This window comes from Lutzomyia longipalpis, chromosome 2 (genome assembly GCF_024334085.1).
Source record: "Lutzomyia longipalpis isolate SR_M1_2022 chromosome 2, ASM2433408v1".
NCBI lineage: Eukaryota > Metazoa > Arthropoda > Insecta > Diptera > Psychodidae > Lutzomyia > Lutzomyia longipalpis.
Genome location: NC_074708.1, coordinates 22,944,687 through 23,088,865, shown reverse-complemented (window position 1 = coordinate 23,088,865; position 144,179 = coordinate 22,944,687). Strand labels below are relative to the sequence as shown.

The 144,179-nt window shown below is 37.3% G+C and overlaps 5 protein-coding genes across 7 annotated transcripts; 2 read left to right on the top strand and 3 right to left on the bottom strand.

Moving 5' to 3' along the window:
* Positions 1–19,108: 19,108 nt before the first annotated feature.
* On the bottom strand, positions 19,109–25,268 carry LOC129789674 (segmentation protein Runt). The gene is made up of 3 exons (XM_055826673.1): positions 24,360–25,268; positions 22,085–22,216; positions 19,109–20,164 (listed from the first exon to the last, which is right to left on the bottom strand). Exons 1-3 carry the CDS (start codon positions 24,817–24,819, stop codon positions 19,410–19,412), a joined length of 1,347 nt encoding a protein of 448 aa, XP_055682648.1. The 5' UTR covers positions 24,820–25,268; the 3' UTR covers positions 19,109–19,409.
* A 23,309-nt stretch (positions 25,269–48,577) lies between these two features.
* On the top strand, positions 48,578–50,445 carry LOC129789653 (carotenoid isomerooxygenase-like). Its single transcript, XM_055826643.1, has 3 exons — positions 48,578–49,483; positions 49,555–49,982; positions 50,064–50,445. Exons 1-3 carry the CDS (start codon positions 48,589–48,591, stop codon positions 50,334–50,336), a joined length of 1,596 nt encoding a protein of 531 aa, XP_055682618.1. The 5' UTR covers positions 48,578–48,588; the 3' UTR covers positions 50,337–50,445.
* Positions 50,446–53,625: 3,180 nt separating this feature from the next.
* LOC129789635 (runt-related transcription factor 3) lies at positions 53,626–87,745 on the top strand. Of its 2 annotated transcripts, none has more exons than XM_055826608.1 (6): positions 53,626–53,941; positions 60,329–61,172; positions 78,349–78,462; positions 80,260–80,361; positions 85,450–85,662; positions 85,788–87,745. In XM_055826608.1, exons 2-6 carry the CDS (start codon positions 60,704–60,706, stop codon positions 86,618–86,620), a joined length of 1,731 nt encoding a protein of 576 aa, XP_055682583.1. In that variant the 5' UTR covers positions 53,626–53,941; positions 60,329–60,703; the 3' UTR covers positions 86,621–87,745. The 2 variants fall into 2 exon arrangements, with proteins under 2 accessions (XP_055682583.1, XP_055682585.1); XM_055826610.1 differs by having other exon boundaries at positions 80,245–80,361; positions 85,812–87,745.
* A 26,361-nt stretch (positions 87,746–114,106) lies between these two features.
* On the bottom strand, positions 114,107–116,412 carry LOC129789263 (putative nuclease HARBI1). The gene is made up of 2 exons (XM_055825915.1): positions 116,393–116,412; positions 114,107–115,151 (listed from the first exon to the last, which is right to left on the bottom strand). The coding sequence occupies exons 1-2, from the start codon at positions 116,410–116,412 to the stop codon at positions 114,107–114,109; spliced, it is 1,065 nt and encodes a 354-aa protein (XP_055681890.1).
* Positions 116,413–118,698: 2,286 nt separating this feature from the next.
* Positions 118,699–140,667, bottom strand: LOC129789644 (uncharacterized). 2 transcript variants are annotated; one of them, XM_055826633.1, is made up of 6 exons: positions 140,176–140,667; positions 137,783–138,297; positions 137,408–137,624; positions 129,227–129,427; positions 120,340–120,522; positions 118,699–119,832 (listed from the first exon to the last, which is right to left on the bottom strand). In XM_055826633.1, the coding sequence occupies exons 2-6, from the start codon at positions 138,017–138,019 to the stop codon at positions 119,039–119,041; spliced, it is 1,632 nt and encodes a 543-aa protein (XP_055682608.1). In that variant the 5' UTR covers positions 138,020–138,297; positions 140,176–140,667; the 3' UTR covers positions 118,699–119,038. The 2 variants fall into 2 exon arrangements, with proteins under 2 accessions (XP_055682608.1, XP_055682607.1); XM_055826632.1 differs by having other exon boundaries at positions 137,402–137,624; positions 140,176–140,653.
* Between the last annotated feature and the right edge of the window lie 3,512 nt (positions 140,668–144,179).

The following is a 144,179-nucleotide window of genomic DNA, read 5'->3' as shown; positions in this document are numbered from 1 at the left end:
CGCTTTCAATATGGGGCAAAAACTCTGTTATAATATAGAATGCATGGGAAAAGAAATCTCAATGTAGATTATTCTTTGATATTTTTCCAGATATTAACAAAATTCTTATTAATTTATTTCTAGGATTCTTGAATTCTAAAAAAAAAATTTTTTTGTTTCCAAATTGACTTATAATTCATTTATAAAACTTATAGGGTCCTTAATATATTTTACTATCTCTTAGATTGCTATAATTTAATTAAAAAATGTTTTTCTAAGATAATCAAATAAAAAGAATTTAGATAAATGACTAAAAGGAGGTTTATAGAGCGTGAAAATAGAACAAGAAAACATATTTTTCCAATTTTCTTTAAATTATTGGATTGCTAAAATCATACCTATGTAGATGATTTAATAAATCACAACAGTGAAAGAGACTTAAACTCCCCTATTATTGGGAGGTGGAGTCACTCTGATTGGATATTTTATTTTTATGTTTCATTAATAAAAGTTTGTTGTCACCGCATAAAAATGTAAATGTATCGGAAAGCTTTCATTTGAAATTCCTTGTACATTTTTTTCCTCCGGATATTTTAACCATTCTCTTTTATTACAATTTTATCTGTATATATGGAAAGGCAGGTGGGGGACTATTCAAATATTCATTACTAGTATTTAAAAATAAATGCCAAAAAAGAGAAAATTGAAAAAAGAGAGGAATGAATTTCATATTGGAAAAAATGCAAAAGAGGTTTGAATAATTTTTGAATTTTTAACAAATTCGCATATTTATTTCAGTATAATAATTTTATATTACCCCACATCATTTTTATGTATATATCAACACTTTTTTTTTCGAACTTCCTCTTTGCAAAATAATATATTACACAATTTAAGAATAATAAATATTTTATTAGTAGAGGAAAATCACGTCATTCAGTGCAATAAATCACGATGGATAAATTGAGAATGAGGGTAAAAAAAATACTGGGTAAAATAGTGTGGGCATGATATATTAGCTGTGTTTCTTTCAGACACAGCTTTTGTGTACCGAGCAAAATCGAAAGTCGTCAGATCGGGCTCAAACTTGGGATGAGCACGAATTAGGGTCCCCACATTCCAAAAAACGTGTGCGCCAAAAAAATTTTTTTTCCGGCCGGCCGTCCGTCCGGCCGTCTGTCCGGCCGTCCGGCCGGCCGTCCGTAGTACAACGTTAAATTGCAAGAGAACGGTAATAGATAGAGACTTGCGGTAAACGGCAAAGTTTAAATATTGACTGGAAGACGTCCGATTATGAGGTCAAATCCACCCCCCCACCCCTCCGTCCGCCATTTTGGATAACCTCAAAATTTTGTTTTCGCTATATCTCAGCCCCTATTATAGCTAGAGGTCTGAAATTTTGATATGTTGTAGGGGCCATCAAGAGCTTTTCAACGATACCTCATTTTCGAAAATCGGTCAAGCCGTTTAGTCAATATGGCCGCCACAATTTTTCATCGAAAATCGACCATAACTCGAAAACGGCTTGACCGATTTTGATCAACTCGGGGTCAAATGAAAGATCTCAACAAACCCTACAACTTTCTAGAACATCAGAAGTTTCAAAAGTGACCGCTAGAGGGCCAAAAATCAAAAACAAAATTTTCGATGAGTTTTCGATGAATATCTCGAAAACTCCATTATCGATTTGCTTCATTTTTTGATATGTTATAGCTGACCATATTATCTAGCTCCATGCCAAAAATGACGAAAATCTATGTCGCCGTTCTCGAGATATAGCCTTCCAAAGTTGGCATGTCATATCTCGGGTTCTACTAGTCCAATTTTGATCAACTCAAGCGCAAATGAAAGGTTTTGTGAAACCCTACAAATGTCTAGAACATTGCAACTTCGAGAAATGACCGCGAGAGGCGCTAAAGTCAAAATCAAAATTTTCGAAAAATTCGAACTCGAATATTTCGAAAATGCCATTATCGATTTACTTCATATTTTAATATATTATAGTTGAGGTTAAGACCTTTCCAACGATAGCTCAAACTCGAAAATCTATGGAGCCGTTCCCGAGATATGGCATTTTAAAGATTTCTTGGGGGATGACTTTTCAACTTTTCTCGATTTTGCATGTACATATTTAAACAAATTCGCGTTCTAGTTTGCTCTCACAAAATTGGTACACTGAAAGAAACACAGCTCTCGTAAGCTTGGTCAGCTTACCCGTACATTTTAATCTATCACCCTCTCTGTCCTCGCGTACTTTCCGAATAGATTAACGTAATACAGAGAAAGGGGTAGATTTAATAATAAAACTCGAACAGAATGGGAACAATGAGCAGAGAGAAGGGGATTGAAATCAGGGAGAACGGCGACTGTTCAGCAGCTTCATCCACCCCAAACCACCCTTATGTTACGCATCTATAGTGTATTACCACCAACCGACCGAACGACCAACCGACAACCCAGCAACCACTCTGAGGCGAACATGTGTGCGCCCCTGCAACCCCCGACAATGCTTTCCGAGGAGATTCACCTCGCCCCTTTCGCGCCCCTTTTTCCACATATTTTCACCATACATCCATGTGTAGAGTTACTTATTGTAGAGCTTCACTGGGACTTGCGAATATAAGAGGTTTGCCATTTAAGAAATTGTTTGCTTGTTTCTCTTGAATATAAAATATATCCATTACAGGTCTTTCAAAAGATCCTTTCTGTCTTGAACTAGTTTTTAAGGTCTTTTGTAGTTTTTAATTGAGTGTTTTCGATTAATTGAAGATGTAAGATTCCTCAGGTCTGTAATATAAATTTTTGAATTAACTTAAAAATATGATTTGTCGTTTCTTCCAGGTTTCATTGGTTCTAGAATTTGAATACTAAAAATAACTATAAAACTAGCTTTACTTTTAATATGCCCTGATTGATCATACACATGAGGAAATGTTTTTGTAAAGTATAAACCCCTTTTGGTCCAGAGTGAGAGTTCAACGTTCATACATGTATGTATGTAACATAATAAAATGAGAGAAATATCACCCCTTATGGTGCGGGAGCGTGGCTTCCCGGTTTGGCCACATATCCCCTTGAATCTCTTTTTCCTCCTCCATTCTGTGTTTCATAAATTGGTGTGACTGAGAACTTTTGGTTCGCTTTTTCTCCCTCTCGTGCACAAAATACATACTCCAAAAATGTTAGCAGAGGCAACCCTCGGAAAAAGCCAGAAAACGACACCACATGCCCAGAGAACATTACACATTATAACTACCCTCTAGTAAAAATTCCTTTTGTCCTTTCTGGGATTTGGTCCGTTCACCCTCAAAATTCTGCCCATCTCATGATTATTCACCAACGTCACCCCCTTGGGCTGTTGCGATGCATTCCCTGCACCAAAAGAGAATATTTCCATTTCAACATTCAACATTTAATTCGCACTCCCTTCTACACAAAATGATGGCAATTTAAAAGTGAAGGATTTTTTTGTATATGTCACTTTTCTTTTCTCCCAAATGCAAGTTGATGAGAGAGGGTGATGATAAAAATCAGAAATATTTTACTATTCGAGTTGATTGAAAATACGAATGATGGGGGAAATTGAAGAAAATAATTAGGATTCTTATATATGTGCAAATCATCAAGCGTGTCAAATTAAACGAAGTTAAGGGTGAAAGAGCCAGGTTGGAATGATTGAAAGGGTCCATATAAAATTTTGAAAATTGTGTGTAATATATCAAAGATCTCAGAATGGTGTATTGCAATTGTAGCACTATTAATATATCTATATAATAAAGAAAGGTCTGTTTGTTGGTAATCTTCCGTCGTGTTCGGCTATACAAATCTACACCGTTTGACCGATCGCGATGAAATTTGGCACAGAGGCTCCTTATAACAGGCGGTTTCGAGTGGCCGTATTCATTTTCCCCCCAAAGCCCCCCTTCAGGTAGCCCCCATATAACTCTCATGCTTTTTTTGCGAATTTTTGAATTTGGCGCCGGAAATGTTGTATGAAAATGATTTCTTCTCTTTGCAATTTTTTTTTTTTTTGAGATTGATGAGAGCTCTCCATCTATCTTTCTTCTATATAATAAAGAAAGGTCTGTTTGTTGGTAATCTTCCGTCGTGTTCGGCTATACAAATCTACACCGTTTGACCGATCGCGATGAAATTTGGCACAGAGGCTCCTTATAACAGGCGGTTTCGAGTGGCCGTATCCATTTTCCCCCCAAAGCCCCCCTTCAGGTAGCCCCCATATAACTCTCATGCAGTTTTTGCGAATTTTTGAATTTGGCGCCCGAAATGTTGTATGAAAATGATTTCTTCTCTTTGCAAATTTTTTTTCTTTGGGTTTGATGAGTGCTCTCCATCTATATAATAAAGAAAGGTCTGTTTGTTGGTAATCTTCCGTCGTGTTCGGCTATACAAATCTACACCGTTTGACCGATCGCGATGAAATTTGGCACAGAGGCTCCTTATAACAGGCGGTTTCGAGTGGCCGTATTCATTTTCCCCCCAAAGCCCCCCTTCAGGTAGCCCCCATATAACTCTCATGCTTTTTTTGCGAATTTTTGAATTTGGCGCCGGAAATGTTGTATGAAAATGATTTTTTCTCTTTGCAAATTTTTTCTTTTGGGTTTGATGAGTGTGCCCAATCATACTTATAAATCATCACAATTTTTTCTCTCTATAATTTGCGCGAAGCGCAAAACCCCCCGCGAAGCGGGGCGAGGAAAATTGGAGCGAAGCGACAATTTACCTCGTTAATTATAAACTGCTAGAAAAAAACTGGGAAACTAGGTGTTTTTGTGAAAGCCCAACATGACCTCTTCATGGTAACTAAACTATATATACAAAATTCAAAATTTTATTTGTGTTACAATTATAAAATTAATTGATACATAATATAGGTACATACTAATAAGCTCAGCATGGATTAATTAAAAACCAAATTGGTTCAATTAAATAGCATCAACAGCTTGATATGCAATATACAAGTAGGAACTGCTACAAAATGCATTAATGCACAATTTTTCATGAATCTCTGTGGTTTTAGTTGAGATTAGTCAAGAGAGTTTTTCATATATATATTACAACTGCCTATACAATATTCTCGCTGTATAGGTTGATATGGAAACGGTGCAGATTAATGGTGGTGTTGTTTGGGGATGGAATGGGTGGGTTTTGTGGTGAAAAACTGCATTCCATCTGTTGGTTTTTTGAAAAATTTTCTGACACCCTTTGCACGGGATGCATGCGGGGTGGGGGGGGGGGAGCAAAATAAAACCAGGAGTGCGGGTGTTGATGATGGCGCTGCACTGATGGGGCGAATTGAGAGGGTATGTAGAGCTGTAGTTGAATGGGAGGGGGGTGGTTTTGGGTATGCAATCGAGAGTTTTAAACTAGACTGATGGTCTATGGTTTGCAACACCAGATCAATATATAAATTTTTTCTGCAATTCCAAAGTGGAACTTCGAACGATGGGGATTAATGCTGCAGCCATCTCGACACGGAGTCGGGTGTGCAGGAGTTCAGTGGGTATTTGTTGTTATTGTGTGAAACGGTTGACGTTGCTGATGCAGCTGGGAGTTTGCAACGGCAGCTGAGTGAATGCTGACGCACAGCGGGGGTGAGAATCAAAAGTTGGGTGATCGTTTCTTTTTTTTTTTTTCAGAGAAGCTTTCGCAGCAAATGCATTGGTTGATGGACATCCGCGGTTGGGTGGCTTCAAAACTCTTTCAGACTGTTAATTTTTATGCATCAAGAGTAAAACGAACAGAGTTCCTATATACATCCATACTTGTTCTTTTTTGAAGTCTTAAATTTTTTAATTTTTAAACATGGAAGAAAACTCTCAGAGTTTTATTTGTTTATTATGTGTGAATGTAATATTTTATGTGTAGGTAATTATTTCTCTACTTAAATGAATTGTTTCAATTCAATTGTAAATTTTTAAAAAAAAAATCTGTATCTTTAACGTTAAATTGAAAGGACTTAACATCCTAAAATGCTTATTCATATAATATTAGAAATATCGATACAGTCATACCCCGCATAATCAAGTCTTGGTTAAACTCTTCTTACCCATTAAAATTAATGCGTAAGAAGAGTTTAACCAAGACTTGATTAAGCGGGGTATGACTGTATCGTACTTTTTTTTATGATACTTTGTACCTAAAATAACACAAGCTTAAACGTATTTTCTAGTTGCGTCTCATGCGTACATTTAGTAAATTGGAAAAGGGAAAATTATTTAACAGGATTAGTTGTGTCTCGTGGCTGTGTTTTAAGTGGCTCAATGTTTTTAATCACATTCTACCAACATTTATTTTCACGTCCTCTCCGCATCCACCATCCATTTACAAATCTCCACACACCCAACATTTTTTTTTCCTCTCCATCTTCTGGAGCTTCAAACAAAACATCACGCAAGTGTGCGTTGAAAAATGAGGGAGGTCGCCACAGAGTCGGCGACATTGTCAATTGCTGTAAAGAAAATACCAAATGGGTGCGAATAATAAATGGAATAAATTTTCCAACATCCCCCAAAGGCTAGGGGAAAAGGCTTAAGTAGAAGAGCAAAATAATGGTGGAGTGTTTAAGAAATCATCCAACGCTTATCTGCTTACTTAATATTTACAGAGCAATGAGGTGGTGGAAAAAAGACGAGGGGAGTATTTTCTCAACTTGACAACATTTCTCAAATGCCATGCGATCCTTTCCGCCACCCCTAAAGAAATGTGAATTGGGGAAGGTACTTTTTTGCAATCTTCCGAGGCTTCCACAAAATGTTTTGTAGAATAAGGAAACGACAATGAACTCGCCAACATTGAATGAGCTTGAAGAATTTGTGTAGCTGGATTTAAATCTCGACATTATCACTTTTCTTGTCAATTAAGCATTAATCACATATAAAGAGATTAAAATTCGCGTGAAAACAAATGTAAACACAACATTATTATCGTGTCTTTAATTCCTTGTTGTGTTTAAAATAAGAATACACGACTCTTTATAAATATATGAGATTGTCTCATCTATTTTTATCTATGAGATGTTATCTTTTAAAAAAAAATGCTAAAGAAATGTCTTACTTTCCACTACCTTAAATAATTTGTACAGCACTACGTTTTTATGGTTTTGTGAAAAATTATACAACAAATCCACATTCATTTATCTTCATATTTCTCACATTTTCACTCTTCTGTGCACTTGTAAAAGAATTAGGACTAAAAAAGAAAAAAATCATTTAATTAAAGTTTCCACATTTTTTGTTAAAAAAAAATTAAGAAAGCTGAGAGGTGTACACAAACTTCCTATATGGTCTGGTTATTATATCTTTTATGTCTTTAGAATTGCATTTTTGATTAAGTTAGGAGCTGATAGAAAACAGGGAATAGGAATGATCCATAACTATGGAAATCAACTACATATGTAACGAATCGTGAGTAATTTTTTTATGAAAAACATAGAATTTCCATATAATCAGACATGAGAACATCTCACTTCTTAAAATCCCATCGAGTTCGAAGAAACTCAATGAAAACAATGCAGAACATAAAAATGAAGGCAACCTCGCATCAATTTGCCTTCCGTTTAATAAATTTCAGTTTTTAGTGCATATAACATGACAAGTGAATTGCCCCCCCCCCCAAAAAAAAAAAAAAGCAGGAAGCCGAACACCCTTGCATTTTGCCACCGCTATATATCGTAAAAGAATCCCAAAGTCAGTGGCTCGACTTCCGTCATAAATTGGCCAACAAATATTACAATTTTACGGATTTTTACAACACGCGACAGTGTGTCGTAAAGGAAAGTCTTTCTACGAAGTATTCCATAAAAGTCCGCAACTCTACTGTTAGCCATTTCCGTGAAAACACTCTCTTCTCTTTCACTGCCCTTCCACACCAGAGTGTCCTTTCTCACCAAATTCCAATATGAACTGTGTTTTTCCTTCCCGCGGAGACTACTGGTGAGAGACCTCATCCCCAGTTTATGGCGGTCGCGAGAGCACCCACTGCAGGGGGTTTTGTGCCCATAGAGTTTGCCCTTCTTCGTCAGCATTGTCTTCCAATTCAAATAGGCATATTCATTAGTTTCACTCAACAGAAGTCAACTGAGAAGGTCAAAGGGGCCAGAAAAAAAGTAAAGCATAAAATTTCCTTGCATTTCTTCTAGGACACACACGTGTGGAACAATGCCCAAAGGCTAAGAGGGGAATCTTTGCATACAGTGCAGGGGATAGTTCTGGAATAAAAAAAAACAACACTGAGAAGCGTTTCCAATTCCAATAATCATCCCCCATGTCACACCATTCATCAACCCTCACTAATTCTTTAGACTCTCTCCTCTCACGCTGATGTGGGCAGAGTTGCAAAAAGAAACAGAGTTGACAAATAGTTTGGGAAATTCCCGATACACGCAATGACTCACTTCAATGAGCATAAAAAGCATAAAACATCTCAAGACATTTTTTTTCCTTTCCCTTTACCCTAATGTCTTTGAATCTTAAAACATTGCAAAGATTTAGAGGAAAATTTAAAAAAAAAATCGGTTTCATTAAAATTCAAAAAAGGAATAAAAAATCATCAATAGAAAATCTATTCAACTCTACCACCCAAAATAAACTTAAACCCAAAAGGCCGTGACATCGATGAGGCGGCTGAAACGAATCGTGAATGTAAATTGGATTAGATATACATATATATTTCGCATACCGTATCTGCAATTTATACTGCAAGTTTCCAAATGAACCGTTTTACGATTTGTTCCCAAAACACACACATATAGTTCTCTGTTTTAAATTTTCCATGGAAAACGAAGGATGCGAGGGGGTGGGGAAAGCGAGGGAAGATCGAAAAACCACTCTGTAATTTGTTGTGGAGTCCAAACTACTAAATACCATGGTGGAATAGTATGTGCATTTTACTGGCTTTTCCTCTGCATGGTCTTTTTTCCAAAGCTCCTAGTGTCCGTTGTGAGCAAAATCCGTCTATTGTTGCTACCATACAAAGGACATTTAAACTTTAAAACACGGCACTTCAATCTTTTCCACTCTTGCTATCCAAAATTTCGCGTAACTATGGAAGAGCACAGTGAAGCATTTATTCGGCACTTTGTTTTTTTTTGCGGAGGGTGCAAACTTTCAAATACTTTCTGTTTATTTGCTTTCAAATGCTTTTCCTATTCTTTCACATCAATCTACAAGCCCTCTCAGCTGCTAAAATAGAGAATGAATTCAACGATAAATTACAAGAGCAAAGTTGATAGTTCACAATGTTCTAGGAGGTCTGAAAGCTTCCCAATGTACACTAATTGTGAAAGAAAATATTTTGTACAGTTAAGTCTTATAAATATTTAAATTTTTCTAAATTGTTAAAAAAGAATTGTGACAATTTTATGGTCCCTTTAAAATAACTAAGGTTGTTCTTAAAGTTCGGATGGTTCCTTTAAAGCACTTTACGTTAAAAACATTCCAACATGGATAAATAAATAGATTTTTTTGTTTAATGGCTTACATTTCTTTTAATTAAGAAAAAAAAGAAGCTAAAAAGTTCTAGTGTGTCGTCAGAACCTAAAGATTTTTTTTCAAAGCAAACGAACTTATTTAATGACTCGATATTTATAGAGACGCACAATAAACAATCCTTGTCGGCGATTCTCCATTCACACTTCGTTAAATTTGATTATTTTTTAAAAGATTACACAACTCTTCGGTACAAATTGATAAAATTATCTCCCTCTCTCGGTGTGTTTTCTAATGGAATGAAAATGTATGATTTAATTGAATTTTCCACACGATGGTGAAAATGTTTATTTGTTCTCGAGGGCCGAGGCGCATCTCTGCATACAAATAACTTGAATAGAGCTGTGAAAAAAAATTGTCGTAAGTGAAATTCTTCGATCGTCCCTCCACGGAAGTGGTGTTGGAAGAAAATTTTCTGTGGTTCGGAAAATGTAAATGTCTGTTGGAGCTTTTTTCTGTGTATACATAATATTTACGTACATGTGTATGTGCGGTTCAGTTGAGCAATTTTCCGCAGCGTCCATCATATAAAATGATTTACTTCCTATATTTTTCCATCACGTTTCACATTATTTTTTTCTTCTATACCGTATTTTCTCATTCATTCAACCCATGTAAAATGACAAATAACCTTCCCTCAAAATCGGGAGAGCAACACAGAAGTGAGTTTAAGTTTATAATTGATGCCTCGTCCAGGGAAATTGCTGTTCGAGTCCACTTCCGCTACTTAATAACTCCATCATTTTCCACATATACCATCCACATTTTCGGTGCAAAAGCCTAAAAATATTTTCTCTCTCTTACCCCACCACTATGGTGGGTAACAGATTTATGCAATTTTGGGCGTAAATGAAAGCTCTTTTTTTTCTTTCCTGCAAAAAAAAACGTTTTTTCTATAGGATAAAATGTATATAAAATTGCGTGTCGTTTTATCATTTTTCAAGCACAATTTTTTACATTTTGAGGAAAAACTTATATGACGGGGCGAAAATGTGATAGAAATGTGCTGAAAGTATTAACAAACTTTAAAACTTAATTCATTTTGAAGTTTTGTACAAAAATACATTTAATTTGAAATTAAAAGTGATATTTTTTGTTTCTCGCTTTATTTAGTCTTTTTATTACTTTTATTTCATTAATTCTTTTAAGTTAGTTTTGTAGATTATGTTCCAATAAAATAAGGTTTGTTCTAAAAGTTAAACGAGGTTAATTTTGCAAATTATTTGGTTACAAGGAAACAAACTTATTAGGGGAGAGCGGGGTTAAAAAAGTCACTTAAGGGTTTAGAAAAAGCTCAAAATATCATATTTCCCAAACAGATAAAGCGAAATGTATTGCTCAATTCTTTAGGAAATTTACTGCCCTACAACTCTTTCTCAGGTCATTTTGTTCTATCTAGCTAGTAAATATGATATTTTAAGCCTTTTCCAAACCCTTAAGTGACTTTATTAGCCCCGCCCTCCCCTACATCATTTTTTTTTAAATAATAGTTTTATGTCGTTTCTTCCTCAGTTTAAGAGTATCGGTCGGTTTTTTTTTTCAAAAGAGCACTTATAAACGTTTCCAAGGAAAAAATTTTTTTTTGGCTATTTAGGGCAAAAAATCAAAACATTTTTTTTTTATAGTTCCAAAATTTTTACCTAAATATGTTTTACCCAAAAAGTCGCTCTGAAAAAATTATAAAGTTCATTGTCAGGTTCAATAGTTTTTTATATATACATCGTATTTTTTATGAGCAGGACTAGCTTTTTTCGAAAAAAAAAGAATTTTTTTACAGCCACACCAACTAGATCGTTCTTGTGGGGACTTACATACCAAAAAGACGTTCTATAAAAGCATAAAACAGACCAAAAATTTGAGGCAAAGTGCGGTGTGTGTATGTAAATTTCTTTTAAACTTTCTCACTACCTGGGGGTTGTGTTGCTTTTCTTGAGAAGAATGTTTAGAGAGAAAAAGTAAGTATCATAAAAAATCCAACTATGAACATTTTTATTGTGCAAGAGGGTTTTTGCCGAAAAGAAATTTCTCTCGTTTGCTCCCGACTTGCGGAGAAATTTTCTATTGAACTACTTTATTGGCATCCCGAAAGGTCAATAAATGTATTGTGTTGTACATAGTTTTCTCCTGTGCGGGTAGAATTTGTGAAAAAATATATTCCAAATTTGGGCACCATGGAGATTAGGACTTAATCCTATTAGGTTGAAATTGGATTAGGGGAAAAGGACCAATAATAAAATTAAAATTGGTTTTGAGTTCAAACCCTTTACCTCTTTACCTCTTCGGTCATTTCGGAACCCTTTTTGGGCTAAAGGGTGTAAATTTTCAAGTCACTCTCCGGGTGGACACACACGGTGAGACATTTATAAATATTTTTCCCAAATTGGCTTTCTAACCCTTTCGGGGGTTTGAGTTTGTGCAGAAATTCGCAATAAATTTCTGTACGAGGGATTTTTTTCATAGGAAGGCCCACAGCCCTCACAGCGCACTAGAAGGTGCATACAAAATCAACATGGAAAATGTGATTTTGTACTGAGAAGCTAAATATTTAGACATTCAATCATAACTCAAGCGGCGTTGAAACTCCTCTCGTCAGAGAATATTGATTTTTAGAGACTCAAGAAGGTCATAGGGTGCATTTTAATCGCATTACCGGGAGCATAAAAGTTTGTTTTTTTTTTACTTTTAATGCGTTATTGATGCATCTTCTTTTGTAACAATAATTTTTAGCTGTGATTCTTTCGAAGAAAAGAATAGCACAGTTTTTAAATTATTATGCGTGGTATCCGATTGTTTTCTCGGATGAAATGTTTACCCCAAAAGAAAACGATTAAACTCTTTTATAATATTTTATCTTGTTATGATGATAACTAAAACAATGTTTATGAGAAAGAAACAACAGTTTAATTTTCCTATGAAATATACTGAGGTTTTTATAAACATTACTTATATTCTTTAAATTAAATTGGCAAAAATTCTAAACTCTTTAAGCCTCTTTAATTATTATTTTTGAATTAAAATAAATTGTATTACAGACTAGTTATAAAATACATAGTCCATACCATCACACTGTGTCCATCCAAATGTTTGTTCCGCTTGTACTATTGATTAGAGGGCTTTGGTGAATCTGGCTTATGTAAGCATGCCCATAACTCTCATTGGCAATGTGGCGAAGTGTGGGGTTGATTTTTTAACCGTGGTTTCAGGAGTTGAAAGGCAAAAGGTGGGAAAAGGTTGATGGGGGACAGGGGTGCTTTTTGGAACACATTGCATGGGGTCAAATGGGGTGTTTCATTTTCCCCACACATCCAAATAGGGTTTCCCTGATTGTTGATTGTCGGGACAAACAATCGCGCGTAGCAAACAGTCCAATAAGTGTGAGAGTCTTTGACTAGGGAAGCGCGCAAATACGCCGTGTGGGGTATATGAATGGGTTAATTTAGCCCATCCGCATGTCACTCAATTATACATTGAAACTCCTTCGTCAACCCCATCCAACCACGAAAGCTTTCACTGTCTGGCTATGTATGATTGTACCATCTATATATGCATATATGTATATGTTAGCTATGTTATGTCTGGTGTGTGTATTTTGCATTACACAAGGCAGCTTCTCAATTAGTATCTCACTGGTTGCGGTAATTAACTTTGGCGAGAGATAACCATATATAGGTAGACACACGGTGGAGGAAACACCGGAGTGTGTTGTTCAACACGATATATCGTTATCTACTCAACTTTTGCACTCATGCATTCACAAAATTTCACCTCCATGTTGGTTGCTTTTCATTTTTTTTTCAACCCACTGATGCGGTGTAGAGAAATTGATGCTATGCTTTTGGACTTTCCTGTGTTGTGTCTTTCCTTGCCAGCTAAATATTAGCATCCATGGAAAAACACATACACCACCGATGATATGTGGTTCCACGATAGGGTGCAATATTTCTGGAAATTTTTCAAAACGATTTTTCTATATTTGTTTAATTCTTTTTTTCAATTTGAAACTTGTTTGTTGATTATGCAAGCTTTCGACTTTAAGTAATGTTTTAAAAATTTAAAAAAAAATATCTCGAGTTACTTTGAAATTTTCGGAAAAATTCATTGAAATGATGAAAACTAAATGTAGGTATATGTAGCATCTCGCTTTGCCGAGCGCGGAATGATTAAAAAAGAACTAGCATGGAGAAGTTTCACGGTGATTCCCTCGGATATATCACCACCTTTTGTGATGTTCATCTCCACAAAATCGCACTCAACCCTTTAGTTGTTCGCTTGGGTATGAATTTGAGATGGTTGTCGAGGGAGGTAAAAACACCAAATCCATCATCATGAATTTACACTCTTGTGCAAATTGACATGACTTTTGACTCTTTTCTCACACACTGTATGATTGTGGGTACTCTCATCAGTTCGACGTGGGAAGGAGGGTACACTCATTTAATCCATCGTGTTTAACATTTTTCCTGGCCGAGGTTTTTTCCAGCACTCCAGAATGAAAAGTCTCTTCTGGTTGATGAATTAAAAGTCAATACGGTATTTAGAAAATAGACAAAGGGATGGAAAGAATTGATTGGGGCAATTGAAAAGTGACAAAATGGACAAAATGCTGATTGGATGACACACCAAAATCGAGTGTCACAACCAAAAGTAATAGGATTCTCATTTAGCGTTTGATGGTCGCCTAATTTTGGGACTTGGTACCAAAAAGGGGATTCTGATTAAAATTTTCCCCCAACCAATGGGAAAAGTTTTTGGAGTGTTAATTCTTTGTGTGAGAATTGCTTAATTATAGAAAACACCTTAGGTACACCCCCAGTAGACTATTAAATTAACGATTTATTTTATTAAAAAGAGGGGTTGAAAGTGTTTGAGGGACAAATTACTCTAATTAAATTCCACAGAGTTACCTTCTTCATTTCATCCCACCTTTCCACTAATTTTGTCCCCATAAAATGCACCTTTCTGTCACCCCAAAACGAACTTGTGCGGTAGTGTTACCCCCTTTCCGCTTTCACATCTGTGGTGGGGTTTTTGTATTAATTTATAAAAGCTCATTGAGATTTCGACATTATAAAATGGCCGGATGTTCATCGTGGTGTGGGAGTATAGAGTATACATATATAGCAAGTTGGCTTATCTATGGTGCGAAAAGATTAACAAAAGAGATACAGAATGTCCTCCCTATGGTGCTATGTTACTCTGCATACCAAAAGAGTAGGGGTGGTAGAGGGTGGATTTTTCGTTTTGGGGCAAAATTCTCTCTTGAACCACTGGACTGGACCTCTAGAATAGAGATATGTGAGACAAGGTGGATAGAGCATTACATTTACAGTAGCATAACGCTAAATTAGCACTCAACAGCATGTTAGGATAATTTTGTATCTTTGTTGGAAAAAATGGTTAAGGAGTTTTTGAACAGGTAGGTATATTTAAATTAGTTTAACCTCTAGGCCGCCAAGCGGGGTCGTTGAACGACCCCAGCCCTATATTTCGTGCTATAACTTAATAAATATAAAAGATACCATTCCCATCTTTTGGAAATAAGTTCTTTGGTTATCTGAGGAGGTTGTGTAAAAATTTCAGCTCAATCCGTCCACCACAAGAAAAGTTATTAAGGAAAATGTAGAAGAAGGGAATTCAAAAATTAGTGTAACGGCCATGCTGCGGAAAATTTCTTAGAATGAAGTTAGTCACATCATAAATCATATGGTTGAAGGGGGTTGAAGGGTTGTGTTTACTTTCTCACTTTACCATCTCAGTGTCAGAATTATCGCGAATAAGTAACATAAACAACATAAAACATAATTAGAAGCATATAAATGTGCAAAACAATAAAGAATATTCGAGAAATATTGCCATTTATCACGGTGCGGGAAGTGAGGGGAATGTGGGGAAGTAGTGAAAAAAAAATAGCAGTTGCGGTCAACTTCGTGGCAAATTTCTCACGAAGAAAGTGTGAAAAATGAGTGAAAAATGTTTTTCCCTAATATCTTCTTCTGCGTGTTTCCGGGTGGCGAATTTGTGATGCAAGGGGCAAGAGGACTATATAAGGAGTCTAAAGGTAGTAACCCGACAGTTCCCGGTTTTATAGTTTATGAGAAAATCGACTTCCTTCTTGGGGTCGTTCAACGACCCCACCTTGGCGCTCTAAGGAAGCTCCAAGGTCTTGGCGGCCAGCAGGTTAAGTCTACTGCAAAATTAACATAAGAAATTCTTATGTTTTCCCAATTTCTTTTTGCGTAATTATTTTCGATTTACCTGTTTATGCACGTACCTATTTTTCTCGTAGTGTGGACTTGTTCACAGAGAACAGGAGCAGAAGGGGGTATGGTGGCGTGGCAAGGGAGTCAAGTGTAAAATGTGCGGGATTTCCACCATTGAAGTATCCCCGAGAATATTCCTAATCCAATTCTCTTCGCTTGACGAATTTCACTGGTTGTCTTCTCTCTTTTTCTCGCTTATTCACTGACTTCATCTTCCATATGTTTTTGCTTATATGTGAATTGGTGCAAATTTTCCAACCCCGCTCCTCTCTCCCCCAGACCATCACTCAGAGAGCGTTGGTTGTGTAATTTTGGACAAAACCGTGATGGGGGTTTCATTGGGTTTATCAACGACCCTCACTTCAGCATTATTATGACATACCTCCTCATTCACCGAGGATATTATATTTTCTCTGTAGATCAAGTTTATTGTTATAATAGCGAGGTTAATCCTGGATACAAGGGTGTCGAAAATTACTTTGTCACAAATTCTGTACATGGAAAATTAATTGGATTTTTAGGTGTTTGATTGGGATAAGCTAATTGAAAAGAACTCGATTAATATGTTTGTGTTGTCTATTTCAAATAACTTTTCCACCAAAAGATCTTCATATAAGCAATATACAGCATGGAAATGTTACAACCTTTAGCTATAAAACCATCGTATTGCAGTGATTGAATTATACTTTCTGTTGTACACAGACTTTCAGGAAGGATTTCATCGTGATTTTTAGGGAGATCTCCCATCTCTCACTTTTCTCGAGTTAGCGTCACATTTCATCAAATTTCGCGCATCGCTGGTGCTTTTGTTCAGTATTAGATTTATACCCATCATCGCCTGGGGCTTGCAGAGGGTTTGCTGCTACTTGTGCTAAATCCACACTCTGCATACATGGGAGATTTGTACAGTTTGTTGTACTCCGTATTTACCCTCGAGCAAAGACTCTTTGACCATTTGAAGGGTTCTCATCTCCTTCTCTGTACATCCCTCTGCTTCCCAAAATACTTCCTCTATCAGTTTCCCAATATGTACCTACCTAAACTGTCATATTGCAATATTTTGATCGATTTTAACATGATAAATTTTGAGAATCAGTGATGTAAATTCCAGATTTAACATTTTTTATATAGTACTACAGTGTACTACATTGAAGTACACAAGGGGAGGAAGTTAGAGATAGGAAGTCGATGATTGGAATTCAATGGAAAAATATTGAAAGGAATTAAGCTTGAATATATGCAATTCTTTGGAAATAATTAATACCTTCTCTCCTAGATATTGGTGATTTTTTTTACGTTATTTTTATGATAAATTAAGCTTAATATCGAATATTTTTGACGATGTTGAGATTTAAGTAATAAATTAAAGAATAATAGTGAATATTTATGTGTCTCAATCCAATGGCGCTTAAAAAATTTATGCATATCCTAAGTTTATAATTACAGTAGTTAACTCGTTTTCGTATAAGAAAATTCCTCGTTTGAGTAAAGATTCGCTCAAAAATATATAAAATGAGAAAATTGTTTTGCAATTTCCTGTTCTTTTTTTTTCGATTTTCTACAACATGACAAATATCTTCTTTTTTTAGTATTCTATTTCAGGGAACTCTCTTTAGGGAAAATAAGTAAATTTCCATCTAATTGTAAGAGAAACATATTTTAACCAATTTTATGGGATTTTTTTAAAATTAGTATTTGAGTTTATTTTTTTTCTTTTGATAGAGAAACAATGTTAAAAATGCAAAATGTTTGAATGTGCAGCATGATGTGCTATCGATTGTATGGAGTTAACTGATGTATATGATACGACCCTTCAACATTTCCCCAAATGCGGAGAGCCAACGCTTTTGTATTTATCATTGAATCTTCAATGCAATGAAGCCTCCTCCATTGTATGTTTTGAATATAATTGCATTCAGTGGATCCTCGGCAATTCTCCATCCTATATTTTGCCTCCCTGATGCGGGATATTTTTTTTTCACTATATATGCTCTATACGTGGGGGTGGTAGGCGCAGAGGTGGCGGTGGATTTTAGTTGGTGGAAAATGAAAATGAATATAACCAACAAACGAATCCCAACAACGGGGTATATTGGTAAAATTCAATGGGGTACTTTTTCGTGGTGACGCGGGTTGTGTGGAGGGATGTGGGGTGAAAACACAATTCTGATAAAAAATGCACACGAGTGGGAGATATAAAAAAAAAGTTTAAACCTAGTGCAATGTACATGCTCATATATCCGTTGATTCTTCATTTTATAACTCACAATACACACGAAACGTGTGATGCTGCATTTTTTCGAGGTGGTGGTTTGTCAGTGCGGTGTGGAGATAACTGGCAATGGGTTGGGGGTGGTTGGTGGTGAAAATATATATGCACATATACAAAATGTGCCTCTTGCTGTTTCGAGTTCAAACCGATTCAACCGCCAATGTGCATTGAATTCGCGTTTTTTTTTCTCTATAGGGGTATAGTGTTTGAAATCGACCAACGAGTATAATAATTTTTTAGTGCCATGCAGTATCGACGTTTGGAAGCACCACACACTGTGACCCTGCCCCCAACTCATACCCACAACCAAGACACCACCCAATCCATTGGAGCCGTCACACGCAAATTTAAATTTTGCGCCCACAAAGTTGAACGAATGCAGTTTTTCCACCGCCATGCCTTCACCACATGGAAAATGGCAATTTTTTTTGTTCCGACACACGAAACATGCCGGGAGAAAAATGTATAGCGAGAGAGACAAATATCGTAAATATATTTGGCGCGAATTGGCATTGGGAATGGTTGAAAAGTTGGGTGAAGCGAAGAGGGGGTTCATGTTGACGGTGTCGAGTGGTCTGAGGGGAGGCTTGTTGAGGGGGCTGTCGGGAAATGGCTTTGAATAAAACCACCGAAAAATATAGTTCTTATGGGGGATATATTGGGTCGATTTGTCGCGGTTTGAAGTGGTGCCAAAAGTTCAACACCACAAACGAATAATTATTGATTTGTTGTGATTTTTATACTGCAGATATATTTTTTTAATGTCAAAGAAGCCTAAATTTATTGTAATGCAGATATAAGAGGAAAAATTGTTCGGGGAATTTTTAAAATTTTATTTTAGGAATTTCTAAAATTCAAAAACCTCATCTATAAACTTGCAAATCGAGGTACGTACTAACTCTGTACATACAATAGAAATAAGTGGATTAATTTTTTGATTTTTCATGAGTAAAAATACTTACCTTTTTTTCATTTCGGAAGAATGCTAGTCCACTGAAAATATGGTAAAAATAAAGAAAACATATTTCCAACATAATCTCAATGTTTAACAATTTGGAACGAAATTAAAAAGTAAATTATAAAATAGAATATAATTTATTATTATGTTTTGTTTTCTTATTTTCATTCATTTCTATATAACATTTTTCTTATATAAATTTAATATTTACACTTTACATTTTCACTAAATTTCCACGTTCACTCTATGCCACTCCACAAAAGTCCGATATTTTTTTATCTTCAGAATCCTTTTGCAATTGTGTGTTATGCCACCGAAATTGTAGTTAAGCTTATAGAAGAGATTGTGAGTTTTATCCTTAAATGTTACTATCACGAGAGATTGTGCCCGTTGGCCCGGAAAAGGAGGGCCAGCCAGGGGTGCTTATCCGGTCCTCAATATGGCCGCCAGACTGTTATTTGTGCGGGAATTGTGGCGGATTTAATTTTTGTTGTATCGGGGGATGTCGACCGAGGTCCTGTAGCTGATGGGGCAATTTCATGAAGGACATGCTTGCGACTGGAGACGGCTTTCAGTTCACACTTTTGTCTTCCTTGGGGTGAAGGGGTGGATGATTGTTGCCTGGGTGATACAGCGTCCGGGGCAATGGAGTCTGGAGTTGAGGCTGAGATGTGCTCCTGCTTTGGTCTCAGGATGGGTACAAAGGCGGATTTTACCACGTCAATGGGTTCATCGTCGGAATCGTCGGAAGATTGGTCGTGATTGGAGTTGAGATCGAGGGACGAGTTTACTTTGGCTGTGGCTTCCTGGGACGACGGTGGACTCGAGGATGATGGGCGTGATGAGGCCGGTGAGAGTCTCACGTGGTCACCGACAGGTACTGATGCAAGAGAAGCTCCTACGGGATTGCTGGCCTGTTGCAGAGTGCGCTGATGAGCAGCCCTGAGGGCGGCAAAGTCATAGGGCAGGAAGGGATTCTTGGGTAAAAGCTCTGGTGCCATTGGGAAGGGAAACTGGGGCAGATAGGCAGCTGTCGGTGGTGGAAGGAGTCCATTCCCACTTGGGGGTGTTGGAGGTAGGGCAGGGGGTTGGCCATTGCCACCACCCGGTGCGCTGAGTGGCAAAAATTCCGATCCAACTGTCGTTGGTGGTAGCACAGTCGACGCATTAGGTGGTAGTGTTGGAGAACCTGGAATGGTATAGAGGAAAAAAAATATGGGTAAGCGACGCAAAGGAAAAGTGATACATATTTTCCACGGTAGAACCATCAAAAGGAATTCCAAATGATGGTTACTCAGTGACATATCACACAGAAATCCTCACACTGGTGATTTTATTCCAACCGACAGTCATACACTTGTCAGGATAAAAGAACCCACCCCACCGCCATCTCCAGTCAAAAATTCTCAGAAGCATATCCCACGCCCCGTGGTACGTTCGAAATGAAATTATCCACAGAGACCTTGGCGTCGCGACAATTCCGGAGGAGATCACTAAAATGTGCAAGAAGTACAAAAAGAAAATCTGCGAGCATCCCAACAAACTAGCGAAATCCCTGCTGGATCGGAAGATCTACAAGCGTCTCAAAAGAAGTGATGCCACTGACCTCTCGTCTAGATGGGAGGCTGGATCCAGAGTGTAGTGTTCTGGGAGGTGAATTGTATGGCAGGAAGCAAAGGTGGACTGTCTTATGTGCTGTATTGAAGTGTTGTTATGTGTGAGTTTTATTAAATATCCCTATGTACATGTGGATAGGAAATAAAGTATGCCATATGGGTCGTTAAAAAAAAAAATCGGTGCTTCCCTCGATTGGGATCTTTGGTAGAAAGCTTCCACATCCTCTCATCGGATTAGTCATAAAGGATGATATCCCATCACACAGGACTTGATTTGCTTTCAAGCTCTATATATTGAGTATCAATCACTTCTAAACAGTCTCAATTTTTCCCTGATTTTTGTTGTTGCAAATTCACTTTTAGTTCTATTTGAAAAATACTTAGCTTTTTGATAATATAAAGAGAATTTTCTTATTGAATTTTAGTTATTAAATGTTGTTTGAATTTTATTTTACATTTCCCTTCAATCAGCCATATGCAGGAAAAGCTCACGCAATTCAGTATGTGACAAAATGGAAAAGACTATATTTCCCATGTTCACTCCCATGAATTATTCTCGTGGCTATTCTACACCGCATTGTCCCATTCATATTTGTGTGAGTTTCTGGGTTTGTTTTTTTTTATGGAGCAACATCCATGACTAGGACTATAATTGATAGGTGGGGTTGAGAAAAAATCACTCTGGGGGCATTGGAGACTAAAGCCACACACGCATTCACAGAACGTCAGTAAATCCATGGTCGTGGAAAAGGGCTAAATCACACAATCCTGACAATTTTTGGCCTCTAAACCTTCTAAACGTAGCCAAGTGTTGTGAATTGATGGTCCTGTGGGGGTGATTTTTTTTGTTTTTTTTTTCCACCAAAAACAAATACAACCGGGTTGGAAATTAACTAGGGTTGAAATTCGTGTATATACATTTTTTGTACATTATTTGACAATGAAGAATGGAGATTTTCTCTCAAAGAGTTGCCGCTTTTTGATGTCTATCGCGTATGTTATTTTTATTTATTTATTTATTCATTCAGAGAGGTGCAATGAATATTTGAGGAAAACTTGGTACATATAAAATGAAATTGAGTCTCTTTTTTGCATAGAAGAGCATGAACATGAAAATTGTGTGCCTCGTACATATTTTATTGATTAACTATGTTTTAAAGCTCTCCGCACCACTTTGAACGCCCTCCAAAACACATTAATAGGGACAAACATGCACTGTATCGCCAAATCGACTGCACGCAAATTTGGATTAAAATTTAAATGATTGAATGGATATTGGTGGAATCCTTTTTTAATGCATAATTATTGACGGTGAATTTTCCAACTAATTAATAGTGTGGGGATACTTCAGAGAAGGGGGTGCGCTCTTTCATTGCAATTTCCACACTTTCCACTCACCCCGTATTTTCGAAAATTCTCATAGACTCTCATTTTGCTCATTCATGCTAAAGTGCACCTCATTCACTATCAGTGATTAGTGGGACAAATTTTACCTTTGGCTACGAGCGCTGAATGATGTGTCTGATGGCGAAAATAATCGGGCCATGCGTACATGTAAGCAGCATCCAGCCAGCCCGGATTCAGTATGAACGGATTGAAACCACCAGGATGACCATAGCCATAGCCTAGAATAAATAAATAAACCAACGATTAATGATTGTGAGATGAAAGATTATTTGTTTATAGAATTTGATGTAAGATGGATGTGAAAATTATTCGAAAATTATAATAAATAGCTACATATCAATGGATCGATGTACGTCAATTTGTGTGAACTTTCTTTGTACTTGGATTGGTTTTAGGGATAATAAAATTTGGATGGTAATGAAAATTAAAGTTACTTTTCAGACATATTCATTTTTTTTTAAATTTATTCTTTTATTATTTAAATTAACTTATCTCAAAAAATCAGTTGAAAATGTTTCCAATAATAACACACAGAGAAATAACAGAGTGATAAACCGAAAAATTAATTTGATTTTATTCCGACTTCTTTACCTTGAAATGTTTTTATCTATTTAGAAAATTCGACTAAAGAAAATTCATTGGTCATAAAAGGGTTAATTCATATAATTTGTAAAACTTGATGACTTTTTTGATGATGATGATGAAGTCATGAAACTAAAAATATCTTACACTGTAATTCCAATTTTTAGTAAACTGCTACTAAAGTCTGTAGTAATGGAACATTTACTAAAAATTTTAGTAGTTATAACAGAAAACTCAGTTTTAGTAATGATAACGAAAATCTGATTTACAGTGTACATTCTCATTAAGTGACAAAAAAGTTATAAATTTTTTTTTCATCATTGTTAGTAATATTTTAATCATCATTAAATATTAAAATTAATTTTTGGGTTATTTTTGTTTTATTAAAGTTTTTTTTAGGCCATCTCTTATTTGCAGAATAATTCCAATCAGAAATTTTAAGTCAGTCTTTCCGATTTCAGTTTATCCGTGTTATCGGTTATTTGAAGCTCCAATATATCTTCTTATTTTGCTGATACTTTTTGAATGAATTTAATTTGTAGATAGTCCGGGGATAAATCAACACATTGCGGAACATTTCAAAAAAATTTGTGATCTACATGGGATTTTACATGAAAGAAACGATCTTCAATGCGGCAGCAATGATGGCTATACTACAAATAAACATTCGTGGAAAATATTATAGAAAAGTCTGTGGTGATGAAGACACCAAGAGGGGAATTTTCTTTGGAAATTTGCCGCTCTCTTCCTCACATTTGCGTACAAAGAGTTAATTATTTCCCATATTATAAACATCACATGATACATATAATAATTCCCGCGCATTTCGGGTGTGAGATGTGTAAAAAGGCATCAAAGGCTCTTTTTAGTGGTGGCTTATGAAAAATATAATTATTGTGAAATGTGTTTGTATTTTTTTTCCTGTGTGTCAATTACCAAAGGCTGTAATTATCGTGCTCAACAATATGGGTGTGGGAAGGAGCGTAGGATAAGACCATATTGGGATGAGCCAGGGTGTTTATGTAAACACACTGCTGATAAAACTATGGGAACAAATTTCAGTGCTTATGTTTCACTCGATCCCGCTTACACCGAGTAGGGGGAGTGATCGTTTTAGGGTCTCCTTCGGTATCCATTTTAATTGATGGATTGCGCATTTCGGCGCAGAGTCTTGAAGATGCTGCCGCGTCTTGACATCGACGCGTCAGGCGGCAGACGGCGACGGCGGGTTTGAGGGTTTCACCGTGAGGTGAAAATAGAGACGTGCTGTTAAATTTCTTGGGAGGAGAGTAAGGCATACCAAAGATGCCGTAAAAGTGTTAAACGGCGGCAAATAATCCCATGAAATAACAAACAACGTGCGCAATTAACATTTAACTGCGCCCTCGGGGGTAAATATTGCGGCGAATTGGGAGACAAGGAAAGATACCTAGTTGCATGTACTAAGAAAGTCAAAGTGTTGGGATATTTTTGGGAGAAATGTATAAACGTGGGGGAAGAAGCATGCTCGATGGTGCTTCCAAATTGGCGCCACCACGCTTTTTTTACGATTACGATCACTACAGTGGCTGGCTATATGGTGTTGGTGATCCTTTTGGAATTAGTTTCTGTTTTCCTAAATCTGCTTTGTAGGTGGATTTTGAGGTGGGATCAGATTAATCTTTATCATGGGGCAAGTAGAATTTTGTTGTTGAGTTTTATGGGTCAAGTGAGGTGTAAGATTGGATTAGGAGGGTCAAAGGATCTGTGGGGAGATTAAAAAATAAATGATGAACTCACTTTGCTTCGATCGGGGCTCTCTGGGTCCATCAACGGTGACTTTGATGGCTTTAGTGTATGTAGCAATTTGCGATGGGTAAGAACTTATGATGATTGTGATTGAGAATGACTTCCCCCGACCGCTACGTCCTACAAAGCGTAGGTCATTGAATTTAGCCACTTGATTTTTCATCACAGCCGTGTGATTTCGCAATTCGGCACAGTAATTCTCATCATTGCCCGCTTTGATGGACACTATGGTACCATCTTGGACATCATCGAGGGCAACGACTTTAAATGCACACGGCAGACTCTTATTGCTGCGCCAGTGCGTTGGGAGGGCAGAACATAGAACAGCTGGTGATCCAGTTTGGACCAATTCACCATGATACTCCTGCAACACTTCGTGCACATTGGAGAACATATCATTCACTGTTGCAGGCATTGGTGGACTCTGGCACTGATTGTTGGGTAGATGCATTGATTATAAAATCTCAACACTTAATCACACTGCAACACACTACTTTGTTGTTTGCTGTTCCTCTCCTTAAAATCTTTTTCCTCTTTTTTTTTCTTTCAAATATCAAGTCACTTGTATCTCAGAATCATATTCTCTATTAATCTATTCTGATTTTTATATTGAAGCACAAATGAAATTAATAATCCAGGGATATAGATCCCTCAGTCACAGTTTATAAGATTTATTTTTTTTAAATCAAATCTCAATTGTTATGTGCAATAACACAAAATATATAGCAACTGCGCGTCGAAAGTCTCGTTATGTATTGGACGAAAAAAAATAATAAGAAAACGTGCGTGTTCCTTGTAAGAAAATGCACCGCTCTTTCTACAATGCTCCTGTGCACATGACGCGCGCGCGGTCCGCAGCAAACCAAGTCTGAGATCGAACTGGATGGTTGCTTTTGATCTGACAGAACTTTTTCTCTCTGGTCAATTTATTATTTCGTCTGTACGACGATACTCTCAATTCTCCACCCCTCCGTGTGTGTGTTTTTTCCTCCTGCCCCAGCACACGGTGTCTCTGTCGCACTCGTTGAATTTTTTCCGGGGCCATCTCACGACAAGTCATGCTACCACCGAGGTGTGACGGAAGAGGGGACTTTCCCACCACCATCGGGAATTCTACTATATATGTGGGAATATTAGAATTTGGATGCAAAATCGTAGTAGAGTGTGTTTGAACATCAGAGAGAGAGTAGACGACAAGTGCAGAGAAGCCGTGAAAATTTGTGACGAAGGAAAAATCACCTCATGTACCATCAACCTCTTTACCATTAATAAACTATTCTACAATTTTGGGGGCTCAGCCGGGAGAGAGGCTCTGATAGGTAGATAGAGGTGCTGTGAAGTTGTTGTGATGTGTGACGAGTGAATGAGCGCACGACGGAGATTCTTCTGGAGGAATTAGACGCTGAGACGATAGACGCCGAGACGCTGAAGGAAGAATTTCACCAGCTCAAGATCTTAGACGCTGAAGAGACGCATCAAGATGGTGAAGACGTTAACATTTGACGAAATTGAAGACGCCGTGGGAAGATTTAATGGTGAACGCCATGAGAATTTTGTTGAGTGGCTGCAGAAGTTCGAGAACTTGGCAAAGAAGCAGCGATGGGACGAGATCCAGAAATTTGTGTATTGCCGAAAGTTAATGAAGAGTACGGCGAGGATGTTTTTGAGTTGCACGAGAGGCCTGACCAACTGGAGAGCATTGAGGAAAGGACTTGTGGAGGAGTTTAAACGCGAGGAAAGTTGTGCAGTGCCTAGTGACGATGAAGAAGAAGAGTATGATGATTCTGACGAAGAGGATGATGAGACCGAGAGCGAAGAAGATGAAGATTATGAGGATGAAGACGAAGGTTCTGTGGATGAAGACGATGACGTTGAAGAAGAATCAGATGATGAGGTATGTGAGAAAGTAGATGAGATCGTTATGGAGATTCAAAATAATTGTGAAGATGGAGAATCTGATGATGATGATGAAGCCTTCGAAGAAGTTGGTGAAAATGATGATTGTGAAGAAAAGGTTGAGCAATTTGAGGAAATTAAAGAGGAGTTCGATGATCAAGTGCTCGAAGGAGTTGAAGAATTTGTTGATGAAACAGTTGAACAAGAAGAATCGGAGGAAAGTGTTGAGAAGACTGGAGAAGAGATTACAAGCCCTGTGAAGTTATCAGAGGAGGATGTGATTAACGAGGATCAGGATGAAAAGATGAACGAAGATCAATTTGATGAGGCGATCACCGAGGACAAAGATGCCAAGGAAGCTGTGAGTGATCATGGAAAATTGGAATTTGTTGTTAAGATGAACAGGAGAACAATTGAGTTTGTTGAGCTGGAGGTCTTGAAGGATGTCTTGAAGGAGATGCTAGAGAATAGTAGTGGACCGAGAGTGTTGTATCTGGACTATCGAGAGGTCAATAGCAAAATCAAGACGAAGTGATGTGAAGACGGATTGAGCTATAAAGATGACGACTTGGCGACGGAATTGGACTGTGATGGGATCATCCGAGGACGGATGATTAGTGTAGGATGGCCGAATGTGGGAATATTAGAATTTGGATGCAAAATCGTAGTAGAGTGTGTTTGAACATCAGAGAGAGAGTAGACGACAAGTGCAGAGAAGCCGTGAAAATTTGTGACGAAGGAAAAATCACCTCATGTACCATCAACCTCTTTACCATTAATAAACTATTCTACATATATGTGGTGTTATGTTGAATGGGAAAACGGAGGAGAGCCCCGAAAAGTTGGTGCTTGTATTTTACAATCTTCAAACCCACCACTACCTCACATTTTGAGGCGTCAATCGAATAATTTTTACCCCCACTTTTCTTCCTCACACACAACTCCATATAGCCACAGAGGGTTGGAATTCTATATATCTACCTACATATGTACATATGTATGTAGCGCTGTGCCTCAGGCTAAAAAATTGCACCCACAAAATATTAAACCTACTACTAGACTACTTCCAGTGCACAATCGACGATTGTGTGCGAATTGGTGTGTTGCCTATTTTTCGAAAACAACCCTCAAATTCTTTCCCTGTATTCCTCCTACCACATTGCTTGTGCGAGAGGGCTAAACTTGGCACACAACAACCAGTGTGAAAGGGACACTGTGATTTTTTTCCCCGACTCGCTGCTAAAATGTATGTATGTGTCGGTAATAGGGGTTGTTTTTAAAAATGCTGCGTAAAAATTTTACTATTAGACAGAGACGAATGCATATTGTGATCTTTTTTTTCCAGAGGCCGCCGTTTAGAGTGGGGAGTGTAAACGAACACCATTGAAAAATGCGCTTTTCCGTTTACCATGTGGAAATTAGTGGAAGCGCATTTTCTTTTTCACAGTTTTTGTTTCATGAAGATTTTTTTCAGGTCGCAAGAGAGAGACCACGCGAGTTATTCAAAGGAGAAAAGTTCATGTTCAAACTATACAAAATGAATTGAGATCTCTGTGGGCAGCTCGTTGGGGTTAAAAAGTGCATTTGGGGAAAATTGGTGTTCTCTCCAAACCTGTCTCTGCAAAAAAGTGGATGCGGTTGAGGAAAAATGTTGTGATTACTTTTCTTAAATAGATTTTGGGCAAATTGTGGCATTTTGTCAGAATGGCAGCTATTTTTCAGAGACTTTAACACATTGCGCAGAAAATTAATTAGCATAAGCTGTGATAGATATTTTTCACTGATCTAATTAATAAATCGAGATCAAATAATAATTATAAATTTTCTTATTTATTTTTCAATTTTCCGGTCGTCGCCAGGGAGTTTTCAACCCTTATCCGGCCTTCCAGCCACTGAGGAAGACTCGGATGAGGGTTGAAAGCTTCCTGGCGACGACCGGAAAATTGAAAAATCAGATTCATGCCAGGTAAAAAAAACATTTAGTTTCTTACTTATTTTTCTTCTTTATTGTTTTATTAATAACCGCTCTGGTGAAAGTATTATAGGTAATTTTGATGATAAAAAAACAAATTCGTTTTAATTTGATTATAGAAAAAATAAATAAAACATGATTAATTTGATCAATTTCGAATTAATGCTATACATTTTCGAAGAGTTATGTCCCCTTCTTCAGGTTTGCAATTTTATTATCTATAAAAACGAATAGAATTTCTTATACTATGCTTAAAAATTATAATTCTAAATTTTTTTTAAATTCTTAAATTTAAAAAAAAATTAAAAGACCTAAAATAATTTTCTCTGTGTGTTTTGTGGGTGAAAGTGAAAAAGTTTCGATGAATCATGAGTTTATCTAGTGAAGTGTAGAAATATTTCCACGTGTTGTGGCCACAGAGAGACTCTGTGAGATGTGAATTTTCCAGAGAGCATATTCACACAAAATATTCTGAAGTGAGAGAGAAAGAGTCTGTTGGTAGCGTCTCGTAACAAAAATCATGTATCTCAAACGTGGTTTAAAAGTATATGTTGTGCTGAAGAGGCGGTTACCGTGCCAAGTTATTTCGCCGCCCACCACACGTTTTCATACACAAAACGTACCCCAGAGCCAAGTCCCCAGCTGCGAGAGAAAAGAGTGTGCCGTCAACTGTCGTCGGGACCGTCGACGCCGACGTCTTTCCAAGCATACCATGGCAATCCACAAAAAGCCCACGTTGTGGTGCTACACAACGTGGCCTTTTGCACTTCCTTCCATCACTCCCGAGAGTGGTATAAATGGCAACCTTTTCTCCACATGCGCTCCCTGAATAACCCATCGTCTTGTCTCTTTTTCTCGACCTTACATTTACCTAACGACCCATGCTGTGTGGAAGGACGCACCAGAGTGAGAGGGTAAAAGCGCACAATTCTTTACTACGAGGAGTGCTGTGGAAAAGTGGGAAAACTTTTCAAGAGTTTTCCCACTCCGCAAACACAACGCAAAAACCTCTTTGCGTTTTGGTTTGCCGCGCATCGTATCCTTTTTCTGGCCACCACTACAAGTCGACGTGGTTTCAATCTGAACCCCTTTCTTTCGCCACCCCCTTTTTTAGCACCCATCCATGTGCTTCTGTCGCCATCCTCGAGGATTTACTTTCACGACACTTCGACACTGACGAAGACAAAAATACGACGATCGTTTTTTACCTTCTTTATTTCGTTCAATATACCCCAAATATTTATAACACCTTTTATATTTTATGTACAGAAAGCTAAACAAAAGAATTTAAAAAATGAATTTGTGTGATTTTTTAAAGAAACAAAAATAATAAGAAACCTTATTACATTGCGGTGAGAAAAAAATCGAATGATTTTTCTCCTTCATCAGGCACTCTAAAATAAAAGGTACATTGACGAAATAATTTCTGAATGTCTACTTAAAATTTCTATGCGAAATAAATTGAGATTTTTTTTCTAACATTTCGTATTTATTTAAACAAAGTCTTTTTGTATTTTTTAAAGTTAAGAAAAATCCTTAAAGGATAATTAAATAGAAACCACAAAAATTTCTCAAAAATATCCGAAAAAACTTTCAGTTTTAGGTAAATTTTAAGGTTGTGCCTTCTAACTAAGCGGCAGGTCAAATTCTTCCTGCAATATATATTCGGGTTCCATGAGAAAAGAATAAGTCATAAAAATATTGCTACTCGTTGGTTGTAAAAATTATTGGAGGCAAAGGGAGTATTTGTCATGTAAAACCTCCAAGTTTTTGGCATTACTTTTGGGCAAAAACCATTCGACAATGCTGTGGCGGGTATGTTCAAACAGAAATTTTCTTCTGTGAGGTTTTTAGAGAGGGTGCGCTATAAAATGTTTCTATTTATTTTTCTTACCATTTTTGGGTATACCACCATAGTGCAATATTTTTCACCACTGCACAGAGCCTGAAACAGTATTTTTACTAAACTTTTATTGTGATCCTTTTAACGGGACGTTTGTGGTTGAAAAATTTTACAAATTCTCAGAAAATAATATCCCTTTATATGGGGATGCCTTTTCAAAAGGTGCTAAAATTTTTCATAAAACTAAATTCTTCATGTTTAAATATAGAAATTACTCTGAGGGGGATGGTTGATATAACGATTGATATGTATAAAATTATTTAAAATGACACATATAGTGACTAAAATTGAGTTATTGCATATTCATGAGGGTTTTATTTCAGAAACGTTCCAATGTAATTTATTGACAAAAATTAGAGTTTTATTATTTGAAAATGCTTTTTGTTTCATTAGGGCGCAAAAATGCTCTCATCGTTTTATTTTCAAAATTATATTTTGATGTTTAGGGGGCGATGGGTAATAATAGATTTTTTTTCTTCATGTCCTGGAAGTTTTTTTTTTTATTTTATTTTATAGGACTGTTGGCACGAGGGAGAAAGATAAAATATTAATGGCATCACGCCTTGTATCAGATTGCCCAAATGAGACATCGTTATCGCCACGTGTGCTCCTGCAACACAGAAGCAGAAAAGGAAATCTCATTGATGGTCCATTAATCATTGATTTTGTCTCCACCATATACAGAAGTACAAACACTTGCCAGGAGGATTTGCATGTGGATTTTGTTCTGTAATTAAATTTTTGATGGCTTCATTTATACGCCACATGATATCCCCTGCATTTCCCATTCAACCAAGCAAATAACTCTTGCTAAATTCCACGATGAGGCTTTTTTTCGGTTGACCTCAATTTTATTCCATTTGGTAGACCATTAGTTGGAGTTTCGGGGGTATTTAAGCATGTCCAATAAATTATATTGAAGACAAAAAAATTGGCAACTTTTTGAAAAAAAGCCTCGAGTCGTTAAAATTGAACATTTGTCATGTGGTAATTTTAAGACAGTCCTCATCTTCTGGTGTGTTTTAAAAACAATTTATCATACTTTTACGATATGGCCAGTGTAAATATTTCACTCGAATATGATTGTGCAAAATATACGACTGTTTATACGGAAAATCCAACCAGAAAATTCAAAATATGCGATTCTGTGAGACAATTTGAATTTTCTTCAAGATATAAATTAACGTGTGGGCGAACATAGAATTTTGCCAGACAACTTCTTTGTATACGAAAAAAATGGGTGTGGATGAAAATATGCCACAGTTTGGCCAAAAACAATTTCTTTTTTTCATTACACAAATTATTAACACATAATGATTTTCGCAAGATATAGCTTTTACTTTATTCTTATTAAACATGTCAATTCATTGATTTAGTTTAGATTTACATAATACAATCTAATATTTTATTGTGAGAATCATTTCTTTTGCTTCTTAATCTTTAAATAAGATAATTTTTATAAATTATATTTTTTCTCATATTCCCAGAAAATATCTCTTTAACCACCATGACTAAATGACTTGTTAATCGAATCGAAAATGAAGTGTATGCATTGATTGGGGATTGAAATTGTGAAAATTATACGCATCTGAACCAATAATTTGCGGAATTTCACTGCAAAATACATATTTCCTGTTTGGGATGATGGTGAGAGTGTAATATTAAATGCATAGCAAAGGCCAAAATGGGGGATGCATTTTGGGGTAGGGTGGGTGTTCCTCTCTTGCTGCTCTACCATGATATTCCAGTTGACTGAGTGTGATGTTTCTCACATGGTTGTGATGTTAATAATGGTATTTGGGGAATTTGCTGTAAATTGCAATGCCACGCACTTCGGGGCACAGCATCCACACAACATGGATTTTGGTGTGGTGTGGGGGCTAAAAGAAGTCTGATGAACGTGTGCATGCAGAGAGGCAAGCCAAAAGGGGGTTCCTGACTAATTTAGGGACTTTGGTGGGAGTGAGTCATAAATTAACCACGTAATTTTGTGAGATTTGATGAAGTCACTTAAATTCCTCATTCAGCATAACACTTTCACCCATTAGGTAGGCTAAATGGGGGACTAAAATAGGATGGGAAAGAGTGAAAATCTTCCGGGGAGATTAGTGTTGGGGATCAATGATGGAAGTAATTTGTGTATGTGTAGAGTGGATGCATAGAAATGACAATCCTCATGTTTGGTGGCTTAATGCTTAGCTGTGTTTCCCTTTTCTCCACATACTATTTATATGTGATTGATGGTTTCGCTTCTCAAAAGAGGTTAGAGGTCTCATACCACCAACCTTGCCCACCATCAGCGATGCAAAAGAGTTTGGGCACGAAGGTGAGGAAAACGGTGGTGAATTGAATTAGCAAGTCATGGGGTAATTATGAATATTTATCGCAACAATAGGTACCAAGGATTGTGAGTGGATTCAGTAGCTGAGAGAAGTAGCAATATGAAAGAATGATTTCGGCATGTGAACTCATTCCGTCCTCTTGACTTCTGGCAATGCCTCGAGCACCGGGATAGCTCAGTGGGGCACTTTCGGGGATGTTTGGTGCGAGGAAAGAAACTCAAAAGGCCCAAACATAATAGCATTTGTTGCCATAACACTCGGCGGGATGTCGTTTGTACAAGGAGTTTTTGAAAAAGTTGGGAATGCAGAGAGAACCGAGAAATGGTTTCCCTTAACCCAAAATAAGCGAGGATAAGAGCATTTTTAATGACTTATTCTCCACTCAATGGGCTTTTCATCGAGAGTCACCAAAATTTTTCCGGAGGTCACATTTTGAGTGCAATGTAGATTTTTTTGTGTGTGTGGAATTTCATTCACATCGCACATTTCTTTTATTTGGTTTCCTCCTCGAGAGTGGCCTGAATGGAAATGGTTTGATGAATTAACTGCAATCGGATGAATAAATGGTGTCAGCAGGGTCAGCGGAGAATCAGCGGGATTTCGGGTTGATTGTGTATTATGTTTTGGGGGGCTGTTTTCTCGTTCATATAACAACTCGATTTTAGCGAAAGGAAAGAGTCAAACACAGACAATACCTACAAAAAATCTATATCTCAGCGGGTGAGTAAAATATCATACCTATAAGTATACTGTGTAAATTTTTTTTAGCTGAATTGCGGAAAAGAACTAAATTATAAGGGAGGACGGCTCAATTCGAATTTCGGAGGTGAGTGAAAATGGTGCTATTTATTATCGAAATTTCCCATATTTTCCTTCAATAATCCCTCCTAAAGCACAAAGTAGTTTACATAAGGCCATGGGAAAGGTCTTGAGGAGCCTAATTGGAAGAAAATGTGTAGAAGCTGGGTAAAGCCAAAAGAAACAAACGCTCGTTTCAATATTTGAATGCAATGGTAAATGTATCCCAACCTCGTTTTAATTGCTTAATGCATCATGATTTTCTCAATATTTAAGTATTTTATGGGTGCGATTTCTTGCCTGATGTTTCTTTAACATGATGCGATTTTTCTACCTAAGCAAAAAATGTTAAGTAAAGTCAAAAAATATATACCTTGTGATTTCTTAAGCAGTGAACAATAAATTGAGGAGAGATATTGGAATTTTGTTGACACTTCTTTTTTTTTCTTCCTTGCCATTTATTTCCTTTTGCCGAGTTCTTTTGTTAAAGAAGAGGCAAAATTATTGTTCAACATTGAATTCCTCCCTCTGTAGAAAACTTCGATGACAGATTGGAACTACCAATTCGGTTGTGACATCTTAACTTTTATAATATTTTTTAGCTGTGTTTCTTTCAGACACAGCTTTTGTGTACCGAGCAAAATCGAAAGTCGTCAGATCGGGCTCAAACTTGGTATGAGCACGAATTAGGGTCCCCACATTCCAAAAAACGTATGCGCCAAAAATAAGTTTTTTCCGGCCGTCCGTCCGTCCGTTCGGATTATAAACTTAAATTGCAAGAGAACGGTGATAGATAGAGACTCGCGGTAAACGGCAAATTTTAAGTATCGACCTGAAGAAATCCGATTATGAGGTCAAATCCACCCCCCCACCCCCCCCGTCCGCCATTTTGAATAACCTCAAAATTTTGTTTTCGCTATATCTCAGCCGCTATTATAGCTAGAGGGCTGAAATTTTGATATGTTGTAGGGGCCATCAAGACCTTTCCAACGATACCTCATTTTCGAAAATCGGTCAAGCCGTTTAGTCAATATGGCCGCCACAATTTTTCATCGAAAATCGACCATAACTCGAAAACGGCTTGACCGATTTTGATCAACCCGGGGTCAAATGAAAGATCTCAACAAACCCTACAACTCTCTAGAACATCCGAAGTTTCAAAAGTGACCGCTAGGGGGCCAAAAATCAAAAACAAAATTTTCGATGAGTTTTCGATGAATATCTCGAAAACGACGACATAAATTTTTTTTCATTTTTTGATATGTTGTAGCTGACCATATTATCTAGCTTCATGCTAAAAATGAAGAAAATCTATGGATCCGTTCTCGAGATATAGCCTTCCAAAGTTGGCATGTCATATCTCGGGTTCTACAAGTCCGATCTTGATCAACTCAAGCGCAAATGAAAGGTTTCGAGAAACCCTACAAATGTCTAGAACATTGCAACTTCGAGAAATGACCGCAAGAGGCGCTAAAATCGAAAACAAAGTTTTCGAAAATTTCGAACTCGAATTTTTCGAAAATGGCGACATAATTTTTTTTTCATTTTTCGATATGTTATAGCTGACTTCAAGACCTTTCAAACAAAAAAAAATTTATGAAAATCTATGGATCCGTTCTCGAGATATGGCCTTCTAAAGATTTCTTAGGGTATGACTTTTCAACTTTTCCCGACTTTGCGCGTATTTAAATTAATTCGCGTTCTAGTTTGCTCTCACAAAATTGGTACACTGAAAGAAACACAGCTCCCGTAAGCTTGGTCAGCTTACCAGTACATTTTTCACTTCTAAATTGTCTCATCAAAAGCATCTATAGAAGGATGAAAAGGGAAAGGAAAGGCCAAAACTGTGGTTAAATATTGGGCCTAGAGCCCTAGAGCATATCAATATCTATATAAGGATAGTTTGTGTCCTTCCTCTCCCACTCTTACCAGTACAATGGGATCGGAAGTGAGAAGATCACTGAATAGTCGATATATTTCTGCCCATCTGAAGATTTATTTGGCACTTTTGTCCCATAAGGAATTCAATGGAATGTCCTTTTTATTTTTAAGAAGATTCATGAGACACCCCCAAAAAACTTCCGCTAACACCATTTTCAATTTTATCTCATAACCGGACGAACCCTCCTTTCCGGGCAATCCAATATGCTGATTCTCCCACACTATTCCATACTACACCATATATGTAGGGAGTTTTAGATCGAAAGAGGGGTGCCGTGTGTGCTGTGGGTGTGTGCAAAACACCCCAGAATTTACCCACGAAGCCAACAATGTGGCACTCCAGGGGCTATTGGGAAAGGGGCGTACAGAGGGGGTGAATGTGTCGAAGACGAGATTCGAGAAAATATTATGTATTGGGTCAAATGTTCGGCTACCCCTTGTGGGCTCGAGGGTCGTGTATTGGTTCACCCCTAAGTGAATCCCTCTCGAATATCTTCCTCTGATATGTTGCTATATATAATACTAAGGGGTGGTGATGGCAATCTGTGTGTTAGTACGGGCTTTGCCAACAGTTTCATGCCGAATTATTACATACAGATTCACTGGATGGGAAATTATATCCACTACTTTAAATGAGGCACGACGTTTGATGGTGTGATTGAATTTTGTGAGTAGCTTCTGTATGCTTATACAGTTTCTTGCAGAATTATAGTTACAATAATGAAAATTTTTATTTTTAAAAATTTGTTTGGGGTACATACTGTCTAAAATTCTGGAGAGTAGAAAAAAAAGAAACTCTAATCTCAATTACATTTTAGGATTTTGCATAGTAAGACTTTTTTATTGTTTGAAACCTCTCAGCTTTAATTAAACCTTTATCGTTATCAGCTAGGTTTTAAACTATGACTTTTATTAGTATCTTCACTAACTTAACAAAATTTAACTTTATTTACATTACAAATCTATATGAATTATTTTAAATCTTAAAAAAAATTAAATTAAAAAAAAAAAGATTTTTCTTGTTCAAATTAATTTGTAACAGAGTGTTGAATCCTTTTCAACATACGGGGAGAATCACACACTCAGCAGGATAAAATGAAGACACAACTCTGGGTTTTGGGGTGAGATTTCTACCGGGTGACAGTGATGATGATGACAAACGCCACGAGGGCTACCGATGCTTAGACCAAGGGGATGATTTTCGTGAATATTGCAACGTTGTGATGTCTGAAAATTTTCTATAGTCACACTGAGGAGGTTCATTAAATTGCATGAAGAACTTTCTTGAGAGTGTTCTTTAGTTCTCTCGCTGTCTAAATTAAACATCTCCAACATATACTTTTCACAATTAGTAATGCAGATAATTCTCCTAAACTCAAAATGAATTCTTCAGATGAGTTTGTTTATTTCATGAATGAGTGGCATTGTCCATAAACTGCAGATGGGATTGCTGGCATATCGCGCGCGAGGGAAAAACCATTGATGAGAAAATGTGCACAAGATGTCTTATTTGCATTTCATTTCCTTACGCCTCGGTTTTCAATGATGCGGCAAATAAGGCGCGAAATAAAGGAGGAATTTACACAAAAGATTTGGGACGTCCTATAAACCAAAATTGAAGTGACTCACCCCAAGTGATTTCGATGAAAGTGAGCGACATGAAGACATTTCATGTGAAATGTGCTCTTTTTTTCTCCTACTTGCTCACTTATGTAGCCCTCATTCCTCGTTTATCCCTCTAAATATCCATTCCAAAATTTCTCCATGAGATGAGCCGAAAAGGACGTCATTTCACGTCACGTTTAAGTACTCACTATACGCACCATCGGGTCGAAAATGTTTATACAAAATAAATATTTTATACAACAAAAGTAAAAGAGAGACCCCATTTGTAATATATGGCTTCCGAGATATATATAGGAGTAAATATATGCGTGTGCGACTCTCATCCCATTTCCAAAGCAAAAATTAACATTAGGCGAGAGCGAGATATTTTGTAGTAGAGGAAATTTTCAATGCATAATTAACAAAGGAGGGGTTCCCATATATGCGCCAGGCGGTAATGGATATAAAAAGGCACACAAACCTCTGAAAATCTAAACCCCAAATTGAAAATTTTCTCTCGAAAACTTTTTATGGTTCGCACGATTTTAATGTGCATAACAGCCAAGCTGATGACGATGATGCCCCTTTTGTGTTGGCAATTTTGTTGTGTAATTTGAATTGGGCCAAAGGGAAGGCTTTTATGTGAGTTATTGTCCCTTTTGTTGAAAATTATGCTAAATGCACATAAATATTTCTCTATTGACGGTGTTGAGAAAGTAATTTTGAGCAACATTTCATGTCTCAATTAAGGGTTAAATTTACAGAGAAATGTTGGTTCAAATGGGAATGATTTATGAAAATTCTATCTGATCTAGTTTCAATAAATGTACTCGTATTTAAATTTTAATCAAACGCAAGTTATTTATTGAAGGATTTTCAGAAATGCAAATTTTCAAATTTCTCCAAAAATTTAAAGCTATTTTGCCCCGGAAAATCCTCATGCTATTCACCCTCGTATAAGATAGATTTCCGTCTCCATACTTGAGGAAATCAATTTTTACGAGCAATTGCTCCGAGATGGCTGTATGATCTTTCCACATTTGTCTTTCACATTTTCTCCCTGACACTCTTAAGGATTTTCTTCAACCAACAAGGGGGATGCTTCCGGGAATATTGTGTCGTTTTTTGGAAGATTGGGCGATATGAAATTTCACCGCCATAAAGTCAAAGTGCATTAAAATTTATTAGCATCCAATATTGAGATATTAGGAAAGATTGCGGGAGGATGGTTATTTTTTTTTGCTTCAAGGGAACAAATCAAATTGCCGAGAAGAAAAATCACGTGGCGCCTTGAGGAGAAAAGTTTTGGGCTATTAAATGTGTTGGCGCCATTGGTTTTCAATCATTTTCTTACACATCAATTTTATTTTCACTCTGTTTACGTGGAAGATGCCGAAAAATGCCCCATGGGTTGGAAAATTTATTAATGACTCCAATTTTATGAGGGAAAAGGTGTACTGAGAACAACAGACTCGGCAATTCGTTTATTGTGTTTCTTTTTCAAATAGCGGCTGTAAGATTTATTGTGTGTTAAGGTGTGGGAGCTTCATGAATAAGTTGAGGAAAAATCGTGTGGTGTTGATTGCGGATTGGCAGTTTAACGTTGTGAGAAAATTTTAAAATTTTTCTTAAAATTTGTCGGAAGAATAATAGTCAGAAAAATTGTAAAAATTAAAATAAACGCAATTTATTTTAATTAAACATGAATTAATTTAATTGATTTGTTAGACCTGAAGAAAGGCTGAAATATATCGAAACGTCAGACAAATAGTAGACCGAATAACATATTGAATTTTTTTTCGAATGAGAGGAGAAAATTCAATTTCCTAAAAGTTGGTAGAATTTTTCTTTGCAGAATCTTGCGTATGCTCTCAAGATGTTGAAGATGGTGTACCCATTGTTATCCCAAAACGTGTGGATGATGATGTGAATCTGCGTAAGGATGAAGAGAGATTGTGGGTGACATAAATACGAGGTATTTGATCCCCGTGCCATTTTATCGTGTGGCATCATCTCCAAATAAGAAATCGAACGTCTCGAGAGGAATTGAACTCAATTCGATGAACAAAACAAGGACTCTTTTTTACGACACAAAATCCAGTGGAATAAAATGGTAAGTAGGGAAAATAAATATATTGTATCTATTTTATATTGGGAAGATTTTGTCTTCTCATGGGGATATTTGGTGTGGGTGCCAGAGGGAACTCCATAGATAGCAATATTCAACCGAAACGACGCCAAAAAGCGGTGGCATCGCGGAGTACCGCGATACTTTTGTATTTTCAATCCCATAGTTGGGTAACATTGTCGATAAATGGATTTGGGAGGAATGAGCTTGTGCTGAATGAAATAAAATTACATTTTTTCCACACTTCGCTCTTTGCTTTAAAGCAAAAAAAAAAACAAGAGATAAAATCACGGATTTTGGGGGTTGTGTTGTAAAATTGATTTTCCATCCGCTGTAAATATCATTTTCACCATAAAGAAAATTTTATATGTCGATACTTCGTTACATTGGATTTTCCCGCTATGGAGGTATCGGTATACCTAATAGAATTTCCTTCTCTTAATTAAGTAATAAAATGGGGTTTCTTCTTTTATTTTTCTTTCAGTCTCATCTGCCTATTCTTACAGCATTATTCGTGCTCCTTCCGCAGCTTTTGCGGGAGTTTCTTTGATCCTTCGTGTATTTTATGACGATGTATCCTTAAAGGTTCATATATACCATTTTACCTAATTTACTCCATTCTCTCACATTATGGTTGATGGAGTTTTTTATGTTACCGAAAATATCCTTAATTTTTCATATTCTTTTGTGATGATTTTAAAAGATTTCACACACTGCGGACCTCCTGGAATATGGTCAAAATGTGCGGTTCGCTGACCAAAGCGTATAACATCCTTACAAAAGATAAATACACTATTGACCGTGCCCAATGTCAATATTCATTTAAATTGATGCATCATTCGGGGTGGTTAAGAAATTGTGCAAAAATGCTCCATATATGAAGAAATCTTTGATCTTCCTTCCATACACCAATTGAAAGTGATTGGCTTCAGTTTCACTTACAAGGAGGGAATGTATCTTTTTGAGGTGAAGTAGAAAAAATTCAAATTGCCCTTGGAATGAGGGATATTTCCTGGCAGAGACACCAAGGGGAAAGCTGCGGGAAAAAAATGGGACAAAAACCCATGTTCAAGGGGATAAAATGTGGATTCCTTGTCGGTTTATTCAATTTCAAGTGAATCCGTGATTTTTTCTACCCTCTCATCCCTTATATGTATATACCCCCTAACTGTTGCCTATGTTGCCAATTGATGGGAACACACGGAGAATTAATCTCATCCCTGTCATCAAATCAGTTGACGATCTTCTATAATTCCTTTGTGCAGCACAAATAATACGCTGCGTTTGTCAACAATATATTCACTCATCTCCCCGACAATGGGGGTGAGTTTTATCCTCCTATTTTGCCCTATAGAGACTGTCTCACTGGTTTTATGCGATTCTTTTTTTTGCTCCATGATATGGCAAAAAAAGACCGATGAAGATAAATTGTAGAAAAGATTGTTGCACAAACAAGAGATTCAAGTGCCTTTTCATATCCCCCATTTAATCTGATTTTGCAGGGAATTGTTTGATGAATTCCCAGAGATTTGCATTTATGTATTTAATTAGAATTGAGGGCGATCTTTTTTATATAAAAACTTTTGGGGGTAAAAAGGTTCATTGATATGTTTTTGTCGTTGATACTTTTTCGTCTTTGAAGCAATTGTGACATTTATCCAAGTCTTTAATTTTAGTAATTCCAATAAAATTTCTACAAATTTTTGTGCAATTTAAAAGCCAATTTACACTCTCATATTATAAGGAACCATGAATCCTCCCTTATAAATGAGATGTTATGTACACTAAAATCATACAGTTATCGTCTTGAAGATTAAACACTTAAGGTGCTATTCTGTAGGAGTTTTGTGTAAAAAAATTCCCCCTTATTTTTCACCAAGTCGCTCATTTTAATCTAAACCACCCCTTTTTATCTTCACACTTTTGCCCATTTTTGGCTTCGTCTCATCTCCCTAAATGGTTGTCGTTAATTAAAGAAAAGCCAAAGAGATAATTGCACACCTCTTCCGTGGCGCCAATGCTGCCGCATTTTCAACCCTCATATTTCCCCAACAATTTTCACCGTTGATTCTCGCGAGACTTGTGAACGTCTTCATTGGGAGCAAGTGGCATTTCTTAATTGTTTAATTATGTTAAAGAGGCTGCAGAATGTGTGGAATTTCATGAAGATTGCAAACAAGGACAGCCCTTGAGTCTTTTCATTAACTAGCTCATACGCAAAAGTTTAAACAGTAGGTATAGGGTAAAAAATATTTCTATGCAGGAGATTTTTTTTTATTATAAAAATATTTTTCATTAATTATTCTTTGCACCCTTATTGCTAAAAGAAAAACTTGGCTCTCAGTTCAACAAGCAAGTATATTCGTTCTTGAGCGTTGCTGCTACCTATAATATATATGCATATATATGTACATATTCTTTTTTATTGGAAATTCAACTGAAAGAAAGATTTGTGCAACATGGGCACGGAGGCTACCACAAACCCCATATAAAATGCAATACAGAGTGAAAGATGTTTAGGGGATGATGCTCTTGAGGGGAGTGAGGTCTTTTTTGAGTGAAAGATAGGGGATGAAAGATAAAATATGTGAATAATGGTAAACGATATGTGCAGAGATTTCCTCGTGTGTGTCTCTTCGATGTGAAATAAAAGATTTTCGGTGCAAACTATAATGTGTGTAATGTATGGTAAATAATTCGGGTGAATTGTTAACCGTAAAAAATCCATTCTTGTGCCTTTTTTTTGTTACACACAGTGCTGTGTTTATATTCGTTTGGTTACTTTTAAGGGGCTTAAACGTATTATCATAACGTGAGAGTGGCTACTAAAAATTTGTACAAAAGGGGATGATGTATATGCCTGGTGATGATGACAAGAAGGTAAAAGCGGTGAAAATGAAAAGGTTCAGAAATGAAGAAGATGGCAGGAGATTGGTGAGAAAGAGACAAAAATTAAAAAAAAAAAAGTTATGTTCATCTGTTTCTTTAAACATCATCCCCGAAGTTGCATGTTTTATTCACATTTTCCTATTATGCAATAATTTTTTATCACTTTTTCTTTGAGATTTTTCTGCCATTCTCTCTGACTTTACCTTTGCTGGTCTTGTTTTTTTTTTTGGGTAAAACACACCGCCATGAGGAGAACCATAAACAAATATTCGACCATTGTTGAAAATCGAATGGAAAATATTTTGAATTTGGACAGGGGAGGGTGAAAAAATTGTCACGTCTCTATTGATGTGTATTATCTGGGGGTGAGAAATGGGGCTTGATTTATTATTGCAAGGCGGGATTCTTTCTTTATTTCTCTTTTCTTTTCATACTGATATTTTGTAAACACGATCATTGTGTCCACGTGAAAAAGTCATTTTTTTGTTGTCCCTTCGTTCGCACTCGCTCTCAAATAATTTGTAAAAGCCATCCCTTCGCGGTATTGACAAAAGAAATTCTTTTTCGCTTTCAGTGGTAGTTTTCTGGCATTTTTTTAACCATAAAAAAATCCACGTTGGACATCAGGCCACGATGGTTGTATTCCTTTATAATTTGTTATTTTTTTATGTGGAAAAAAAATTGGAAGGACATTAATTCCACCAGGACCATCTGCTAGAAAGAAATCTATGCGTCGTTCCAACTAAACAGAGTTGAAAAGTTAAATAAATATTCGTTAGTTTCACCCCTAGAAAATCTATTGATACATATTCGTTCAATTGAACCCTTTATTTAATTTTTACATTTATTTTTCATAAAATATGTAACAGAAACAATTTTTATGATCAATTTTCAACGTCTCAAGAGATTACTTGTAATAATATAGGTCAATTATTTATTAATTATGAACATTTCCTTTTCCTAATTACCAATTGGTTTTGAAAAATGAAAATTTCCGTATCCTTCTTGTTTTTATTCTTTAGAAATATTATTATTCCTCTTAATTTAATCCAAAATCTTGTATCCTTTTAACTCTACCGACGAGAGAAAAAGGAGAAATATAGAGAAATAAAGTGGCCACCAAAGGGTTCTTCGACTGGGGTCGCGGTAATTTCCTTAAATGACCATCACTAATATGTTGGACTCTATTAAATGAGCCTCAATTAGGGGATAATAAATTTATGGTTCTTCCCATTTTGTTGGCGTTTATTGCATTTTATTGGGTAACTTTAAACAATTTCATCCACTTGAAAGGGGTTTTCATTCAACTCAATTTTTTTTTCTTTGCTGATTGCTTTGAGGGTTTCTCCCCCGCCATATTGGTGTAAAAGTTTTCCTTATGTAATTTTGTGGCAATTTCAAAAGTTCGGAAGTGTTGATGGTTGTTGCATTTTTTTTTGTGGAAGGAAGCAAATAATGACATCTGAGGCCATACAGTGAGGGCAATTGTTGGGGAAAAAGGTAAAGGAATCACATGAGATGGATTTTTTTGGCGGGGAGAATGATGTATATTTGCCAGTCAGTCACGCGATATTGTCTAAAACGTCATTCGAGCGGAATAAACTCCAAAATGGGCATGTTTCCATCTGTACATTCAATCTAATTTCTATATATTTGCACAATTTAAATGGCAATTAAATTGCGTGTTCTCGATGTTGCAGAAAAGAGTTTTGAATTTCCCTGCTTCTTCCTTCTCTTTTTGCCTCCATCATACACATTTATTTGGCTGCATCGGGTCAAGAGCTGTGTAATATCGAAAATGATAATTTTTTTAATGCTTGTTTAGATACGAAGCTTTTTGATTATTTTATGAATTTGCGGATATTTTATGAATATTCTTCATATCATGAATTATAAAAAGAGAATATTTAATAAACATTTCATTTTCATAGACAACGTATAGAACATAAATTAAAAATCAACACACTACGAAAAGGAACATATATAGGTTTGCTTTTATCCTCTTGTATTTTAAGTACATTTCTTTACTCAAAAAAACCATAATAAAGGTTCATAAAGGATTTCTTGAATTTAAACCATTTCGTAGGAAATGACCCCCCTTATTTCAATTCTCTCCACTTCTTTTGTATAAATACTCAATGTGCGCTCTGGCTGTTCTTTGCAATTTTCTCTCCTTGCGAAGTGTCAATGGACGAGAACAATTTAAAAGTTACAATGAAGCATGAAATCGGTGGCCAAATGTGTGGGGGACTTACTGGTGCTATTATTAAAAGTGGTGTACGATGGAATAATTGCACCAAGTTGAGTGATTGGCGGACAGAGTCAGTGAGCAATGAGTACGCAACATGAGGAAAGAAATTGCACGTGAAAAGGGTTCATTTTGGGGCGGTAGAAGCATACCTATCGTTTATTGAATTTATATATGTGGGCCTGGCTCTCTTTTAGCATAAATTTCATTCACATATGGTGCCGCACATACGGATACTGTTGCGAGTTCCGTGGCGCACTCGTTTGGAGAGTATGGAAAGCAGTTGATTTTCCCTTTTCCTACTAGTGTACGGGTTGAGACACAAACCCGCATTTTCCGGCCATCTATGAAAGACCCGATGGAAATGCTAAATTACTCCACATATGTAGCATATGTAGTGAACTTATTAAATTAATTAAGAATTATATTTTATATATATTTGATTGGGAGGATTTTAACTGAAGAGATGTCAATGATTTTTTTTTCTGAATAGGAAGCATATGATATCCATCACATTTTAAGTCATTCTTCCGTATAACGATGAAAAATGGGAAACATCTTTAGTTTGTGGGTGGTTCGTGGTTCTTGTTACTGGCCATTGCTTTGCTGGCCCTTTGCCACATGTCTCATGAATTTTGGAGGGTGTGACACGAGCTACTTTAGCACATCATCAAATAACCGTGACGATTGACTTGGGTTTCGACCTCCTACCATGGACTTCTCTGACCATTTGCCGTGACCAGACACCCTGGCGACCTCACACATTTTATCACGCAATCCCCGAAATGCCTTCGCATAAGCAGAATGGCCCAGATTCATTTTTCTCTACTCACAAAGTTAACTTTTTGGCGAACAATCTTGCAGCAAATTTTGTCTAATCTTCGGCGAAAGTGATCCTAAAGCGAGGAATCTCTATGCCTCTCCAGACTTTATTTATAAACTCACCGAGTTTAACGATCAAAAACCATCTTACAAAATGAATTTCACTGCAATAATGTTTAATGTGATTGTTTTATAGAAAATTCTCATCCACGTGGGTGGCATTTTGAATCTCCATGTGAATTGCTCACATTTCAAAACACCCAAAAGTCATAACCCTCATATAAAGTTTCATTTGCCTGTGTTGTTCCTACCCAAAAGATAATCTAATTTTAGTTTTAACCATCTTCTTATTTTGCGCTTCATTAACCTTTATGGGTGATTTTTTATGTACAGCTGTGCTAAATACAGAGGTCGTCCGTAGTTTATTTTGTCCTTAGTCCTTATTTAATTTATCTCTACGTTTGGAAAACTCTTGGTTCTTTGGATAAAATAGGGTGACTTCGTAATTTTCAGAAAACTGAATTTATCTGAATCATATTTTTATGATATAGAATATCATACATGATTATGTTGTTTTAACAAAAATTTTCACGCAAGTTTTTTTTTGGAAAATAAAAGATCGAAACTGTAGGTGTTATTTATTGAGAGATCTAATTTACAACAATTGAAAATTTAATAGAAAAATGTATTGTAGAAACCTAAATGGATTTCATGTAATTGTAGAGGTCCAGCAAAATTCTCTAAAACCATTTAATATAATATGAAATTTAAATTTATGGTCCGTTGAAAAGGGGAGTGCGTTTGGTGTGTGAATGGGATGAAAGACTCTCGAGGAATGGTCGGTATGCTATATATAAAGACAACTGCAGCACATTTATTTGTCCCTTATTAAATTACCATCTAACAAAACGAAGGAGAGCACAATAAATATTAATGATAATAACTAGGGAAGAAGTTGTGTCCTTTGCACATTTTACTACAAGAGGGAATCTCCATGTGTGTGGGAGTGTTTTTCCGTGAACATGTAAGGGCGAGTGTGGGATACGTCCAAAATGGAAAGGGGTAGAAGGGTTAAGTGCTCAGCAATTTGATGTATCCGAGCAATTTCAAACACTTGGACCCCATAGGACACAAATAGTAGCCAGCAGTGGAAGATTCACGTGCAAAAGAACCAGGGGGTTGGTTAGGAATGAATCTCATATCTCGGACAAAATGGTTTCAGGCAGGTTTTGTTCCTTTCCTTGTGTGCTCAGTGCAAACCCCGAGAATTGGTTTCGTTGCTCAAAATGACCAAAAATTTCCCCATTTCACATCTCATACCCTCAACATATATAGCCGTATGTTGTGTGATAAATTAAACAAAGTAAGATGGGGTGGTTGCTTTTTGTCGGGGTGTGTAGAACATTTGTAAAAAGCCGCCTGAAAAGGGGTTACGTGAAAGCTAAAAAGCAGTTAGGTTGAGCTAAATGGTGGGATTCCAATTGTTTTTGCACTTCTTGCTCCCCAAAAAGAGAGGCACTCACAGGAGGGTGTGTGTCCACTGCCTGAGGGTAACCCCATGTGGAAGGAGTTTTTATGCATATAGAGGATCGCTTTATGACTTTCAGTCCACTCACACCATGATATCTCACCCTGGTACGTGCCACTTGTTATCCTCTTGTTGGTGAACATGGGAAACAGGAAAAAATATCCTCCGCATTCTTCTGTAATTAATTTCCAACAATTTCTCCAACAAATCAAAAATGTCATGTAAGGAAAATAATTAAACAACCCTCAATGGATATTTTAACCCTTCTCTCGCCCCTTTCCCCAAAATAGCCAGAAAGTTGGGGTGTGTATGTGAGAGAGCTGGAAAAAGGACGTTTATCATCCTGAAAAGTGACCCTAGCATTTGTACAACACTCCGGAGGGATTATTATTAGTAAAATGCAGACGAGAGAATTCTCTCTAAACTCATGTTCACTCATCTATTCTTTAGACTATATGTCTAGCTCCTACGAAAGAGTATGAGTTTAGATAGAAAGTTTAGAATAGACTCCTCCCATCCTTCACAGTTTCATGAATTGTTTTAAATTTCAACTTCCAAACCAAAAGGGATGGTAAAATCATCCACATTATGTATAAATAAAGTCTTAACTGATATATGAGAGGGTTTTTCTATACAGTCTGCTTCTCTTGTGATTTACGAATTGGAAATTGGCTTCTAATGTTTTATAAATCTTTCGTTTTTGAAATCAGATAAAGTGTTGCTGAAAAATTAAAATTGCATTTTCTTAAAAATTTTTTAGGTTTTTGTTAAAATTTAATTTCCTAATTAAATGTACTTTAACATCTTTGCTGAATATCGCTCCTTGATTTACCTATTTTGTCTGTGTCGAGTTAGTTTGTGAGTCCTTTAAAAGTTCCTGACAATGGGATTTAATTGCTGTATTTAAGGGTAAGGGTTGATGTGGGTAAATTTGAGGAAAATAATGTCCTTTTCACGAATTTTAATTGTGACTATTTTCATCAAAAGTTTTCCTCCTGCTGTATGTGTCTGTCTCTCATTTTACCTCCTAATATTCTGAAACTATATATTTGTTATGTAGGCAAAGTAAAGTTTCGATTTTATGCTGACTCTTCAACCCTTTCTCGGGAGAGAACCATGAATAGATATATGGAGTTTTTATTGGACAAGGAGGGTGTATTCTCCGAGATGTTGAGGAATGATGGGGTGAATATGTTAAGCCGGACAGTAGGAAAATCGTGGAGAATGATAAATATCCCTCCATGTAGATTTTCCAAGCACCCCTCGTGAGTGATTGTGTTAAAATTGATGTTGAGGGTGGATGAAGGAGTACTCAAGGGGGGTGTATGTGTGTGTGATAGTTTTAAATGCAACAAAACCCCACCTCTCCAAAAACCGTACACGAGGGTTGGGGAATTTTGGAGACACCGGGCGCTTTAATGATAATTCCACCCCTATTCTCCACCACGATGTCTTTTTGACAAATACGTCTTGGCACCCGTGTAGCTGGGTATAAGACGTATGGGAGGAAAGTACAAATGAATTGCTGGAAATTTAGCAAATGTGGATGATTCCCGCATGAGGGTGGTTTTCCACTTTTATTGTACATGGCATATTTTAAAGGGTTTTACATGCGAACAAGAGTTTCTGTGCTGAGGATGTGTTGGGCAATTTTCATTACACTCTATTGTTTAAATGCGTTCCTGTTTGTATGTCAAATTAATGAGCTTTGTTCACTCATTCGGATTCATTTTCTTCTTCATTCCCCACAGCAAAAGATTTCTGACAAAACCTGGGGATTTGTTGGGGGAATTATTTTATGAGGTGCTTATTAAGAATTTCAATTGCACTTGCTTTGTTAGATCTACTTACCTTTTTAAATTAATTATATTTTATTAAATTACGAAAGTTACAGTAGAATACTACCTTGATTGATGTAAAATTACATTCGCGATGAAAGTCAACTGCTATAAAGAGTCCAATCGAATGTCTAATTATTGCCATACTTTGATATTGATAAATGACTCATTTATGATGTAATAATCAGGGACAACAAAATTGTTACTTTTATTGAACGCGGCATTCTTTCACTCTATAAATCCACATCACTGTTACCCGCGGCCTTTCACATTATTTTATGAACAGTCGATCGCGATCTTTCACTGAGCAATGATTAAGCTTGATAGCTCCGCAACAACAGAAAAGTTATATCCAAATTGCGATGAAACAATTTGGTCACGTTCGTGTGATGAAGAAATTCTTGAACCAATCCCCGGGAAAGTGTCGGGAGAAATACCTTTGTGGATTAATGGGAGTCTCTTGCGAAATGGACCGGGAAAATCATCATTTGGTTGTGATAAATTCAAGCATCTTTTCGACGGTTCAGCTCTTCTGCATAGATTTGCCATTGCCGATGGCTCAGTAACTTATCAGTGCCGTTTCCTCCAAACAAATTCCTATTTGAAAAATTCAGCTGCAAAGCGAATTGTTGTGACGGAATTTGGTACAAAGGCCGTTAAAGATCCTTGCTTATCAATTTTTGAAAAGTTCTCCGGGCTATTTAATACAGGAGACAGTATGTCAGACAATGCAATGATCTCTATTTATCCTTTCGGTGATGAATTATATGCTTTTTCTGAATCCCCGGTGATGTTCAAATTCAACGAAAGAAACCTTGAAACTACGAAAAGAGTTAATCTCAGTCGAGAAATTGGAATAGTTCATCATACATCACATCCTCATGTGCTTAGTAATGGATGTGTTTACAACTTGGGAACGATCGTTACCAAATTCGGCCCAAAATATTGCATTGTTGAATTTCCTCAGGGAAAAGACTTCAATGAAGCAAAAATAGTAGCTTCGATATTTCCGCGAAGGAAACTCAACCCCAGTTATATGCATACTTTTGGGATTACGGAGAATTTTTTCATTCTCATTGAACAACCCCTGGCAGTCTCTGTAAAGCTCATGAGTCAGACTCTTTGGAAAAATGACCCCCTTATTGATTCTTTGCGGTGGTTTGGCAAGAAGACGACCAAATTTCACATCCTGTCGAGGAAATCAGGTAGGTATATTGAGTTATAAAAAAATTTTTAAAAAATCACTACTTTTTAAATCGTTAAAATTTAACTTTAGGTCATACTGAGCGATCTTTCTACGCCGTAACGTTTTTCTTTTTCCACGTAATAAACTCATATGAAGAAGACAATCACATAGTAGTGGATATTTGTTGCTACGAAAATCCAGACATAATAAAAGGAATGTATTTGGACAGTTTCAGAACAATGCAAACTAATCCAAACTACAGCTCAATGTTTCAAGCAAAACCACTCAGATTTGTCCTACCACTGAATGAAAAGGAAGATCAGAAAAATTGTAATTTGATCAAATTGAATGGTAGTAAAGCTCAAGCGAAAATACAAAAAAATGGAAGGATCCTATGTATTCCTGAAGAGCTGTGTGAGACATCATGTGATCTACCTAGAATCAATTACAGTAATAACTCTGGACTAAATTATCGCTATTTCTACGCAATGAGTTCTGACTTTAGCAATGGAGGAAGTGTGAGTGACTAATACCGATTAATTCACTTTCTCGTTTTTCTTTTAATAAAAAATTTATGACTTGATTTCTTTTTTTTTCAGATAATAAAGGTGGATGTGAAGAATAAAACTCAAACAACATGGAGTGAAAAAAATTGTTATCCAGGTGAACCAGTCTTCCTATCAGCCCCAAATGCTACTTCTGAGGATGATGGGGTAGTCCTGTCTGTACTTCTTAGAGGAAACAATCAAGAGAACCACGTAGAGCTTTTGGTTTTGTGTGCCAAAGACCTCAAAGTACTCGCACGATATGAATTTATTACACCGAGTCCCGTTCCAAGGTGTGTACACGGATGGTTTAAATTTGATAATTAAATAAATATTTTTTACTATTTTTGTGATAATTTACAATCAAAAGTAAGTAAGGTATTGTAATAGTTTATTTTGGATTGGTTTTAATTTTTAATAAAATAATATACCTATCTTTTCATACTTGGTTGATTTTTTTTAAAGTAATCCCACTCTATCGTACAAACTCTACGAACGTAATATAATATTTTATACATATGTACCTACACAACATATAGTTTTAAATTTTTCTAAAAGGACCTCCAATGTACAGCGTTTGATATGAAAGAATTCTTTGGTAATCCACATATTTATATTCGCTTTAGAAATTTCTGGCATTTAAATTGCCTTTCGGTGCTCTTTTGGTGCAAAACTCACCGAAAATGTAGGCTTCAAAGTTGGAATTTTGAGTCTCACCACTAAATGGACCACGATAAGACCTCACGATAGTTTGGTTCTCCTCAAAATCTTCCCCCATTTGACTGGATTGTGTGTGTTGTTATTCAGTCTCGGTTGACTTTCACTCCCACTCTCTTTTGGGGCCCCACAAATTGTGGGTGGCGGGAATACAGCAAAACACTCGATGGTTAATTTATATTTTCCAAATATTCACTCGGTTCTGTGTTTCTCTTCTGTATGCATTCTCTATACCGAATGAAATTTCCACGATATCTCGGCATTTTGGGGGGAAAATGTGTGTGAATTCCATATGGTTCGTGCTTTTGGCTGTGTTTTTCCATCGTTATTGGGGAGAAAAATATACACAATGTTGGCAAGTGTGTGCGGGTACACCGTGTGCTTGTGTGCGTTTTTGGGAAAACTATTTCCCGACTCCGCCCGTTCCACGTGTTTTTTGTTTCACTCCAACTCGTCCGGATTGTGGCGGCAGTTTGAGAGTTTTCCACCATCGAACATAACCCAACCCACTCTGACCGCAACAGATTTTCACAGTTCCACTTGGAGCTTCATCACAACGGTTGGGTGTGTTTGTTGTGGGGGGAGAAAGCGAGCTTTCCATGAGGATGTATCTGTGAGCCCCCACATACAATACGGGGAGAATATATCCCATCTGAATATCCTGCACGAGGGTTTATGTACCAATGGATTAGGAAGACTGTTGCTGATTTCCTCTCTCACAAATATCCATGAGCAGCTCCTCATATATGAGGGTGAAATGCTACAGTAACTAATGATTTAAATTTCCACTCCGTCAGACGGATATTTTGTCTCGTTTTGACTAATTAAAATACTTCGCTCCGCATCTGCAGCATCGAGAGAGCATCGAGTATCTCGTGCCTCAGCCATGCTCTCAAACTCAGAATATATGCTACATATGTGACGTTTCTGTCGAAAGCATGGTTGACGCTAAACCATTAAGCATTTTCCAACCCTCACCAACATACATCAGTTTAATCATCAACATACGTGTGTGTGTGAGTGCTAAAAGGGTTAAAATTCACACACATGATATTTTATACATAAATAAAACGGGGAAAGTTCGCCTATGTACAACTTGGGTTGAAAATTTGCAAGAAGTGGGGGGCGACTCGTGCTGGAAATTTGGGTCTGCTTTTCGGGTGAAAGAGTGTGCGGAAATATATACAGTGAACAACATGATGAAACCACGGCAATGCTCCCAGGAAACCATATTGCATAGGTTTAACAACATCCCCAATTGCGATGATAGCCCTCTTTGCTGTTCGCTACACTTTATTGTCTCTCGCGCACATTTCGCGGAATATCCCCACACTGACTAGGTTGGTGCTTGTGGATGTAGGATGTTGCGGTTTTATTATGTTTTATGCTAGAACCAAGTATAAACAGTAGGTTCGTTATAATTGTACTATTTTTTACTGAAAAAAGATTCTTTTATGTTTTTCCATAAAAACTTTCAAAACTCTGATCCTATTAAATATCTCTTCCTTTATTCCTTGTATTAAATATTGTAAACTTGAATTTTGAAATAGCGAATTTGACTTTTCAAAAAACTAAAATAAATTTTTCCTAGGTTTAATTTGCTAGAAAAATCCTACACTTTTTATTAAAGCATTGTGTTATACTTTCTTATAACCATCACAATTTGCAAGAAGTAGTAAAAAAGAAGTAATATGCATTAGGCTTAGAAATTTATTTTTTTAAAAGAATTATTAGAAATGCTATGTTCAAATGATTCCAATTCAATTTAAATGCATCCACAATTGCTATATGTACGTATTTGATGCTGCAGCATAGTTAATGTTGGACAAAGAGTTGCATCCCATCTAGCTGACTGACCGTATTGCCCGTTTATCAGCCTGCCTATTTGAACCGTTTTAGCTGATCAACAGTTTGTCGTGTGGTTTGTAAGACACTCATTGGGTTATCTTCAATTCTGTACTCGATCCAGGTGATACCGGACACAGTCACCAGGCCTCCGGTACATTTGTCGGGTGGTAGGTGATTGTAGGTGTTCGTATTTGGAGTATGGGGAGTGGGTTATGGTATTTTTGGTGTAAACAGAAGTAGCATCATGTGAGTGTACCGCAGTAGTAACACAAGTGGCAGAAGCAGCACACGTTTTTGAAGGCATCTCTCCGACACCAAAGACCATACATACATGATAGTCTCTCCCCCGCAATTTTCGGCTTTATACTGTAAAATGTGTGTGAGTGAGAGAACGATAATCAACCCCATTCGGGCTGGGAGAACCGGGAGTTGGTGGTAGGAATTACATAGTGGTTTATTCCAACAGAATTTATGTATATCCGAGAGAGAGTATGTATAGGGGCTACAGGGGAGGGCAGTCCTAAAGAGATGAAATGTATGTGAGAAAGAGTGAGTTTTTGGTGCTACCAGGGAAACATTTTCGTGAAAACCTCACCTTCTTGCACATATATATTTATTTTGCAACATCCATACCCCCCTTGTGTGGATGAGTCCAAAAAAGCCCGGTGTATTCTCCCAGACCGACCCTCTCGCTCTCGATAACAGCATCGCCTCTCTCAACTCCAACTCCATCTCAGGGGCCGTGCCGGAGGGATAGATCTGTGCACCAACATAAGCACAATACCCCATAAGAGACTCTCTGTGTTGGCTGGCAGTGGCAACATCATGGGTGACCATCATATCTCCCTACATACGGCCACCGATGCTTAGTTTAGTAGCCAAAAACCCTTGCACCTAATTCAACCGACTAACCAAAAGCTCTCGAGCGCGTTTTATAGTAACACCACAACTCACGATTTCACCCCGAGTGGTGTTTTGTGTGCCATTCCACTTCTTCGTTAGACACCAAATTGTCGGGGGCCATTCAGATGCCTCTTCCTCCCGCGGACACGTTCACCAGAATCGCGTGCGGAAGAATCGTCCGGAATTGTGAGTGACTGCTGTGCTTTGTTGAACATCGCACTAAAAGTGTGGGTGGGTGCCGTGGAAGACAATAACGAGAAAAATTCACCATAAAATATGATTAATTGCTGGTTGGCTTCGAATGGGATGAATTGCTCTGGAATTCCACATGAATCCTGTGGATTTTCCAAATGCCAGTGTGATTAAATTACTTGGTGAAGAGTGACAATAAAAAAGTGGTACAGCACTAGAAGGGACAATGGTGATTTTCTAAAGTGTTTTATTGGGATGATCATGATATTTTTGTAGGTCTCTCTTTTACAATTTTTGGGATAGAATTTTTATCAACTTGAATTATTTTGATTAAACTGCAAACAATCTTTTTTTTTCTCAAAGAATTGATTCAATAATAATGGTGAACATAAAGTACGCAGCATAAACTTGGTAAAGTAGGTTCTGTTATATGTAAACCGAAAAACGAATCCCTTGAGAAAGATTAGTAATTCTTCATTACACAAAGACATTGACGACGTAATTCAGGTGTTTATTAACACACAGTACCAAGTAGAAGAATGATATCATAAAATTATTTTCAAAAATATTGATCTTTCGATGATTCTAATGGATCAAATATATCCTTAAATATCTAAAAATTATTGGTTAACAAATACAGAGGATGCGGCTTCTTTAAAACTACCTAACATTTTAATTAGATTTCTTTTAAATTATGAATTATAATGGTACCAGACACATTGATGTAATACCATCGTGCACAAATCTTTCTAAAAAGTAGTTCTCATTATTTTCTTCCGTAGCTAATTTTTATTCTTAATTTAATTTATTTAAAAAAAAATTGTCATAAAATTGCTGTTATTTTGTTAATAATTGAAAATATTAGGTCAAGGAAAAACTTGTTAATTTTTGTAAAACAATCTAACAAATTAGTGAGAGGAACAGTCTCTAAATCGTATTTAAATTCTATTTTTATTTGTGCATAAGATTTTATTTTTAAGTTTTTATAATGTAATTTTGAAAGTGATAATCTTTCACATAACTAAAAAAAATTAATCAGAATTACTCAAAAAAAAAAAGAATGAAAAAAATTATAGATCAAGAAAATTCATGAAACTGTTTAAAAATCATTCAGCTCTGCACATATTTTTTCTTTTTTTTTCGTATAACACTCTTCAAGACTCTTTTACCATGCCCCTGAGTGTATTAAAGTAATAATTTTATCTAAAACATGGAGATTGGAAAACTGCAAGCTTCCTTTTCTCAAAGTGTTAAAATTAGCATCACTGCAAGGAAAAGATACCTAACTCAAATAAAAAATATTTCTTTTAAATCATCTTTAGCTTTTGGGTTATCAACATTGACAGGATGAGTGACAAAAAATTCAAGCAACAGGTTCATATTTTCCTTTAGTATGTGACTGAATGTGAAAAAGAATAGATGAAAGGCAAAGGACGCGATATGAATGCATTGTGGAATGTCCTGCATTTTCCCTGAACTTTCAATGGGGACGCCTGGTGTTTTAAATAAAATTCTTTACGGCCTCTTCTTGAGATATCTCACTGCAAGATGATAAAAAATTCTCAAATGGCCCATCACTCACAATTTTCTCCACACAGTCTAATTGGAAGTGAAAAATTTTCTCCCTTAACGACACTATCATATTACACCCAGGGCGTGTGTGCATGGCAAAATGTGGGTGTCTTATGGTGGAAAAGTGCCTGTGATAGTTTGGAAAACGATATGGGGAGTGGAGTTGTGTAAATAAATAAAATTTAACTATCCACTAAAACCCTTTTTGGCCATAAACATTCCTCACTCAACTCTTTCACTACATGGCATTTTCAGTTTTTGGTTGTTTGATGTTTGAATGCGTGTTTTGTGCATATAAAAATTTTCATGATTTTTCATGACACATTTTTTTGATTTCAGGAACAATTTTTAGAGGGAGAAACGAAAAATATATGAGGAGATATAAAAATATGATAAAAATAAATTTTATTTTTTACAACCAGGCGTCTCCACTGGATTGCTTGCAATTAATTCTTTTCTGAAGTCTTTGCATTTTGAATTTCATTGTATCTAATTATAATTTATTGAGATTTTCTCCTTCTGGGGAGATGGTACTGCTCTCTGTTGAGATGACACTACAATTTTCTTGTAGATCTCTTCTTCTTAGCTTCAAGATCTCAATGAGAATTTCTTGAAAATTGTATGGATAATCATTTTGAATAATTTTCCGTCTCACTCGGAGGCATGCCTTTTTGAAAATTCTCTCTCCTTTCTGGTTTTGAGTTTGGTATGTTGAACAATTTTCACATACAACCGCGAATGGTGGGCTCTCAATTCAATTCAGAGAGCGAAGGCAAAATTTTAGGGGGTATGAGAGTTGAGCACGGGGCAGGGGGGTACCGTGGTGGGTTTGCTTGGTTGGGAAATGCGGGGTAAAATAGAATGAGGTGGGAAATGTGTTTTGTGTGAGTGAGATGTAAAATGGAAAATTATGTCGGAAAGCCTCTTCCAGCACTATGGGTGAACTATATAGAGAATTTTGCCGCTGTCGAACACACAAATAATCCCACACATTGTATTAAAACATACATATGGAGGCGCGCGACGTGTTTTCGTTCACATCACGACCACCACGAATGATTTTGGGGACGAGACGATGAACGCGGTGTGGTACGATAGCACAGGCAATGTTGGAGCCCCCGAAAATCCCAACTAGTGTGCCACACACAGAGTATGTGTTAAATTGAAGTGAAAACAAGTAAAACGCGAAATCACGGACGTACACCTTCGGACCCAATTTGTGGTTATAATTTTCTTCATATAGGAGAAAATACACCGCGATTTTCACGAAAATGACCGCGAAGATATTTGGGCAAATGTGCTTTGTTGTGTGCAATTTAAGGTGAAAAACATTGTTCTTTTTTTTTTTTTAGTATAATAGCTAATTTAGCCATTTAGATTTTTGTGGACAATTTTCCTATGATTAAATTAATCGTCGGCAATTTTGTTTTTCATTAATGCAAATTTATGTGACAATTTTCACGCCAAATTTCACATATTATTTTCAAGTAATTGGGTAAATTAGCATTCAAACTTTCAAATAGGTACGAACGAAGAACTAAACAACTAAAATTTATTGTCGCATACCCCGGTTATCACTTGCAAATTAATTGCGAAGTCATGGAAAAACTTTGTGCTATCTAGAATAAAAAAAATGCATATAGGAAAAGTCAGTGAAAATTAGCGGGTGTGTGGTGTCTGTAAAAAAAGGTTCAGGATCAACACCAAAAATATGTGCGATATATTTTCTCATAAATTTTTAAACTCGCTGTATAAAGCGATTAATATCCTGTGGAATGTTGTGTGGTGGAAAAAATCATCATATATTTACCACTGGACAGGATTGTAACAATTTCTACCCTTGCTTGTCCGTCCGGCGGATCTCCAACCCCCTTCATTTTTGCTCATTTATCCTGATGGACACTACAAAAAATATAACGTTGCGAAAAAATCCCATTTGTGAATGTGCTCCCAACCCTTTCGTAACAGCCAAAATGAGAGGCAGTAGATGAGCTTTTATGTTTGCCATTTCGCGTGTTTTTTTTTTACCACCCACCCTTAGTTAGGATTTTTTGTTCGCCTCATAGTGTAACTGTCCTGGTATTTCCCTGCCCCATTGTACGATGACATTGAAATTGCGGGGGTAGGTTTGTTTTTTAAAGTTTTTCTCGTTATTGCAATAAAAGATATTTTTCATTTATGTAGATTCAAATGTTTATTTTTTTGCATTTATAGAAAGTTTGATCAAGATATTTTAAATTTGGTAGGTATTAAATAAAATTGAAGAATTTGTATTTTTTTATTCCAAAAATAATGCATATTAGGAAAGAACACACTAATCCAACATTTTAAAGCGTTTCATCTATTTTTCTTATGATTTAAATTGAATTAGAGATAATGGTTAATAACAGCAACGTTTCTTTTGTTTTTTTTTTTAATTTCACCATTAATACGTAATTTTAAGATTATGTTGTGTAAAGAAAATAAAATAAATTTAGCATAATAGATTTTAAGTCAAAAATCTTTTCTTTTTTATGAGTTGTGTGGTTTTTAAATATTCAGTTTGTTTCGTTCTTTTTTGAAATATTTTTTTCTTTTATAACAAAACATTAAAAAAAATGATTAAAAAACAAAAATTGTAAAATCTTACTACAACTTTTAAACTATGAGGAAAAAAAGATTTTTAACAGATTCATACTTCTAATTTTTATTTTAAATTTATTTAAAGATAATAAGAATAAATATTCTTAGATTTGGTAGGTACTATTTTAAAGTCACTTTTATACGTTAATTTCTTTTCATAATTTTCTACATCAGTTATCTAACTGGTTTGAAAAATGGTCCAAATTGCACAATCTTCCAATTTTCATTAAGATTAAGACAATTATGATATAATTTTAAGGAGATGCAACCTTTTTGGAAGAGAATTAGATTTTTTTCTTAATATTTTTGTGATAAAATAATCATATTTCTTATCAAGGGGTTTCCCGGTCAAGTGTACAATAAAATAACTAAAAAAAAACAATGTGTGAACTCTTGCGTGCAACCACCCCCCACGGTATCCACGTGCATTCTATCTTCACCTGCAAAAACCTCCAAATGAAACACCACTCACAGGCCAAAAAAAATCCCATCGACTGTGGGCGGTAGAGTACATAAAATCCTGGCCAAAAAATCATCCCCCTCGATTTTTTTGTGCCGCATGATATGTGTGTGTCAACCATATCACAAGTTGATCTGCGTGTGTGCAATGTGATTGTGGTGTGAAATAAAATGAACAAAGTGGAAAAGTTTGACCAGTGTGTTGCATTTTGGTATTTGGTCATGGGGAGTTGGGGGGATGAAAAGTGGAAAAATTCACGGGTAGTTTGAACCACAATTTTTTATTCCTCACTATGGGGGTTGATTCACCATGTGAAATGAAGTCAGTGTTTTCTGGTTTTCTGCCTGTTGTATTCCTTCCCCCATGCTCTGCACATATGTAATTTGGATCGAGTCAGGGAGATCTGCTGAATGGGAATTGATTGCATTTTGTAGTACCGGAACAGGGTAGTTTTGGGTGAAATATAGGAAGAGAACGCGAAAGAGAGATGGTAAATTTTTGTTGAATCCCTTTTAAAAATTTGAGTTCTTTCATTTGTGATATTTTTGAAAAGCCGCAAATAATTTATTTTCTTTTATTTAACTAATTAGAAGATTGAAAGAATTGAAAGGACGTTGTAGCCAAAATTCATTGATGACGGTTTTAGGTCTTTGTAAGAGAAATCCTGAAATATGGCATTTTCATTCTCTGCGGAATGGATAAGTTCATTGACAAGGCGAGGATTTCAATGCTTCCTCACTCCCTGGGTATCCATGAGCTTGGTCGGAAGGCGTGTGGATGCAAGGGTAAACCAAATCTGGGGTTGACCTCACAGGCGTGCGACGTTGTGGTGGGACAAAAGCAGGCAAAACCCAAACGACATCATGACATGGTGTTTCAATATTGCCTGGATATTGTTGCAATATTCTCCTACCATCCTTTCTTATTAGTTGCTCAAAAATACTCAAATACACGCAAGAGAATTTCACGTTAACTAACTAATATATAATTTACAAGAAAAGATATTAAAAGAAAAGAAATCGAAATGAAGTTTTTTTTTTATTGTACCAAGTGAAATCTCAACTGAATTCAAACTTTTAAATATTTCATTAATTTTTGTCTAACTTAATATTTGATGGCTTCTCCTATTTTCGGGAAAATCTGTGTCTGGCTGGTCACTGATGAGGCCGATGTGTGAAGATGGATTTCAATTTGAGGATGATGGTTTGTGTGCACAAAGTTATGGTAGAATGGGGGGATTTCAAATGTTCCACACGATGATTCCTCAAAATATAGTTGCATGGTTGAAATTTGTGCCCCATCGACGGGGAGTGCGACAACGGGCCATGCTATGATTACCACGAGTGAAATGTATTTCCAATATATGACACACAAGTCAACCCTTCGCTCATCTCTTCATTTTCCGATCATACATGACCATTTTGTATGCCGAACCGACCGTCTGAGTGTGTATAAATTCTCCATTATCGTCCATAAATGTGCCAGAGCTAGGGGGGAATTTTATCGGAATATGCTAGAGAGGCAGGAGCACCTCCATGATGCACTATGTAGCGATATGAGATTGTATGATTGGAAACAGTGTCAAATGGAATGTCTGGTGCCTTGTCAGAGTTGATGATTTCATATCATGACGTAGGGTGGGATTCGCTTCAAAATGTCACGTTTACATTAATTTTCTATGATTCAACCTCTGTCCCACACAACCTTACCACGAAAAATCTCCAAGAGAAATTTTTTTTCTTCGAAAATTACCATAATTTGCGAGGATCTAAAAATCGATTTTTTCTATAATATTTTGGGGATAATTTTTGTGCTTAGATGATAAAATGTACAACTTATATAGTTTAAAATGCTATGTACGTTTCAAACAATATTTTCAGCTAAAAAAAATTCTGAATAAAAGAAAATCTTTAATTACCTTTCATTTTTTTTGAGCTCACAGTCTTTAAAATTAGTTGAATCTATGCGACTACAATATTTTGAACATCCCATTAATTCATTATAGATTACTTCTTGAACTATAAAAAAGCTAAATAAAAAGAAAATGTATCGGATGTACAGAAGAACACTAAAAAGTGATGCTCTACTGATATAAATGATGTGCAATGAAAGGAAGAATAATGAAAGATCTGTGTTAATGTTGCTATGAACAATCTGTTGCCGCTTTCAGTGATTTAGAGGGGATTTTTGGTTGTGGAGTGCTGCTGTTTCGCACAAGTCACTGTCAAAAAGTGTATTTTGTCATAACACCCCCTCGACCCCATGGGGGTTAATTAATTAAAGTGTCACGGAAGAAATTGTCCAACAAAGGGAGAAAAGACAGCATTAGGGGTGGAACATTGTGACTCTCTCTCGGAGCATACGTGTGGGACTGTGAAGAATGCACTTGACAGGGAACACAACGACAACAAGTGCTACAACCGCAAATGGAGCCACGGCCCAGAGTGGCGGTGGCACTGGAGCTGGGGCAACGTCCTCCCCTGGTGAAGGTGGGACATCCACACCGTCGGCCGCTAGTCTCCTCAATGACGCCTATACAAAGATGACCAGTGACATCCTGGCCGAAAGGACCCTTGGGGACTTCCTGTCCGAACACCCCGGCGAACTCATTCGAACGGGGAGTCCCCTCTTTGTCTGTACAGTTCTTCCGCCGCATTGGCGTTCCAATAAAACCCTACCGGTTGCATTTAAAGTCGTAGCCCTTGGAGATATTGGTGATGGCACAATGGTCACGGTTAGGGCGGGAAATGATGAGAATTACTGTGCAGAGCTGAGAAACAGTACGGCCGTTATGAAGAATCAAGTGGCAAAATTCAATGATCTTCGCTTCGTTGGAAGAAGTGGAAGAGGTAAGCTAATTCCAATTTATTATCTTTGTAGCTCCATCAAAACCACTTTTCCAAAGCTAAATAGCTTGTGAAGGGTGACAAAAAGGGGAGAAATTGAGAGAAATATTGTGGTGGAGGTAACGCTGGGTACACAAGAAAAATCCTCCTGTTGCTTCGGCAATCTTTAACACTTTCTTAGAGTTGGCGCTATTATAGATTACGAAAAGGATAAAAATCGGTAAATTTTCCACTATGATCACACAAAGCTTATTTTCAGTCTTGAGATTCTTTAGAAAATTTCTTAAGAGTTTATTAAGAGTAATTGATCCTCAAGAAGACAACATGTTAATATCAAAAGAACTTTAAATCCATATCATAAATCCCAACTTAAATTCTTTTCAACTCAGCAGCCACGCTTCTTTACCTCCATCTCTGGATTTTTGTATGCTCGAGGGGAGACCTACATAGGAGGTGGGAAAAAGAAGGAAGGAAGATATTAAAGAACACATTACATTATTTGCTCTGACATTTTCCGCAACCTAAGCCACTTTCTGCCTCGCCTCTAACACTTATAATACCCATGACAAATAGAGCTAGTAAAGGGGGAGAATTTTTGGGGGATGTAGAAAAACGGAAAAGTGTCTCTCGTTGACGGAAATTCTCCAACTCTTGTTTCTCCCTTTTTGTATCCTTTCTCCTTATTGAGTTGTCTCACTTTGGAATCTCTGTCTATAGAGAATCTTCTTAGTCGTTGGAAAATTGAAACACAGTTGGGGGAAGCGACAGACGAAAAGTTTTCTGGTGGACGAGTTTTTGATAAAGTGACGGATAGAGAAAGAATCTTGTAGGTGAGGGACTACCTCAATGTTAGCCAAGGTGGTCTTGAGAAGAAATACTTTGTGGCAGAACGTGCTGTTGGAGTGGGAAGTGCGAAGAAATTGTAACACTTAATGGATATGTTCTCTTGATGCGTTTTCTGTAAAACTTAAGATTTTAGGAAAATTTCAAGAATATAGCATTTATATAAAAAAAGGAAAATGACTATAATAAAGGTATCTGAGTTATTTAAACACTCTGCAATCACATCTCCAATCCCTCCGACCATGTTAAATTGTTAGGAGTTATAAAAAAAAAGCTGCTGGGGATTATATGAAGTGGAAAATTGGGCTATGATTTTTTCATCTGTCGTATCTCGATTGAAAATGCACATATATATGCGAAATATTTTCCATTGGAGTCCTGTGAATGAGGTATAGGATCGTCCCTGACCCATGAGCACAGTGTGAAATGGAATTTGCAGAGTAAAGTGGACGTGGTTGAACAACAAAAGCGACGCGGAGGGATGAGACACATAACATGGCAATTTAATTGAGTTGATTATCGGGTATGAAAATCAGGAAAGCGGAAAATTGACACCACAAAGGTGATATGTGAATTTAATATGGTTTACCGAGAGAGTTAAGCCTAATAACACGATGGTGTCTCTTGGTAGGAATCTCTTGTCTCCTCACATCCTCTATCAAATCCATTTCATCTTGGCGCCCGCTGCTGCCCCCCCTCAGATGGTCCCTCGTTCCTCTCAGGTTAACAAATATATTGCCTGGGTGATTCGTGATAGTGGTGAAAATCACCTACACAGGGGAGATGTGGTGGAGAATGGGTGGGATTTGAAACCCCCGTCGGTGGTAGTGGTTGGGAATTGAGGATGACAAACATCTCATGATTGACCACCAATACAGCAACCTCCATAGCATCATTTCAATTCCTCAACCTTCCCATTGATCTTGCCTCTCATCTCTTGATCTCTGTCCTCCAATTAAGCAGTTGCCCCTTGTTTTGCACGAAATGTGTGAAATTCATATGTTGGGGGCTGCATGTCCTTCTGCATTTAGATGCAATTATCACAGATTGGGGTCGTCGTTTTGAGATGTCGTGACCATTTAATTGCCTCTCAACGGGTGACAGAGTGATTTCCATTGGACGCCTCCTCCACAACATACAAGTGGGTAAATTTTGCTCTCAGGTGTGACTACCTTGTATCACAGGTGCTCATCCCCTCCCTTTATTCCGGAAAATTGTTCGCTACAACTATCGAGTTGTTGGTGAAATGTGTGAAATGTGGTTTGATTTCATAAAAAATAAATTGTATCAGGGTTTTCGTATTTTTTGAATTTATACGAAAGAATTCCTGTCATTTCTACACATCTAATATAGAATGAATGTACTGAATTCATTAGTGAGAATTTTGCAAAGACTTGCGATATTGTTTGAAAAAAAACAGAAAGCGTAAATCTTAGGTATTGTTTCTTCACAAGTACCTAATTAATTGCTAATCTAATAGTTTTATTAAGCCATCTTTCTTTTTTGTATATTGTGTTAAGTTGAGTTCTTTGAGAAAGCCAATTGTTTTGTAGGTATGAAAAAGGACTGAATATTGTGCTATAAAGCGCCTATACACTATATGGGATTTGCATGGATGGAAACTCCAAAACGATTTAGTGCACAAGATAGGCAAAAGTTCTATTGTCCCCGTACCGAATGACGATGGGAAGATAATTCTGATTGCATTGCGAGGTCTGGGTGGGTTAGTTTCCTTCCAGTATGCGCACTAATCAGAGTTGTTGGTGTTTGAGATGCTATGGGATTTTGAGGGTTGACGGAGTCAAGACAAAGGATAATTAATTTTGAATGTGGTGTGGTGACTCATCAAAGTGTTGAATTGACTCTGATAAAATAAATGGCATTGGTGAGTGCTTCTCGAACGTGGCTGTATGTCTTCCATTTCACACATATGCTGTGATAAATGCAGACGGATTTTAATTAACTATTTATCAATTGAAACAATTAATGATGGTAAAAGAGACGGTTAGGGAAAATTTTTCGGGATTCAATTAAAATTTTGTACTCGGTAGGCAACAAAAAACCACACTCCTAATTCCTATTCGTCACCCTTAGCAATGATGTCTTTTTGTGTGCATTTGCCTGAAGACAATTTGTGTACGCACGGAAAATTTTCTCATGTACGCGTGGTATTAATTTGAAAAACAACAGAAAAGGAATGGGACGGTGACAAATTACTTCTCTTTGGCATGTCTCGAATGTGAAATTTATATATTATTTTGGAGGAGCGCCCCACATATTTCGTGCGAGAAAGGTACTCCATGTGTGTTCTCCCAAATACTCTGTGTGTACTCTAGGTATAGCTCGCCATGTCACAAACACTCAATACAAACTCCTTCAACCCTTCACCCTCAATAGTACCCAAATTCACATGGTGTGTTTCTGTTATATATAGTGTCACCAGTTGTTGACAATTAAATATATCGTCGAAAACACACGTCTCCAATTCATTTTCCCCCCCACATTCATGCCACACTTGCAAACACTTTTCCTCTTGCCACGCGAAAAGGGAAATCAGCATGTATGTAGTACCACCTCCTTTCAATTGCCTGAGATATACTCAAAAGGAGGCTTAATATTTCACCATGAATTTAAATTATGTTGCTCTCACAATGCCACGTTTGTTGCTGACAAAAGAAATGACAGCTTCATAATTAACTCAATGTTTGCATATTTAGAAGGGATGAATTTTACAAATAACTCATCTTCTCCTGTTTAAGTACCACCTTGTTCCTTATTAAGCTTACATTTAATCAAATATATTTTTTTATCCTGTCCCTCTTCTTCAAATCCTCAAAGTCAATCAGATTTGTTCTTTGATTTGAAACATTGATCATTATTTCAAACAATTACAAAAAAATAAAAATAAGGATAATTTGCAGTAAAAAGTTAAAAATTGGAAAATGGAGTGAAAATAAAAAAAATGTAATTTGACATATAGTTGTAGCAGAGATTTTCACGGAGCTTTTCCGTGAAATTTTCTTCCAAAAGGTCCATTTTTTCAAAAAAGGATTGTATCATTAATATTATGAAATTTTGTACATTCAATGAAGTTTTTTAACCAAATCACTTTATTAAACTTGATACCTACTACATATAGTTTGTGAATCAACACATAATGAGAAGCAACAAATAGATATTATTAACTGCGTGACAATAAATGGTTAAATAAATGCGGCACCGATAAATGGATTTTCATTATACGCTACATTCCATGGCTCTTTTTTTCTACCCTCAGGAGCATTTGCAATCCATCAGATTTCCACCCTTATTCTGATTTACTGTTTCGAAATGTATCATAGAACATTAATGCCTGATGCACATTATTGCACAAATAAATGGAAAATTCACATCAATAGACAAGTGCACTCAATATCACAAGGGAGAACCATCTCTCGTCCCGCATGTATATGTGGAACTCCACTCCAATGGGGTATACCCATTTATATGAGAGAAAATGCAACCATTTATATCATCCCTTGCGATAATATAGTTCCGCAATTTCCACTGAAACGGTTTTCAAGTAATGCGCTAAGCTCGTCCATTATATTATTCAATGTGCACACATTGCGTTTAGAGTCATTGGGATTGGACTTTTTGGGGTTGATGCACGCGGTGTTGGGCAGTGAATAGATCCGTGGATGAGAGCCACCGGGTGAGAGTGATTGAGGTATGGAACTCACGGTGATCAATCTATCGCGTAAATTATCCATCATTGAGCTTCTCTTCTCTCCCGTGTCCAACTCATTTGCTAGATTCACCCTCAAATTTCAATTGAAGTGCACTGCTATATAGTTCATGTATATGTACACCTATGTATGGGCACATTCAAAGCACTTCAATGAGAGACTTGATGTTCTACGTTGTAATTCAACTTTGAAATTCGTATGATTTCCTCTTTAAATGTATGTAGGTATATAATACACATGGAAAAAGAAAAAGCGTGAGGGTTTTTTTTTAGATCCAGCTTAACTAAAATATGAATTAATAATTCTCATGGAAAAATTTTACATTATCTTGGAAAATGTAATTGAAATATCTAAAAAAAATCTAAAAGCTATAAAGGTTATCGCGATAGAAACCTCAAAAATCCATCGTTCTATTTATTTCGCGGTGCCATGATGAGAAGTCACAGGGCAAAGTAACACGCGCTTACTGCGAAAAGGGCATTTTAAAATGAGGTAGTAGATTGTGGGGGTGGCACGCGGATAAAATAAGCAACAAACCCCCAAAGTCGATGATAGCACGAAAAGGCGTCAGCTAGCGCTAAGGGTGGTAAAAGGTAAGAGCGCGTACATATTTATCCGCGGGTGATTTATCCGCGGGTGTTACGAATTTCGGGAAGTTTAGAAAATGAAATAGAGAGAAATTCTCACAAGTTGAATTAATGAATTAAATAACGCATTTTAGGACTAACCGTCAATGTGTTTGAATTTGAAGTGTTATATGGGAACGATTGGATGGAACTGAAATGCAACATAACCTCACATTCTCCCGCTGAAACGCTATATAAAGAGCGACAGAATCGCGATTAGGGAGAGATCATATTTGACCTCCAAGGAGAGCACATCCAGCCCTCCCAGAAGGATGAACTAGAAGGAGGATTTAAGGCAAACAGCAGAGGCATGGATCAAAGGCTGAGGAAGAGAAATACCGTGGCAGCCTAGCTGAGGAAATCCTGCCCCCCCCCTGTGGGACGCGCCAGATGAGATGCGCCAATTTTGCCTTGCCGTGGTACGCCACGCCAAATAGATGTAATTAGGATTCCTGCCGTCTCCAGGCAGATGTAGTTCCTGCCGCCTCCAGGCAGATGTAATAGTTCCTGCCGTCTCCAGGCAGATGTAGTTCCTGCCGCCTCCAGGCAGATGTGAGAATTCCTGCCGTCTCCAGGCAGATGTAGTGTTCCTGCCGTCTCCAGGCAGAAGAAGGTCGAGTGTGAGACCTTATGCACACAGGGAGAGTCCTACAAGCTTCCCATCTGAAAGAAGATGTCCTAAAGAAGCCCTACAGGACTATTTGACGTGCCCAAGAATCCCAGGAGGTGATCAACGCGCCAAATCCCACGATAGGACGAAAACAGACGCCAGTGAGGACCAAAGCGCGGTCTCAGGAGCCAGAGAGGGAGTCTACACGCCAAGAACCCCCCCCCCCCCCCCCCCCCCCCCCCCCCCCCGTGTAGAAGGATGTATACAGGATGTCTATCCAGGACACCTTAGGCCTCTAGTGAAGATGCAGACCTTATATCCAGCTCCAAGATGTAGAAATGCTGTTTTAATAAACCCTACTTTTATCTCGAAATAAATAATTCTATCAGTACTCATTAAGTCTCAGTGAATTCATTCTTGTACTGAATTGGGGGTGGCTAAAGGCGAAATAGCGATTGCAAATTTCGTCACAATGGTGTCAGAAGTGGGATGTCAGGCCCGGAGGATTCACCCACATCCTCAAAAGTGCGGACCTGAGCTTCCACCCCAAAAGATGAGATAATTAGAGCACTGTTGATGAGAATCGAGAAAAAGTAAATGAATTCACACTCCGCGAATCAAAGATGACGCACTGATGAATTTTAGGAGATAGAAGGCCAAGATTCGCGTAGAGTCCGTAGAGTAAATTGCAGAAGGATGTAGAAGCCATAGCTCCATCCCTGTGGATGTATCCCACCGGGAATTCCCCAATATCTGCACACATTCCCACTATCTCCCGCACAATGCGGTTGAGCACGAACAACAACTCATGAGATTCTGATAATCTCCTAAAGAGAGTTGTTCTATTGACCATTTGTTGCTGCCCCACACTCGTCAGGATCAGAAGAAATCCTCCGACTGAGATTATTAGAACCAACCAAGACGATGAGGAACAGAGACACTTTGGAATTTTGCGATGCACCCTGAAGATGCCCCACAGATCACTACAGTGGACATGCACCAAGATTCTGGAACCTCTGAAGGACGTTAGAGACGATTTGGGATTTTCTGATCAAAGACACTGGATCCTTTTCTTCCGCCATTTACCTCTTCGCACGTTGTTATTAAGATGGTCATGAAATGGTCGAGTTTACTCCCATTTCCTTTTATTAGCTTTTAAGCAGAGCAATGCTCAATATTCCTCCATGAATGAATTGTTCTCATAGGAGAAGTCACCACGAGCTACAGTGGTTTGAATAAGAGAGGAAACTGCCAATAAGGATTGCAAGCGCTGTCGAATCCCCTGAAGGATGTTCCCCCAATCTGGAATGCGATTCCAGACGAACCGACACCGCCGTGGCCCTAGTGAAGCCATTGAAGAGGATTGAAGCAGTCCCTCAGAAGCTGCCAATGAAATTTTATCCGTTCCTTATCATTGGAGGCAGCTGTAGTAGACGTTGAAGTAATGCAGCCCAAGGAATTAGCATTACTCACGCATCCCCCAATTAAGCTCCCGGTGAGGTGTATCACCCCGGTACGAGCGAAAGAATTCGATAGAAGATCGAATGGAAGCTCCAGAACATGCTGTTGAGCCCAAAGCTATCTCCAGTCTCCCTAGGCTTAAGTGAAGGATGATCTGTAGAGAATTTTAATAAATTACGAGGAAGGACTCTTTTACTCTTCTCTAAATCGACGCAGGAGAAGCTAAATGACGTCATCCAAAAAGATGAAAAATTCAGACTAGTACCGAGTTCGTCCTGCGGCATACCAAAGCGTTATAACCGATCGGGACGATCGGAATTAGTGGGGGAGAATGTTACGAATTTCGGGAAGTTTAGAAAATGAAATAGAGAGAAATTCTCACAAGTTGAATTAATGAATTAAATAACGCATTTTAGGACTAACCGTCAATGTGTTTGAATTTGAAGTGTTATATGGGAACGATTGGATGGAACTGAAATGCAACATAACCTCACATTCTCACGCTGAAACGCTATATAAAGAGCGACAGAATCGCGATTAGGGAGAGATCATATTTGACCTCCAAGGAGAGCACATCCAGCCCTCCCAGAAGGATGAACTAGAAGGAGGATTTAAGGCAAACAGCAGAGGCATGGATCAAAGGCTGAGGAAGAGAAATACCGTGGCAGCCTAGTTGAGGAAATCCTGCCCCCCCCCCTGTGGGACGCGCCAGATGAGATGCGCCAATTTTGCCTTGCCGTGGTACGCCACGCCAAATAGATGTAATTAGGATTCCTGCCGTCTCCAGGCAGATGTAGTTCCTGCCGTCTCCAGGCAGATGTAGTTCCTGCCGCCTCCAGGCAGATGTAATAGTTCCTGCCGTCTCCAGGCAGATGTAGTTCCTGCCGCCTCCAGGCAGATGTAGTTCCTGCCGTCCCCAGGCAGATGTGAGAATTCCTGCCGTCTCCAGGCAGATGTAGTGTTCCTGCCGTCTCCAGGCAGAAGAAGGTCGAGTGTGAGACCTTATGCACACAGGGAGAGTCCTACAAGCTTCCCATCTGAAAGAAGATGTCCTAAAGAAGCCCTACAGGACTATTTGACGTGCCCAAGAATCCCAGGAGGTGATCAACGCGCCAAATCCCACGATAGGACGAAAACAGACGCCAGTGAGGACCAAAGCGCGGTCTCAGGAGCCAGAGAGGGAGTCTACACGCCAAGAACCCCCCCCCCCCCCCCGTGTAGAAGGATGTATACAGGATGTCTATCCAGGACACCTTAGGCCTCTAGTGAAGATGCAGACCTTATATCCAGCTCCAAGATGTAGAAATGCTGTTTTAATAAACCCTACTTTTATCTCGAAATAAATAATTCTATCAGTACTCATTAAGTCTCAGTGAATTCATTCTTGTACTGAATTGGGGGTGGCTAAAGGCGAAATAGCGATTGCAAATTTCGTCACAATATGTACATATACCTATGTATGGGCACATTCAAAGCACTTCAATGAGAGACTTGATGTTCTACGTTGTAATTCAACTTTGAAATTCGTATGATTTCCTCTTTAAATGTATGTAGGTATATAATACACATGGAAAAAGAAAAAGCGTGAGGGTTTTTTTTTAGATCCAGCTTAACTAAAATATGAATTAATAATTCTCATGGAAAAATTTTACATTATCTTGGAAAGTGTCAGACTTCCAGGCAAGTACTAAAAACACAGCTTTGACAAGCTCCTGGATTTTGGGCAATTTTCTTATATATTTTGCCTTTGAGCCAAAATTGGCAAATATTTTCAGGCGCAGGAGTCCACGGAAAACAACTATAGGGCGAAAACTATCCGTGGGCCCCCCTGTGCCGGCCGTTTTTGAGCTTTTTTATTCTCACCGATTGGACACCTGCTACTACCATGCCGGCGACTGATGGGATGAGTGGCTCCAATGCAGATCTTACGCAATTGACACCTGTTGCTAGTGGCAGCAAACGAAAAGGATCTAGTCCTCCGTTGAGGGGATCACAACCGACTGTTAAACAACCGACACTAACTGACTACTGGCAAGGAGCGCCTACCAGCAATCGTTTTTCCGGCTTGGAGGAGGATCATCCAATGTCATCGGATGTCAACAATGAACTGAGAGATGAGATAAGAGATGATAATGCCCAAAGTGCCGAGTCAAGACAACAACCTCGACCGCCACCAATTTTTGTGCACAAGGTTGAACATATTGCGCCTCTCAAATCTCAACTGCAAGAATTGACCAATGGAGCTTTTATTTTAAAAGTTCTCTCTGGAAATCAAGTAAAAGTGCAAATCTCTACAGTGGAGCTATATAGGAGTGTCTTAGCTAAGCTGAAGGAAAAAAACATAGAACTACATACATATCAATTTAAAAAGGAGAGACACTTCCGCGTGATCCTAAAAGGACTACATGCACTCACGGCACCCGAAGAAATAAAAAATGGGCTTTTGGAAGCTGGACACCATGCAGTAAATGTTTGTAATGTTAGACAGAGGGGTACTAAAAAGCCTCTACCTATGTTTTTTGTTGACCTTGCTACCAAGGAGAATAACAAGGATATTTATGATGTAACGAGATTTTTGAACACTGTTGTTACCGTGGAGCCTCCCAGATCCAGGAGGGAGATCCCACAATGTACACGATGCCAGCGCTACAATCACACTAAAACCTTCTGCACTCGTGCTCCACGATGTGTTAAATGTTTGGGCGATCACCACACCACCCAATGCACAAGAAAGGAAAAGGATAATGCTGTTAGATGCGTGAACTGCAATGAAAATCACCCTGCCAACTACAGAGGATGCTCTGTTCATGTGCAGCTTCGCCGTAAGCTGTATCCTGCGCTCAGAGAGAGGACGACTAGAGAGAGAGTTCCCACGCCTCCTCCGTCTCCGAATATCAACAATGTCCCACCACAAGAATCAACATATGCAGATGCTGTACGGCAAAATGGTTGTCAATGTTCTGAGAATCACCCCACTCAGTCAACACAACCCAAGAACGACATGGATGATTTAAAGTCAGCAATGATAGGATTAATGAGCAAAATGGATACTGTTCTGACCCTATTAACCACGCTAGTCGCTAAACTTTCATAAGATGTTGGACAACATAAAAATCTGCACCTGGAATGCCAACGGATTATGCGCACATGTACAAGAGCTGCGCGTATTTTTAACTCAATTTGATATTGATGTGATGCTAATTTCTGAAACTCACTTAACAGACAAAAGCTACGCGAGATTCCCTGGATACACAATTTATGCCACAAATCATCCGGATGGGAAGGGCCATGGTGGTTCGGCGGTCATCATTAGCAATAAAATTCAGCATTATGAGGGTGAAAATTACAGAGAGGATTATCTGCAGGGTACATGTGTGCACCTCAATGATCTCTCGGGCCAAACGCTTGCGGTGGCATCAGTTTACTGCCCACCACGACACAACAACAAAAAGGAGCACTATGGGAAATTCTTTGCAACACTTGGCTCAAGATTTATTGCTGGCGGTGACTACAATGCCAAAAATACAATGTGGGGCTCACGATTAACTACATGTAAAGGCAGAGAGTTGATGGTGGCAATCAATGATGGCGGTTTATCGTTTCTTAGTGGAGGGGATCCTACCTATTGGCCAACGGATAGTGCTAAAATACCAGATCTCCTGGACTTTTTTGTTACAAAGGGGATTGATGGTGGGCGCTGCAAGATGACATCGCTTTTGGATCTGTCTTCAGATCACACACCCATTTTGCTGACTTTGCATGAGAATGTTCAAAGAACTCAAAAACCACCTACGCTGAGCAACAAGAAGACCGATTGGACTTTATTCAGGAATGAACTTGATAAGCTCATCTCACTGAATGTGCCTCTGAAGACGAGTGAGGATCTTGAGTTGAGTGTCGAGGAGCTCACGACGGCAATACAGCAGGCTGCATGGCGCGCAACACCGGAGGGTGGCACAATGAAGTCCAACAAGACACTTCCACACAATATCTCAAAGATGATTGCTGCCAAAAGGAAGCTGAGAAGCATCTGGAGAAGGACCAGATCTCCTGCGGATAAACATGCCTGGAATGTGGCTGCTAAGGAGCTGAAACGTGTACTCAGGGATGCAAGAGATATTTCGGTGCAGGAATATCTATCAAATCTTACCCCGACTCAGGCCACTGATTATAGCCTGTGGAAGGCGACAAAGTACTTAAAGCGCCCACAGCAACCAAATCCTCCACTTAGGGCTGGGGACGGCTCATGGTTGAGAACAGACGAACAGAAGGTGCATGCGTTTGCTGAGCATCTTCAGAAGGTATTCACCCCTTGGGACATGGGAGTGTCAGCGCTCCCCCAATCTACTGATGCCTCAATTGATTCCTCCGCAGATGATCCTCGTATAAAGTACTTTAGTCCCAAAGAAGTCCAGGCAGTGTTCAAACAGATCAATCCAAAGAAAGCCCCGGGATATGATTTGATAACGGGTCGCATCCTCAGGGAGCTTCCTTTCAAGTGCATCAGACACATCACACACATTTTCAATGGGGTGTTGAGATTGCAGCATTTTCCGAGCTTTTGGAAGATAGCGCAGATTATGATGATCCCGAAGCCTGGGAAAAAACCGGAGGAGGTAGCATCATATAGGCCTATAAGCCTGTTGCCTGTCCTGTCCAAGGCATTTGAGAAGCTCTTCTTGGAGAGAATGAGGCCAATCATTGAAGAGAGACAGCTGATCCCCAACCATCAATTTGGTTTCCGGCGGCAGCATTCTACGGTGGAGCAAATTCATCGAGTTGTGGACACCATCAGTGAGGATCTGGAGAGGATGAGGTATTGTTCGGCCGCCTTTCTGGATGTTAGTGCTGCATTCGACAAAGTGTGGCACGAGGGGTTGCTACACAAGATCGAGAAACAACTACCTGGCCAGCATAGTGAGGTTTTGAAGTCTTATCTTCTGGGACGACATTTCTTTGTGAAGCAGAAAGAGGCGCTCACTGGATTGGTGGAGATTCATTCGGGGGTACCACAGGGAAGTGTCCTGGGCCCCGTTTTGTATTCCATATTCACTGCAGACATCCCAACTACACCTCAAACAAAAATCGCAACTTATGCTGATGACACTGTACTGCTGGCATCACATGAGGACCCCGTGTTAGCTTCTCGTATGCTCCAAGAGGGATTAAATCGTCTGCAGGAGTGGTTTACCAAGTGGAAAATTAGGACAAATGAATCCAAATCAGTGCACGTCACATATACCCTCAAAAAGTACACCTGCCCTCCAGTTAAGTTAAATGATGTGCAATTGCCTGTTGCGGAATGTGCCAAATACCTCGGTATGCACATGGACCGGAGACTCACCTGGAAGACACACATTTGGAAGAAAAGGATGCAGCTCAGTGAGAAAATGAGGAAGATGTATTGGTTGGTCGGGAAGAGATCACAATTGTCACTCGATAGCAAATTGCTGCTTTATAAGGCTATGCTGAAACCCGTGTGGATGTACGGGATAGAGTTGTGGGGGAGTGCATCAAATTCAAATGTGGAGATTCTGCAGAGATTTGAGAACAAGTACCTCAGAACAATCACCGGAGCGCCGTGGTTTGTCTCAAATTACGCTATTAGAGGAGGTGTAGATATGCTGACGGTCCAGGAGGAAATTCAAGACAGACTGCCCAAATATAAAGAGAGAATCTCCAATCACACAAACCCACTTGCAAAGAAACTCCTAAAGGAACGTTATAAAAGACGCCTTAAAAGATCTCGCGTAGTCAATCTAGATGTTATTTAGATGTCTTATAGTTTTTTGTCTTAATATCTTTTGTTACACATGTGATGAAATGAAAACTCCAATATAGGGTGCTACCACTGGGTAGTATCTCTCCGAAGACATTTTTCATATACGACAAAATATTTCACTTATTGTTATAAATATTGTAAAACAGATTGTGAAATTAAAAGGAGTTACACAAAAAAAAAAAAAAAAAAAAAATCTTGGAAAATGTAATTGAAATATCTAAAAAAAATCTAAAAGCTATAAAGGTTATCGCGATAGAAACCTCAAAAATCCATCGTTCTATTTATTTCGCGGTGCCATGATGAGAAGTCACAGGGCAAAGTAACACGCGCTTACTGCGAAAAGGGCATTTTAAAATGAGGTAGTAGATTGTGGGGGTGGCACGCGGATAAAATAAGCAACAAACCCCCAAAGTCGATGATAGCACGAAAAGGCGTCAGCTAGCGCTAAGGGTGGTAAAAGGTAAGAGCGCGTACATATTTATCCGCGGGTGATTCGGAAGAGTGCTAGTGACGTGGGCGAGTGAGAAAAGTCCTGTCATCAGCATATGTAAACAATAATAATAATAATAATAATACAGTGGCAACAAACAGTGCCAGGATGTGAAATTCTCCCTTGGTATATATATTCAGTGGTTGAAATTATTTCACACATATTCCACATTGTAGCGTGTATGGATAAATTTCGTGCACCACCCCCATTCGGTTCACCCCTTTAACCTCAAATCAAACCGATGCCTTCACCAGAGAACAACTTCAATGTCTCATGCCACAACTACCCTTCAAGTCACCCCACCGAACGCCCCACATTTTGGGATGTGTGTGTATGTGTGTGTCGAGCTTTAGCCACCCACTCCCATCTATCGTTATTCACTCTTTGACCTCATGTCTCGAAAATGAAACAATTCACATGCATATAGCTCGCATCTATTTAATGCATTACACACTTTAGCACCGTGATAATAACATTATGCTTTGCACAGGGCTGGTCCTTTTCAATCCCTAAAATTCATTGAATCCCTTTTATCTCTTCATATTACGATGATATATTTTGTAGAAGGTATACAGCATAGCAGGAAATGATCCTATTTTATAATCTTGACCTAACTTCCTAGACCATATGCCTACAATTTTTTTTTCAAATATCAAGAAAAATCTTAATTTTTTGTAGTCATATTAACAGATATAGCAGATATAATTTGATTTTTTATACAGCTTAGGATGTTAGATTTATTAAATCAGCCATATTATGTCAGTTTTTCTCAATATAGAAAATGTTTTTTTTTTCTATACTGTATCTCTACCTACACTATACTGGACTCTGTATGAATTTTAAGCATAATCCCTAGTTGCCTTTCTGTACTGAAATTGCTGATGGTAAGTGTACCCAAAAAGAGGTAGAGAGAGAGAGAGGGATGAAAGGCCTCGCAGCAGTAAACCATTTCGTGGACGTGTCATGATATCAATCATGATGTGGGGCGCCAAAAGGTGCCTATATAAACCCACATCATCACTGGGAGATGGTGTGGAAGGTTGATGAGGGTGGTTCTCTATTGATTGCCTTCATTTTCTCTCTGCTTAAAGAGTTAACTTTCCTATATATAGGTTTCTCAAATTGAAACTCCCCCCATTGGGGAACATTCTAAATCGATATGTTTTATGTGTTTTTGCAAGTTTACAAAATGGGATGAGACCTTTTAAATTACCTTCTGCACAGAGGCGTTGCTTGTTTCGAATACCTTTAGTAGTTTTATAAAATAAGGAGAGTTTTTGCAATACTGCCACCACTGCCACGGAATCTACAAAGAAAAATATTGAAATACATAATACCACAAATGTGGCCGCGATAAAGCATTCTCTGTGGTTTTAGTCCCCGCAGTTAAGTACGCCGTACATGTTTTTTTTGCACCTCGTCTGTAAGCTCGCATTTGGTTTGTTGGACAGGTGTAAGTAAATTGGTAAATACCACCAAAAGGCAGGCAATGAAAAAAAAAACGACGGTTCACAGCAACAAACCGTGTGTAAATAAGTAAATAGAAGAGCGTGTTGATGGATAGTGGAAAAAAGTGGTGTCCCGAAAAACACCGTTGGTGGTGGTGGATACGACAAAAACGAGGGGGCCACGGAGACTTTTCATGTATTTGCGGTTCCATTCAGCCCCGGTATCTCACTTGTCCCCAAAATGTACCAAATGAATAAACCTCACGCTAAATTGTGCCTCACTTTCCGGCCATGGTGGCTATTTTTTCCCATCATCCGTCGTGAAGCGGTGTTCGACTCTCATTTGGAGCTTCCACACCACGATGGGGGATTGGAGTTTAAAAAACCCACCCAATTTGCTGAATTCGCGCCCACTGAGTGAGCTAAAATGCAGAGTCTGGGGTGAAACCCCGGGCTGGTGAAAAAAAATTGTGGATAAAAAAAAACCACCCAACATTTTTAGTAACAAACCAAACCGCGTACTCCGAATTTTGGTTTGAGGTAGCACACAATCCAAGCCTAATAGAAGCCCACAGACCGACAACATTGCCAGAGCCACCAGGATTTTCACATTTTACCAAGTCCTCCCCCCATTGTTGCATCTCTTTCACACACACACATCAGACCACCCTTTGAGTAACACATATGGCAAAAGTGCAACCGTTTTCCATTAAACCCTCTCGGTGCTGGTGGTGCGAAAGAGACAACGATGTACCAGAATTTTCCTGGAAATGGGGTTTGGGGTGGTGGTCGGTGGTGCACCACACACAACTACAACTGCATGGAACATTTTTCCGAGCTGCACTTTTTCATTTGCACACCCCGAATGTGCCCGTGTGTGGTTTTTCCCTCAGCTGAAAATACTCACTGTTTGCACTTTTCCGCCCTCAACCCAATTCCTGTGTGCTAGTGGAAATTCACTCGTATTTTTCATCCAAATACTCTCTCGCTACACATAGACACACCACCCCCACATACTCAATCCACCTTCACCATCATCTCGATCAAAATTGAGGGGTTTGTTTATTTTTTGGCAGCAAAATAGAGGGTAGCCGCACATGATTTTTCGCGGTCAATTGAACATTTTTTTTTGTTGCTCGTTTTTACCAACAACATTTTTTGGTCAATCTGTCGCGCTTTGGTATGCTGTTTTATTTATCTTATTAATTTTCAATGGATTGGTAAAAAACTATTAATCGGTTTAGTGGAATTTTTAACGACCGATTGGATCGTAGAATGTTACTTTTTAATGGATTCTTTGGTACAGTGATCGGTGGTAGAAGAAAAGAATATTTTTTTAACGTTTCCAATGATAACATATTGAAAATAATTTCATATTAATGGCTTTTAGTGATTTAAAAAAAATATTATTTTAGATGAGAATAATAATATGATGTAAAAATTACCCCAAGACGTTCGTTTTATAACATTTCAGCGATGTGTGATTAATTTAAAATCTATAGCTAAAATACGAAATTAATAGAAAAGAAGATTTGAATATGTAGCTAAAATTAGCTCAATAAGACTACATCCTGGAATACACGGAATTTTTTGTAGGCAATTTTAATAAAGTAGGTATATTTAATAACAATTTTCCTGGGCCTATACTGGCAAATAATATCAGAACTCATTGTGTGGGTGATAATAATCGGAAAGCTTTCTGTGGCGGAAATCATACTGATAACAACATTTCAATTTATTTCCGACATTTCTGCATGTTTGTTACATCAAAATATTTGCCCAATTTGTTGGTTTAATGTACCTATCTACATATATACATATGTATAATTTTTACTGTGCATTATTACTACTGTTCATTTTTTTGCTGAGCGGTTGAGTTCCTGGGAAAATCATTGGATCAATTTTATCCCAAATAGATATATTTCATTGCCCATTATCCTTCATCATTCATTTTCACATACCGAAAATTGATCTCTATAGCTCCCGTACCTACCCCCAAAAATTGACAATCAATTTGGCAACTTCCACCGGATTTTGCACATACAATTATGTGGTTGCAATCAAAAGTTTTATTGTGAAATGTGTCGCTTTTGGACAATTTTCCGCTTTTGAAATTCAATTTTAATTCACCACCCACTTCCTCTTTTTGAGTGGTCTAATGAAGTTTTTGTGTTTTCGTTGCATTTTGCAGGGAAAAGTTTCACTCTCACGATAACAGTTTCAACGAGTCCACCTCAGGTGGCGACATACAACAAAGCCATTAAAGTTACTGTAGACGGACCACGGGAGCCCCGATCAAAGACAAGTAAGTATCAGATGGAAATTTATGCCAATTCCCAACGAAATGCTCATTTTCTCATACATACATACACTCTGATTGTTTTATTTTGAGCGGAAAATCTCAGACTATACGCCATGTATACCTATGGCTTTAAATTTACATAAAATCTCCTAATAGCTATATGTGTGTGAATAAAATACAGTTATGCAAAAATATATAAAGTCAATTTAATAGATTCTAAATTACAAAAATAACTCTCGCTTTTTAATGGAAATTTAAAACTTCGGCGAAATAGATAAATTCCTTATATATATTAGTAGTAACTTCTTCACGTTTAATATAAATTAAAATAACTTGACCATTCCATTGTCGAGGGAAGTGTAATGAAATTTACATACTGGCATTTGGTTCAAAAAGGAGCCCGACATTGTGAGAAGGAGTGAAGAGGATTGTCGGTAGGAAATTGTGAATTATTCACGAGCACCTCTCAGTGGACTCATCTCCAAACTGTAATTGACCCTAAAGTATATAGTTTTGTGATGTGGGGGAGTCCAGAGTGGGTAATGAATGAAGACAGGCATTGAGGGGATGATTCACAAGGATCTGGTGAGCCAACAACTTCATACTCTTCCACGATTTGCCAGCGGATGCCAAATAAACCGGAGATGGACACAAGGAGTGGAGCTCCGATATGGTTCCTGCATTAATAATGAAATGCGTATTTAATTAATTATGCCGCACACTTCCTTCCACCTGAACTGTATTTTGCAACTTAATTAGATAACAATGTGAGGTATTTCTTATGAGAGGCTTCACCTCTACATTCCAACTTATACTACCAATATGCAAGTTATATACTAGGTATATAGTTTGCCCAGTTTAGTTAGTTTGTTAGTTAACCTTCATTTGGCTCATTGCTGAAAATTTTGATTGATAAATTTAAAGATATATGTAGGTACAAATAATATCCTTTTCATTACGCTATATAGAAATTTATTCTTAAAGCATCCAACCCCATTATAATTTGACAATGATTTATTTTCATTGTATGGGCGCATACTTTTCCATAGAATTTTCTCATTTATCCTTTGACCATTTTATTTCAGGAAACTCCGCCGTATATCCAAAATTATTTGCATGCTTGACTTACTTTCAATTCCACACAATTGTATGGTGAAATTTTGGAGAAATAACCCAGGGAATTAACTTTCCATTATCACATCAGTATAGCAATATATCCTTTGTAAATTGTATGCTTCTCCTATTCTATGTGTATATAGAATTTATGGAGAAATCATGTTGGACCCTTTGTCTCATGCAACTCTGAGCAATATATATTGAAATAAAATAAATGGTGAGGATCGGGGGAAAACTATCTCGGAGTGAAAAGCAACTTTGTCGTATCTTATTGAGCCAGAGTGGAAGAGACAAAATTTTGCACGAAATTCTCTCACCAGAGTGGGGTTAATTGTATTGTGTCTGTCTTTTCCCCATTACTGCTGGGGTGTCAGGATGCGGAAGCCACATTCGCGACAGCTGCTCTGGTCACACAGGACCCAATATAAATATCTCAAAAGCTGTCGAGCAAAAATCCCCTTTTCACTTTTCTAACAACACAAACGAGAGATTTCTGGGAGATTTGGAGAGTTTGAGATTGTGTCCATACACCATGATACTTAAAATAAATCCCGTGGTTTGGGGTTTGCCTTTCGGAAAGGGTGGTTGCTTTTCATGCAAAAATTCTTTTATTATACATATTTATCTTGTAAAATAGTTGAGAACAGAAGATTTAGACTGATGCTTAAGTGTTATCTGTTTTAGGGCAACAGCAGCAGTTCCACTTTGCCTTCGGACAACGGCCCTTTCACTTCCCAACGGATCCTCTGTCTGGATTTCGGATGCCGCCTATTGGAAATTGCCAAAGTAAGTAAAGAAATTAAATTCAATTACATTAATTAAACAGTATTACAGTGAAGTTTCGAAAAAAAACTTCTATGGAGAAAATTTCCTAATCTAAGAAAATCTTTTTTATAAAAAAAAAGATTATTTTGAGTTAAAAGAATTGCTTTGTCTAATCTTCTTTTTTTATATGAATTTGTAAAATATAAAAATTCAGTCAAGTCCGAATTAAACTTGTGATCATTTGGAAATTCAAACAGGACGTCGTTGGTATGTCTGACGCTATAGAAGGATATCCCTCGTTAGGCCCCATATCCACATAAACTCTGTGAGTTGAATTTCCTGAATGCGAAATTAGCAAAGCTAGAACAAGGGAAAATGAACAAATTTCCATCGTGGCTTTTACCCCCCTGGTATGTCCCACAGCATTCATAATCGCACTACTTTGCCCTCTGCAAAGCTCTCTGTGTGCACTGCCGGAAGGTGGAAAATCTTTGCTCAAACAAGAGAAATCCAACATAACACCACCTCTGGCTCGACTTGATGCTGTCTCTGTGGGTGTGCGCTTGAGGAGAACCTTCCGTTCCATCGTCTTCCCCCCAAAAGCGTCGGGATACTCCACCTTCTGGCGCCTCTATTGGCTTCTGCGCTGCCGCCACCTAAGCCATTCATCTCTCCGCAGAACCCAACCAGAGAGTGGTGGAGCCCCGCAATATCTATATTTGCCTCCTACAATATGACGACGATGATGATGCCGAGATACCTCCCGACGGGCAACCAAGGGGTGGGTGTAGAAAGCGCTCGAAGCTGCTACGCTATGCACATAATATACACGAACATAACCATGGTTGGAGCTACCGCAACTTCGGGTTTCGCTCTTCCACCATTTCTGGCATCGACATCGTCACTCTATATCGCCACTCTGCTATTTCTTTTCTCTCCGAATTTTCCAAGAGCACCACCATGAAAATATTCGCTTTTCCCATTTTCTTCTCAGATTTTGATGCAATTTCCCTTTATGTTAATCCTTTCACCATATTGGCACAAACATACCAAAGCATGGCTCTGGATGAAATTTCATTATTTTAATAAAATCATTCTGCACGGTGCACATAAATGATGTGGTGAGGTCTCCTGCTTTTCCCCAGACACCTTCTATGGAAACTCACATGAATTCTTTACACCACATCCACCCCAATCCTCGAAAATAATTCGCCGAATACATATGGTTGGAGTTTGTGAGATGAGTATAAAGAGGATATAGAGCAAGAAAGGTAGAACTACCAGAGTGAATGAAAACTAAGTGATATGATTTTAATGAAGGGTGCAAGCAATCTGAGTTGAATATATTCTAGATAGTTTTAGTTTTAGTATAATAAGAAAAAGGGAAATGTTTGGGAATCAGTGAGAATGGAATAAGAGTCCTACTGTTATGTTTTAAGTTGTAACTTACTTTTAAGTTTTAAAACAATTCAGTTAATTTAAATTAGGGAATATATAAACATTTATGTTCGGGTCAGCAAATGACCCATTTGACGAGAAATTGTTAAAATTTTTCAAATGAAACTTTTACTTAATAATAATTCTATTATTTTAAAAATTAAAAAAAAAGATCTCAGCATTTCAGTTATTGCATCCATTTTATCTTTCATCTACGTAAGTCCGTAACTTGATTTGTAGTACAGGTTGTTCACAAAATCTATATATGGATGTTGGAATTTTAGATGTTTGGTGCCAAAAGAGAATTCGATGAAGGGCGTAAGAGTGAAAGAGGGGTAGATAAAGAGCGAGAGGAGCAAGAGGTTTTTGTGTACATCATATTTGCATATTTGAGTAGCGATTTCGGAAATCCGTGTGTTCAACATACCTCATACTTTATTCACACGGATGAATATAATGAAGCGAGTTAAGAACACGCAAATTTTCCAGAGGATATGTGCATTATTTATGGAATTAGACACAATTTTCTATTTTCCCGGATTTTCACCATATACGTCCCCCGCATTTCATATTTATTTTGAGGGCCTTTCCATGGAGGTCGTGTTGGGTTAGTGTAGTGTTTTAAAATACCTTTTGCTGCCACATAAAAGCCCCAAAATGACTAATATTTTTTTGCAAACATCATGAAACTCAGAAATTATTTTATTAAAAAAAATATTCTGCTTACCTCTACATCTGTTTTGTAAAAAATTGTAAAATAAATGAAAAGAGAAAACATTGTGATTATTTTTCAATTAAAAAGGTCAATTTGTGCACGATTTTGAGGCTACAAGTGGTTAAATCTCAATATTCAAAAGTGGGAGAATTTAAATTAATCTGCAGGTTATTTTTTTTTAATAAAACGGATGTTTTGTACACATACATGTAATATTTAATCTATTTTTGAACCATTTCATTTTAATAATTTTTGCGGTTGACAGGAACATTTTGGGGTGCAACCTCAATAATCAATGGAAATATTTCAATAATTAAATATTGGGTGCAATATTCCAAAATCATTATTAATTTTAATGTTGATTCTAGAGAGTACTCTTTAGGTTTTTCATATTTTATCTCTATATATTTTTGTTGTGTGTATTTTACAATGAATTAAAATGATTAAATATTATGTATTTATTTCCATAAAAAAGAGTATTATATTTTATGATTATATCGATAAACCTCTTCAGTAGCATTTTAAATTAATTAAAGTGAGGTTTTCTCTGTGGGTCTGCTTTGATTCAGCAAACTGGAATTCCACAACCATCCTTATGCTTTTTCCAGACAACAAATTTTCATTTTATGCGTAAATTTTATATACATAGAAACCCATAACATATTTCCCCTTCTTCTCTTATTTACATCTTCAAAAAGAACGAGATAAGTGCCTAAAATATTCTTCGAATTAAAAAGGGTTAAAGCGAATTTGGGGAAAATACATAGTAGCAGCTTAGAATTTGAACTTCTTGTACCTACTGTATAAAATAATTATATACCTATTACAATTCTTTTATTCGAAATATTAACATGACAAAGAAATATCGAAATGCGAACATCTCTTAATTTTTTTATGACAACAAATTGTGTATGATTAACTAATGAATGAAAAACAGTTTTTTTTTTCAATAGATAATTAATTTTTTTAGTGTCATAGGCGAATGAGTGCAATTAATAATTGAAATTGTGTTAAACTAACGCTCAGCGTTTTCCCTTTTAATCGCGTAAAATGAATGGTCGGATTGGCGGCGAGCCATTATAAATCAAAAGCGTAAAAACCTCCTGCTCATCCCATATACCTACATACATCATTTTTTCATATATACACACACACCACATCGAAGGGAGTTTTTCCCATTTTTGGGGGGTGAAAGTGCTGTAGCGGCACATTTAGGGTGGTAGTGAGTATGGGTGCATTGGGGAAAAAGCCAAAAACACAAAATGCACACACGCAATATTGTAAAATAGAAGAATCGATGGACATAGCGGATATTAAATCCTCAACCTCACCATCATCCACAAAATTGTGGAAATTGAGTGAGGGACTATTGAATGCATTGCACCCCCGCAATACCTCCGCATAGGTCCAAACATTTGCCGTCGCAACCCCTTTTGTGTAGGTATATGAAATGTTTTATTAAACACAGAATAGTTCCTCTATGCATTTATGCATTAAGTCATTACTTGTTTCACCGATGTGTCTCATAATAGGTCTTGAAATTAATATTTTAAATAACTTGACTTTACATATGTACATACATACATATAACCGCTTTAGAAATTCAATAAACCAGAAAGCAATATTTATATCAAAATTATTATGAAACAAATTAAATATTTAAATGACCAAATAGTTTTTTGTTGCTTCTATTCTAAGATGAAATTACAAAATTTAAATTAATAATGATCATTCGTGAATATTTAAAACTAATTTTCTAAATTTTAAAATATTTTTTTTTTAATTTCAATCATAGGAAAGGAATTTCAATTTGATAAAATGAATAAAATCCTATCTTTGAACATACAACGTACCACATAATATGTACTAAAAGAGAAAAAAGTTTTCATTTGCAAATTCGCAATGATGAATATATGAAGCTTTTGAATTTTAATTTATTAATTATTTTTGATTTTAGTGCATTAAATCTGAATGTGTTGGAAATTTTTGCTTTTTGAATAATTAAAATAAATTAATATTGCGCTGAATTTCATTCTCAGTGTCACATAAATTGTAACATCTTTAACATTTTTTTTGAGATGAGCCTTAAAGTGCAAATCATCTTAAAAACTTAAATCGCAAATGAAATGTTAATTCACCAATATAACATAATATTTAGAGATTCTAGAATGTAACCCTTTCCTATAACATATAGTTGAGATATGTTTTAGAATTTATTATAGGACAAAGCTGCACATTTTCCGTTGTTATTCGCCCCAAACCATGGACCTTTTTCCAAAAATTCAAAAATTCATTTGGTGTTTTCTATATAACGCTATTACACTCTCCGACATAATAGTGGCGTAGGTGGTGGCTTTGAGCATAAATATCGTAAAAACATGCACAAGCGGGCAGCATAAATTGACGTCATACTGTCACTTACATGAAAACCCGATGGTCGTGGCAATAAATAATTAAATATTTCCCCGAAAATTTGTTAAATTTCAAACAACACCCCAAAATGAGAACGGAAAAATTTGCAACACACAACAAACCATCATCAACCACGAACCACCCTGACTCCATCACTTTTCCACCTCCCCCATTTTGCCCTTTTTTACGAACTACGAAAATACCATGGCAATTTCTCACTCTTCCTCGCCCCCCAACCTCACAGCTGGTTGTGCACAGAATTTGGTGCAAATATTGGACTTTGGCCAAAGTATGTTTTTCCCTAAATAGAATGCCAATAAAATAGGAGGAGATGTTGCAAGAAGTGAATGCGTGGGTGTGGGTTTGGAAATTAATAATTAAAATGCCTTCGACATTTTTGTTCGTAACCACCCAATTCCGAATTAGGACTTTCATTTAATCTTTTTTTTATAATAACTTTAAGGAATTGCATGCATAACAAAAGCTCTGCAACTACGAGTCGAAGATATTTAAAAATTTCAATAAATATTTTTCTTCTATCACAGATATGTCTCAATTTAGTTTGGGTACTGCAAACTCTCACTGGGGCTACGGCACAACTGGACCCTATTCACCCTATTTAACTGGTAGCACCCTCACGAGTTGTACGACACCAACAGCAGCTCAATTCAATAATCCTGCCCTAGGATTTACCTGCTCATCTACTGACCAGAACACCTCGCAAGATTTCACCGGCGGCAATCGCGAATGCGTTCCAAGTAAGTCTATATTTTTCATTTTCTAAGATAATTTTTTTGTACCTCCCAATGAATACCACGCTAAAATATTTTCCTGTAACAATAAATTGTGCGTGGTTTGCTTGGGACAAAAAAATGTGGTATAGCCAACGAGTGTATTGATGTTGCAGTGCTTCCGGATTCAACGGCAACGGATTTGGATCAACATCTGAGCAACTTGGTGGGTACACCGCCGACACCGCAAATGTCCACGACACACCCGAGTCTATTGGGTGGGGGCGGAAGTGGTGATGGGACTCAGACACCCGGAAATGCCTCAAATGGTCTCCTAGTTCCTCGATACCATGGCAATAGTGCCACCAACAATGACTACCACGTGCACTCGAGTCAAAATGGTCCACGGAGTCTCAGTGACTCATCCCAGGCTGAATCCCCAGTTCAGGATGACCTGCTGACATCCAATACACCCAACATTGGGGCAGCTGGCAGTGCAAATAGTGGTGGGAATGGCTCCAATGGGGGTGGGAATCAGAATTTCTCCGGAATTGTGGTGAATCAGACACAGAACTCATATGGCACAGCAGCGGGCTGCAATGGCTCCATATATCCCGTCCTGCCAGCAAGCCTCCTCTATTCCCAACTCTACACCGCGGCCAACCAAACACACTCCTTTCACACGCACTCCTTGCAGACCCACACGCAGAACGCGGGCGTGCACGGGGAGCTACAGAGTGTAATGGATCACATCACAACTGCCGGAAGTACAGCTGGAGCGCGTCATCACCACCACCAAGCCCTTATGCCAGGAGCCACGCATGCAGCTGAATTGACACTCGTGGGAACATGCGGGGGTGCGATTCGAGGTGGCGATGATGCTGCCGTGAGTGTACGTGGTGTGGGGATGGGACAACGTGGAGCTCAACAAGGGGCTGGTGCTGGACAGACGGACAATGGAAATTCCGTGTGGAGGCCCTACTGAGGATGGCTGTCTGGGGAAAAAGCTTGGGCAGTAATTGGCAGTGGAATTTGAATCTCATAAAAGTGGACTTTCAAAGATTGCATATCGTTTCTCGTATTCTTCGTACAGTTCTTGGCAGAAATATCAACTCCTTGAGCACTTTGTACAAAAAAAAATTGTAAAAAAAACTCAAATGAAAGAATTTCTTTAGAAACTTGTTTGAAAAATATCAAAAGATACATAGATTTAATTTGAGTTTTTATCCCCATTTATTGATGAATTTTTTAATTAACTTTCTGCCAAGAATTGTAAATGAATTAGCTGAAACGGCTAAAACAAAAGTCTTTGAAATGTCTTAATGGAAGGTAACTCTGTAACGCTCGCAATTTGGTAGTTATTTAAATTAACAATAATTCTGATATTTAATTGTACATTGAATCTCTTCATATTGAGATTCTTAGGGAGTCCTAACTCATAAATCTAAAAATGAAATGATTTAATTACAATGAAAGTCGAGGAAATTCCTCAATAAACGTTGTGAATGATGTTGAATTACTCGATACAGTGGAATTTCAAATAACAAAGTGATTGAGAATGATTTAAAAATATTTTTTTACTCCCACTCTTTGACTCTTTATACTTTTTGAATTGCAATAAAATTAATGAACAAAATTTAACGAAATTAAGGAATAATTCAATTAGATTTGTTATATGAAATACCACTGTATCCATAATTTTAATGTTTCCTAAAACCCAGTGCAAAAAAATCTTCTCAGTTTGTGATCAAATTTTGAATCCTTTTCGAAAAGTTAAATAAAAAAAAAGATTTTCAAAATCTAAAAAAAAATAATTCATTTTAAATGAACAGTGTGGAACATTTGAAATGCGCAAATGTTATTAAAATTTGCTCACACTCTTAAAACAACAAAAAAATTTACTTATAGAATAAATAGAATGTAAACTTATTACCTTCAGGAAAAAAAAAGAAAACAATATGAAAATATGTATTAGTGAAGTTAAAAAAATACAAAAAAATGTAAGGAATATCTTTTAGTGAAATGAAAAAAAAAAGGTTTGACGGTACATGTTGTGGACTTACACATAAAAACCTTCCCCTTCCGTCATTAGTAATGTATTAATTAATAAACCCAAAGCTGTAAACTAGTCCCAAATTGTAGATGTAAATATAAGGTTAAAATAAATGAAAAAGTATAAAAAAAAATTTGATGTTTTATAGATAATTCAGTGAAAATTTCTGAAAATCTAATTTTTCTTACATCACAACAATTTTGTCCTCGCAAATATTTTTAATATTGTTATTATAAATCCACTAATGTACACCTTTCACTATCTCCGCCACATTATGTATATATGTAGTCAATTTCATCGTAAAGTCCGCGTGCACTCTCTTCTACAAATTCCTAATTGTCCAGCGGGAATTGTATGATTATCAAATCAGTGCAATGCATAGTCGAGGATTGCAAACAATTACGAACCATAATAATTTAGCTGTAAATTGACAATGGGGTAGAGAATTAGTGCAATGTTGGGGGTGTTTGGAGCAAGATTCATTCACCCATATGGAGTGAGGGGCGACGCACCCTCATGGCAACAGAATTTCTGGTATTTCCAAACCAAACCTTCCCGAATGCGTATAGATATTTCAGTGTTGTATATGAATTTGAGATTGTCCTCGCGTGGTGAATGTGAGGGGAATTGCGGCAATAATGAGATGGTTGATTTATTAGTCAATATACTGTATATATTTAGTTGGTGTTTTGAAATTAGGATATTATAGCGTTTGGAATTTTATTGGAAAGAGGGATGCGACATATAAACCACGTACATAATTCGATGAGAATCGAATGGATGGCTTCGATAGAGGTTTTGGTTTGAATGATTAGAGCGAGCTTTTTGAACACTGTCAATCAGTGTGGTGTGTGTATCATTTACATGATAATATTGAAAATATTTCACTACATCCCCCTTCCCCACCAATTGGTGGATGCGTCTAAACAACAAACTCATGATTTCATTGATTTTTCAGTTGAAACACAAGTGGGTGGATTGGCATGATGAGGTGTGTGTGTGTGTGTGTGAATAAAATAATGCAATTTTGTGATTTCAGTGCACAAAACTCTCAATATGTATGTAGGGAGAAAATACATAAAATTGTACATTACAATCATCACACCCTGTATTTGGGAGTCTTCCATAATTAACTGGGGAAACTTTTATTTCTCAAAATTTCCACATTTAATTAAAATCCCAACTGCATCACCCACCCGTGTCCTGCGGAATGGGGGGTTGAGTCAAAACAAAACTATTTTAAAGTAGCCACAAATTTGTGTAAATTAATCAATGATCCAGAATCCGAAATTTCTAACCACTTTACACACACGACTGGACCCAACTAAATATTCGTCCAGTAATGTAATGCACCGATCATTTCAAGTATATCACAAACTCTGTGGATACTCTGCGGCGCGGGGTGGATATATGGATTGTTTCGGGGGAGCAGGGTGCGGAATCAATATTGTGCCTAGTTGGAGTTATTGATTCGAATTAATTAATTTATGTGGTTTTATTTGCTTGTGAATATCAAAGTGCTCGGGATACCCTTTAATTATTTCATTTGGCTGGAAGTTCATAATTTTGAATCATCGCCCATTGTATCACAATTTTAGTTAAAAATGTTGATAAAAAAGAACTTAAACATGATTTTGTTATAGAACCATTCAAATAAATAAGAGCTTCATCCTCTTACCAAAGTTTTCTAAATAATTGAGCGACTACACTATATTCACAATTTGTGTTCCCGGGCAAATAAAGGAATCAAAAAATATTCTTTAGCTTTTAAAAATTAAAAATTAAAATAATTGAGCGTTTAATTTCCTTCATTTTCCACATACTTATAAATTACTTATAATAAACTAGATGGATTGAATGATTTTTGCAGATATTCTTGAGAATTGAATAATAGGATTGTCTCGATTTTCTCAGTGTTGCAAATCAAATTAATTTCATATATTTATTTTATGTTGTGTTAATTTCCATTTAATTAATTTATTTTTAACTCAAAGTGAGTTACAGCAAATTTTAATATATCTGTATATGTATGTAACTCTGAGGACAACGGGAATTGTTGGTTTTTAATAATTCATTCCTTTTTCATATCTCATCACTAAAAACTGCGGAGAGCCGCAGAAATTAATTAAATTTCAATGTGAATGGGAAATTATTTTTGGCGGAATATGTTGCGCCAGGAAATGACTTCGCAGCTCCATCTGTTGAAGTTTTAAAACCACCCACATCGCGTGAAAGTGCAATAACGCTCGAAAAAGGGAAAAAGGGAAACTTTTTGTATCTCTTTTCGAGCTCTCTATCCCCACTCTTATGTGGCTTTTTTAGTCTAAGAAAATTTTCTTCGCGAAAAACCGAAGACATGACGACTTTTCTCCCCGGGGAAAAGTACATTGTCTGCGCAGTGGATGAAATGGCGCAATTGTGTCGGGTAAATCGAAGGGGAGGGTGTTGTGAATTTTCTCCTGCATTCTTAAGAAAGATCCAAGGAAAAAGTTGGTAGAAATATTTTCTCAAGGGAATTTTCGCAGTTTTCTTCAAGCAACTTTTCCCCTTTTTCTTCTCCATTACAAGAAAATATATACTTTCAAAGTTTGTGTCTTTGATTGAATCCTCAAGATGTATGCGGAATGTTTTTGTGTCTTGCTAAGAGAAGACGCTGCTGTCGTCGAGACGCTCTTCAAACTTTCTGTTTTATTGTGCTGATGTTTATATTTAATTATATAACTTATTTTATTTTAATCAGAATTATTCAAAGAAATTGCATTCAAATTAAGCGAAAGGAATCAGCATGTATGAGAAAATGTTCTCTTCATTTGAATGACCAATTGTTATTCAAAGATTTACAAGGATTCTCGTCCCCAATCAAATCAACATTTCACCGACCACAAGTCACGCCCATCTGTAACCGCAAAACCAACCGCAAAACGAAGACGTCGCGACGCCGTCGATATGAGGAAATAGGGTAGACGTCAATTTATCACTGTCCAATCGCCGCCGTTCCTGCATTTTTTACTTTGTGGTTTTACCCACACCCTCTGTGCTGAGGAAAATGGAGGAAGCCAAAGAGAACTCTCAAGTAAGTTGCAATAGTTTTTATTTTATTCTGTAGCTTGGCTTAAATATCGATCGTACAATGTTGGTCACACACAAGTGCGATATATAAAAGTACCTATATAATATTTTATGTCACAGTGCCTGACATAATTTGTAAATCAAAATTTTTGAAATAATGTATCAGGTACATAAAATATATTATTTTTAAAAAATTACTGTGATTACTGTGAAGAAAATTTGCAGAAAAAAAATACTAGAACATTACCCATTAGTTGTAGTACTCCCCTCTTTCCCATATGTATAGGTAATTGATGTTTTAGAAGTCGACGAAGTTTCGGAAAGAAGACACATATTTTTTTATTTGTATAAAAACAAGAGTATATATTAAAGTTTCAGAGTTAAAATCAAGGTTAAAATGGGTAAAATAAATATTATTATAATGCAAAATGTGCAAAATATATCTGTCCAGCACTGTATGTCAAACCAATCCGTTTCATTTCCACCGAGAATATGTTTCTGTGTGAAAATTCTTGAGTGGAAGGAAACTCTGTGTGTCCTCATCAAGTGAACCCAATTTAATTTGGTGTGTTATGCTGTGATGAATAAATTCCCAGGGATGACGATGAGCGGGTGCGGAGCGAAGAGATGCCCTGAATTGCCATTTATTACGCCAGAAATCGATTTATATTAGTCAATTCCTTCGCTTGAGCTCATTGAGGCTCGCCCCATGGCAACCACCATTGCTCCTCTCTCACAGTCTCTTGCTGGCCTCCTCCTCGTCAATTTCAGTCAGCCATCATCTCTATCTCCGACACCCTCTGCCATCCTCCCCAATCTGGGCCCCTGGCGAGAGCACCGGGATGGGATGGGTGAAGAAGGGAGAAAAAAATTCCCTAATAAGATTCCCGAGGATTTGACGGCACACAAAATTTCTCTACACCACCACGACGTGGTGTGGAATTTTTTAGAGGGATGGGGAACCACGGTGCCTCCCCATTGTAGGCTATTATAGAATAAATGGTTTGTCGTCACCCTCTTTTGCAAGCTGCTACTTTTGCTACACTTGTCTGTGAAATATAATTCGTACCACCACCCCGGGAATCACCCTCTGATTTCCACAAGAGATTCAACCTACCCCCATGCCTCTCAGCGGAAAGACCGAAGCGCTGTAAGGAATAAAAAAAAGTTGGGGGGACAGAGTGGCTTATAAAAAGTCTATTTTAAAAATCCCTGGCAAACAGTTTGGTTTGATTGCTGCTCACAATATGAAATCATGTTAAGACCTTCCTTCTGTCGCCGAGGGATTCTGTTTATTTGATACGCCTCATTCCCATACTATGTAAACGCAGTATTCCTTCGACAGGATTTAATGCCTTCGGCGTTTATTAGACAGATACTATATATATATAGTAAGAGTTAGAAATAAAAATACCTAAGCAAATTAATATAACGAAATGGTTAATATTGCAATATACATGTGTTACAAAACATTGTGCATGTGGCTAATATTTTTCACTGTTATACATATTCTGATGATATTGAGTTGAAATCAATTTTTTGAGAGCGATTTAGATATTTTATAAATGCAATATTAAGAAATATTTACGTTCAAATTATAGTTTACCCTTAACCTTTATATTCTTAAACACATAATTTATTTTTTATGCCCTTCGAGTGATATTTAAATACGAAAATGCTTTTTTTTTAATTTTTATGTTAATCTTCATCAAAAAATGTCGACTTAATAAAATTTCTAAAATTTCTAATATATTTTATTAACTTAGACTTGCTGGTTCAAAAAATATTTCTCTTTAGAAGCTTGGTTAAAAGAATGCAAAGGATTCAGGAGTTGTTTTGCTTCCACCTCAAAATTTGATATCTCTCTGATTTCTCGAGATAATATCCTAAATATTTTCCTTAGGTTATTTTACAAAATGGATTCTCATCTCCATGGCGAGTGATATTTTGAAGGAAGAATGAAGAAAATTCACAACAAGCACCTCCACTTTCTGAAAATCCTTTTGGATGGTCCTTTTACCTCGCCCCTCTGTGCTGAAGAATTCTCATCTCCACCCATCAAATGGTGCAAATATCTTGGAATTAGCATAAGAAAGGGTTTCAATTTTCATCATCTTGTTGAGTATCTGGCAACTCCTCTACTTTACAATTCATAAGCGTTGAGCATTAATTAGCATTACTGGCATTACTGGCCTTTTGGGGGGAAGACATTTTCCGACTCGTTTCATTTACCAACCTTGCCCCCTCAAAGGCTCTTTTTTTCTTGGTACTTTTTATACTTTGATTCCCCCAGATCAAGGGATTTTTCTTCCACAGATTTGAGGGAGCCACTCTTGTTAACCACTCGTGAAATTTTCTAATCAATTTACTTATTATTCGCCGACAGAGCATAGGGTATTATCTTGGAAATCTAGGGGAATCCCTTTTTTGAAGCTCTGTGACAAGTTGTTGGATATATTGGACAAAGAGCAATTTATATAGAGAAGCAGAATTAAATGGGATTTACTGAAGCGCGTGGTGGATTCAATATATTCCACAGAAGAAGACGAAAAATATTGAAATATTCTGACAAGGGGTGGTTATTTCGTCCTTTCTAAATTTTTCTCAGCTTGTTTTCCCACAGGGGTGAAACACGGTGAAATTTGATACTTCTGTGTAAAGTAATTCCAACAGGAAACATCCCCTCCTCTGAATGGTCAATTAGTCAAAAAGTAAGTCAATGATGAAAGCTAAGAGGCTCTAGCGAGAAAAACTGCAGAAGGGAAATTCGCTGAAATTGATCCCTCTGCTTCAACAAAAAAAAATCTGCTTGAGGGTACGTGAAAAAGGTGAATCCGAAATGCCAAAAAGTTCCGTGGATTGATGCAAAAAGGAGTGATATTTGCATGAAAATTTGCATGATTTCAGTTGAAAATGAAAACACTTTGAAGATTTCTGCATATCATTTGAATTCATTTTGCAATAGAATATTCTCCAAATAGTTCAAGTTTTTCCGGGAAAACAAGTGAAGTTCATTTTATAGTAAATTTTCCTTTTATTATGATCGACAAAATTCTCCGCATAAAACAAACCTCTGGGAGGGAAAAGGGATGTAGGCAGGGGCGTCGGAACTGGGGGGTACAGGGGGTCTTTTGTACCCCCCAAAAAATTCGAGGGGCGCCGAAGGCGCCTCAAAGGGGCGCCAAAATCACCCCAAAAGGGCGCCGAAGGCGCCACACAAGGGCACCAAAAGCAATACAAAGGGGCGCCGCAGGCGCCCTTTCAATTTTTTTTATAATAAGTCCCTAATAAAAAAGGAGAGACAAAAAAATTAAAGAATAAAATTTTACACAAAGGCGCAAAAAGAGCTTAAAGACTATAAATTGAAAATTGTTAAAAATAAATAATAACGATTCAAGGGGCGCCCTAGCCTCCTGAAATTATTTGAACGTACTAAAGGGCGCCCTCACTGTATGAGAGGGCGCCGAAAAGGTTCTGAAAATTATTAAAAAAAAAAATTGTAACATTTCATGGGGCGCCCTCAGCCACTTAAATTTATTTCTACGATCTTAAGGCGCTCTCGTTGTATCAGAGGGCGCTTAAAAGGTTCTGAAAATTATTTTTAAAAAATTGTAACATTCCAAGGGGCGCCCTCAGCCACTTAAAATTATTTGAATATTCTAAAGGCGCTTTCGCTGTATCAGAGGGCGCCAAAAAGGTCCTGAAAGTTCCCAAAAATAAATTATAACGTTTCAAGGGGCGCCCTCAGCCTCCTGAAATTATTTGAAAATTCTAAAGGGCGCCCTCGCTGTATCAGAGGGCGCCGAAAAGGTTCTGAAAATTATTTTAAAAAAAATTGTAACATTTCAAGGGGCGCCCTCAGCCATTTAAATTTATTTTTACGATCTTAAGGCGCCCTCGTTGTATCAGAGGGCGCCAAAATAGTCCTGAAAATTATTAAAGAAAAAAATTGTAACATTTCAAGGGGCGCCCTCAGCCACTTAAATTTATTTCTACGATCTTAAGGCGCCCTCGTTGTATCAGAGGGCGCCAAAATAGTCCTGAAAATTATAAAAGAAAAAAATTGTAACATTTCAAGGGGCGCCCTCAGCCTCCTGAAATTATTTGAACGTTCTAAACTCTAGACTCTCTACACTTTAAATTTTAAGGCAATTTTTTTTATGAGTGAAATTGTTTCTTTTCTCTACAAGAAATTTTCATATTTTACTCTAGTATTTAACACTTTAAATCTTGGCGCCCTCTGATCTCCGCTAAGGGCGCCTTTAGACGGTTCAAATAATTTTAATTGATCTAGGGCGCTCTTTAAAGCGTCGCAATTTATTTTTGAAAATTTTCAGAACCTTCCCGGTGCCCTCTGATACAGCGAGGGCGCCTTTAGAACGTTCAAATAATTTTAGAAGGCTGAGGGCGCCCCTTGAAACGTTACAATTTTTTTCTTTAATAATTTTCAGGTCTATTTTGGCGCCCTCTGATACAGCGAGGGCGGCTTTAGTAGAGACACTGTTCAAATTGAGTTTTAATATGTTTCACATGTTCACTTTATTCATTAAAACGAGGTAAATTCGAGCGAAGCGCGGGGTTTTGTTGCGCTTGGCGCAAATTTTGGATAGATAGAAAAATTGAAATGGAAGATAGATGTAATAGAAGATTGATATCGAGTCTTTGTACCAAAGAGCCTTATTTACCATCTGCACCATACACTGATTAAGTCTCCAGAATGGAACCAAAATTAGTTTTAAAAGTAGGGGATTGACTAAGATTCAAAACAAATGTGGCAATTTCCCGGAAAAGCGCTGGGAAACATACGGATTTTCCCAAAGAAGGTAAAGATTTATCATATAGTTGATTAATTTCTTAGTTTATAGGAATTGTAGAATATCGTAAAAAGTTTCAGATGAAAGCTATATAAATACTTATTTTTTCGTAAAAAAATAATTTTCCAAAACCCATTAAAAGGTAAAAAATAAATAAAAAAGTTTTCCCTGACACGTATTTTTTTGTTTTGTTTTTAGTCTCTAAATTCCACAATATTGTAATGCATTTTTTTTTCTACCTTCTATGGGTTTTTGAAAATTATTTTAATTCATAATATTACACATTTTTATAGCTTACATCTGAGACCTTTTACGATATTCTACAATTCCTATAAACTCAGATGTTAATCAAGATAGTAGATGATACACCTTTACATTATTTCGGAAAATCCGTATGTTTACTAGCGTTTTCCCGGGAAATGGTCACTCTTATTTTGAATCTTAGACGATCCCATACTTTTAAAACTAATTGTGATTCAATTCTAAAGATTTACTCAGTCAGTAAAATGTGAAACTGGCTGAAAATAAGGGATGGGCAAATTGTAATGAAAGACTTTAACTTCTTTATATATTTTTTAAAAATAACTTTTTAAGACAAAATTGTAAATTTTTTGAAAAATATTTTTCCCTAATCGGTATAACTATTAATTCTTATTTAGGATCATTGATTACCCGCTATTTCCAATATTTTATAACATAAAAAATAACTTTAGGTACCTACTATAAAAAATAATTCAAAGACCTTAGGGTGGAGTGGGAAAAAAAATAAATGTGCAGTTTTGTAAATATTTATTGTTTATTTATTTTTTATAAAAAAATCTAATTTTTACGCAAATTTTTCAATCTCAATAGCTTTGATAGTGTCGAGTTAAAATAATGTTATAAAATTGATATTTTTGACCATTTATTACCTATTTATAATTTGGAAAGTGGAAAGTGGACTGAAAATGCATTTTCACGTTAAAATAGAAACAAATTGTCTGACACAAAGTTGTAGCTCGGAAGATCTACATATATACATATTAAAGAAAGTTGTGTTTGTTGGAAAGCGTACATTTTTTTTAATCTATGTTTTTCCTCTTGTTTTTTGTAAGATCGTCGTGTGGAAGAAAAGAAATAATGTGGAACGACCTTAAGAGGTCTTAAAAAAGCTAACTTCCTTCGAGAAAAGTTTTTTTTTGAAAACCTTAAAAAAATTGTTCATCATGCAACTGTCCATGAAAAATTAGAGGGTTCACATTTCGTACTGATATATATAAAAAAAAGACCCTAAAAAAATAGGGGGGGGCGCCAGAATAGGGGGGCGCCAAACTAGGGGGGGGCGCCAAAAAAGGGAGGGAGGGCGCCAAAAAAGGGAAGGGGGGCGCCAAAATGTTTGTCCCCCCCAAGCTCGAAAACGTTCCGACGCCCCTGGATGTAGGTATATACAAAAAGGGAGGAATCGGATTAGCGGGTGTTTTGTGCTAATTAGATATTACCCCCCATTAGAAGAGGCCTTGTTGTTGAGTGTTATATCTCATTTCAAGGCGTACACACGAGGTTGCAAAAGGGCGGTGAAAGAGAATCATCTTTCGAGACACTTAGAAAGGGTTAAGATGCTGCTGGAAAACTTTTACCACCCACATTTGCTATGGGGAAGGCTTTTGTACCGAAAAACACACCACTCTCGCCTTAAAATTTCCCAACCCAACCTCCTCTTTAAAGCAAAAGTACATCATTTGGGGATACCATGAGCATGGGGTAGGGTGTCTGGTGAACTTTCTGATGAAATTGATGTGCTATAAATCTCTGATAAAATGACGGTAATGAATTCATGTGAGTGCCTAAGAGATTATTAGGTTCTCGAGAAGCGGAGAGTGTCTCAAAAGTACACAATTGAGTAGCAAAGGATTTCAACTGAGAACACAATGAATGAAGATTGTTGAAGACCCCTGAGCCCCTGCCTGAGTGCTTTCAGCATGGAGAAATTAAATTTACAAAATGTGGAAGGTCGCAGGCATTAGATGCTATTCACGGCAAGACTGACATAGATCCAAAAATATTTTCACAAAAATAATATCTTCTAGTTTGTTTTAAGAAAACTTAGACAAGTTTTCATCATTCCTTTTTTATGTTTGCTCTTTATTCTCTTTTTTTATTTCAAACCGTTGAATTGGTAAAATATTTAGAATGATAAGTTTTTATATCTTATAAAATTTCTTTAAAATGTAATTCGGCGCCTTGGAATTTTTTATCAGCTTTGAAGCGTACATATCAAGTGCCTATTCAAAATCCACCCCTATTTTGGGGAAAAATCTATTAAATTCCCTAGCTTGTGGAGAAAAATGCGTAAATTATTGACAAAGAGAAAATAATTTGTATCTCTGCGTGGCAATAAATTCCCATGGAAAAGCAGCAAAGTGGCAGAAAGCCCTCAAAAAAGTAGCTGTGTGAGACGATTTATTTTAAATTGATTTACTGAGAGAGTCCTTGATAGGGAGACCCTCCACACGGGTGAGTACTGGCTTGGAAAAATCAATTATTTCCACGGCACAATTGTTTAATATTTTGGCAGTTATGGCAAAGAGAGTGAAAGTAGATGCCTTTGGGTGGCACACTAAGAAAGAGGGAAATTGCTTTGAATTTATACATCCTCCATGGCACGTGAATTTAATCACAAATTGCTCCTTGATTCCACAAATGTATTAGAATCTGGCGGTACATTTTTAGGGAAATGATTTATTGATTTAGCACAACGGACATATTGGGTGCAAGTCCATGAGGATTGTTGTGTAGATTTAAGATTTATAAGGACAGAGTTGCTAATAGATGTAGAATTTGTTTTTTTTTTTTTAATATTTCTTCAAATCTCAACATTTTGAATATTTTTAGATTTAGTGTTATGTTATTTATACGTTGATTTTTTGAATTTATCAACTTAAAAAATTTTTATAAATGAAGAAATGAATTATAAAGAATTAAAAAATCTTAAAATTTCGAACCTTTAAATTGCACAATTTTTGTAAACCTGATGAAGAAAGAACAAAACTCTCGAAACGTATGTAAAAGTGTTAAGAAATTTCTAGCTTTTTTACATTCTTTTTGTCATCTTAACTGTTCAAAGGTGTAAACTCCTAGACAATTTCAGGGTTAACGAAACCAAATAGAAAGAAAATACAACTTTGTTATGCGGAAAAATTTCGGAATTCACACACATTCAACATTTTCACCCTTCAGTTAAGGCTACAGTTGGAAAAAAATTTTCCTGTATAGATGATGGACGGAAGGGTCAAAGAAATGAGTTTAATACCCAAAACAAGAGTCGCCCCCGCACGCAGAAGAAGCAACAAGAATACACCAAGTGAGTGTGTCAAGGACATAAATCTTGTAGGATTCCTTGCACCCCAGAATATTCCCTCAGAATAGCCCCCAAAGGCACAGGAGACACCCCGAGTGAGAAATAATGCCGCAGAGAGCTGGGAAAAAGTGTTAAGGAGGTGAACTGGTGAGATGATTTATTAGATGAAGTTGAGTATGCTCTCTGTGTATAAGGAAACTCACCGACCCATATTGCACCATATATCTTCGTCATGTGATGGCGAGTAGCAATGTGTGGTGGATGAAAATTGTGGGAATGGACGTGAGTTCTTTGCTGAGGAATTTTCCGACTTGAACAAATTATATTTGCAACCAACCCTCCAATAAACACACTCAATTTATCAAATCTCTCTATTTTGAGCGATATTTCTCCTCGAGGACTGCCGTCGGGAAAAGTTCATGGTTTTTTTTTAGGAAAATCCTACAACATTATAAGAAAATTCTTGCCAAATATTTACGTAACTGCCTTGAAAAGTATAGGTAAAAAAAATCAAGGAGCTTATTCAAGGAATTCAGGCAATAAAAAAAAGTAAGCAAATTCTGAATGTCTACTCCGGATATAGACGAAGAAATGTGTAGACGAGAAAAGAAAGCAGCCAAAATTTCTTTCGAAGATCTTTATGTATTGATTTGGTATATTTCCTTCTTGGAAATGATTTATATATACTAATTGCTTCGGCGAAGAAGCTTCAATTTGCTTTGATTGAAAATAGGAATTAACAGACTATGAGTACTAAAGCGGCCATATGATTTTCTTCTAATCCATACTTAAATCTAGATTAATCCATTGATTTAACACAGCGAGAATTGTATGGATTTAATCATGAACTCTATCTTATGCTGAAACCTCACAGTTAAGACTTGTGATCTATAAACTTAAGTAAGAGATAGATTTGACTATATACAAACTTGTTGTGATAAAAAGCTTTAAGCTAAGGATTTAAAAACTTTATTCAGATCCGCTAAAATTTAAAAAGAAAATAAGTAAAAATAGCATAAATATCTTTGAAAACATTTTGCCTAAAAAAAAACAAAACAGAAAATAAAATATCTTCAAAGATGAAGAGCCATCGAAACCAAGAATTGTCTTACATTGAGGTAACTACCTCATAAACACTCACGTACCTTGGAAGAATATGGTATCCATGTATTTTTCCCATCCCATCATTCGCCTCCACAGTCATTCTTTTACACCACCCAGACGCAGAAAGTGTTGTCTCCTCTCTCAGCGGATGCAAGATTTAATTAAAACCAAGGCTTGATTTATTACAGTCGCAGCCACCCTTCGTGTGCTTACTCGAGCCAGTGACTTGGGTTAGGAGCCGCATATACTCACATTATTATGTATGGGCGTCCCGACAGGAGGATGAAAGAGTTGTGAGAGTTTTACCCCGTGAGGGGTTGTGTTGGGCAAAAGAGGGTATAGCACAAAGGAGCAATTTTCCAAATCGCAACTGGTCTCCACCATACTTTAGCTTTACACAGGAAGTTACTCATTTTCCTCTCATTCAGTCCTTTTTGGGAAAAGCCCTAAAACAGATACAACGTCAAAAAGGACTTTTGGGTTTTATTTCATTGTATTTGTTTCAATTTACCTAAAAGGGGCAAATAATTTAGGCTCGATTTTATTTTTATTTACAAAATATTTACTATTTCATAAATAAAACAAAAAAACAAAATTCCACGTTCACAAAAAAGATATCTTTAGTACTTCGCTGCACCATGAAAATTTAGAGAAAAATGTACTGGTAAGCTGACCAAGCTTACGGGAGCTGTGTTTCTTTCAGTGTACCAATTTTGTGAGAGCAAACTAGAACGCGAATTAATTTAAATACGCGCAAAGTCGGGAAAAGTTGAAAAGTCATATACCCTAAGAAATGTTTGGAAGGCCATATCTCGAGAACGGATCCATAGATTTTCATAAATTTTTTTTTGTTTGAAAGGCCTTGAAGCCAGCTATAACATATCGAAAAATTAAAAAAATTTATGTCGCCATTTTCGAAAAATTCGAGTTCGAAATTTTCGAAAACTTTGTTTTTGACTTTAGCGCCTCTTGCGGTCATTTCTCGAAGTTGCAATGTTCTAGACATTTGTAGGGTTTCTCGAAACCTTTCATTTGCGCTTGAGTTGATCAAGATCGGACTTGTAGAACCCGAGATATGACATGCCAACTTTGGAAGGCTATATCTCGAGAACGGATCCATAGATTTTCTTCATTTTTGGCATGAAGCTAGATAATATGGTCAGCTACAACATATAAAAAAATGAAAAAAATTTATGTCGCCGTTTTCGAGATATTAATCGAAAACTCATCGAAAATTTTGTTTTTGATTTTTGGCCCCCTAGCGGCCACTTTTGAAACTTCGGATGTTCTAGAGAGTTGTAGGGTTTGTTGAGATCTTTCATTTGACCCCGGGTTGATCAAAATCGGTCAAGCCGTTTTCGAGTTATGGTCGATTTTCGATGAAAAATTGTGGCGGCCATATTGGCTAAACGGCTTGACCGATTTTCGAAAATGAGGTATCGTTGGAAAGCTCTTGGTGGTCCCTACAACATATAAAAATTTCAGATTTTTATCTATTACAGGGGCTGAGATATAGCGAAAACAAAATTTTGAGGTTATTCAAAATGGCGGACGGGGGAGTGGGGGGTAAAATTTGACGTCATAATCGGACGTCTTCCAGTCGACTTTTAAACTTTGCCGTTTACCGCAAGTCTCTATCTATCACCGTTCTCTTGCAAATTAGCTCTGAACTCCGGACGGACGGACGGACGGCCGGCCGGCCGGAAAAATTTTTTTTTGGCGCATACGTTTTTTGGAATGTGGGGACCCTAATTCGTGCTCATACCAAGTTTGAGCCCGATCTGACGACTTTCGATTTTGCTCGGTACACAAAAGCTGTGTCTGAAAGAAACACAGCTAAAACTGGCTATGTAAAAAAAATCACCCCACGATGGTTGTTAATTAAAAAAGTCCGGGGTGAGCTTCAAAAGAAAATGACGAGTGAAAGGAAAAAAAAACACGTCAAGGAATCATAAAACAAGGTTGAGGAGGGGCAAAATTAAAAGGTCTCTTATTTTTAGTGGCGCCTCACATAAATGAAATTTGCAGCCCAATTATTGTGCCAAGGGATGATGACAACGCCGATGGTTGCTAACGAGGAGGCCGTTCGGAGGGGGTGAAAAAGTAGGGAAGCATCTTCAGAGGTGTTCATTAAGACGGTGGTTAATTGGGGGCGTTTTTCGGGGGCACAGACATTTCGGTGAAAGTTCAAGTGGGGAGAAAGTGGCGGCAGATTTTGGGGTTGGTGTGGCACAATTAAAACTCTACTGCATACCTTGTCTCCTTTACAAGTATCCCTTCGTATAAATTCTTGAATGGCAAAAGGAAGGACGAAAGGAATGGTGCTTTCTAGCAAGAGAGCGAAGGGACTTGTATCTTAGAGGAAACTTGTGGATCTCCTTGTTAAGCTCAGGAAGGTATATATATTCATTCCTTGAGAGTTAGAGAACTGAAACTCATATACCTGCATTATATTAAAACAACTCAAAAGGTGATGAGTGAAATACAAGGAAGGAAGGATGAGAGTCAGTTCCCTTCTTGAGGAGGAAATATCCCTTATGGCTGCATGAATGAACCCTACATAGCGGAGGGGAGAATAAAGTGAGGTGACTTATTCAATTATTGAAACTACTCCTTCGAGACTTTCAAGACGATGTCACCTGGGTTACCTTGAGTGAATGGAGTGAATGATATCGAAAATATAAAAATACAAAATATGCTTCTTGTGTGGATATCTTGGAAATTAAAAATTCTTGGAGGAAAAAATCTTAATTTAATGATTAATTATCATAAAAAAAAATTGGAAAAAATCTTTCATTCTTTGTTGTGGGTGATATTCAACACAATTTCATCCTTAGGGTATTTCGTGTGTGTGCAAAAATTCAAGTGATTATCATTTTGGAAGCACATATTGATTTTCCATTCTCCGTCTTTACCACCGTGATTATCGGGCGGACACATCAAATGGTTGAAATCAAATGCTGTATAAGAGCGTCCTCTTTCATGGTTATACTCTCAGTGGCACTTTTTTCCACTTGGCTGAACTTCGATCCATGCCAACCCTCCTGGCCACTTCCATGGGCAAAAGATGGTGAAATTGAATTGATATCAAATTCAAAAAGGCGTAATCGATACAAGAGGTCATCGAGTATCTTGTGTAGAGGGTGGCTAATAAAAAATTGTAATGGTCATGTTTATTGCTAACTTGAGAACTCTCCTCACACTCCCCAGAGTCATCCACTCTTCTTTTTATCTTCCACCCTGACGAGATTGGACATTGTTTTACGACGCTGTCCATGGAGATTGCTCCCCTTTTCGCATCACTCCCCCCTGATCGCCCTGAAACTCTGACATCAAAACAATTTCCCCGAGAACGAAGAGGAAGAATTGCCGGACAAGTTTTGCATATGTATAAGAAAAGAAGGCAAATGAATTTTCTCTTTTGGCAAAAGATTTTTAATTTAATTTCTGTCTCTGTTTCATTCCAAGGATTTCTTTCGGTTCTCCGGCGTCGAGGAGTGGGGGGTGAATGTGGGTTGAGATTTCACTTCAATTCCAACCATATAGGCAAATGACTATAAATCAAATGGATAGAGGGTATCCCCCTCGGTGTTTTTCATGCTGAAACTTCCCGGAGTTTGGGACAGAGAACAAATGGCTTATTACTCTTCATTGAATTACTCGGCCGATTGGGCACCAGTGCACAAAACATTCAACATCATCGAAAGCCCAAACATCCCTCTGTGTTCCACCACGAAAGACGGAAAAATTCTCATAGGAAAAGAAATGATGGTCTACTTGGAGGGTAATCTGTGAGGGAAGCATAGCAAAGAGATTTTTTATCGTGAAAAAGAAAAAACAAAAGCAAAATGGATTGAAGCTCAACCAACATTTTTTTTTTAAATTGAAATAAAATTTTTAGCAAAACTTTCCTTTTATTTACTCTCGAAATTATTTTTGCAAAATAACGAATTTATGCAGTTGCTTCTTTGAGCGGTAAGTAATTAAAAATTTAACACTTCATTGTTTTCCTCCGAAAACCTTTTATCTCATCAATAGCACTCATCCATGAGAAGTATGGTGGGATGAAGTGGAAATGGTCATTAAAAGGAAAGAACAAGTAATCCTTTCTTTACCCAACGACAAAACTCAACTTCAAGTCTTCTTCTTGGTAACCATTTCAATTTCCATTATGTTGGGAGGTACGAAAGTTTTAGGCCAAATTATTTAAAGTAATAATTAAAATTTTAAAGAGATTTGACTTTTTAAATGCTATTTTATAGAAAACGGAAAATTAAGAGAATAGATCAACACAAAACATATTTTAGTCCGTAATAGACGTTTTTTTTTACCAATCCGAATATGTAATTAAAATTCCTACATAAATGAATTTTTAAATTACTGACTGTATAAAAATTTCATTAATTTAAAAATCTAAAAATTAATCTAAAATAACTCAGAACTTTTTTTTTATAACTTCTGTTGGAATAAACCACAATAAAAGGCTTAAAACTTTCCCAGTCCTTTATAACATTTCAGTTAGGAAATCCCTTTTTGCCGAAGCACTTATTGTCTCGTAGCCGTGAATAAATCTTAATCGACAACAAGAAAAAATCTTGTCATTTGCTATGGTAGATGTACTGGCTTAAGCTATAGTGGGGCAATGGTTGGTAATTTTTGCTGAAAATGGTCCCAGAAAATCACACCAGACAAAGCAATAAAGAATGTTGGTAAGGGGGTGATGGTGTAATTTTTAATTAAGACACATTTCTTAAGAAACATTGCGTCTCTCGTGTTTTTCATGCAACCTCATTTGGAGGGGAATCTCTGAAAAGAAAGTTCCACGCAAAAGGAATGTTCTTCGTTACAAAAAGGACTGAATTTCACCCAAAATGAATCATGGTCTCTTTTATAAAATCACCAAAGAAATGAACAACCTCCTTTTTTAGAGGGAGGATTTAAAAGAAAATGCTCGGATGGATGAGTTGAAGAATTTTCTCTGGAAAACTAATGCGTCACTGTCAGGGAAAAAAGTAAAGCAAAACCATGAGATAAAAATTGAAAGGAATTTGCAGAGTTTTGCCATGAGATGTAGAAATTCACGTAAAAATGCGACACGTCGGTTTTTTTGTGAAGTGAAAGTTCCTTCCAAAAAAATGTTAATTGATGAATTCGTTGACGTTCTTCTAAACATTGTTGGCAGAGTCATAGAAAGATTGAATGTATCAATTTATTTGATAAAGATCCTCAATCAATTTCTGATTTTCAATGTATTCTTCCACCCTAGAAATAAATTTTAATTAAAGAAACATGACGTGTTGGAAGATTGAAAGGTTTTCTTGTTTTTTTTAATAAAAAAAAATCTTACTGAATTTAATTTTGATTTAGTTTTCAAAGAAAATTTTTTTTTCTATTTTAATTTAATACAACTTATATTAAATTATTAAAAAGATCTTCCCTTAGCAAAATAATCTTTTTTTTCCAATCTTTCAATAAAAAGTTTTAAAAAGCAAGTATTAAAAGTTATAAAGTTTCCAGTACAAAATTATTTGCCTTTAAATTAATAAATCTATCTGAGAAGGATATCTTCGTGCATTTGGACATTTTCCAGACTGTGTTGTTGCTCGTTTAATTGGCAAAATGTTCAGCAGCACGTAGCAAAAAAAAAATCCTGCCAATTCTTCCAATTGTGCGGAACAACGAGAAAAGTGGGATTATCATTTTCTGAGGGGGTGTGGACTTTGTTAAAATTGTCCTTATCCCCCGTACCCCCATAGAAACATACGCATTCAGACGCTCGTAAAATCTAATTTGCTCCACTAGCCCAAAGCTCATTTGTTCAGATTATGTCCAGGCACTTTGGAGAATCCCACCCTGGTATTTTCTCGCCCACCCTTGGAGGGTGCCTCAATTGAGTCTTCGCCCGGAGCCGTCCAAGTGGATTGTGGCGAATCCACATTGATCGGCCAGGGTGAGCTATTTTTCAGCTAGCACTCCCTCCCGCCCTCTCCCAAACCTTCGGGGACTGAAATTGAATTCCCAGGCGCTGGTGCGGATGGAATTATTTAATAAAAGACCAAGAAATTTGGTGAACGATGAAAAACCGAAAATTAATGATCTTCTTTATTGAAATTTCAATTTTGTTGATTGATTTCAATCCCCGAGAATGTGCCCCATGCGAAGTAATTTCTCCCAAGCTACAAGGGAAGTGCTGAGGAAAATCTTCCTAGCTCACAATTTATTTTCTCTGTTTCACTGTCTCTGTGTTTTTGCCCACTAAACTATGACTGTGGAGAAGAAAACGACAATAAACCCCCCTATGCGATGGATTTTCTATTGGTTTTCTCTCGGTACGGAGTTTCACTTAAAATTTAATCTCCCTCCCTCCCCCGCAATGGTTGTGTATGTGTTGTGATTAATGAAGCGATTCATGAAGAGCTTTTTCTCTCGAAGCTCTGCATTTTCTTGAACGAACGTCCCCTCCTTTGCAGTCTTTTAGATTTTAGATTAATTAACTCTTCTAACAGAGATATATCCCATTGTGTCCTCTCTCCTTCCGCATTCTCTTCCATCTTTTGTGTGGTCAATGACTTTTTTGTTCCATAAATACTTCCTGCATTGTGCTTTTGTAAATTAATTTCATTAAATTCTCCGTGCTTTTTGAAGGAATTCCTTTGTGTACCTTAATTTATTTTTTACTATAAGGCTTGATTATTTTAAATTTTATACTGGTTCATCCTTAATTTTAACATTTTTTTTTCAAAATAATTTTAATCAATATTTCAATCAAAATTAATTTCTATCCCTATTCAATGGAATTTTTGAAAATTTTAGAAATCTTAAAAAAAAATCTTGAATGAATTCTTTGCTATATGTATTTGTTTTTGATTTCACAATTTGTGCCAGAGGGAAAAGTAATATTCATAAAGTGATCAGGAAGTTCCTTTGCCGTGTAATAGAAAATTTCTCTACATTCTGTCAACATTAATATTGAGACGTTGTGTGAATGTATAGGGGAATATCTGCAGGGTGTTTGCAAACTTCAATCCCAGATCCATTTGTGTGCGGTAACTCGTGAACAGGAGCGCTTTTATTAAACCGACTGGGGAACTTTCCTCCTCCATAGCACAGAGTATAGGAGAAGAGGACACATTGGATTTCGTGTACAGTGAGAAAATGTATGCTCATCCCGGCTGTTTAATAATATTCTCCATCATCTGGGTGACTCCTTGTGTACCGAAATGCTTTTATGTATGAAAATGATCTGCAATAAATCTCTCACTCCTCCTTAACCCCGTTTGCCACTCCAATGATCCACCCTGTGTACCTCGAGGGGGGGCAAAAGCACACATTTGTGCTGACTCTGTGACATCTGGTGCTTCTCTTATATCACATTTCTACCTTCTCACTTGATACACCCTGCCCTCTGTGCTCCCACTGTACTCCCCTCTGACCTCATTTGCCACCAAAAGATATTAGTTTCGTGTAGGAGTCTAAGAAGCTTTCCTTGACTAATGTTTCGAAGAAAATTAAACTTGACTTTTCTTTTGAAAGTAAATTTATCAATATGAGACTGAGACTACTTTTTTATATGCATAAAAAATAAACCTCATTATATACATTTATTCTTTTACATAATTCAAAGAAATTCCATGTGGTTTTTCCAACCTAATTTTAGGGAAAATAAATATGTTTGTGTGCAGAAGTAACAAAATGCTCTATTTGGGTTGGCATGCCTTTGATCATTATTTGTCGCTAGACTGGAGAGGCACCCATTATACATATATGGGGACTTCATTAGAGCATTTTGGAAGTGCATTTTATTTGGCAGCCTAATTTTCTCACTGGTGTCAAAGCATACATTGTCATGGGTGCCGAGCCTGCATTCCGCGAACTTTCAAATATTGCGCACAAAAGGCTGATGTGTGAACCACCCCCGCCCACACCAGCCCACAGTTCTGGTAGAAATTCTCGTGATTGCATCCGTGTGTGCGGTGTTTTTGGGTGCTAAATAGAGGTGCCTCTCTCACCCATGCCTTTCGGTGCTCTGCCTTTGATCACAAACGACACTTTATTGAAAATATAATTTTACATTTACTCTCACCCCAAATATTTGGGAGGAATCCACGATTGTGTGGTTTTCCTGTCCGGGTGAGTGACTCCAGCGTATATGTGGACGAGCGTACGCATGGTTTGGGCTGCAAAATGCCAAAGAGCCGATGGATGTTGCCGCGAAAGAGTCCACACAGTTTGCAGGAGTTGGAGAGATAGATGATTAATATTGCATTGAAGCATTATTAATGACCACTGGCCTCATCAATAAACACCGCAAACCGGAGACCAAAGGATATGGAGAAGTGTTATATATGTATGTTGCGTTGCGAATCAATTTTGCTGATGCTTTTAAAGCTCGTTTCCGAAATGATTCATAACAATCATTGCAGAGTGTAGTAATCATTTGGCTGCAAGCTTATATCCCAATGAATACCATTCAAATGTGTGTACATTTAAAAAAAAATGTAGAGTTATTGAAAAAGATTTATTCTAAATTATTAAAATATTGTTCAATTTAGCTATGCTTAATATATTAAACTTAGCAGATATTTATGTTTGCATTTTTATATGTACTTTTCCACAAACTGAGTTACTTTGAAAATTTTTAAAATTGTTTTCTTTAATACAAGTTTATAGAAGGAAAAATCCCAACAAAAGAGGCCATTATTATGGAGAATCCGCCTGGACAGGAACATCTGGCCGTCCTGCAGAACAAATTTGGCCACTCATCTTTCCGGACAATAGAGATGCAAAAACATCAAAACAATCTTCATGGGCACTGCCCAGAGAGACCCAAATGCGCTGAAGAAGGTTGAAGCGGGCTATTATAAGATAGTCTACGTGTCTCCGGAATATATCTCGACGAATAGGGATATCTTGATACGATTGGCTCCCCAACTCATACTATTCGCAGTTGATGAAGCTCAATGCTTGAGTCATTTGGGCCACAATTTTCGTCCTCCATTTCGTGAGTTGTCTTTCATTCACCATGCGATTTCCGAGGTTCCCATTCTTGCACTAACATCAGCAGCAACAAAATTTGTGCAGAAGGACATTGTGGAGCTGGAACTCAGGAATCCTCAATATACTATAGACTGCATTGATCGACCAAAGTAGTGACGCAAGGTGGCATTGAGAAACGATGGTAAGATGCAGAAAACCACATGTAAGGGATGGTCACGTTATTTTGGAAACTCTACAGGAACAAAATGGCCAAAATGTGAGAATTTCAAATAATTTTTTTGAGCACAAAAATTATTTTTCAAAATTGAAAATACTGAATTCTTATCAGTTTTTGGGCATTTAACAAGAGTGCAAGCAAATTTCGAATTTTTGGTTTCAAAATTGGCTTGAAAATCGCTCTTGAAAGTCCCCGAGTTTCCAAAATAACGTGACCATCCCTTAGTACAACTTGGTTCTTAATTGCCATCTTCTGGGAAAAGAGTATCGCCAAATTGTCCTGCCCACGTACATCCCTGTTCATCCAATCAATAATTCCGGAATTATTTTCCTTTGTCATTTTTGTTTCAGATAAAATTTGTACTCGATGTTTAATGATTCTGAATTCCATGATGGATTTTGCGGTATGCTCTCGATCCTTCTGAAACTCATCTGCGAAATTCACAACTGTTGATTTATGTTCTGATGTATTTCCTTTAGCCTTTCTTTTACTCGACTGTTTTTTCTCCGCCGGTCTTGACATCTAGAAATAAGAGGGGTTTTTCTTAATTTCTCAGAGTACATAACAGAGAGAAATCTTACCTTACAGTGCTATTCGGAGAATAAACACATTTCATAACTTGAAATTTTTCAAAATCAACAAAAATACTCAATTTGCTATTCGAAAATTCTTTGGATTTTGAAGCTTAGACCATATAGAAAATTGAAAGAATTCAAAGCTGGTCTAATGTCAAATTCATTAAATTTTCTTCTTCTCCTTCTTCTTTTTTATGTTTTGCGACAAATTTTATTATTTGTGTTCTGCAGTGCCCACGTTTCCGTACTTTCAAAGCCGGAAAATAAATTTATAACCAATTTATTGTGGTTTTTGCATAAAAAAACTATCAAAAATTTCTTTGCGATGCTGAGTGAGATGGAGGGTAAGACAAAATGTGGCTAATAAAATAAAAAAAAGTCTCATAACCTCAATTTTTACACAGACGAAGTTCCGGAATCGGGTGGAGGGCGTGAAACGAAACCGCGTGGTCCCCACGTGACGAGGAAACAACGTCACGTTCTAATTGATCTACTCGGTGAGCATCCCGCTGCTCTCGATAAAATGGACAAGAATTATAAAGTCTCATGGGATTTGATCACTGAGAATCTCAACAAAGAGGGTCCCCCATTTAAAAAGCGGGATGAGTGGGTGGAGAATGTTCGCCTATGGCGGTACCAAATAAACAACAAGAAGCGAGCTCTCGATAAGTATGTCAGTGGGACAGGAGGAGGTGGTCCGAAGAGGAACCTCTCTGACATCGAGAAAAAAGCAATTTCCGTGTTCGGTAGAATCGCTGTGGAAGGGGATACGGAAATAAATGCTCACGGAATGAATGACAAATCCAACAGCGTAAGCTCCGACGATATTTGTGACCTAACTGAGGCTACAGAAGGTGATTTCAATGAGGTCGTCGAGCCTGTTCCTGGACCAAGCAAGAAGAGGGTCAAGACAGATTACAAGGAAAAATCTCGCAAAAACCACTTGGAGGTCCTCACGGATACACTGGGCAAGGTCCTAGAAGACAATCGTCGTAGTACTGATACATTCAACAAAAGCTTTGAAACATTGGCAGAGGGTGTTGGCGCGATGCTTGGGGGTTGGGCCACCTACCAAGCGCGTCCCCGGGTGGTGGATAGGGGAACGGCTGCGTTGGGTTAATACCGTCCGCAGTTAGCATTAGGTATAGCTAGTAGTACGTGTTGGTGAAGTGCTCTTCACGCCCACGATAAACCTATGGTCAAACCTATGCCGCGAACCAGCCCATTTCCGTCCACGCCGGATAATGCAGGTTTAGCTTGGGGCTACCTTCCCCTTCTTGTAAAAAAACCCCTGGTGAGAATGAATTAAGGAGCCTCGGATCTGGACTGATACACCGACGACGACCAAAGCCTAGTAAACCGGACAATGATTTACGCATTTTCTCATGGAACGTGCGCTCCCTGTATAGAGCTCGCGCGGCAGCGCAACTGGCCGATACCCTGTCCCAATATAAGGCTGACATCACCGCCATCCAAGAAATGCGCTGGACAGGACAAGGTGTTCTGGAGAAGCGTGACTATAATATCTATTATAGTTGCCATCCTAAACATCATATGCTCGGCGTGGGCTTCCTGGTCAGCCGTAAAGTGAAGCCCGCGGTAATCGGCTTTAAACCGATAAGTGAGAGGCTGTGCACTCTGCGCGTGCGAGGCAAATTCCAGAACATCAGCCTCATAAATGTTCATGCCCCTACGGAGGATTCCAGCGAGTCGGAAAAGGATAACCTCTACGATTTGGTGGAACAAGCCCTCAACGCCTGCCCAAGATATGGTGTCAAAATCGTTCTTGGGGACATGAATGCAAAGATAGGGAGGGAACCAGTCCACAGGCGGTATACTGGTGACCATAGCTTGCATGAGAACTCCAATGACAATGGACAACGCATCATCAATCTCGCCGCTGCACACAACCTGGTGGTTGGGAGTACCCGGTTCGCGCGGAAAAACATCTACAAAGCCACTTGGGCTTCACCGGATGGAATAACCTTCAACCAGATTGACCACGTGCTGATCGACCGCCGACATCAAACGTCCCTACTGAACGTGAGAACGTTCCGTGGAGCAAACGTCGATTCTGACCACTTCCTCGTTGGGGCTGTGTTCAGAGCTCGGGTGGCCACCTTCAAAGGGGTGGCAGCAACAAAGTCGGTGAAGATCAACATAGAAGCACTGAAAAATGAGCAGCTTCGTGCAAAATATGCAGAGGAAGTTGATGCCGCCCTTGCAAATAATGCAAGTGGACCTGGAGACGGGATGCCCATCAACGACATGTGGGAGCATGTTAAGAGCGTCGTCATTGGGAAGGCCTCCACCACCCTTGGCCTCGGTCGGAAAGCAGATCGGAACGACTGGTTCGACGATGAATGCAAGCTAGCCACTGAGCAAAAGAATGCAGCATACCGAGCTATGCTGAGTTCAAGAACACGATCACGCGTGGAGTCTTATCGGGATCTCAGAAGAAAGGAGAAAAAAGTTCACCGACGGAAAAAAGAAGCTTGGGAAAAAGAACTAGTCTGTGAACTAGAAGGATACAGGAAGCAGCCGCACCAGGCGCGGAGATTTTACCAGCGTGTTCGCGGGATGAAACCGTATACACCGAAGTGTTCATCTTGCAGGGACAAACAGGGAAACCTGGTCTCCGATCAGGAGGGCATCCTGGAGCGTTGGGCTGAGCATTTTGATGAACTACTGAATGGGCAGCTCGAGGACGAGGTGACGATTCCACACCTTCAAGCCAACAATGACATGCTGGATCCACCGAGCATGGATGAGACTATGGCTGCGATTCGGCGGCTCAAGCACAATAGAGCGCCGGGGCCTGACGGAATCGCATCAGAGCTGCTCCAATGTGGGGGGGACCGTTTGCACTCAGGTCTCCATCAATTGGTGCTCAGAGTGTGGGACGAGGAGGTGATGCCAGCGGATTGGAAAATAGGCGTCATCTGTCCCATATTCAAGAAAGGAGATATCACCAAGTGCAGCCAATATAGAGGTATCACGCTGTTGAGTACCGCCTATAAGATATTCTCCTCTATCCTACTTGGTCGGATAGCCCCATACGCCCAAGCCGCAATTGGAAACTATCAGTGCGGCTTCACCCCAGGAAAATCAACAGCCGACCAAATCTTTTCCCTGAGGCAATGCATGGAGAAGATGAGAGAGTATGACCAAGTTCTCCACCATCTCTTTATCGACTTCAAGGCGGCCTACGACAGCATAGCCAGGGTGAAACTCTACGTTGCCATGAGGGAATTAGGCATCCCTGAAAAGTTGATAAGACTGACCAGAATGACCATGACCGATGTGAGGAGCAGAGTAAAGGTGGACGGATCGCTTTCAAGGGAGTTCCACGTCAAAAATGGACTCAGACAGGGGGACGGACTCTCGTGCGTTCTCTTCAACCTGGCACTTGAGAAAGCGATTCGAGACTCCGGCGTGCGCATGAGGGGGACCATACTCAATAAGTCCACGCAGCTTCTCGCGTATGCTGACGATATAGACATCATGGGGCGCAATTCCCGTGATGTCAAAGAGTCCTTCACCCAGATTGAACGCTCTGCGCAAGATTTGGGGCTGCACATCAACGAGGACAAAACAAAATATATGGTGGCATCGTCAGCAAAAACGCCAACTACGACTCCAACTTCATCTACGGACAGTATGTGAGGGAGGACAATTCCGCAGTCTATACAACCACGAGGTGTACGAGCGCTACCGAGAGGTAAATGTCGTCAAGCAAATACGCCTTAATAGACTGCGGTGGGCTGGTCATCTAGCACGTATGGATGAAGACGACCCAGCTCGGAAAGTCCTCTGGGGTAGAGTCTATGGCACGAGGCGACGAGGAAGGCCCAGCCTCAGATGGATCGACGGCGTGGACCAGGACGCCAAGTCAATAGGGGTGCCGAACTGGCGGACAGTGGCGCGGGATAGGGACAGATGGAGGAGGATCCTCGATCAGGCCAAGGCTGGAGACCAGCTGTAGTGCCGGTTAATGATGAATGATGAATGATGATGTTGGCGCGATGGGAAGAGGAAACGAAAAAATGGGAGAGGCAATGCTACTATTTGCCAAACAACTTGCCAATAAGAACGGAAATAACAATGGAAATTAATGAGAGAATAATCTTTTCCTCTCATTCTTTATAAAATTTCTCACACATTCAATTACGTTCTAATTTAAAATTTCATTCATTTAAACGAGTTATGAAATATTTATTTTGAATTCAATTCCTTAGATAAAAAAAATGTAAAAATACATTAAATGAATACAAATTACAGTTATTAACATTTTATTTTAACTCATTACAACAACGAGAATGAATAATTGTTCCTGTTAAGAACCGCTGTACGATAATATTCGTTTTCTGGGATTAATGTTGGGGTTTCTTCTGGAGTTATTTCCTCAAAAATTGGTTCAACATCATCCATATCAATTCCATGAATTTTTAGGTAATTATACAATGTGAAACATGAATTGATTATTTTGGCGGCAGTAGTAGGATGATAGTGTAGCACTCTGTGTTTAAGACAACAACGGAATTTTGCTTTGAGCACACCAAATGCACGCTCCACGGAATTCCGAGCCTTTTTGTGTAATTTGTTGTATTTCAGTTCTGCCCTTGATTGAGGCTCAGGATAAGGTGTGAATAAAAACGGCTCAAGTGGGTACCCTGAATCTCCAATGAGGAAGTAATGCTCGCCAGAATTGAAGGAATTTTTAAGATTTTCCCTAACTGGGCTTACCCTCCAAATAGCACTGTCATGTGTACTTCCTGGAAACCTTGGGTTAACCCACAAGAATAGCAATTGAGCATCACATATGGCTTCGACGTTGATTGAGTAGAAATTTTTGCGGCAGCGATAAAGTCGTTTTGGTCTATCCGAGTCGTTATCTGAAGGAGCAACAATCGTGATATGAACACAATCGATGCAACCAATCGCATTTGGAAAATCAAATTCCTCCTGGAACTGGATTGCTTTAGCAGCCTTGCTTGCAGCATCTACCGGAAATTTTATGTATTTCTTTGCAATGTTCTCATCGATTATTTTTGATACTTGATTAATACACCGGGATGTCGTCGGTTGGCTCACATTGCATATATTGTGTGCTCCTACTGCAGATTGGTACGAACCTTTTGCGAAAAACTGCAGCGCAATTAATACCCTCAAATAGTAAGGAATGCTTCCCAAATCATCATCTTCTTCAATCATAAAGGGCAACAACTCATCAATAAACTCCAATGCCAAAGCCTTGGGAATCCTGAAATGTTCCCTAAATTTAATCTCATCTAGAGAAAAGGGATCACAGCTATCTCTAAGTTGTCTTAGGCGTAGTCTCTCAGAATTTCTGGAAACAAACACAAAATTATTAGCAAAAGAAGAGGTTATGTTAAAACAAAAAGAAATTACATACATTTCTCTATCTCTTTTAATTTTGTTTTCCAATTCCCACAACAATGCTACCAGCAGGACACTAGTCACACTATTTTTCATCATTTTCGCCAAAAAAATCAAAACAAATCTTCCTTTCAACACTTTCAACAAAATACAAAGGTCCTCCAGAGGTGCTTTGAAATTTTTCATAAATTCAAAGAATTTGACAGCTCAAATTTCATAATTCAGACGATCTCGAATACGAATTTAGGAAATTTTCTTTAGACCAATCGAAATTCTTAATTTTGACATTTCACTTTCAAAATTCATAGAATCTCGAATAGCAAAGTTTTGAATTTTGTGGAAAATTACAAAATTCAAAGTGTTTGAAATTTTTCATACATTTTCGAATAGCAGGGTTAGTTAACTTATGATCTCTTTCTACTCTGTGAAGTTCTGAAAGAATATATTTTCCTTGAAAAGCAAATAGTAGATTTTGATACGCCCGTTTGCCCTGCTTCCTTCGAATGTTTTCCATTCCAGTGTTTCCTGTATTTCACCAGTATTTTTCTGTAATGTAAAAACTGGATAAATTGTGGGAGAAAACTATATAGCTATATATTTAGGTACTGTGCTAAAGAGCCAGTCAAGCCGAACTCTCAATCACATCTTGGCGCATACGTTTTTTAGAATGCGGGGACTCTAATTCGTTCTCTGCCCAAGTTTAAGCTCGATCTGACGATTTTGCATTTTAGAGTGTACAGAGTGTTAGGAGGTCAAAAAAATAAATTGGATAATAAATTAATAAATAATAAGCCAAAAACTAAGATTTTTAAAGTTTTTAAACGTTAGAAGGGTAGATATTTAGGAGAAAAAAACTGTACAACGTTAGAAGGGACGTCAAGTTACAGTACATAAAAAATCAACCATAATTCGGTCCTTCCTAACAAATTCCTGGGCTTCCAATTACTTTTATGTATCCATTAAAAAATATTTCGAAATTCTTAAAAATCGAGAGAATTTTTTCATTGTGATTTATCCTTGTCATTTGAATAACATCGAATAATGGAGGAAATTCAGCACTGACTGGAAGAGGATGAGGTGACATCGTAGTGAATTTGAGTTTGCAATGTATCAAATAAGTGAAGTGTGTTTGTGGGCTCTTTTACCATCGTCCACAACGCATATCTCACCGCACTCACCCTGACCATATACCTCCAAATATCGTTGTCCATTTATTTGATATTCGGCTGGCTAATTTTGTTTGTCGGGGCTTCGCGATGATCATCATCAGCAGCATTGCGATACACTATCATTATGAGGTTGACTCGCGCCCATAGTGGGTGGAATTTTCTTCCCTTCCGACGCATTCGTGGTGCCAAAAATCACCCCCCTGGGTGCTATGTGGGGTGGCATACGGAAGCCCAGATTGATTTTGATGACACCGAACAGGGTATTTTTGGCATTCAATCAATGTGTGCATTGTGTGATGTATCCTCTGCATATTTCGCGACACATCCAAACTCCACCCACTTCCACCCTCCACCCCATCCTGATATACGCATCAAGCGTGGCCAGAGATACTCATTATTAGTTCCCCCCATTGCCGCACCCCTAAAAAGCTCCACTGCATTTGCAGAACACACACAGCTAGGGTAGTTAATTAAAAACTATACACCCAGGCACATCGATTGGCAGAATTTTGCGCTCAAACACGCGAGAGGGAGGGTGGGAGAGGGGTCACGAAAATGGCCGTTATTGATTTTATTTGCATAATTTTTAAACTCTCATTAAACATTTTAGCGCCCAGATGGTGAAGTGCCAAAAACCACGGCTAGTTTAATAATTCTGAAAGAAAAAATATGATATATGTACATATTTGGTTTATTTGATGATGATGCTTTGAAATAGAGTTTTCAAAATTGAATGATAAAATATTTAAATTATGTAAAGTGAGGTACTTTTAAGCACTGTAAGCCTATTTGAATTTTGCAAAATTAAAAGAATGTTCTGATATCTAATTTATATTAGGGGTTAATAAACTTCAATAGAAAAGCAGAGATTTTCCAAGAGTTGTGTCTTTCAATTAAAAATCTGAAACTTTGTAAGAAGAAGTTAATTTAGATAAAACTAAAAAGCAACAAAAAAGCTCCCCATGCTGAAATGAAATTAGTCATGAAGGTTTAGACAGACATAATTTATTTTTGCACCACCAGCTATTGCCCACATTAATCATCCCCTCGTTGGTCACCTTTCACCCTCATTTTAAAACTATTCTGTTCCCATACTGACCCATAGTGTGAGGGTTAAAAAGTAAGCGAATGATAATTTGTGAACTAAAAATGCTGATAAATTGATAATAAATTAAACACGCCGTGAACTGATTAATTTTTTATTCATTCTGTTAATTCTTCACAAGCATACATATAACATTTTTCTCCCATTAACACGACAAAATAATTTATTTAATGGACCACGCGAGAGTCGGGAGAATTGTCGTGGACAAAACACACGCGTTGTGTTGATGTGTTGTCCATTGAGAAGCCAATTTGACTGTCAGAATGCCTATCATGCATTTTTCCATCCCACTCTGTATACTCCGGAAAATCCGCTCCTCCTAATTGACTCTTTCTGTCCAAATGCACCGAGCGAGTGATTTGCCTCTGTGATGCATTGGACGAATCCAACAATAAATTATTATTGGAAAGCATTCGCACATTGTGGCTGGATGAGTAGGGCGGTAAAAATCAAAATATACTTACCCCTACTTACTATGTGTTCAGGTGAAGGGACACCATTTCATCCCAAAGCTTTCAAATGCTTTTCACCATATATATGTACGTGAGACTGCTAATTGGCCCGAATGTACAGCTCATCAACTGATGCTGTCACGGAAGCTTTCGGAAATTGCAGGATGCATTTCAACTGCCAGGTTTCGAGATTAACGTTGATCAGGAGACCAATCTAAATGATTTGATTTTTCTTTTTGCAAAACTTTTTCTTACCAAATTTTCCTTAATTCAAAGACATTTTCTGAAGCAGAAAAAATATTAAAACAATAAATTAAATCCACAGAAAAAATAAAGAAAAGTTAATTTCATTGACCGCTCTTCCCATTTATCTGAATATGCAGCGCCAGGATTGATAAAAAAAATTGTCATGCGAAAAATCCCCGGAAAAGTGCATTTTGACAATTTTCTGGCCACGAATGCGAATTCAAATTTACACAAAATTTGTTTCAAATCAACAAAATATCCACGGTACGAATTGACAAAAAAAATTTCTCAGTGCGGGAGGAAATCAAAATGCTCACCGATGTGAAATGCAATAGAGGCTAAATTGTTATTTGTTTAATTTCCGGCTCCTGGTCAATAAAATTTGATTGAGGACTGAAAGAATGGGATTGTTTGACCTAAAAGTTCACCAAAAATTGGCTGATGTGTGTGCGACATTTAAGTTATACTCAATTTTTTGTTATTGAAATACTAATGAAAGAACACAACACAAAATAGAAAAAAAAATTGAAAGACATACTCAGACAGTTTATGTATATTTTTAAATATTATTCACTTATTTAACCTTTCATTTTTTACTCTCAACACTAATTTTGATGAAGTATTTACATTTTTTAATTAAAGATTTCATTCAATTTTTACACATTTTATTCCAAGAAAATATGATAAATAAAGCTTTTAATGATTTCTTATACAATGAAATTAATATTGCTAAAAAAAACAGTTTAAAGTAAATTAAAAGTTTTTAACATAAGATTTGAAAATTTATAGACAAAAATAATAACCTTCCTTAAGATTGAAAAGCAAAAAATATACAATTGATTAAAAAAATCAATTTTGATGTCTTTTAGTATGGCCTCCATACATCGCTATGCTTGGGAGTACGACACCTATTTGCCGCCCCTATGGTGTCCAATTTTTTCTCACTAGGCGTCTCTTCCATATCCTCAGGACTGGGTGATCTCTTGGTAGACGTAACCGGTGGTGAGAGACGATTCTCTGCTTCTTCTTTGGTTGCATTTCCCACATCGTGATTTGAATGCGAAATTAGGGTTACGGAGGAACGCTTAACGAGTCCAGGAGGAGATTCGGTGGATTCAGGGCTTGTACCGCCACGAAAAGTATTTGCCGAAGGGAGAGTATTGCGAAACCATGGGAAATCATGGTAATTCCCATAGAGTTGGGTATACAGCCACTGACTAGGTGGCGGGATAAGGGGTGCCTGGAGAAAAAGTTGAGCTGCAAGAGCAGGATTGAAGGGAGCATGATGAAGATGTCCTGAGAAGCCGGATAGAAGATCATTCGTCTTCTTCATGGTGGCAAGTGATGTCTCACAGGAGCTTCCGCGATTTATGAAGGATGTAAAAGCGCCCGTAGGCGTTGGGCTTCTCTTGTCTTCGTTATCCTCCAGAGATGACGAGTGTACAACCCGCGGTGACCCCGTTACTGATATGTTGTTGTCGCTCTCATAGCTTGCACCATCGACATTGTTGTTATTATCACCATTTTCATCCGTTAGCGTTGGTGTCCCACGGCCACCCTCACCACCCGGGGTCCCCACTGCTGTTCCCGTACCCAGGTGAATTGGTGACCCCTTGGGACTCGTTGTACTGTGCGGATTGCACGAGATTTGATTTAGCGCTGCCAAAATACAATTGATTTCAATTAAACATGGAGTGCAAAAGCCTCTAATCACTCATAATTTATGGTCACAATTGCGATTCCATCTCTCTCATACCCTTTCGTCAATCCCCCACAAATTCTGCCCAATCCTGCGCGCCTCAATAAACTTGCAGAACAGCTAATTTACTAACCACGTTTTGCACCTAACTGCAAACCGTAGTAGCAAATTGAATTTTAAATGCCCCAATAAGGATGTTAAGGAGGTCAAAAAGTGATTTCAAAAAATGAGGATTGATTTAAAAAAAATTCAATTACGTTTTTCTATCTATTTTGAAGAAAAGTAAAGAAATATTTAAAAGGACTTTTAATTACAAAATTCAGTATTTTTTTTTTTAATTTCTGACGCTTGATAAGTCAAATTCAAAAGGATCATCGACTTATCCAATCCATAATGTCCTTCATAAAAGCCATTGAGGCGAAATGGAGATGAGAATGGAATGCAGAAGGGGACACGATAATTATTACCTCGCGGTGAGCCATTCATGGACCGCTCCATGCGATCCATCGTCGCCAGCATATGTGGATTGAATTGCGGCGGGTGATGATGATGGAGAAACTGGGCCGGGGGAAAGTTGTGACGAGCACTCAGAGCACGCCAATCGCTTGCCAAGTGAGCCCCTGGCATTCCAGCCAAATGATGAGCAAATCCTGAAAGTAAAAAAAATAATTTTATTAAGTATGCATAACTATATAAATTATATATTTCTATTTTTTGAAAATTTTGAGATAAGTATAAAAAAAACTTCTTCTTTATGTTCTAAAAATTATTCTAAATTCCTAAATCAATGCAAGATAAAAAAAAACGTGAGTAAAATCTAATTTAAAAAAAAATGATAAAAGAACCATTTTAGTAGTTTTCATATTTATAGTTTTCCCATTTTTTTTCACTCTAAACATTCAAAGCTTTACATAGAAGAAACTTTTGTAGCTTTGTGATTGCAGGAAATTGAGCAATATGGCAGCATATCGATGATGAGTTTTACTGAAAAATTGGTGTGTGGTAAAATATAAGAATCCACATATATATAAATGAAAATTTTCTGAGAAAAAGCAGCATGAGTACTTAGGGTTGCACAGTAGGGAAAGCCACGATGACGGAGCTTTCTCGTGCTATGTTTGCTTCGCATATCTCTTTCACCCCCACGGACCGGATGAACTTTCTGGAGGAAATGAAGAAGCGAGAGAAAAGTTTCCACCGCGCGTTACCAAGAGATATGGGGGTATAAGTTTTGCCGGTGTGGAGGAGATGCGCGCCAAAGAATGATGAGTGTGCGAAGGAAAAGGAAAGATGAGGGAGCTTTCCTGCCAAGCTCTTTGTCTCACCAACCCCCAAGTGTGCTTCTGGAAGCTCTCGCTCTCTCGGTGGTGTGCAGTGAATGTCTGTGGAGTGCGGGCGGCTTTGGTGGAGATGCTTTGTGGCGCACCAATGGGACCACGCTGTGCCCCACTATACTCCACTTCGCAGCGTACCAGTGGCTAACCCTTTATCGCCGAAGGTTTCCTTACGGGACCGCATATTTGGGTTTTTAGTGGGGGAGCAAAGTTGGAAGCCAAGCGCTTCTCTTTCTCACGATGCTCGCACGTATGTACTCTCCCGTAGATGTTCTCCACTTCGCTTCCATCCACAGGCATTCCCAATCTACCCATCTCCGTTGCGCACCCACACTCACATCCCCAAAGCCACCCACAAAGCTCTCCCTCAAAAGTTCGTGGACACAGAAAAAAAATGAACATACATTTATAACACCACGACCATCATTTGAAAACCCACTCCACCATCCCACAGAATCCACACTCACATATACGAACAGCTTTGGTCTGCACCTCCTTTCTCTCTCGAAAATTTCTTCATCTCACCAGTAAATGCCGCCACCCACTTTCTCAATTTAACTCCTTTTTCCCTTTAAGACAATTCCCTGCAATTTTCCAACCCAATTTCCCATATACATTTTTCACGCAGAACCAAGGAAATGATAGCACATACAAATCTCTTTATCCACAATATGCTTCGTTTGCTTATTTCTTTTTTTTTTGCCTGATAAAGATATTCAAAAATTCATCAAGGATTCTTCTTATTAGGTTACGTCCTTCCATCAGGTCTGTGGCCATTTGTTTGGAAAAAAAGAAATAATTGAAAATCTCAAATCATCAATGTTAGTTTTCTTTCTAAGGTCACAATCTTCCAATTTTATGCAAAATTTATGCAATCAAAAATTAAAGATCTTGAAGTCTTAAACTTGTTAATCTTATGTATAATTTTTACAGCAATACAAAGCTAAATTTTTAGCAATACTTTATCTACAAAATCGTGATTTTAACAATTTCTCAAATATATTTTCAAGATCCAGAAAAAAATTATAAAATATTTAAGAAGAACAAACGTTAGCCCCGATTATTCTACAAATTATATGTGCATTTCAGTAAAGGTAAAATTATTTAAGATGGTACTTATTTGCCTGTATGATGCTTAACAAATTGATAACTCTTTATTACTTCACAAACTTTAGCTGATTAAACGTATTTTCACAAATATTCCAAACTCATATTTTCACAAAAAAGATTGCCAGCCAGCCATCTCTCAATTTGTCGCTCCTTAAGATAAGAGAGCTTCCTTACGGAGGAAGACTCACAATTTATTTCCTCGCCCTCAATGCTTCAGTGTCTCTTTAAGCCTTTCACAATTATTTCACACATTATTCAACCGTCAATTCAGATGCACAGAGTTGAAGGAAAATTGATGAAAATTAACGAAAGTCGAGTTTTTCAAGGAAAATGTTTGACTAAATGAAATCTTCTGGTTCGTCATATCTTTCTTAAATGTAAGATGTAAAGAAAGATTATAAATATCAAGTCAAAACATTAAAAATTGGTGTTGGCCACGAAATGGAACACCAACTAATTCCGTTGAATTTTCTCCATAGTCTGCATCTTCAGTCTAGATAAATGGCATTTCTAGCTCGCACACGCAAATACCGCGTTAGGGTAGAATGAGTCGTGAACACATCGAGATTCATTGTTTGAGGGAGAGATTTTTGGCGCGCTCTTCAACCGATTACATTACACATTGTGTGCATTAAGTCGCAAAATATATCTAGAGAAATCGTGAAAAGAGGGAGTTTAATGAGGTGGTTGCTTCTTATGGGGGATGCTTGGTTCACCATTGTCACCAATCCTATTCATTTTCGCCACTTCTGGCTCTTCAAAATGCATTTAAATTGAATTGTCTCCAAAGAGGAATTTTCGTGCAAGAAACATCTTCGGCGTATATTTGAATAGAATAGTATGAGTTTTTGATTTATAAAAATAAAAAATCACAACTTTAATGATTTTTTAAATAGAATTCACATTTTTCTTCATGATTTTAGTATATCGGGTTAAAGTCTCAGAATATGCGGTAATGCCAAAAACGATTTTTATATCAAAATATTGAAAATAAAACAATTTAATTAAAAATTTCCTGTTATTAGACGAATCAGCCATATAATATCTTGTAACAAATTTTTACTCCATCCATATGCTTTTTAGAATTAAAATTTTTTGTCGATATGGATGATATGTTAAAGTGAAATATAATTTTGTCGTGATATGCAAGACGACACGTTGTGGTGAGATCACCAAATAAGACTTTCATTATACTTCGTCAGACTCAGCAGTTCTCATGTTTTTCCCAACACTCACCCCTAAAATGATGAGAAAAGTGAAACTTCTGGCGTAGCTCTTCAACTTCAATATCGATTGACAGTTTTCAAATAGCTGATTATATTAAGGATATTTTCATAACATAGACGAAAATTCAATTACTTTTCAAATAATATATTTTCAACTCAAAAATTTCATGGGATTTTCAAAAATTTATGAAAATGTTAAAAGAAAATTCTAAGACTTAATTTAATATTTTTTTTATAAATACGAAAATTCTGTATAAAAACGGAAAATGATTCTCTTCATCACAGATATTTCCTTATAATCCATTATTCCTTTAAGTGATTTTAACCCTTTTTTGAGTATACCTACAATTTAAGTCATGTCGCATGTCAATTCGCAAGTCTGTCTCACTTTTGTGAATTGTGTGTGATAAACTTTTCCATAACATGACACCGAAAATGTCGAATAAAATATAAAGCGAAAACGCGGGAAAATTCTCCCCGAAGCAACATTACATTCATTCCCTTGGGAAAATCACTTGATGGGAGTGATGATGTGACACGAGGTAACGTGTATTACATGATGAGAAAGTAAAGCCAAAAGTTTGTGGAGAAAGCACCAAAGTGTCTTGAATTACCTTTGACATTAATTTGTAGATAAGTAAATTTTAATAATAATGGTATTTCACCCCCAAAAGTGGGATGGAGAATGTGTCGCGGGAAAATGGGGAGGTTCTTTCGCACGTCATTTGCATACATTTCTTTAGACGCATGGAAGGCAAATGGCTTTAATTATTACTAAATTATTTAACTTTCACCACCCACCGTGTATGCTGATCAAGGTGAGGAATGTGTGTGAGTGTAGGTATGCTCGCTCATCGCCAAATTTTGCACCTTCAACACAACCACCCCCTCACCAGTCCTTCCACGTGAATCTTTCACCGAATAATTCATTTATTTTACCTCTTTTCTTCCACACACACACACACCCTCCCTCCTCCTTAAACTTTGCTTGGAGAACATGATAATGAGGAAGTGCGAGGAACAAGCTTCAAATTATCGACTTTCTCCCCACTTTTAATTAATTATTTTCCTCCCCCAACCTCCCCGTTTGTATTTTCCTTTTCTTTCCTCAACCAGTATAAACGAAAATAGAATTAAATTAAAATCGTTAAACTAAAACTCTACGCAGAGAACTGAATTTCCCGACACTTCCTGCCCCATGGTAATGCTTAAATGACTTGGTGAGCGAAGATAAAAGTAATACAAAAACACATTTTATGGACTCATTATCTAAAACAGTTTCACATTCATTCCTTAAGCTTAAAGCAATTTCCGCCTTTGGTATAAACCTCATGAACATCAAGATCGTATGGACTACCCCCACAGAGCCACCCTCGCATGAGATTCAAGTAATCTCACGGTGAAAATGATTAAAGAGAACTGTGAAGAAATTGCTACATACTATATAACTAGAATAAAAGAAATCTTGCAACATTTCACCTTTTTTCCATCCCCACAGAAAATGGTTGTGTGGCTACTGTCTCAAAAATGTGTTACACTTTTCAGACACCCTTTTAATTTTATACCCATTTCAATTCCACCCCTCCTGAAAGGGCTCCAGCCCGTCGTCATCCTTTCATTACTAAAGGATGGTATGAGAAAATGAAGAGTAGAAGCCAAAAGAAGACAACAAAATGAAACATCCCGTTTAAAGTAGATAATTTTAGTTTCAAAAAAGAATGGAAAGAAAGCTTGGAATGTACCAGAAAATCATATCCTCAGTCTAGAATTGTCTCAACTCTAACGGCAAATAGTAATTATGTAGAATGAAAAAGAAATTCTCAGACTGTGAAGTTAATGGTTTCACCCCCTTTGTATTTTCACTGCAATTTCACCTTCGATTATTTGACACATTTTCTCCGGATTATTCGCTATTCTTTCCACCCTCGCTGTATTTATCGCTAACCCCTTTATCGTAATTATTTTTATCATCTACAAAAAAAAGCCCCAGGGAGCACGAAAATCAATTTATTTAATTGCTCCGATTGTCTCAGGAAAGATTGAGAAAATCATCTCGTAGTGCGAAAAGAATTTTTGTGGAGAAAGTCGGTGTATAGGAGAAAACTGGAAAATGTACCCAAGGAGAGAAATCGCTTGAAAATAGGGAAAATTTTCGAAAATCCGTCGGCAGGGATACGGCGAGAATTGGTCAAAATTTCGACGCCTTGACGAAAAATAGGGAATAAAAATCCCAATTTTTCTGTCGAAAGTTCGTCGAAAGCATCTTCCCTATTTCTGCCCAATTGGGAAGCTTTGTCGAAACGTGGCCGACCATATTTCGACGGACCGTCGAAATAGGGCAGAAATAGGGAAAATTTTCGAAAGTATGTCGACATGTATTGCCTTGATTTCCTCATTATTCTTCTCTTTCTCTCCAATGATATTCAATTCAAACAACATATTTTTATATTCTTCTGCTCTTTTCACACATCAGATGATTATATTGGGGCCTTCATGGCGTTATTTTACATAACAACAATAAAATGCCAAGACAAAATGGAACACGATATTAATAAATATTAATATTTTTATATTGCGACTTATCCTGACGCTTGGTCTTTGGAAAACCATGCCACACCCTTTTCCTGTTATGAATATTTGCCATAGGCGATAAAATGCCATTGCATTTCATAAAAATTTAATTTTTAATTATATTTTAATTGCACATAAAAAATGAAATTTCCCAAAACCTTGTTGAAAGTATTTTTAAAATTTCTTTACACATCCTGAAACATGTTGGTCCACTTATTTTGGATGCAAAAGTCTCAGATAATTAAAAAATCGAATTTAATTTTAGCAAGTAAATTTTTGATTTGCCGCGCACGAATAAGTACGCCATTGAGCTCATTAACCTCTAAACCTTAAAGTCCATCTGTTGACAAAATATGAAATCAAAAATCTGGAGAAGGGCAGAAATTGGGAAGAAATAGGGCAAAAATTGGGAAGATTGTCGAAAGCATGTCGAATATTAGTCGACAAGTTGCCTTATTTTTTCCCAATATTTAAGGAAATGGAGGAAGGAAAAATTTCGACAGACTGTCGACACCCAATTTCCTATTGGAAAGAGGGTCGAAACTTTTTCGAAATATTTTCCACTTGGTCTGCCCAATTTTTTTCCTTAAAAATAGGGCAGAAATTGGGCTGCTTGATAAGGAAATATGCCGAATATATTTCGAAAGATGATTTCCTTCCAAAATAGGGCAGCTACTTTCGACATATTTTGGAAATTATTTCGACATAGGGCAGCATTTGGGAAAGTAGGTCTCGTTGGGGTACGTTGCATGAAAATATTTTAGAAATTAAAATTCTTCTCTTTGTGGTGTGAAAAATGAGGCAATGAAATTAAAAATTCTTTTTTTTATCACGGTTAAACTAACCCCGTAAATGAATACCTCGCGAGCCATCTATGAACAATGAGCGTAGAATATATTTAAAAGCAATAGGGAAAAGGGGTTGAAAAGTGAGTTGCATGAGCGAGGACACATTTGCACGACCTCGTAAATATCAACCCCCACGTATGGAATTGATAAAATCCATGCCCTTTTCTCGCAAAAGGGTATAGAATTTAAATATTTGTCTGCATAAGCCCATGATAATATCATATTTGCCATCGTGATCAATATGCATGCGTGTTAAGTGTTTGTTTGATCAATCAATCAATCAATCATCAACACATATACACACATTTTCCACACAAGCCCCCTTTATGGAAAAGCCATTTGGCTGTCTTTGGAGGAACACCAACGTCAACATTCTACTTGTGATTTGCTCATATTGATTCAATTTCTTGTCAATTTTCCCTGTCAATAGCATTCAACACACAATTCTCCCAAAATATAATATACACAGCACTCTCATGCAGAATTTCACCGACTTTTCCGTCTTCAATACACCCCTTTCACACACACTCCCACCCCCTTTTTCAACCCAATCGACATTTCTATTCACATCCACGTTGGGGATATTAATATTGAGAGGTGACACGCGCTTTTTTATCCAGCCTGGAGTGAACATCTTCATCTTGATTCGTTCTTGTACAGCGGGGAGGGTAAGTAATTTTTTTTACTCAATTTACCACTATTTTGAGAGCAAATATTAAAATAGCATGTGATTTCAGAGGGTGATTTGCACCCTCTCTAAAAATTTTCTTTTATTACAAAGGGAGAATCAATCATTATTTCGTCTTGTATGCAAATGATTTTGTAACATATGTTCTGTATGAAAAAAAAATCACTGCGTGAAATATTAAAATTTTAGTAAATCAATAAAAAAAAGAAATATGTTAAATATACTTTTCTCAGAAATTCTATCAATTCTACTGGGAAGCAAAATCAATATTCCATGTTGCTTTTTCATAAAATACCTACAATATTACTCTACATAGTATGATACTTTAAGAAGAGAATATAGTTTAAATTTATATAAAACACATCGCTACTATGTATATAAAACAATATATCCATTCAATGTGATTGCCTTTTCGTCACTCTCTTTTATTAATTTTCTTGAATGAAATTTAATTTGGCTACAGCCACACATTTTTGCAACACTGCGAGCAAAGACGAAATTCTTGCGGGGAGAGCATTTTGTTGAGCAATAAAAATCGCATTATTTGTGCGACATACAATCAATATAAATTTCGGGGCATTTAAAATGAAATCAACCCCTCATTATTGGGCGAACAAGCCAGAAAATCACAAATTGTCTCCATGTTGCCAATGAAACACATATATAGGAAAGTAGGGGTTGACGGGAGTTTAAAGCAACACGCATGAACTTCGGGGGGTTGAAAAAGTGTCAATTTCTATTCAATAATGCCGACATCGTGTTTTATTTACCCATTTTTTGCACACCAAACTCACCCTTGAACTTTGCACCACACCCCCTACATACAATTTTGTCGCCGTCTTTGAGATGCTATACAACCCCTCCAATGTCACCGACAGGGGAGACACAAACATCACACATTTCTACCACCTCCTCGTACTCAACACCTCCTGAAAATTCACTCCCTTTTTGGTAGCGAGACTTGTGTTCTGCTGGATGTCTAAAGAAGAGAGAACCATGCAGGGAGGCAATTTGTAGGCAGCACAAAGAGACAGGAAAGGTGTCATTACATCCTTTTGCCCCATCCTCATTTGTGGCACCTCTTAATTTTATTTTCTTTGTCCCCTTTTTCCACTCTGACACCATCCTTCGTGCGAGGAAAATTGTATATTTGAGATGTGGTAAAAGCGGTACACTCCAAAAATTATTTTACATTTTTTTTTTTTGCTATAGAATTCTTAAAACAACCCCGTGCGTTATGAGCTTCCAAAACAACGATTAATCAAATTCAGAAAGGTTTAAAGCTTTTCTATATACCTAAATTGAGATTTCTCAATATTGCCAAAGCTAATCAGAAAATAGATATGGATGACACACCCTTTTGTGAAGCGTCTGGGTTCACAAATTCGTTGGTTTCCATGGTACAAAGGTCAGATAATCCCGGAAATACCTTTGGAATTTACATCCAAAATAATTCCCTTTTCAATGCTGGGGATTACTTTTATTACCTGTGGAGAGGACAATCTCAAAAGATCTTCCTCATCAAATCAAACATATCATCCCTCTACCCCTTCTTGGAAATTTCGCACTCAACTCACCTGACAGCTTAAATGGAAGACCACCCATTAAGGGATCTGGTGCAAATCTCTGGGGACCAAATGCAAATGGATGGAAGCCTTGGTGACGTATTTTCGAACGTGGTTCTCTCGGACCATCAACAGTCACCTTAATTGCTTTCGTGTATGTAGCAATTTGCATCGGAACAGTTGATATCACAATCGTAAGTGTGAAGCTCTTGCCTGGAACGATAAATTTAATTTTATTATTTTAAAGTTAATTGAATTGACATAAAAATAACAAAAATAAATTGATGAGAATTGAAAGCATATAGGATTAATTTGAATGCCATGAAATGTTCTTCTTTTAGTCTATTGAAGGATGACTGACTACAGCTAGATACATAGACAAGCTTTTTTTCAGGTTTTTCTTTGAAACTAAAATCAATTTATTTTTCAATATTATATTTTTCTTCTTTTGCAAAATACACGAAAGTTTGCTCCAAAACATCCCACGCGCGCGAAATCACTCAATTTGGGAAGAGAATCAATAAACTCGGCCGACAGTGCCAACCCCAAAATATCATAAATTGCATCCCACCACTCCTGTTTATTGTTTATTTTTCCCAAGTTGAAAAATCACTGAATTCACCACACCACCAAAAGCTTTTGGGAGTAAGAGGGAGAAAAAGACGGAAAAACAATGACTTGAAAAGACTCGTAAATATTTACTGATTTTATCATATTGCTGCTATTTTGCCCCCGATCTCCCCACACACTGCTTCTCCTTCCCATAGGGAACTTCCGCCTTCAATTCCCTCTACACGCTCTTCTTAGTGGAGATGGAAAAAGAGAACATCCGCCGCCGCTAAATCCACGCATGAAACAATCTAACCATTTGTCATCCCCTGATAAATTCAGGGGTAACAAGAAAGATGCCCAAATATTACACTCAGAAATTTCTTCATAACAATATGATAAAAAATATATTTTTTTTAAATTTAATTTTAAAAAAGAATGTTAATAAAAAATAATAAGGTAAATCAATTCCGGAAAATCTGGATTAAAAAAAACCACAGAAAAAAATATTAAATAAATCCTAAAACTCGCTGGAGTATTATTAAATGAAAAACGATTTTGTAGTTAAATTTTTCCTTTTGAATTGTGATTCTGCTTAGTGTAGTAAGAGCCACGTCATGGCTACACAGAAAGCAAAAGATCATGGTTGAAATCTTCATTGTTTAAGCATTACCCATATACAGAGAGATTTTCATCTTGCAGACATAAGAGGGTAAAAAAAGCTCACAGATCGTGAAGACAGGAAAATTATCTTCCCAATGGAATCCATATGAGAAGAGCAGGGGAAGAAAATCTTCTCAAAGAGGGCTTTACCTCCAAATCCCAATAAATCTACTCATAGATTATCATCTATGCTGTGTGATTATTGAGAGATTTACCTCCTCAAACGATGTACTTCCTATCATTTTACTGGGAAAAAAGCAGATTCCTCCCAGCCTCTCGTAAAACATGACAAATTGTATCTTTGACATGACTTTGTGGGGGTGATTTAATGTTTTCTACCACCGGAGGCAACGTGAAAACAATTAAATCAAAAGCAGGAAGCCGCCCTCGCAACAATGGATGCTCATTTTGGTGCCCCGAAGCGCTCAAAATCACTTTACTTTGGCACCCCTCAGCTGATGGAATCTTGTCAAGAGCTTTTTTTCTCTCTCTCTCTCAAAATACGATATTAAAATAGAACATTAATTAGTTCTATATTCTACGATGTAATAAATCTAATTTTGATTGGGATTATCCATGACAATGTCCTTTTTACAGACACACAAGGTATACATAACACTGAAATCAGTGAAGATGGGATCGTATACAAATAACTTATTAAATTAAATATTAGCCCCATCACCAACGAAAAACTCTTTGAATTTCCGCATAAATTCCACACTAAATGGGAAAGTGTTAAGAATGCGAGTATTTTCCAAAATATTTTATACATTTCGCAACTTTTTCCCCGCCCCAAAATCTCATTGGAAAATACTTTCTAGTCACGTATATTGGCGTGTGAGGGTGGAATTTTCAGTGGTTCGGGTGGTTGGAAAAACGAAAAGATATGTGGAATGCGATTTCTCGGTGTGAAAATGAAATGGAAAGATGCTAAAGCTGGAAGATTGTTGTTGACATTTTGACAAATGCTTAAATAACTTTTACCATCCTTAAACATCATGACAGCATGATCTATGAGCGGAAAATTGAAATCGATGAAATATTCAATTTTCTCCATGAAAATAAGTCTCAGCTTTGTTTGGCTCCTTCCGCGTGGACACCGTGGGGTTCCCTCTTTTTTTTCTCTGATCTCAAACATATTTCGTATAGGGAGTTTATCTTTTCGGCATTTGGCCAGAGAAGCTCTGAAAATGTGGCCAAGCAAGGGGCTTTTTGTTCATGCGAATTCCTTCTATCGCGTTCCTCTGAATTTTGTAGCAAAATTTTCTCCACCATAAAATTTATAGTCTCATCCCATCTGAGCGAATTGGGAGAGAGAGAAGGGGGGAGGGAGTCATGGGTGTTTTGTTTCTCCAGTTTTAGAATTATTTCCCTTTTTGCCAAAAAGGCCGAGCTGAGGAAGTTTTGGCAAAAGGAGCATATACAGAAAGCAAAGTGTGAGGGAGAGAATTGTTTCTGGGGAGATTTGTGAGGCCTCAAAAATGCTCGAAATGGCGCAAAAGCACACCATCTTTTCTCAAATGTGGTCATTTTGTTGAATAAATAAATTTAACTTTTCTCACCACTAAATATGTGCATTCAGTGGTGCCCATTTTTGGCTCCACTTCACGGCGAGTAATATTTTATATTCAGAACTGTAGAAAGTCTCGATGTGAGAGTTTTAATTCACTAAAATTCTTTCGTATTCAATGCTGTGGTTGGGGGTTTTTAACACTTTCGTAACTTTTTTTTACAACGTAATTTCAATCTTGTTAGAAAACTCTAAAACTCATATATTATGTATAGAATAAGATGTACATAATGTACAATTTCAACCAACTCAAAAAAATTTTAATCCACGTCCCATCGTTTGATTGATGGGGACGTTGGTGTGATGGTGCTTCTGAAAGGAAAGATTCATGGAAACTGCTGGTGTGCAGATGATGAAGAATCAGAAGAGGATTCGAGAGCAATACAATGGGTGACAATGGGAAGACAGTAATTGCTAAGCAACGCTCTTGATACGCTTCGTTTCTTAAATTCTACTCCTCTTTTCAAACCATTCCCAGTTTCGGTTCCCATCCCCTCACCGAAAGAGACCTTCCAGACAGCACAACACTTGATTTTTATGTTTTATTATTTCGCCTTGCTCTTCCTCTCGGGCTCCTTGGCAATTTTTATCCAACAGAGCGGGGTGGGATTTTTTTGGGTGTACGGTTTGGAAAACGATAGGGAGGGTGCAAAAAAAGAGACACACCAGAGAATCAATGTATAAAATCGAACAAAATCACACTGCTAGTGGGGAGGTAGGGAGGTCTTTAGGAGGAGGATTTGGGTGGAAAAGTCATGGTTAAGAAGTCACCAAAGAATTGAATTCTCTCAACAAGAGTCTCACTCTGCAAATTCCTCCTGGGAATACATAGCAAAAGTGTTCCAAAAAGAAGGCAAAAAAAGAGAATCAATTTCATGTCACAGAGCATGTGTTCAGAATTGAACGAGACTTTTCGCAAACTGAATGTGACTCTCTTTATACCCTTTTCGTCTTTTGCCCCGGAGAGAAACTTCAAAATGTTTGGAATTAACAGAGAAAGAATTTCAAAAGCGCGAGGCAAGATATATCCTACAAGATGATGAAAATATTTCTCTTATACTGATTTCACTATTTGATGTGTATTCCGCGCGAAGATTGCGAGAAAGGAGCACAAGTTGGAATTTTCAGAATTAAAACACCAAAAGCTCTTGAGTGGGCAAAAGCGAGGAAAAAAAAAAGTCAAAGAGCAAAGTAGAGGAATTTTTCATTGAACTTTTGAGATGGAAACATGAAAAGCTCAATGCTTTTTCATTTGATGGTGGAAGTCAGGCGAATGGGAAGACGTAGGAGGAAGAAAGTATGGAATTTTTAATTATGTGAGATTGTATGTGGGATTATATACGAACGAAACATCTCCTCTGGTGTGTATATTGATTTACAGTAGATTGTGAAAAGTCAAATATTTCAAGGAAAAAAATCCATGAGAGCTCTTTGTATACTTCAAAGTAGAAGGGGCGTAAATGAGAAATTTTACAGAAGCTGCAAAATACTAAAATTACCAAAATATTAATTAGCTTAAAACACCCCCAAAGAGCACCAAAATTTATAATAATGAAACCACTTCAATCTACACAAAGACACACAAGCGCAGGAGAGTTTAAAGCTTCAAGACAGACAGGATTGAAAAGGGATACTGATGGGTAAGCAAGGCTCAAATAATTCCACTGTTGCGTGTACAAATTAATTTTTATAATTTTCATCGATTAAAAAAAACATGAAATTGATCAAAAAACGTCATCAACCGTCGGAACTTTAGTTAGAATTTTATTTGTACCACTATAAGTAAATAAGATCCTGGAGGTAAATAAATTAATTTTAAAATGATACCTATGTAATTTTCAATATTTTAATTAAACTTTCAAATTTCTGATTTAAAAAATAGTGACGAAAAGGCCTATCTAATCAATTTATTTAATGCACTTTAAATTTTAAGGACAATCGAGGGGTTTTTTGTCATTACTTAAATATTCTAATCATGACAATTTCCTGGAAATTCTTATAATTCTCCATAAAAGTTCCTTTTTTCTGTCTGTTTAGCTTCTCATCGACCCAAAAAATCCAAATTTTCGCAAATCTTTGGCAATATAAAGGATTAAACACCATGAACGAAAATTAACTCACCTTGCTGCAAAATAAGGGTAAAATGCGAAGAAGCTTGAGAGGGAGATTCATTTTGCAAAGAGGGCACAAAAAGGGTTTTGAACCTTTTGCCAGTGGAGGAATAAAGTGTATGAGTATGGTGGGGTGTGTGAGAGATGAGAGTTAAAACACAAACAAGGATAATTAATACCCTCTCAAATTTAAGCCCCGAAATGCCTCACAAGAATTCTATCCACAAAATTTGCTCCTCATCTTCTTACTTAACGATGAAATATGTGAGATTGTACTTGAGTTTATTGCGATCATTAATTTTAATAATTTTATTCATCACATTTAGCGTCATAGTTGGAAGAGTTGTGCACGCCCTTTTGAGTGTGCGAGGTGGTTTCTTCTTTTTCAAGGATAAAATCCCACTTCTTCGTGTTTAGGAAAATAAAGTACAAATGAGATTTTCACCGGGGGCAGTAAATTGAGCAATAGGGTGTAGGTGAGAGAGAGAGAGGGAAAGAAGAAAGCGTTGAGAAATTATTGATGCAGGAAATATGATTTATAATTGCAATAATTACCGTATTTCGTGGTAAATTATAGCACGAAAAGCGAGGCTTCCCAGCATGATAGGTACTCCGAGGGAAGGCCAGTTAGCAAATAAGGTGTAAAGGATTGAGTCAAGTGAATGAAGGTGGGGTTTTCTCCAAAACTGTACACTTGGGAGCTATGTAAATTCAATCTAGAATTTATGTGGATGCTACATCATGACATATCCCCCTTGAAAGGTGCCTCGTGTTTGTATGCCTTTCATTTGGCACACCAGCTCCCCCCCCCCCCTTCTTCCTCATATTTATGATGTGAGTTTCGGTGGGTGGCAAAAGGAGAGTGTAACATGTGTGTAAACAATCGTCTCAGGCAGATTGTAATTACGTGTCACGACACTAATGTCATCCAAGCAGAAATTCAACATGCAAAGATGTCCTACTTATTTGCATTGCTCGCTTTATTAAATTGGTTTAGACTTTAGCACTTTGAAAGAAGAAGTTTTTTCTATAATAAATAATTTCCTATTAAGGTAAATCTTAAACTGAACAGATGTTCCCAATTATTTTACACGTATAAGTACAGGTGATTAAATATTTTTAATTGAAGATCTGAAACTTTCTTTAGGGCATTAAAAATTTAAGGAAAAAAACCATTAATTTATAAAGTAAATCTTCGAACGTGATAAAATTCTAACAAACCTCTTCTGCATTCCATCACAGACAATTCTTATCGATTTCCTAATGAGTTTATTTTTCTTTGTTTTATATTACATTTCACAATAAATTGTTAAATATTTTCCTTGATATAATACAACATTTTACATGCAATTCTCAATTTAAAATCCATTAGACTACCCTACTTGTGACAGTAGAAAGCATAGACCAAGACGATATATTTTATATACATATATGTACATATTTTTTGTGCGGGTGTTGTTTTAAAAATGAGATCATCATCATCCATTTATTCACTCCATAAATAAATAAAATTGTCATGGTTGTATCTTAAAACAACCCTCAAAGGAATACCAAGTAGATTCTAATTTTTCTTTCTTCTTATTCTCATTTCCTTTTCATGATACCTCCACGGCATCAACCCCCCTATGTCTTTCACATGCAAACTTCCCCGGGAAAAATAAAATGAGAATATTGGTGAACAGAGAAAGAAGTATATCCGGTTCCGTTCAACAAGATGAACGAGAAAGAGGCGTAGAAATTTCTCCCTGGACTGTTCATTATCCTTCTTCTTCATTTTCATCCATAGTGGCCACATTTTTTTCACCCACCTCAAATTCACCTTCCGTGAGCCTTGATGGAAATTTAAGTGGAGGGCTGTAATTATAATTCCACCCCAGTGACTTTCCCTTCACTTGAAATGGTAAAGGTAGGTGTTTTAATAATTTACATCTAAAAGGAAAAAAGGGAAAGATGCAAACCGAGGGACGGAAGAACAAGTGGCAAAATTATGTCTCTCTGCCTTTCCCTTAAGCCTCGGAAATCTCATACCCTAAGTGGTGCAGTAAACAACCACCTTTTCAGCAACTAATTCCACTTTAACGCCAATTTTTCATGACTTTATTTAAATTGTAATAAATTTCCAAAGAAACTTTCTGGTTTGAAAGCAAACAAAAAAAAATGACAAAAAAACACAATCACAGCAAAAGACGAAGTAAGAAGTAATGACGATGATGATTAGGTTTAGGGTGGAAAATGGATTTTCCTCTTTAGCAGGGAAGGCAAAAAAAAGATGAAAAATAGCTTCATCAATTGATGAAATACATCTCTTTCCCAAATGTCTGAAAATCACCCAAAAAGAAGGGGATACTTTGCCTCTTAATGTTCATCTTTTAGCGCTCATCTCAATAAACAATGAACCCTCATGAATACACCACGAAGGGAAGACACGCACAATATTTGATCTCCTAAAAATGCGGCTTTGCATTGGGAAATTGTAAATTTGAGAACACGAGGCTTATCTCTAATTAAATTCAATTTTAGAATATCTTGGTGGCACTACAGGGGTTGAAGGGTGCGGATTATGGATTCTTATTCCCCCTCATTTTCTACTCTCACAAAAATCTGAATTGAATGAGAAATTAACACCGAAAAATCTCAAATGACACCTTTTTTCTGCTCAACGACACAGTCTTAGGTTGTACCTCCCTTTGATGGTTTTATTACGTTTAAATTTCCTTAAAAATATCCGCTCATAAAAATCGAAAGATGCTTAATTTTTTCTATAAACATATATATAGTGCTTTTTCGCTCATGCGAAGCTTAAGAGGCACATTTTATATTCACCATACCTATCAATTTTAAAATTATTGAGTTAAAAAAATTCAGATAAACAGAAAATATTTCCATTATCAACAACGTCAACGAATATAATGGCTTTTGAAAACTTATTCACTAAATAAAAAAAAAATATTTTTTTGATCTATATTCAACATAAATAATGCCACTCTTTCATACTTTGAGCGCTTTTATCCAAAATTATTTACCTACCAGCAAAAAGATTAAAAAGGACGATAGGGACGCAAATTAGTCACCCTTCAATAACTTTTACTCTCTCATGACTTTGAACTCTTTTCGCATCATTAAGCACTAATTTTTTAAATATTTTTCCTTTATCGCACTTATTGAGAAGCGTCAAAAGGGCCCACGTTAGTTAATTGGACCAGATGTAGGAGACGTGCTTAAATCAACACTGTATTTTTCAGCAAACAAGGATGGTGATTGAGTAAAAAATTTATATGGAAAAAAGTGACATACTCTTACCTCTTCCGCTACGACCTACAAACCGCAAATCGTTGAATTTAGCCACTTGATTCTTCATCACGGCTGTGCTATTTCGCAATTCGCCACAGTAGTTCTCATCATTTCCCGCCATCACGGTGACTAAAGTACCATCACCGACCTCACCAAGTGCCACCACTTTGAATGCCACCGGGAGGGTTTTATTTGATCTCCAATGCTGAGGTAACACCGTGCAGACCTATCCACGAGGAATTTTGTTCAATTAGTGAATTAGGAAAATTGAATCATGAGAATTGTTTTTTTTTAATGGAACTGGGAAAATAAGAATTGTCATTGAAATGAAAATTGGTCAGACCATTTCCCGGGGAAATTTTGAATAAAAAAAAAGAAACTTACAACATGCGGACATCCCGTTCGCACCAGTTCTCCTGGATGCTCAGCCATGAGCCCCTCCAGGGTACGTTCTGCAAGATTTTCCGCTGTAAGGACAGTCATAGATGAATTGCTACCACTGGAAGTATTAGCTGTACTCCCTGTACCACCACTACCACCACTCGTGCTGTTCATTTGCATTTCAGAGCCCTCCAGAGGCACTGAATTCGTTGTGGAACTCACTTCGGATGCGAGGTGCATCTTTTTGATACAGTTTCCCAATCCCACTATCACTCACACTTCACCGAATTTTCCTATAACATATCCTCATGAAAATTCCCAAGGAATTCCTCCACCATATCACAATCCCTCGAGTTCCTCCTTCCTCCTACTTTGGCATGTCTTCACCAGAAATCCCTATTTTTTTTAATAGAGCCGTCTCGGCATGTGAGAAAAATTCTCCACGTCACTTTTCACATCCCAATTTGGTGGATTTTTTTGTCCTGGTATACAGTGCCTCACATCGAAGACAGGGAGTCCTGGATAGGGAGAAGAAAAATCAGTGAGATTTTTTATGAATCCTGGGGTAAAGAGATCAAAGGGATATTCCCTCCTTTTTATAACTCCCAAACATGTCACACAAATTTTCTTCCGCCAAATTTACAAAGAGAACACATTCACGTCAGACTTTATAAAAATTCCAGTATGGATGATGGTTAGAAGTCGGTCCTTAGAGGAGCGTTCAAAAGTCACACATCAATGGGTGTTTCGAAGGGAATAAAAATCACTGCCAATTTCTTTTCTTTCCATCACTCCTAAAAAAATCCACGCATCCCCCTCCGCTATCCATAGAAATCTCTGCACGGTAGCTATCAACAAGTAAAGAGAATCATATAAGAAATTACTTCAATTTTGTGTGCAAATGAATCACTTTGAACTTACTGCTGCCAAACCGTGATTTAACCGCGAGACTCTGGGATAAATTAAGAGTCATCCTGCAGCAATTATAGTGTCACAGTACCGACAGAGCTTCAATAAAATGTGCATGTGAAAATGCAGGCGCAAAAGCGCACACATTTGGTGGGATATTTCACGACAGGGTGGCATTTTTAAAATTACACGTAAATTTTCAAAAGTCCTAAACATCCACCATGTAGGATGAACCGCGCGGGGGCAAAAGCTGTTTCCATTGTTTCCACCTCAAAATCAGGGAAATACGGTGGGAATTTCCATGGGGTAGTAATTACAGCATTTGTAATAGACCGGATTTGCACACCTGCAGGCACAAAATCTCACTCATACACCACATTCATCACACTTTTGGCTGATCCTAACAGAACAACAAATTTAGCCCTTAATTTAGAAAATTCAGAGAAATATTCAACATATTAAAGTTTTTATGTGATATTTAAAAATTAAAAAATAAATAAATTCTGTTTTTGTAAAAGTTAACCCTTATTAGCCATTAAACTATATTTATTTGTACGCTTAACAAATTTTTCTAGCAGACTGTATAAAATGGCATAAGAATTTTTTATTTTAAAAAGAAAAAAAAAGTTGTTGCAAAATTTCAAGAATGTTAGTCAAGAATTGGCTTTCCTGGAAGATTTTAAAAAATTACTTTATGACAATTTCAATATGAAAACGTACAAAATCACAGAAGAAAAATTTCTCCTATATTATTCTACAGAGTTTTGAAAACTTCTCAAGATATGTAGATAAAATCAAATAAAATAAACAAAAATCAAAAATTTTCAAGTTCTTAGCCATCATTTTGATATAATTTTTATATATAAGACAAAAAATAAATTTTTTATCAGTTTTACAAAATGAGTTTTAAAGGCCTATAAGTTCACATCATAGATTATATTCATGTTTGTTAAAAATTATTTCAAATCTTGTTTGAAAAACTTTCGTGAAGATTCTTAAAGCTACATATGTATATTAAATAAGTTTATCAAAATTATCGTAAAAGTTCAAATTTTTAGAAATTACCTTAAAAAATATTAAACCCAATTTAAGTTTTGTATCCTTAATAAATCCTTTTATTTTCTTCACTTTTTATTCTTTTTATATTTTAATGTTTTTTTTCTAAAATTTGTGTATGATCGAAATAATAGAATATAAAAAAGTTTTCCAAATTTTATGCAAATTCCTGTAAAGATTTTTTTCATTATTATTTAAAAAAAAGTTTTTTTTTGTATTGCCTAAATTTTTTTTAGATTAACTAAAATAAACTGAAATCAAACAGATGGTATAAATTTGGTGTTTTCAGGAAAGTTTTGTGGAACATCTTGCGTGTAGAATAATCCACCCAAACATACTCCACCCAATTTTCACATAATCCTCATATGGTTTGTCTTCATAGAGAGAAATCACTGAAGGAAAAACTAATGAGAATCCCACAAAACACTCACTTGTTAGACACAATCACAAATGCTGAACTTGTCTTGAGACTTCACTGAAAATTTCCTCCAAGACGTCAGATGCTTGGAAAAGTCCGTGGAGAATTTTGTGGTATTTTCCCAACATGAGACTTCAGAACCGCAAAATCCGCACAGCTTGTCCACTTCTTGGTGGTGTTTTTTTTTAATTTAGAGGATGAAGAGAGTAAATAAGTTTTAACTCGTGGAAAATTAAGTGCAAAAACTGTGGTCACTGATCCAGGGGATGGTGGCGAAAGAGTTGGGCTTTTGCGGGAAGATGTGCGATAAAAAAGTGCCGAGCCGATGCTATCGAGCAGATGTTCATTGAAAGACTATCTTGCGGTAAGTCCAAAAAGTCCCTCTCAAGTCATCATCATCTTTTCTTAGCTTGCCTCGATCACCCACGTCACCCACTTCTAATGGTCCCTCCTGCCTCACCCACCCATCCCGCCGTCCTCTCCAACTTCCCATCCACCTCCGACCAATGTGTTGTGGCCAAATGTTGTGGCGCGCGTGAGGGGTGGTTGTCGGTTGGTAAAAGTTGATCGGTTGTTGCGGGACTCCTCGTCGTCTTCCACAGAATTTTCCATGCCCACCCAAAAGATGAGATTGTCCCCCGCAATGTGCCCGAGTGAGATGGTGGCATGGTATTGGTGGAAAAAAAGCGAGATGGCAGGAGGGTGAATGTGGAGCCAGTAATGTTGATTATCGTCTCCCATCCGCGGCGAGGGGGGTTACCCGAGGAGGATGCCATCGCCCGCGTATTTTACCGCACCTACAAAAAAGCCTCAAAATGAGGGCGGAGCCTTAACAACAACCACCAGAGTAGTACATTTTTCAGCCACATCGTCGTCGGTGGTTGCCTCTTTGGTGCACCGCTACGTCCTCCGCACAAACCTCTAAACGTCTTCTTTTACCCACCCAAACCTTTCTTTTCCACCGCACATATACACACACACAAACACTTCCTGGCAAAAAGGGATTGCGCGCTTTTCTCCAGACAACTTTTCCAAAGAGCAGTGGGAAGCACTTGTGGCGTGTCTCATGGTGTATTTTATGGCATACCCTTCACACACAACTAAAAAGCAACCCACAGATGGTTTCGGGGTGAACCTGGAGAAGAAAATTGCGAAAAAGAAAGACATTTCCCCGCATTTCCCAGCGCGCGAGCAGGACCATTGCCACCCTGGGTCCGGGGGTGCGACAGAAATGACTGCTAGACCCCAAGAAAAGAATTCTCCTTCAAGTCTCGCATTTCTTCGAAAACTTTCTTTGGTAAACGCAGAGGGGTGCGATCACCCCCGCGTGTGCGATGGCAAGAATAACAGCCAGTCACCCTTTTCTGGTTTTCCTCCACCACAAGAAAATTCTTATATGACACAACTACACCCACAATCCCCTAATGCGCCCACTGAAAAATTTCACAAACATTTCCATCGCCTTACTTTTTCTTCAAGACGCATTGCCTTTTTCCATTCCACGAAGAACTCTCACGGAAGACGGACGCAGTAGAGACGTGCACAGGATGAACTTCAGCGACGGTATCACGCATCTCTTGACGAGGAGATATTGAAGATTTTTAGCATCATAACGTACAATTTAGGGGTGTTATTATTGTTTTTGGCGTTTTTGGCACTCACATTTTCATCTTCGCGTCACTAAAGGGATTTAAGAGTTACGGGATTAAAAACTGAAAAATTCTTTTACCAATATTAAGTTCGAATCCAATCAAAAAAATCATTAGACGAGAATATTCCATATTTACCTACTTCCTTCGATATTTTTTCGTGTTAAATACTAATTAACTCGGTAACATACTAATTAATTTTTTATCCCATGTGAACCATATACCTTTAAATTTTTTATGTTCTTTTTTTTTGCTTCGTTTTTCTGTTTTACGGTTGTAATATTAAAAAAAAAAAAAGTCAATCATAACGCGTCCAGTTATAAGAGTTGGTGTCCCACAACGTGTAGAAGTTTGTTTATGCGTTGTAATACTATTTGTGAGCAGTATAAGTAGGCAAAGTTGATTTTTTTTTGTAAAATTCAGAAATTTGATGGATAAAAATGGTTATATCTCTGGTTCTATAAGACCTACAGAAATTTCTTGACCATTTTTGGAAAGGTCTTGAAATAAGCTATTATTTGATATATATCTCAATGATTTTTAAGATCACCTCTAGAACACAAAATGGCGGATTTTTGTTGCACAAAGAGTTTTTCGCATTTTTTGTCCTGAAGGAATGGTTCTAGATGTTTCTGATGTTCTAGAAAGTTGTAGATAATTGCAAGACCTTTAATTTGATACAAAGTTGAGCAAAATTGGACAAGCGGTTCAAGAGATATGGCTCTTAGAACTTTTCAAATGCAAGAATTTTTCAAACTGCGATATCTTCTAAACGGCGACATAGAATTTCTTCATTTAAGACTGGTGACAGATATTGAGTCAGGCCACAACATATCAAAATTTAAAGGAAATCTATAACAGATGTTCGGAGATATTGCCCCTTAAAGTTAGGCAATTTTTATTTTTGATTTTAGCGCCTCTTGCGGATGTTTTTGGAACTTGAAATTATCTAGACAGTTGTAGGGCTTCTTGAAACCTTTCATTTGAACCTAAGTTGGTCAAAATCGGTCAAGCCGTTCTCAAGTTATATCGAAAAAACACTTTTTGCTTTAGACCGCCATATTTGCTAAACGGCTTGACCGATTTTCAAGTATGAATTGTTGATGAAAACGTCTCACTGTGCTATACAACATACTAAAATTTCAGACCTCTAGCTATAAGGGAAGTGGTTGACGGTAGTTCAAAATGGTGGACGGCGGCCATCTTGGATTTTAAAAATGCGAAAAAATGAAATTTTACACCCACATTTCTATAGAAAACTTCAAACCGGAAGTCTCTATTTGTTACCGTTCTTGAGATATAAGGTAAAGTCTGGACCACCGGAAGGCCGGCCGGCCGGCAGGCCGGCCGGATCAAAAATTTTCCACCACCATTTTCGTAATGTGGGATGTCTAAAACGTGCTCATACCAAGTTTGAGCCCGATCTGAGGTGGTCGGTTTTTCCGACGATTACAATACTTGGTGTTGGCCACGAAGTGGAACACCAACTAATACTAAAAAATATTAATGTTACCTAAATTAAATTAACTTTCTTTGGGTCAAGGTTTATAAAATAAAAAGGTTTATTTAAATTTCAGGAGTCTTCTTTTTTTACTTTTCCTAATCTGGGTTGATTTATATGTCCTTAGAAGTAAGTAGGTACCTAAAACTAGTTGTTGGTCTTGTGTTCTTTACTTTTTCTTTTTGGTTTAGTTTTAAGAAACTGTTAGGTATCAATTACATATTCTTAGAAGAGTTAAACTAAAAACTTCAGACAATAAAACATTAAAGATTTTCCTTCAAAGTAATAAAACTTACATGTGTGACGTTTTAAGTGACAAAAAATTAATTAGGTAAGTCTTAATGTAATGTTTTTGTTAAGATCGAAAACCCAAAAAAAAGTAATTGTTTCTAAGGTCAAATTCACATATAAAAGGGAAAACTTTGTTGAACTTCACCGCAATTGTTAGATGAATTTTGTTGTGAAAAGTCTCTATATTTTTGGTGTAATAAAAATTGTGGTGCTTTTGTCTTTAAATATATAGTAATAAGGATGTCCTTAACGGTTGTAGGAGAAAATAAAAATTCCAACCTTAACAATCTTTCTAAAGAACAATCATTTGGAAAACCTTTAGAGGAAAATGAAAGGTAAGATTCTAAATAGAGGAGACCAGGATACAGTAGGTTATATAAAGTGGTATATTACCTGTTGCCTCTCAGCCTTAGTAAATAAGGCAAAGCTTTGGCAAAAAAATCCAAATATGTAATCTTTTTACACTCATATACTAATTAAGAAGTAATTTCTGAAAATATTATCTTTTTTTTAGAAAAAATATTTTAGAACCATCCAATGCTCAAAAAGACATGAAAAATAAATTTATGCTAATGT

Excerpts from the sequence above, each read along its gene's own strand:
- LOC129789635 (XM_055826608.1), top strand. The coding sequence starts at position 60,704 with ATGCACTTGACAGGGAACACAACGACAACAAGTGCTACAACCGCAAAT. Across the intron at positions 61,173-78,348 it reads CGTTGGAAGAAGTGGAAGAG|GGAAAAGTTTCACTCTCACG; the intron begins GTAAGCTAATTC and ends TGCATTTTGCAG. Across the intron at positions 78,463-80,259 it reads GGAGCCCCGATCAAAGACAA|GGCAACAGCAGCAGTTCCAC; the intron begins GTAAGTATCAGA and ends TATCTGTTTTAG.
- LOC129789674 (XM_055826673.1), bottom strand. The coding sequence starts at position 24,819 with ATGCATCTACCCAACAATCAGTGCCAGAGTCCACCAATGCCTGCAACA. Across the intron at positions 22,217-24,359 it reads AGAGCCCCGATCGAAGCAAA|GCTATGGCTATGGTCATCCT; the intron begins GTGAGTTCATCA and ends TATTTATTCTAG. Across the intron at positions 20,165-22,084 it reads TTCAGCGCTCGTAGCCAAAG|GTTCTCCAACACTACCACCT; the intron begins GTAAAATTTGTC and ends ATACCATTCCAG.
- LOC129789644 (XM_055826632.1), bottom strand. The coding sequence starts at position 138,019 with ATGCACCTCGCATCCGAAGTGAGTTCCACAACGAATTCAGTGCCTCTG. Across the intron at positions 129,428-137,401 it reads TCGTAGCGGAAGAGGTAAGA|GCAAGAGCTTCACACTTACG; the intron begins GTATGTCACTTT and ends TTATCGTTCCAG. Across the intron at positions 120,523-129,226 it reads TCTTCCATTTAAGCTGTCAG|GATTTGCTCATCATTTGGCT; the intron begins GTGAGTTGAGTG and ends TTTTACTTTCAG.
- LOC129789653 (XM_055826643.1), top strand. The coding sequence starts at position 48,589 with ATGATTAAGCTTGATAGCTCCGCAACAACAGAAAAGTTATATCCAAAT. Across the intron at positions 49,484-49,554 it reads CATCCTGTCGAGGAAATCAG|GTCATACTGAGCGATCTTTC; the intron begins GTAGGTATATTG and ends ATTTAACTTTAG. Across the intron at positions 49,983-50,063 it reads ACTTTAGCAATGGAGGAAGT|ATAATAAAGGTGGATGTGAA; the intron begins GTGAGTGACTAA and ends TTTTTTTTTCAG.
- LOC129789263 (XM_055825915.1), bottom strand. The coding sequence starts at position 116,412 with ATGGACAACGATATTTGGAG. Across the intron at positions 115,152-116,392 it reads ATGGACAACGATATTTGGAG|AAATTCTGAGAGACTACGCC; the intron begins GTATATGGTCAG and ends GTTTGTTTCCAG.